Source organism: Monodelphis domestica, chromosome 2 (assembly GCF_027887165.1).
Source record: "Monodelphis domestica isolate mMonDom1 chromosome 2, mMonDom1.pri, whole genome shotgun sequence".
Classification (NCBI taxonomy): domain Eukaryota; kingdom Metazoa; phylum Chordata; class Mammalia; order Didelphimorphia; family Didelphidae; genus Monodelphis; species Monodelphis domestica.
The window spans coordinates 69,990,036-70,103,867 of NC_077228.1; the positions used below are offsets into that span (position 1 = coordinate 69,990,036).

The 113,832-nt window shown below is 38.0% G+C and overlaps 1 protein-coding gene across 1 annotated transcript; it reads left to right on the forward strand.

Annotated features, from left to right (window-relative positions):
* Positions 1–13,496: 13,496 nt before the first annotated feature.
* Positions 13,497–102,343, forward strand: TNN (tenascin N). Its single transcript, XM_003340111.4, has 20 exons — positions 13,497–13,735; positions 31,195–31,648; positions 35,418–35,792; positions 36,200–36,463; positions 43,236–43,421; positions 44,318–44,407; positions 55,974–56,237; positions 58,180–58,443; positions 60,256–60,519; positions 62,473–62,736; positions 72,108–72,371; positions 73,525–73,788; positions 76,667–76,930; positions 79,455–79,585; positions 82,167–82,299; positions 83,174–83,325; positions 94,636–94,732; positions 95,628–95,795; positions 97,457–97,620; positions 100,873–102,343. Exons 2-20 carry the CDS (start codon positions 31,237–31,239, stop codon positions 101,023–101,025), a joined length of 4,173 nt encoding a protein of 1,390 aa, XP_003340159.3. The 5' UTR covers positions 13,497–13,735; positions 31,195–31,236; the 3' UTR covers positions 101,026–102,343.
* Positions 102,344–113,832: the final 11,489 nt, after the last annotated feature.

A 113,832-nucleotide genomic window follows, 5' to 3' on the forward strand; every position in this document is an offset into this window, starting at 1 on the left:
AAGTATTAAGACACAATCTATTGCACATAAATAAGTTAGTTGGGTTGATTTGGGAATCCAGTAAAATGAATAAATGAATCAACAAGCAAGCATATAAAGAAACATCAACAACAACAAAACACCCCACAAGTCAATCAAACCACTTTTTGGCAACAGTTTTTTTGAGCATCTATTATATGTCTACTACTGTGCTAGAAATTCTAAGTAACATACTTAGGGTCATGCATATAAATATATGTGGACTAATGATGACCATGCTGCTATCTAAGATAAATCATCATTTGTGTCAGGTCTTTGTCTGTTTGTTAAGTTTAGTGGCTTATTCAGAGCTTCTGACTATGACTAAGGAACTGTCAGGCATCCCCAATGGAGACTTTTCAGTCACCAAGAAGCCTGGATGTAGGATGGTTGACAAGTGGCCCTGAAGAGATAAAGCCCAGAAGTTTATGGCAGAAGTCATTGCCCAGCAGAGACAAGGAGACCAGCAGAGTGACATATTTAGGTTGTTTGAGAAATTGGAGATAGATAGAGGTGTGAGGAGGGGAATGAGAGAGTGAGAGCATGGCATGAGGGGCAACATTGCTCTAACAACCATTTAGGGATGGTACAGGCATAATGAAAAACCCAGGTGCAATATCTATCAAGGGGCAGAGTAAAAATACTATCTGGTGATATTGCCAGAAGACATAAGTAGCCCTGTAGCATCAGAAGTATTAGTTGTTCCTCTACATGTCTGACCTGGCCAAATATGCTCTCTTATTATGTGTTCCCATGATTTAGCCTTATATTTTTCTATTTTTCCCACTGTGATCTATGTATTTATAGATGGGTTATGACTTAGCTTTGTTGGGGGAGGATATTACATTTTCCCCAACTTCATTCTGTTATCTACTACTCTCTCAGAAGACTGGCTTACCTTATTTTCCAGTCATATATTCTTAGAATGGCATCTTCTATATTCTTTCTTGGAATCACCATTGAAGTGCTTTATTCATTTCTCCATTGACTTTGGAGTGACCCACAATTTTGATTCTATAGAGATTTTGTTATTCCATAATTCACAACTACATAGCATCAATAGATGAATAGTGATGTTGGATAAATGGATTTATGTGTTAAAGAGCAGCTATAGATCAATGAACGTGCTATAAAACTTCCCAGAAAAATCTGACAGTTCCCTCTCTCCTAGTTTCCTCTGGGCTCACCCCATTGTTCTCCTGTATTGTCTATTCAATAGGAGACCATGTTAAGATCTGATAGGGCTATGATAACAGGACACAGTATGCTGTCCATCTAACTTCACTTCATATTCTGAACAGAGATTCTGCATCTATTTGATTTTTCCTGTGTGATTTGTGAAACTGATGTCTTTTGAGTGATCTTGACTCTTTTTAAAGAGGCCCTATAGTATTTTGGGTTTAATGTAATCAGAATAATATCATCTAAAAACAGAACTATTTGGAGGAGGATTCATCATCCATAGGGCAATCTCTTTTCCATCTGCATTTTGTTCTTAACATCTTTGATGACAATAGCAAATATTTTAAGTAAGCACACATTTTCTTATTTTATTCCTTACCTTGTGCTGGGAATAAAAAAAAAAGTGAAAAATTTTTTGTAGTTACGCTTATTAAGGAATCTTATGATCATGATATCAGCTTGAGATCCACATAGTTGAAAAAAATTCTTTAAAGCTGTATTCAGCTCTACTTTATCAAATACTTTAAAAAATGAATGAAATAAAGGTGAGTGAAAAAGAAATGAAGTTCTCACTAAGTGCCAAGCACAGTGCTAAATCCTGGGGATACAGATATAAAAGCAAAGACAGTCTTTGCTTTTTGCTTTTCAAGGAGTTTACAATCTTTAAAAAATTTTTTGATCTATCTATCTATCTATCTATCTGTCTGTCTGTCTGTCTGTCTGTCTGTCTGTCTGTCTGTCTGTTTGTCTATCTATCCCAATTATACATAATATCAAAATTTCCCTCAAGTTTTCCTAAATTATAGAATTGAATTTATTTCCCTCTCTTCCTTTCTTCCTCCTGGTACTGGCAGGTGATTTGAGCTAGGTTATATATATTAGCATGCAAAACATTTCTATATTGTTCATTTTTGTAAGTTATAAAACCAAACTCTCAAAACATAAACATTTAAAAAATCATTTGCCTTCATCTGCATCCCGACTCCAATGGTTCTTTCTCTATAGCATTCATTGTCAGCTCCTGAATTGTTCTGGATCTTTGTATGGCTGAGAGTAGCAAAGTCTATCACATTTGATTATTCCACAGTATTACTGTTACTGTATACAATGTTTTCCAGGTTCTGCTTATTTCACTTTACATCAGTTCATGAAAGTCTTTCCATCTTTTTCTGAAGTTATCCCGTTCATCATTCCTTACAGCACAATAGTATTCCATTACCATCATATACCATAATTGGTTCAGCCATTCCCCAATTCATGGACATCCCCTCAATTTCCAATTTTTTGCCACTATAAAAAGAGCTGCTAAAATATATAAATATTTTTGTACAAGTAGGTATTTTTTCCTTTTTAAGAATCTCTTTGGGATACAGAGCTGGTAGTAGTAATCTTGGGTCAAAGGATATGCACAATGTCTTAGGTCTTTGGACATCATTCCAAATTATTCCCCAGAATGGTTAGATCAGGTCATAGCTCCACTAGCTTTAGTGTCCCGATTAGCGTCCCATTAGTATCCCAATTTTGCCACATCCTCTCTAACACTTGTCATTTTCCTTTACTATCATATTGGTCAATCTTATAGGTATGATGTGGTACCTCAGAGTTGTTTTAATTTGCATTTCTCTAATCAAGAGGGATTTAGAACATTTTTTCATATAATTATTGATAGTTTTGAATTTTTCATCTGAAAATTGCTTATTCATATCCTTTAACCATTTGTCAATTGGGGAATGACTTGTATTCTTACATATTTGATTTAGTTCTTTATAAGGAACTTATATTCTAATGAGGGAGACAATTCATAACAGGCAGAAATAACCAAGGAAGGGCACTTTGGTTCAGAAAACTATGAGGAGAATAAGACCAGAAAGGAGAAGATTGATATATTGCATATAGAACAGTAGCATAATTGATTTGATCATAGGCTATGGTTCCACAATTTGAGGGCTGGTGTAGACTTTGGGGTGAGGGGAGAAAAGGGAAGTAAGAAGAGGAAATGGTAGGAAGAAATGGCGGAATAAGAAGAGAACAAGAATATGCATTAATCACAGTGGATCCACCCATCATCTGTGCTTCCTACCATCTCCATGACAATTTTTCCACCCACACTTGGGCCATCATCCTCATCTTCTTCTCATTGGACTCTGCCCCTGAAATGCTAGGGTCTGATTCAGTAAAAAATCCTGTCAAAGAGCCCCATGTAATAATAATTATACTATTAGTATATGTTGATTCAGACAAGGTATGATAAAAAGTGACTATGAATTCAATAATGCCTTTAAATGTGTTTTATTAATCATAGAAATGTAGTGAAAACTTGAAAAAAGTAATACACAAGGGTGAAAGATATCACTTAACTAATTTAAAAAAGGTATTTTTGCTTATTTACACCTTGGAGATTTACAAATGTATTTGTAGACCTATGCTCCACTCCACCTCATCCCCCAACCATGACCCACCGTTTATGAACTATTTTACACATTTTATACAACTATATAATTATGTGACTGTATTTATGCAAACTATTGCATAAATTTTTTGATGAAATCCTGCTTGTTTTTTTCTTCTATTTTTATCTTAGATAATCCTGATTTGTAGAGATCATTCTCATGAAGATTTTTTGGAGATGAGAAAGAAAGCACATAGGTCAGTAGTTATTCATTTTCTTGATTACTTTTTTTTTTGAGTAGTGATAGTGATAATAGTAGAGTATGATGAGAAGCAGCATGACTTAGAGAGGCAACCTCTGAATTTAAGACTTTCTATTAGAACTTGAAGAAGTCACAAGTTTTCAGTACTCTAGGAAAATCTAAAGATTACAGAGAAGGAGCTATTCCATGTTGGTAGAGGGAGTTTTCTTACCTGAGAGCTCCCTAAACTGTGAAATCACAGGTCTAGTTCCTAATCCTAATAATATAGTCCATTATTTTCCCCAATTAATTCTCTTCTTTCAAGTTTTTAAAAACTTGTCCTTTAATGATACAGTTTGTTGTCTTGACTTCAGCATGGATCTTTTTCTATATAATTATTTTGAAGAACCAATTTTGAATTGAAATACCATTTGACTCATGTACAAGACTCATATTTAAGAACCGAGAAATCAGAAATAATAAATGAAATTATATTATATATACAAAGGCTTTGTAACCCTTGAGGAACCTAATTGGTGCAGTGGATGGAGTACCGGACCTAGAGGCAGAAGGACCTGAGTTTAAATGCCACCTCAGAAACTTATTAGTTGTGTGACGCTGGGCAAATCACTAAATCTCTGTTTCTGTGACTGTAAAATGGATACATTAATAACATTGCTCTTCCAAAGTTGTTTAAAGGATCAAAGAGATAAAATATATGAAAAACTTTGCAAACCTTAAGGTGCGGTGCAGATGTTAGCTATTATTATGTAAAGTTAGCTATTGTTAATAATAATAAACATTGAATACAAGGACCAACCTCAATCAAGCATAGATGGTAAAGATTCTTTAAAAATCAATGAGAGTGGAGACAGATGATCCTGAGTCAGCCTTCCAGGGTCTAATTACTAGAGCCCAATTAACCTGCAAGTACTTTGGTTCAGTCCATGGCCCAGTAACATCCTTTTGGTCCTGCATTCCCACATAGCACTGCACTGTTCCTGTCCATCATTATGGGAAAGAGAAATCATGAGCATATATGGACTTTTGTTGAGACAGATATGAAAATATATTGATCTAAGACAAGCAAATATTCTCTGAGGCAAGACTGAGGTTGCTCTTAGCCTTGAGAGGGAATATATTTCTTCCTCTGCTTCCTCTCCACATTCTATTAAATTTTTTTGAGTCACTTATTCTTGCACAGTCAAACAGGCTAGGATTTCACCTCCCTATATTCTCTCTCTTTTTTTATTTTTATTTTTTTATATTTTATTTGATCATTTCCAAGCATTATTTATTAAAGACAAAGATCATTTTCTTTTCCTCCCCCCACCCCCCATAGCCGACGCGTAAATCCACTGGGCATTACATGTTTTCTTGATTTGAACCCATTGCTATGTTGATAATATTTGCATTAGAGTGTTCATTTAGAGTCTCTCCTCTGTCATGTCCCCTCAACCTCTGTATTCAGGCAGTTGCTTTTCCTTGGTGTTTCCACTCCCATAGTTTATCCTTTGCTTATGAATAGTGTTTTTTTCTCCTAGATCCCTGCAAATTGTTCAGGGACATTACACCGCCACTAATGGAGAAGTCCATTACGTTCGATTATACCACAGTGTATTAGTCTCTGTGTACAATGTTCTCCTGGTTCTGCTCCTCTCGCTCTGCATCACTTCCTGGAGGTTGTTCCAGTCTCCTTGGAACTCCTCCACTTTATTATTCCTTTTAGCACAATAGTATTCCATCACCAACATATACCACAATTTGCTCAGCCATTCCCCAATTGATGGGCATCCCCTCGTTTCCCAGTTTTTGGCCACCACAAAGAGCGCAGCTATGAATATTTTTGTACAAGTCTTTTTGTCCATTATCTCTTTGAGGTACAGACCCAGCAGTGCTATGGCTGGATCAAAGGGTAGATATTCTTTTGTCGCCCTTTGGGCATAGTTCCAAATTGCCCTCCAGAATGGCTGGATCAGTTCACAACTCCACCAGCAATGAATTAATGTCCCTACTTTGCCACATCCCCTCCAGCATTCATTACTTTCCTTTGCTGTTATTTTAGCCAATCTGCTAGGTGTGAGGTGATACCTCAGAGTTGTTTTTATTTGCATCTCTCTGATTATAAGAGATTTAGAACCTATATGCTCTCTTATCAATTTATTTCCTCTTGTTTTGCAAAAAATATATTGAAAGGCAAACAAAATCATAGGTTCAGAATAACTTATTTATAGCCTAAGCAAAGAGTCAAAACAGGTATCCCAATACTTATACTCAACTAAATTAGATTAATGCCAACAGAACCAGTGGGAAAAATATTCTCCAACTAGCTCCCACCAAAAAACTAGTTCAGACTAACTTCAAACCAATTAAAACTGTCTCAGTCTTCCCTAGATAGAACTCAATGTTTTATTTGGGGTTTTGGTGATTGTGTAAGAAAGAAAACTGACATAATAAAGTTGACAGTATTTTAAATATTTTGTCCCACATTTTCCTCAAAAACTAAGATAACATGCAATGCTTTGCTTTGAGCTAATTATTTCTTTCAAAAAATATTTATTTTTGTCTCAATCTGTTCCAGCTATTTGGGGACTTATGAAGTCTTTTATGAAAGAGTTAGATAGGCCAGTAATGGTTGCAGTAATAGACCTTTATTATGTGACATTTTCATATAGAATCACAAAGTTTGAGAATTGGAAAGGTACTCAGAATCACAAAGTTTGAGAATTGGAAAGGTACTCAGGATTCACCTAGTCCAACCTCTTCATAAAATGAATAACATACTTGACAAGTGGTTGTCCAGCCTCTGATTAAAGTCCTTCAAAGAGGGAGAATCTACCACTCTAGTTTGCTGACTACTTTTGGACATCTTTAATGGTCAGGAAGTTTTTCCTCACATTGAGCTTAAATTTGCCTCTGCTACTTCCATTCATTATTTCTGGTTCTTCCTTCTTGGGCTAAATGGAGCAAATTAAGTCCTTCCTTCTCATGACAACTCTTCCATTTTTGGAGGCAGTTATAGTGTTCTCTCTGAGCTTTATCTTCATCATGAACACATACCCTGTTCTTTTAACAGATCCTCATATGACATTGGCATAGAGCACACCATTCTGATTGGTTTCCTCTGGATACTCTTCAGCTTGTCAATGTTTTCCTTCAACCACAAGTTCCAGAACTGAATGAAATGTTCCATATGGGTGTCTAGTGAGGGCAGAATACATTGACACTAACACTTTCTTGTTCCTGAAAACTATGCCTTTGTTCCTCTCTCCCTGTGTCTCAATTCCACACTCATGGATTAGAAGCAATGCCTCTTAAAGTAGCCCAAGATCAGATTAGTATTTTGGCTGGCATATCATACTTCTGATGTGCTTGCAGTCTGTTTCAGAAGAATTGCTGCTGATACAGAAGTTATTATGATACTTACTACAAAGATTTTTTTTTTGTATCTAAGGTTCAGGTTTTATTTTCCCCCATTGAATTTCATTATATTAGATTCAAATCATTGCTTTAATCTGTCAAGCACTTTTTGGACCCTGACTCATCATCCATTGTGCTAGTTATCCCTTCTAATATTGCATCTATATAATATAATATAGCATCTATATAATATAATATAGCATCTATAAATTTGATGAGAATAATGAGGAACATGTAAGAGTCAAGTCAAGTCAAGATTCCAAGGGTACTCCACTGGAAAACTCCTGCCATGCTGACATTAAACTAGTAAGAACTACACTTTGAGTTGACTATCTGACTAGTTCTGAATCCATGTATTATTTAATTCAGAGGCATCAACTACATAGCCTGGCTTGTGGAACTGAAGCCTGTGAATGAACCCCAAATCAAATTAAAATGTAATTGGAAAACACTTAACAAAATAAATAAAACTATAATAGAACATAAGTAATCAATATATACCTTGCAGGAGTCTTGTATATGGTTTAGTATCCCTATTTTCTATTTGAGTTTGAACACTTATTAAATCTATCTCTCTCTATTTTCCCCCTATAAGATTGGAATGAGATACTTTATTAAAGTCAAAATTAACTATATTTACAGCATTCTTCCCATCTACTAACACTGTCAAAAAAGTATATAAGGTTAGGCTGGCATGACTTATACTTGATGAAGGCATGCTTGTACTTTTGTGATGATCATTTTACTGTTTAGATATTATGATATATAAGATTTTTAAACATAAGGGAAAGGGTTTATATTTATTTCTATTGAATTTCATCTTATTAGATCCAGTTTAATATTTTAGTCTCTCAAGTCCTTATTTGGATCCTGACTCATTCATCCAGTGTTTAGATGTCTGCCAATCAGCTTTTTAATGATATGTACTAGAATTTTCCTTGGATTCATAATTAAGTTCATGTACCTCTAATTTGCAGACTCTGTTCTTTTGTCTCTCCATCTTTTTCTCCAACTTGTTAAGGTAAATAAAGTGTTTCCTAAAGGAAACATAAAAAGTCTTCAATATAAAAAAAATGAAGTTTGAGGTAAAGGAAGGGAGACTAGACCCTTGCCAGGATGGTAGAGAATTGAAAAATAGAGAAAGGGCACCTTCATGGTTAAAGCTTAAAAACAGATCCTCCCAATAAAGAATTTATTTCTTAAATATTTAGAGAACTAAATAGAACTAAATTAGATTTTTTTTTAAAATAGAAACCCTTGTAATCAATACTAAGGATTGGTTCCAAAACAGAAGAGCAGCAAAGGCTAGGCAATTGGGGTTAAATAACTTGTCCAGGATTATACAGCTAGGAAGTATCTGAGGCCAGATTTAAACCTAGGACCTCTCTTTTAGGAGTGGCTCTCTATTCACTGTGCCACATAGCTACCCATGAATCAGTTTTATAAGAATACAAGCCATTTTCCAATTGGCAAATGGTCGAAGGAAATAGAGAAGCAGTTATCAGAAGAAGAAATTAAAGCTATCTAAAGTCATATTAAAAATACTCTAAATTACTTTTGATTAGAGAAAGGCAAATTGAAACAACTCTGAAATAGGTCCTCACACTTATCAAATATGACACAAAATGGAAATGATAAGTGTTGGAGGGGATGTGGAAAAATAGGGACACTAATGCACTGCTGGCGGAATTGTAAACTGAACTGGCCATTCTGGGGAGCAACTTCTTATTGTGTTCAAAGGTCTAACAAATTGTGCATATTAATAGGTCTTTATCTCAAAGAGATCCAAAAAAGGGAAAAGGACATATTTGTACAAAAATATTCATAACAACTCTTTTTGTGGCAGCAAAGAATTGGAAATTGAGGGTATACTCATCAATTGGGGAATGGCTGAACAACCTGTGGTGTATGATTGTAGAAATGAGCAGGATGGTTTCAGAGAAACCTGGGAAGACTTACATGAAACTCTGCAAAATGAGCAGAACTGGGAAAACATTGTATACAGCACAACAATATTGTATGATGCTAAACAGTGAATGACAGCTATGCTCAGCAATACAGTGGTCCAAGACAATTCCCAAGGACTCAAGATGAAAAAGTCTATCCACCTTCAGAGAAGGAATTAATGGAATCTGAAGGGAGAGGGAAGCATACTGTTTTCATTTTATTTTTCATGTTTTTTTTTAAATTTTTTGGTCTGTGCTTTCTTTCACAGCATGTCTAATATGGAAATATGTTTTGCATGGCTACACACACATAACCTGTATCAAATTGCTTGCCTTCTCAAGGAGGTGGAGAAGAGAGAGAGAATTTGGAACTCAAAATTTTAAAACATAAATGTTAAAATTGTTTTTATGAGTAATTGGGAAAAATTAAAATATCATTTAAAAAATAGCTCTAAGGCTCTTTCTGAAGAGGAAAAAAATCTATTTATTCTTCCAAAAATGGTTAGTGGAGTCACAGAATGTATTGGCTAAAAGGTCACCTAGATATATAATATAAGGCAGAGTAAAATAGATTGGTGAATGGATAGATAATGAATGGATGGACAGATAGAATACTTATTAAATACTATTATATAACACATATAATAATATTTCTATGCCAACTACTGTGCTATGTATTTGGGATACAATTACAAGGAAATAAGAAAGTCTCTGCTCTTAAGGAATTTATATTCTAATAAAAGAAGATTACACAAAATAGTGGGATGTGTGACTAGCTCAGTCAGAAAAGGCAAAATCTCAGCTATCAAATCTGAGTCAGAGATAAAGTCAAAATTTTTGTTGGGGTGAAGAGGAGTAGTAGCAAAGGTGATTTCTTATATAGGAGAATTAGGGGTGGACTATGACTATAGCTAGGTATACCTTATTAAAAAGAAACAGGATTCATAAGAGGAAGGGCAGATTAACATTGTATATAATGATAATAGTTTGAATTTATATAGCACTTTAAGGTTAGAAAAGCATTTTACAAATGTTATTATTATGCCCATTTTACAGTTGAGGAAATTAAGGCAAGCAGAGGTTAAGGGTTTTTCTCAGAACCACACAGCTATTTTTGTTTGAGCAGGATTTCAACTCAGATCTTCTAAACTCTAGATCTAGAGCTCTATTCACTATACCAACTATACTCATTTGAGGAAATTGATGGCCCTAATGGAGAAAGTATGGCAGGATGTATTTGGGAGGCCAGAAGAGGGAGAAACAGAATTTGTTTTGTCAGTGGAGTATATTGCAGACCACTGGGACAGAGAGAAAAAAATAGACAAGAGCTTGGGAAATAGCTACAAATATGATATAGAGGTATGTTATAGTAGGCAAGATGGGGACCTTCACTTATCCAATCATCTGCTGGAGCTCTCTGTCACTCCCAAAGAAAAAGTTGATAATTTCTTAAGTTCTCTTACCCAAAGACTAATGGCCCAGCTTATAAGCTGCTGAAGATCTCCAAATGCTATTAGTACCTTCTGAATCTCACACCCTGGGTAAAACACTGGCTACCCCATGCTAGTTTAATGCTGGACTATAGATAAGGTGAGAGTAGGGAGAGAAAGCAGGAGAGACAAAGATTTATATAGAGGGAAATAGATGAAGAGAATGGAAAATTTAGGTTCAGGCTTGGGAAATAACTTTTAGAGAGATAGGAGAAATATGGGAGGAGACAGAAAAAACATAAAGAAGTAGAAAGAAACCTGTATTATAGAAAAGAATAATAACAAATATAAGAGGGAATATAGAAAAATTGGGGCATTAATGCATTATTGGTGGAATTGTAATCTAATCCATCCATTGTGGACAGCAATTTGGAACTATGATCAAAGGTTTACAAATTTGTGTATACTTTTTGACCCAGAAATACCACTACTAGATTTATATCCCAAAGAAGTCAAAGAAAAAATAAAAATGATCTATATGTACAAAAATATTTATAGCAGCTTTTTTTTTTGTGGTGACAAAGAATTGGAAATCAAGTAGATGCCCATTTGTTGTATATGATTGTGATGAATTATTATTGAGATTTAAGAAATGACAATTAGGATGCTTTCAGAAAAACCTGGGGAGACAGAATAATGAAATGATACAAAGTGAAATGAGCAGAACCAGGAGAATATTATACCCAACAACACTAACGATGTATGTGATCAGCTCTGAAAGGTTCTAAGGCAGTTCTGAAGGATTTATGATGAAAAATACAATCCACTTCCAGAGAAAGAACTGATGGAATCTGAATTTAGATTGAAGCATATTTTGAAAACTTCATTATTCTTGGGGTTTTTTGATCTGTGGTTTTTTTTTTTTTGCAATATGGCTAATATGGAAATGTTTTACATGACTTCACTTGTATAATCAATATCAAATTGCTTGCCTTCTCAAGGAAGGTGTGGGGAGGAAGAAAAAAAGAATTTGAAACTTGAAATAAAAAAAATGAATATTAAAAAATTTTACATTTAATTTACAAATTAATTGAGAAGAAATTTATGCTTTGGATGTTATTTTTTCAAGCATCAACAAACATTTTCTTATGTTTAAGAAATGATAATAGAAAGAGAGGAATGTATATATAATGATGTTTAACTCATGTGTAATGGGTGTTAATATATATACATATTTAAATATATATAGATACATATATTAAATTTAACATGATAGTTCCTACATTTCCCTACTTACCTGTTTTAAGAGCATTAGTGGAGAGTGGTCAAAATCCTGAATACTCCAGAGAAGTCAAAGAGAACTTTGTTTGATAAGAGGCTATGAGTGAGGCAAGATGGAGCTTATTAGAGTTCCATTTTGAAAATGTAATTCCAAATTCCAAAAAGAATTAAGGGTAAGTAGGAAATGAGGCAGGTTGAAGGTAATTAACTAAGGAATATGTATTTGAAGGTGAGAGGAAAAAGCCAGGGAAATTGAACGGGACAGATATTTGGGGGGCAAAGGACCTTACTAGTGGCCCTTAAATCACATTATATAGGCAATTGCCAACTCACGAGGTTACCTCTACTTTTAGGGATAAATGACAAAGATATCATAAGCATCTAGAAATGGTGGGGACACAATAGTAAGCAGTGCTGGGGTGGTGAGAAGTGTTAAGAATAAAAGGTTTCAAATACCATTTGGTGAGGTTTGTGGAAGGAAATAAAAAGACTCAAACTTTTGGAGGTTGTTATCTGATCTTAAATCTCTAATTTAATCGCCCCCCCCCAAACCTTCTTTCTTTCTTCTGTGTACACTTAGTATCAATGTGAAAGGCCTGCTAGCAAATAACCACTCCTAATACAGCCAAATCCTGGTTAGGGTGAGTAATAAATCCCACAAAGTGGTTGCATTATTTGAAATCACACTATATAATTCCATTGGTCTTGGAACCAATGGCCATATTTCATAAAATTTGAATAGTGTGAATTAGAATATATTTACAGTTTTCTTACTCAAGATTCCACAGTGGATGGCTATCTGCCCTCCCAAGAGCTTCTGGAATAGAAAAGGGATTGCTAAGTGAGATTCTTAAAGACTATTATTTATAGCCTTACCATCTTTGTCAGGGCTAGAGCAAGAGTTGGCTACTATGACAGGTGTGGTCCTAAAGAATACATGTTTTTTTGTCCTTGGGTACCATATTCCCTTGCTGATGATGTTTTGGATGAATCCAGGAGGGAGAGGGTATGGTGGTCTTGAATCATCTTGAACCAAGCCTCTGTCTTCTAGTTCCCAAAAAAAGAAGAGCTCATAGGATGTAGACCTGGCAGAGTCATTAGTTTAGTTTGGTCCAATGTTTCTCATTTTAAAGATGAGAAAACAGAGCTAGAGAAGGAATGCAATTTGCCTAATGCCACCTAGGTAGTCATTTGCAGAGTCAAGATTCAGTTCCTCTAAATCCAAACCTAAGACCTCTTTCTACTATACCACACTGCTGTGGATGCTAAAAGTACCACACTATAATGGCAAGAGGGCAGCATAAATACCTCCTGCTCTATTTTGTTTGACCACAAAGAACTTCTCATATGCTTCAGAGTTCAGCTTAGAGACACCAGAAAGGGCTCAGAAACCCCCGAGACAGGAAAGACTGTACACATAAGCACATATAAATCCAAAGACCTGACTTCCCTGCCACAAGATATTCTACTCCTTTTAATATCCTAGCACTGTGTCTGCTTAAATGGAAACATCCTCCAGTGTTTCTAGCTGCCGTGTAATCACAGTAGAAGGAAGAAATGGGGAAAAGTGTGCATTTTTTTCCAGTTAATATAAGGAGTGGGAGAAGAAATTCCTTGTTAGATCTCAAATTGAAGCCCTGTCTGGAAGAAAGGGCAACACCCAAAGATTCCTATTGGCTATCTTGGTCTTATCCAGAAGAGATTTAAACTCAGAGAGGGAAGAAAGGATTTCTGGAACAAAAGGATATCCAGGACAGACTTCAGGTCTCAAGAGTCCTTTCTCCTAAAGTGGCAAAAGAGTGGGACCGTGTGCCCATTAGCTTCTGAGGTAAGGAAATCAATTTTTAAACTTTTATCTAGGAAAGAGAAAAGGTTGCTGAAGGGATATTAGGCTCAAGGGAACAATATGTTGGTGGTCAGTTAAGGAAAACATTGCTTCTACCCTGAGCCCTAAACCTGGGTTTATCATGTGACTGATATTCATCAAATCATTTTGCTATTCTTTATTTCAGTGTCCTTTACTTGAAAAAGTAAACTTGCCTCCTATCTACTCTGTAAAAACTTATTGAAATTGAATGAAATAATATTGATGGACAATATATGAAGAGAAGGTAACACTAAGTTTGGACTCTTAGGAACGGGTAAAAGTTGTCTTCTGGTTATTTGGCAAAACAAACAAACAAACAAACAAACAACCCAAACCCCAGAACTGTGTCAAGATATCTTTAGGAAAAGTAATTTTACTTTATGTATTTCATTAGCTCTCTCTACCCCCCCCCTTCTCTCTCTCTCTCTCTCTCTCTTTCTCTGTCTCTCTCTCTCTGTCTCTGTCTGTCTGTCTCTGTCTTTCCCCTCCCTTTTTTTTCTCTCTCTCCTCTTTCATTATTGTGCTTTCTTTGAGAATTTTCTTTATGATTTTAATGTTTGGTTTTTTTTAAAGTTATCACATCTCATTTTCTTCCAAAAAGCTAGAGTTAGAGTTTGAATTCTTTTGCCTTTGATCAGAGCACTGTACCAGTATTTACCTTTTATGAAGAAAAATATCTCTATAACTCTTTCATTGCATACCCTTGATATTATCTTCACATTTCAGAAATTCTGAGGTCACCCTTATTGAAAATCATTCATGGGCAACATACAGAGTTTCCTTTAATAAGTGCTGAATTTGAATTACAAAAAATACAGTATTCTGAAAGAAAAATATCAGAGTAATAATAATCAACCACTTATAATAACAATGAGCAAGCAATGAAGACTAAGGTTCCCTGGACATTAGGGAGAATGTGCTGCTAACACTAATAATAATAATAGCAAGTACATGACTTTAAAAATTTTTCAAAATGGTTATATATATATTCTCATTTGATTCTCATATTGAGCCTGGGTAGCAGGTACTAGCATTACCTTCATTTTACAGATTAAGGAAAAAGTCAGAGTTAAATGAATTGCCCAGGATCATGTTACCTTGATGTCTTAGGGAGGATTTGAACTTATATCTTACAGAAATATCTCAAGAGACTACAGTATCATGCCAAGAGAGAATCTCTGATTCTATGATTCTGTGAAAGCAGAAAACTCACCAGTAAAAATAAAGAGCTGATGTATTTCTTAGTCCCTTGAGTAGGGCAAGCAGGGAGTACTTTCACATAGAAATAGCTCTCCTCAAAGTCTGTCATTTCCCCTAATCTGTCTAACTTGCAAGACTGGGAAAAAGTAGGGGAAAATCTTTGGCATACTTTCTTTTCCCCAAAGGGAGGAAAAATCATTGGTGGTTGATAAAGAATTTGGTTGGTATTATTTTATAGGATGATTTTTCCTTCTCATTGATGAATCATTCAACAAAAATGTATTGATCCTTGGAAAATAAAATTTAGAGGTTGAAGAGTAAGGATTCTTTTGCCCAGTCCTCACATTTTACAGAGGAACCAACTGAGGCCCAGAGGTGTAAAGCATCTTGCCCAAGGTGACCGACGGGGACTTCTCATTCAGTACTCCTTTCCTTGTGTGTCCTGCTTTGGGTTGCTAAACAGATTCCTGTAGAGGAAGAAAGCAAATTGTAGGGCTGTAGTCTGAGTGTCTTGTGGTTGGAGCCTTTGCTTTGCTTCTAATTCTGGTTTGAATTTGTGGGGAATGGACTGTTCCTAAGAAAGTGCCTGAGGATATTGTTCCCTACTCCTGCAGAAGCTATTGGACAATTATCTGAGCTGCAGATTGTAGGTCTAATAGGGCAGTCACGAAGTCCCAAGATATCCAGTTTCTGTATTATGCTAAGGATCCAGTTGAATGTAATACACACACACACACACACACACACACACACACACACACACACACGCACATTTTTGACAGGACCTATGATTTCCTTAATTTAGGGACTCCCTATGGAGGAAACTCCCTCAACCAATACAAATAGTTAAGTGATTTACCCAAGGTCATACTGCTGATACATATCAGAAATAGGACTTGAATCCAGTCATTCAATGAGCATTTATTACAAACCAGGGATCAGATTATAATCTAGGTTAATTTTCTGAGCATGCCCAGTTTGGCTAAAATGGAGCCAACAGCTAAGAAAATGGTGGCAAAGAGAGCAACTGTCTCACTCCCTCTTTAAAACAATAGGCAACCAATAAAGGAGGCCACCCCCACCCATATGGTAGGGGACATGGGAGGCTCCATGGTAGCCAAACTGGTTATGATCAAAAGGTCAACTTGATTTACATTGAGAGCTGGAAGGGACCTTAGGGACCATTAAGTTCAACTTCCCCATTATACAAATAAAGAAATTGAGGCTGAGAAAGATTAAATGGCTTTCTAAGGATCACATAGTATCTTGGGCAGGATTTGAATTTAGGACATCCTGGCTATGAGCCCAGCTCTCTGTCACTAAAAACTAGGTTGATTCTCTGAATGCCATGTTAATGAAATTAGTCTTAATCTGGTATGAAAGAATGAAATAAGCATTTATTCATCCATCCATCCATCCATCCATCCATCCATCCATCCATCCATCCATCCATCCATTTATTCATTCATTCATTTATCTATCTATCTATCTATCTATCTATCTATCTATCTATCTATCTATCACCCTTATTTTCTGTCCTAGTAACAACTCTAAGATAGAAGGGCAAGGGCTAGGCAAAAGGGGTTAAATGACTTGCCCAGGATCACATGGCCAGGAAGTGTCTAAGGCCAAATTTGAACCCAAGTCCTTCTGACTCCAGGCTTGATGTTCTATCTATTGTACCACATAGGTGCCCTGAAATAAACTTTTATTAAATGCCTACTAAGTGTTAGACATGGTGTTAAGCAAGTTACAAATATCATTTTATTTGATCATCACAACAACCCTGGAAGGTAGGTACTATAATTATTTCTATTTTATATTTGAGGAAACTGAGGCAAACAGAGGTTAAATGACTAGCCCCTGGTCATATAGTTAATAAGTATCTAAGGTCAGATTTGAATTCAGGTCTTTTTCACTGCATGCCCAGAACTTTATGCATTATACCATCTAGCTACCTGGTGGAGGAGAATGTACGTAATTGGATATCATAGTTTGTTACTAGCTGAAATTCTGAGTACTTAAGGAAGAAGGAGCTGACCAAGAGAGCAAGAATACCAATGAAAAAGATCATTTTAGGGTGGGGAGTTCTACTGCTGTTGTGGAAAGAGGTGGATGGATGGGGTGAAGGGAGAAAGGACACAATAAGGTGTTATTAGTGCCCTCCAAATTTCGTATCCTTCCCTATGTTAGTTATCGATCTACCTACTGTCATCCATATACAAAAGGACAGAAATTTCCATTCAGCAATGCCTGATCTCTAAATGGCATAAACTCTAGATATATATCAGACAAATATGGATTGCTACTTATAGATTTTTGGAGATAATGAATGGAGAGCTTTGAGGAAGATAGATAATGTATAACTAGTATGTTCTAATAGAAAGAGAACTGGATTAAATCAGAAGACCTGGGGATGCTATTTAGCACATTGGTGACCATAGGGTGAATCACCTGATTTTTCTAGGTTTCACTTTCCCATCTATAAAATGAGGAGTCCCTTTACGAAACAAATCCCATGTTCCTTTTTGGAACCATATCTGATTCCACGTATTTTACTGTAACCTTGGGCATCATTCAATTTCCTTGAACCTCAATTTCTTCTAAGTCTGTAAAGATGGAGACAATTCTACCTATCTCATAGGCTCATGGTGTTTGGTGAATTTATAAAAAATGCTTGGTAAATTAAGAGCTATGTAAATACCAACAGCTAATTAATATTATTTAATACTAATATACTATTAACTAATAACACCAATATTGTTGTTGTAATGTCAATTTCTCATTCATCCCATGACTTGATGCTTTTTTGATATAGTTGAAACTCCTATGGAGAAGCGATCCAAGTCAAGAAAAGAACAAATGTGGTGTTCTTAGTTTGAACCTAAGAGAAAATCTAATTTGGTTCAATGATAATTTGCCTAAGGAATAATTATTATACTTTATCATTATTTAGTGGTTTTAACCTTTCAAAGAATTTTCATAAACATCATCTTATTTGATTCTCACTATAAATGGACAGGGTATGTAGGGGCAGATATCCTATTGGGATAAAGCTTTTTTGGTGGCAGCATGTAGTAGTGGAATTATGGGAGTTATGGATTTGTAGTCAGAGTCAAATCCTAACTCTTTCCCATTTATTTCCAATATGGCTGTAGGAAATCACTTACTTCTCTGGATCTGTTTCCTTCTTTGCAGAGTTGTAACTAGGAATGCTTGTACCTGGGATAGGAGGCAGGACAGTTCCTATCCTTTGGGGGCAGAGGACAAGGAAACAAAAACTTTAAAATACCATTATGAGTGGGGAGAGAAGCTCATCTATTTGGATCACCTGACAGCTTATAATCTACTCCAATCCAATCTAATATGCATTTATTAATATAGGGTAAGACTCTTTTATAAAGTCCAGCCTGAGGTCAGGTTTTTATCCAGAGGGAAACAGGGTTCCTTTGTCAGTTCTTGCTTTCTACCAGTGGATTCATGGGGCCACCTTTGCCCATAGTAATTGTAGTGGCTGGCAAATTAAACTTCAATCTGGGTATATGGCTTATACTGTAAGGAGAGAACCCACAAGGGGGTTCTGGTTCCCTTGTTGGGTAAACAAGACTAGTTCTTTGGATACTTGCTGGGAAAGATCACATTGGCAGCAAGAGGGAAATCAATTACACTTTAACAAGACAGATAGTACAAAGGCAGAAGACATGGGGTGGGAGAGGGAAACAGATGATGTTGGAAAGAGGTGGGAGATGGAGAGGGGGGGACCATATTAATTCAATTTAATAACTGTGAATTTGCGAACACCAGCAGCTTGGACTCATAGAACCTGGAGGAATGCTTTAGAAGCAGAATTTTGGGATCCTATTTTTATAGTGTTCTAATGGGGGTGATGGCCTAAACCTTTTTTTGTACCACTTTAGGGTTGACTCATTATTATATCAATGTTATCTCAAAGTTATCAGTGCTACCTTGGGGCTGCCTTATTAACATACCATTTCTCTGGTTTTACTGTGCATATCTGGTCCTTATCTGCAGGTTGCAGAGCAAGGGCCATAACTAGGGCCAGCTAACTTCTCTTAATTTAGCAGGTAGTCTTTGGATGGGGTCTTAATTAACTTAGGAGGCAATTTTGGCAAGTGACTTCTTGATTTCCTCCCTTAAACTCTTAGTACCCCTTTCCCATTTATTGGGACCTTCCTTATACTGGTGACTTCTATACTTTACTAATTAATGCAACGATTGTGGGGACCATAACAAGATGCAATTTCAATATGAAGGATCCTGGTAATCCAAAGACAAGACAAAAAGCAGTCTCTATCCTCTAGGAGCTTGCATTCTACAGGAGGCATGATAATTTGAGGAAGAAAACACTAGTAACTAAAGAGATCAAGAAAGGTAGGAGGTGGTAAATGAACTTAGCTTTGAAGGTAATGGTCAAGGAGTTCATTCTGGTAACTGGGGTCTATGGGGGCAAAGGCACAAGAGAGACAAAAGTCCAAGTTCAGGGAACTGCAAATAGATCAGTTCCCCTGGAAGGAAGAGTTCATGAAGTGAGTAATGTGAAATTAGTCTGGAAAGTTAGAATGGAGCCAGATTGTGAAGGGTTTTAAATGAGAAGCAGAGTAGTTTTATTTTATACTAGAGGCAAAATGGAACCAGAGAAGGTTTTTGAGCAGAGGAGGGACACAACTAAATTTGTGCTAGGGAGATAATTTTATTTTATTATTATTTTATTTTATTTTTTAAACAATATTTTATTTGATCATTTCCAAGCATTATTCATTAGGAACAAAGATAATTTTCTTTTCCTCCCCCCCCCCACCTCTCCCATAGCCAACGTGTGATTCTACTGGGTATCACATGTGTTCTTGTTTCGAACCCATTTCCATGTTGTTGGTATTTGCATTAGAGTGTTCATTTAGAGTCTCTCCTCAGACATGTCCCCTCATCCCCTGTACTCAAGCAGTTGCTTTTCCTCGGTGTTTTTATAGGGAGATCATTTTAGCAGCTGTGTGGAGGCTGAATCACAAAAGGGGAAGACTAAAAATCTGGAAGTCTCCTAATTAGGAGGCAGTTGTGAACAACTACATGAATACTGATAAAGTTCTAGACTAGATTGTTCCTCATAAGAGGAACCAAGAGGAAAGGAGAGATGTGAGATATGTTGTAGATGCCGAATTAGTAAGATTTGTAAACTCATTTTATATAGGGGATAAGGGAGGAAGAAGAGAAGATGATGCCAAAGTTAGGAACTTGGGTGAATGAAAGAATAATGATTCTAATAATAATAACATAATAATAATACCTACTTTGTGCCAGACACTACGCTAAACACTTTACAAGTAGTATCTCATTTAATCTTCACCATAACTCTGGGAGGGATGTGCTATTCTTATCCCTACTTGACATATGAAGAAACTGATGCAAACATAAATAAAATAGTTTGCTCAAGGTCATACAGATAATAAATATATAAGGCAGGATTTAAACTTGGGTCTTCCTGACTCTGGGTCCATTGTTCTATCCACTGAGCCAAAGGATATAGGAAAGTTTAGATTTGGGGGGGGGAAATAATGATTAATGTTTAAAATATGTTGGATTTAAGATGCCTATGGAATGTCCACATGGAGATGTCCAACAATTGGTGAAGCAGGACTGAAGCTCAGGAGGGAGATTTTTTTGTTGTCCCAGTCCCAGTTCTTCATACCACCATTAAACATACTGGAGTGATTTGCTATTTCTTTCTCTAGCTCATTTGACAGATGAGGAAATTGAGGCAGATTTAAGTGATTTGCCCAGGGTCACATAACTAGTAAGTGGTTAAGGTCAGATTTGAACTCAGGTCTTCCTGACTCCAGACCTGGTACTCTATCCAATGTATCACCTAACAAAGGAGAATTAGCAATAGTGATGCTTTTCTCCTCTGCCAAAAAGAGGGCAACAGAGACAAATTTTAAAATGCATAAGTGCACAGATAGAAGTTCAGAAGGAAGCACAGACAAAAGGACATTTTGAAAGTAATGTCAGATTTATTCTTATCAACTAGCTTCTAGATATTCTGTGCATGGTTGGTCCAGGGAACCCCATGGGAGTGGAGTTGATCTCACTTCTATTACCACTATTTCTGTCTGAAAGGGATAACGCTGAATCCTTTTGCATAGATGTAACCAGGAAGGACCAGTAGTTACTTGCTGACCTGACCTAAGACAAACAGGTTCATTTATAGTGTATTCATGTCTTCTCTCAGATCTTTTCTTCACTGGGTATATTATATTGTGACAAGGAAATCACTTTTAAAAGACTGATATATATTAATTTAAGGTCGCCAAGGAATTCAGCTATGTAATTCCTTAATGAAAACTCAAGTCAGCCATCAACCTTTTATGGAGTTTTAATTACAAACAGGAGGAAGAAAGGAATGAGAGATAGAGAGATAGAGGGAGAGAGAAAGAAGAGAGAAGGGAATAGGGCTTAAATACCCCTTCTGTTTAGGCTGGGCCAAAAGGCCCAAGCCCTTAGATAGCTGGGGCAATGAAAGGAGATCAGTCCCTATTACTCACGTGACCAAAAATGGAGAAACAGTCTCCGGGGCCCCCACCTTCAGCTTCCTTCAGCGCAAGCTTCTCAGAGCACACCGCAACCACTCCGACAAACTCCTCAACCCTCTCGAGTCTTCAGACCCCCCTATCTTTAAGGAAACCATCCAAGTTCCCTCCCCTCAGTTCTCCCATCTACCAATCACTGTTCATCAATTTCCCTGTGCCAATGGAGGCTCTAGCTTAACCCAGGACCGCCCAGAGGTCTCTGGCTTTGCACATGTCTGTTGAAGGTCATATTTTCAAATAATTAAATCTTTGATCCTTTGCTACAGCCCTTTCTAAATCCTGTTAACCTGAGTAGGGTAGAGATTGGAATAATTAAATTTTGATCTATGCTGCAGCCCTTACTCAATCCTGTTAGGACTGAGTAGGGTGGAGATTGATTCCAAGTATCTCCATTGTATCAATTCTAAAATCAATCATGACTCAAAGAAATTCCTGTTCTATGCTTAAGCATAGGTCAAAGTCCTTTCCATTGTTCAGCAAAAGGTTTCTGTCCTAAAGTAATCTTAAGAAGGGAAGAGGAGGAAACTCTCATGCCAATGGGGTTCACATTCCAATAGCCAAGACCCACTATCAATAGGGAATTTTTCAAGTATGAAATTTCCCAATGGTGAAATTTCCAACATTTATAAGTCTAAGAAATTTTGAGGTTTACAATATGTGTATGGAAGTGGGGTGAGTGGTGTAAGGGAGTGCCAGTGCCACATTGCTAGGTGGATGGATACTTGGGATAAAATCCCACTTGCCCTATCCTGGTTATAGCCTGCATTTAAATAGTGCTTTAAGCTTTGCAAAGTGCTTTATATATGTTATCTCATTTGAATCACACAACAGCCCTGTGAGTTAAGTGTTATTATCATTTCCCATTTTGCAAATGAGGAAACTGAGGTTGAGAGAATCTCTTAAAGTTCTACTCTCCTGTAAAATGATAGGGCTAGACTAAACGAACTCTAAGGTCCGCTTCGATATAAATCCTACAATCCCCACTTGAAAGATGAAGAAATGTGGAAAGAAGATAAATTCCAGAGGTTACACTCGGTCATGTTGCTCTTTTCTCTGAGCCTTTAAGTATCCTCTGAGTATCAACTTTCTCTGAGCACATAGTAATCATAACAACTGTTACAGAATTTTGAAAAGTACTTTCTGTATAAAAACCCTATGAGGTGGGTAATGGCAAGGATTATTATCCCCATAGTGGGAAATCATAGAAGATATGGGATTTGTAGATGGTCACACAAATAGATGTTGGAGCCCGAATTCAATACTGGATTTCTTGACTCTGAAGCTAGTACTTTTTCCTCCTTCATTCCTTCGTTAGTTCGTTCGTTCGTTCGTTCGTTCCTTCCTTCCTTCCTTCTTTCCTTCCTTCCTTCCTTCCTTTCTTCCCTCCCTCACTTCTTTCTTTTGTTTCTTGCCTATCAAGACAATTTTTAATAATAATTTTCTGACATTTTTCAATCCATGTTCTCTCCCTCCCTCTCCTCTTCCTTCCCCAAGATAGCAGGTAATATGATATAGGTTATACATGTGCTATAATGCAATATATATTTCCATAGTCATTTCCATGGTCATCAAGTTGTAAAAGAAGACACATATTGCTTATATAAAAAATCCTAAAGGAAATAAAGTGAAAAATGGCATGCTTCAGTCTGCATTTGGACTCCATTAATTCCTTTTAGCTAGTAGACTTTTCTCTCTACCACATTGCTCTTTTTTAACATGCTATCTCTCAAGCCCTGGTTATTTTCTGGTTCCTCACATGATCAACAAAAACATGCTACTGACATACAATTGTGGAATGTGACTGGATAGGATGTCACAATTTCAATTATCCTGAAAATTCTTTTTCTTTTTAAACCCTTACCTTATATCTTAGGATCAATATTAAGTATAGATTCTGAGGCAGAAGATCAGTAAGGACTAGGCAATTTGAGTTAACACAAGGTCACACAACTAGGAAGTGTCTGAAGTTACATTTGAACCCAGGACTTCTTGCTTCTGGGCTGGTTTTCTATCCACTGAGCCACCTAGCTATCCCTATCTTGATAATTCTAATTAGCCCCCAACAACCTTTTCTGCCTGTTAAAATGAAAGGAGAAGACTGGCCTGGATTATCCAGAAAAATGGTTTCAGTCAGTGAACCCCATTCAGGGACCCTTTCAGAGATATTCATCTCATTTTAGGTCAGCAGGATTTGATCTTCATTTGGCTTTGACCACAGGATTTCTACAATTGCCATGGTAACATTTATAAAAATAAACAGCACTAGGTGATGGATTTGACACTGAGGTAAAGTCAATACATGCTGAGTGGTTTTCCCATCTAAATGCAGGTCAACACCTCATTGCTTTGAGCCAAAGGCCATTGCAAAGTCACCTAAATTGGATCAATGGGACCAAATTGCAGAGAAACAATCAGAATGAGCCCAGAGGGAAAGGAAGTGGCCTCTTTGTGCTGAGGTCCCATCTGCTTAGTCTTTTTCCCAGAGGGAGCAGCTTGACCCAGTGTCTTGTAGTGATGTGGGAGCAGGGCCAGGCTTCCATAATAAAACATGATAGACACATTCCCATGGTGCTAGGACACTAGACACTTAGCTGGCTCTGCCTCTGGGTTAAATTTTGGGTCACTCTTTGATAGAGTTCTACCTTGGTCAGGAAGTCTGCCTCTTGACCCCTGTGGCAGTAACTCTGGGAAGTTTTCTAAATTGTCATATTTCTTTTTGCTGGGAAAGAATAACAACTTGTTTGTTAAGGTCTTTTAGATCCCTCAGATGAAGAAATTGCAAAAGGAAAGTCTGTGTGTTGGGGGAGGAGAGTGGAAAAGGATTTGTCAAAAAGAGAGCCAAGATCCTGCCACTGGTCTGCTTGTCTCCTTAAAATGTCAGGATTATGTCTTTTTGCTCTCCTACCAGTTATCATGAGCATGTCTGTCTCTGCATCCATCAGAATCTTTCTTGAAAATTAAAGCATCAAAATCAATTTTCCCAACCCTTTAGAGCAAATGCCTTTAGTTTTTGTTGAATCTAGAAACACATCTTGGGTATACTGAGCAGTATTCGAAACCTGATTTTCTACTATTGTTTAAAACCAATAATTGGGCAATTCTTCTGACATTCTTGTGGGTTGGCATAGAGGACTGAATTAGATTAACACACCTACTTCACAGATGAGGATACTGAGACCTGGATTGGGGAAGTAGCTTTTCTAGCATCAGCTCAGTAGGAGGAGAGACTGAGATGATGTATGTTGCATTGGTGTCTGTCCAAATATTTAGAACATTAGTTATATATTCCTAAGTGACTCTTTTGGAAATCCTAGATAATAGAGTACTAAAACCAGAAAGAGTACCCTCATTTATATCAATTTGTGGTTAATGGTAATGTTGGGGTGAGGAAAGAAGGGAGGAGGAAGAAAACCCTGTCATTTAACATAAATATCCATAGCAGTAGCTAGAAATTGGTTTCAGCTCTTAGTTCAGGGCAGCAGTAGTATTCATCCCCATCCCAGGGTGCCAGTTTCTTTTTAAAGAATTTGGATTGAAAGTAAATCATCCTATGATTGATTTGGAGAGGAGTGACCTATCATCCCTCTGTCCCAGTCAGAACTTTAGCTAAAGAAGGTTTTCTTAACCTTTGTTTGTTTGTTTTGGTGACACAGACCCATTTGATAGTCTTGTGAAGCATACTGACCCCTTTTAGAATAATGTTATTGAGAACATGAAATAAAATAAATAGGATTATAAAGGAAGCCAATTATAGTGAAATACAATTATCAAAATATATTTTTTAAACTTCACAGGCTATAGATAAATAACCTTGGACTAAACCACTCCTACATAGCAGTTTCTTTAGTTTGATTCATTAGTTGAACAATTTAAGACTCTCCCGTGTTCTCCAGGAAAAGGAATTCTATAACTTCTCATGTTAACAAGTCCAGTTCTTTGTCAGGAAAAAAAGTTTCAATTGAGCTGTAGTTTGTCTTTCAATGAGACTGAAATTAGCAATGTCAGGGGAAGTAACAATAGTATTTATTAATTGACTAATATAACAATAATTGACATTTATTTAGATGATCTCATTTAAGCCCCATGGAAACACTGGGTAGTGTTATTTTTATTTTATAAATGAGGATACTCAGGCAATTCTCCCTTGACCATATACCTAGTAAGTACCAAAGATAGAATTTGAACCTAGATTTTCCTGACTGGTGGTCAGGAAAGACTGGTGGTCTAGCCACTATACTATGCTGCCTTGAAAATTCTAATAGAGAACTCACAAAATGCCTTGAGTTCCTCACTTTCAAAAGAAAATCCTATTTCTTTTAAATTCAACAGGAAAGAAAACATTCACCTTATTAAAAAAAACCATTGATCAACACATATACACTAACCTAGACTAAGTCTGTCTCTGGGGAATTGACAGAGAAAAGGGTGATCTCATTTAGTTGCTGATAAGAAAAATTGAATTCCAGATCTTCTCTCTAGTAGAAAATGGAGACCAGCTTGTGTTCTAAGTCTTAATGTTCATAGCATCTCATATCCCTTCAGTGCTATGCTGTGCAGAACTAGAGAAATCATGGATGGAAAAGACTTACTGGATATCATCTTCTTTGTTGCCTGGGAACCTGGCAGTCAAGTTTTACAACACATTTCTATGGGTTTTCTATTACATTTCCTGGGAAACTATTCCTCATTTTAATAGTCTTCAACATTAGGAAAATTTTCTTCATCCGTTAGTGGTACTGCTTTATGCCATTAATTTCCATTTCCTTCTCCATCTTTCCCCTTTCTCTCACCAACCAACATCTGTCTATGCTGAGAAATTTGGTGAGGTCACTCCCTTCCCTACATTTAAAAACAACAACTCTTTCCTTCTGTGTGTAGAGTGAAAAATTCAGAAGAACCCCTTTTTTTTTCTTTTATGCACTTGACAGAAGTGCTAGGCTGAAAAGATGCCCCCATGCCCCCTGATTTCTTTGAAGCAATCAGCCTGCCCAGGAAAATTTGAGAATGATGTGTGGAATCTTTGGGACTGTAATTAGCAAGGACATCATGTTACAACTAGGAATGACAAGTAACACTGGGGGCTAATGCTAGGGTTTCTGGGGGTTCTCATCTTCCAGTCTCTAAAAACAAACATTGTAAGGGAAGGTTTTGGGCAGTCCTCCTGTGGTTTATGGCAAGAGTCTGTGGGCTATGTTGCATTGATTCAAAACTTCTTTAGAAAGTCATCTGCACTCGATTTGTGTCTCAGAGAATTAGTGAGATGAAAAGGATAGAGAGAGAGGAGGAGTTAACTTTTACTGCTTTGTTTTTTACCAGAAAGAAGAATTTTTGAAAGTGGCACTCAGTAGGTGCTTACTTGATGAAAACATGCTGGCAATAAACGATTGGGATAAATTGGAAAGACCAAGGAAGGCCAACAAAAAGGAGTGCAAATGTTGGGAACTCTTCCTCTGTCCAACAAACAAAATAAATATCCTCTCTTCTAGCAATTAAGTAAAACAAATGTGCACTTTGACCATGCCACGTCAAAAAAAAATATGATTTATTCTGCATTACTTAGTCCATCCATTACCTCTTTGTTAGGAGGTAGGACACATGATTTATCACTGGACCTCTAGAGATGTGAATGGTCCCTAAATTGATCAGAATTCTTAAGTTCTTTAAAATTATTTACCTTTACAATATTATGGTTATTTTGCATAAATCATTTTCCTAGTTATACTTAATTTACTGTGTCAGTTCATACAAATTTCCTCATTCTTCTTTGAATCCATCCCTTTCATTTTTCCTTACAGCACAATAATATTCTAGTATATTCATATATCATAATTTTCTCAGCTAATCTTCAATTGATGTCTCTTTCCTCTCCCAATAAGTTGAGTGCCTGGCTCACAGTTTCTCTATCCAGTTCAATTCCTTACTTCATATAAAAGGACTTCCACATACATATTGATATCCCTAAATTCCCAATTCCTCAATCTATTCAACTTTCATGACTATTCCTCTATTCCATCTCAGCCATATGTAGACACACCTCTGTAAAGGTCTTCTCATATCTCTTGATCATAATGTTTTATCATTTGATCCCTCCTTTTTCTTATTAATCCCAAGCCTTCATCCTCAGCATGATCTCTAAACTCTTTACTCCTCAGAACTTTTCTGAATCATCTGCCCCACTATGATTATACTCTTTCCTTCCCAATCACAACCCCTTTGATAAACTGTTTCAACTCTATTCAGTTTTCTACTCTTTAATGCCTTGTTCTCTTGTCCTTACACTGCTCATGCTTTGCCAAAACCCAGCTCTTAATTACTCCCTAGCTCCTACTCATGCACTGTGGAATGGAACCGAACAGAACCGGAGTATGATCTACTACAAGTTTATGTTATCTAACCTCAAAGGAGTCATTACTGTGGCAGGACCCTAATTGATTCTCATCCTAGTCATTGTTCCAAATCTTTTCTGTTCCCTTCAAGCTTACCACAATGCACAATCTCCTTCTTTCTTCCCCTCCCCTCCTCAAGTGAGAATCTCATTTTATCCTTCAGTAAAAACTTCAAGGTCATCTGTCATGAATTGTTCCTTTTTCATCTCATAGCACCTTGACATCATCTCCCATTATCTCCTCCGTCGTTTACGTCTCTTATGAGGAGGTGATCTTTCTCCTAATCAAAACTACCTCCTGTACATAGATCTTTGATCCCTTTCCTTCTATCTTTAACAAGAGATTACCCTCATTATTGTCCTTTACTCTTTCTCTAATCTTTAATCCCTTCCTATCCACTGTTTCTTTTTCTCTGCTGCCCATAAATATTCCCTTATTTCTCTCATTCTTTGTTTAAACACTTACATTCCATCTTAGAATCAATACTGTATTGGTTCCAAGGCAGAAGAATGGTTAGGACCAGGCAATGGGGATTAAGTGATTTACTCAGGGTTACATAGCTGGGAAGTGTCTGGGCTAGATTTGAGCCATGCCTATTAGCTATCACTATATCTATCCTCCCTTTCTCAATTAAACTCTTTGAAAAAGTCATTTATACCTACTGCTTCTATTTCATCCATTCTCTCCAAAATCCTCTGATATCTTACTTTTGACTCTGATTGTTCTCTCCAAAGTGGCTAAGATCTCTAAATCAAATGGCCTTCTCTCAGTCTTCAACCTTCTTGACCTCTCAGCAGTCTACTGACCATGTTCTCCTTTTTGATAATCATTAGTATCTAGGTTTTTGTGATTCTGTTTTCTTGGTTCTACTCCTTTCTGTCTGACTGCTTCTTCTTGCTCTCCTGACTTGCTTCTTTATCTACTGTGCCCTTTATCTGTGGGTTAGGCTGCAAGACTCTATCCTGAGCTATGTTTTCTATCTATACTCTATCACTTGGTGATCTCATTAGGTCCCATGGATTCAATTATCCCTATGCAAATAACTCCCAAATCTATATTTCTGGCCCTAGTCTCTCTCATTAGCTTTAGTTTTGTATCTTTATTTACTGGATAATTTTAACTGGATGCATAATTATGTCCAGCTCACCATTTCCAAAACAGAACTCATTATCTTCTCCCCTCCACTTCTCCAATCCCCTTTGCTTCTTATATTTCCTGTCACTGTTGAGGGCAATAACTCCTCCTAGTTATCCAGGATGGCAGACTCAAGGGTTATTCTTAAATCTTCATTCTTACTCAATCCACAGTTGTGAATAGTTGTCAAATCTTGTTATTCCTATTTCCATGACATCTCTCATATACATTTCCTTCTCTCCACCCACATAACCAACATCCTAGCTCAAGCCCTCATCACTTCTTGCCTGGACAATTGCCATAGCCCCTTAAGGTATTTTTCTGTCTCAAATCTCTTCCCACTCTAATCTCTCCACATAGCTGCTGAAGTGACTTTTCTAAATTACATATGTGACTGTGTCACTCTCCTCTCACTAAATAAACTCCAGTGGTTTCTTATGTCCTCTAGGATCAAATAGAACACCTCCCCTACCACCCCCCCCTTTTTTATTTGAAGGTCTTTACATCTTAATCCCTTTTTATCTTAATGGGTTTCTTAAACATTACTTTCCTCCATGCCCTCAACAATCCAGTCATACTGATGAACTTGCTGTTTACCATAAACAATGCTCCATTTCCTATCTTCATGCCTTTGCATTGGCTATTCCCCATGTCTGCAATACATTCTGTCCTTGCCTCTGCTTAATTCCTGGTTTTCTTCAACTCAGCTCAAGTACTATTTACTATAAGAACCCTTTCCTCCCCCTTCCCACAACCCCCAGTTGCTAGTATTTTCTCCCCTATGGTTACCTTATATCTACTTTGTATAGATCTTCTATGTATGGATATGTCTATTTATTTATATCTATACATATACATGCTGTTTCTCCCATTAGAATGGAAGCTCCTTGAAGGCAGGCAATATTTTTCCTTTTCTTTGTATCTCTAGCAATTAGTACAGTGCCTTGCACATAGTAAATGCTTGATAAATGCTTGTTTGTTGATTTATTAATTTGCATCCTCCAAAATTCTTCAGGAATTCCAGGTTAGTTGCAGAATTTTACTTTTGAGAGACTGGCATATTAATTTGTAGTTTGTAAAGAATCAGGCAGACTTTTCAGCACTATTGCTAGGTCAGTACAAGAGTAAAATTTAAAATCTAGTTGGGCATTTTTTTAAATACTTCTTAAGTTACATGTCATTTGTAGACTAGTTCTGATCCATTTCAATTTGATAGTAATCTAAAATTATAGCAAATAGGATGGGGGGGGGTAGGGAAAAAAGAAAAGAATTTCTATGTTCTAAAACACCCATAGCAGGTCTTGTTGTGGTGACAAAGAACTGGACATTGAAGGGATACCCATTAATTGGGGAATGGATAAACAAGCTATGGCACATGGTTGTGATGGAATACTACTGCATCATGAGAAATGACAAAGAGGTTAATTTTGGGACACATGGAAAGACCTACATGAAATTATGAAGAGTGAATTGAGTAGTAGCAAGAGAACATTACATGCAGCAACAGAAACATTTTTTGAAAAATGAGTTGTGTTTTTCCTCCTCCAGAGAAAGAACTGATAAATAGAAATAAGTACGTCTTACATATTCATGTATCTTTTGTCAAATGCTGCCTTTTCTAATGGGGGAAGGAGAAAGGAGATAGGAATCAACTGTGTATTTTAATGTAACATATAAGCAAAAAAATAAATAATTAAAAATGTCTAGGTCACCAGCATCCCAGGGCTATGAGTCTCATGATGGCAATGGATGCAAACAGTTGATGTCTAGGCTCAACATCCTGCTCTGGGAAGCGATCAGCAGACAGTGGCCCAATGTATCCTATGAACTTCATGGAAATTCTTGAATCCATGAATGAGAACTGGCTTGGTGAAAGGTTTTGGATTTGGGGAGGGGAGGGTTTGATCTAAGTTTGAGTTCTAGATTTGCCATTTAACTGACTGTGTAGCTGTGGGCAAATCAATTGACTTCTTTGGTCCTCAGTTTCCTCATCTGTAAAAATCTCAGTCGTGGTGGGGCATGGGACTGAACACAGTGGCCTCTGATGCTACTTCTCGATTGTCCTTTGATTCTTTTTTATTTCCTCCTCTGGATACAGGCCTCTGGGAAGAATCCACTCCCCTCAGCTTCAAGGAAGCCCATGATGGGTTTCAGCCATATATTTTATTTCCCTTTGGGGTTCCTGCTCTGGTTCATACTACAGGCAGAATCAGCTCCAGCAACCCCTGACCCTCTCATCTGCAGCAATCGTGAGCAGCAGGTTATGTTTAGTCACACCTACAAGATCGATGTACCAAAGTCCTCCTTGATCCAGGTGGAGGCTGACCCTCAACCACTCAGTGATGATGGGGGAAGGCTGCTTCTCCCTGGGGAGGCTAATGAAGAACAGAACATCATTTTCCGGCACAATATTCGCCTTCAGACCCCAAAGGGCGACTGTGAAATGTCAGGCAGCATCCAGGACCTTTTGGCTCGAGTGAAGAAGCTGGAGGAAGAGATGGCAGAGATGAAAGACAAGTGTGGTACCCAGCAGTGCTGCCAGGGAGCTCCAGGTGAGTATACAACTTGTCTTCTGATAGATGGTTCCAGTGGAGGCTGTGGTTCATGATGACTGTGACATTCCTAGTCCTTGCTTTTGGGTCCTCTTAGGTACTGTGGCTCTTCTCATAGATAGGAACTTCATGCTTTATCCAGGAGTTTAGGGAGACAGAACAGAAGCAAGGTGAGGGCCAAGTTCCAGACCTTTGGAATTGCCCTGAAGCCCCTATTAAGGATTTTATTCAAGAGTGATCCAACTATATGTTTAGTTCATGCCTTCCCCATCAGAAGGTCTCATTAGTCCTCTGGAATCAGGGAAGGTCATTGCATTAATTAGAGCTCTTTTGTCTTTTAAAGTTTCCATTTTAGGATATGGACTATGTGGGAATTGGTTTTGTTAATAATATTACAAAATTTTCTTGGAGTGAGGGGAAGATGGGAAGGAGAAAAAAAGTTTGCCAAATGAAAAACAAAGTCCAGTTTAGTAATTATAAAGAATTACCCCAACTGATTATATAGTCAGCTATGTAACATGGGGGATAGAAAGTCAGACTTGGAAATAGGAAGATCTGAATGAATACTTTAGACATGTAACCCTTGGCAAATCTTTTAACTTTTTTTTTTAGGACATTTTCTCATCTTTAAAATGGGGATAATATCCTTATCTCACAGGTTGTTATAAAATTCAAATGAGATGTAAAATGTAAGGCACTTCAAACCTTAAAGTGCTACATAAATGTTAACTATTATTATTCCTTACAAATCCTGTCTTAGCCCGAGGAAGATGTTAACAGCTTGAGGTACAAACAATGATAGAGTTCTATTTTTTAATTAAAAACAGACAAAAAGACCCCAAATATTGACTCAGATATCATATGCCATTTTGCATATCATTTTACTAAAAAAATGTAAATGCTATTTATTTCCATCAGATAAAGCATGCCTAGAAGTCTTAGTGCTAGAAGGGACCATATTCTACCTAATCCTTCTTGCTCATTTTAGAAATGAGGAAGCAGAGACCTGGAAAGGTGAAGTACCTTTCCCAGGCTACAGCAGAGCTAGGATGTAAACCCAGGTTTTCTGACTCCAGTCCAATATTCTTTCTATTGGGCATCCCTGCCTTGACTACAATGGACTTTGCTGTTTTCTCTCCAGTATCCTATGGACGTCCCCCTACAAATTTGTTTAGTAGTTGGCCTCTTTCTCTGATGCTCCCTCATCCTTGGCTTCTTTATTTACAAAGCTTTCCACTTCCCTGTGGTATCAGTTTGGTTGGACTCTTCCTGGAGCCTGAGAGAAGGCATTCTGAGCAGAAACATATTGATGGGGCAAAGTTAGGTGAGGGGAACAGTGGCCCTTCAGGGGTTTCCATGTCACAAAGAAGATAAGACAAATCCTATATACTTTCCCAACAAGTTAATGAGTAGAGGACAGTGGCCATATTTGGTGACTTACTCAGTACTCATGCTATTTTTGAGTATTCATGTTTCTAGAGGAGCTCCCCCACCCCCTCACCTAAGCCTTCACTCTATAACCTCCTCAGCATTCTAGTCTCTTGATTTTCCTCAGAGTCCTAAAGCTTAAGTACTTGGCTTAAAAACCCAGAATCACAGAACATGGATTTCTGCCCTTTAGTTCCAAGCTCTGGCTTTTAGTGATGAGAGATGCCATGTCTTGGTCATTTGGTCCCTGGGTTGCCTGGCTTCCTATCATTGTTCTCTGTGCTATTGTGGTCTATTTATTTTTCTTGTTGGGTGCTAATTAGATTCTCCTCTGATTAAAAGTTAGCAAAATCCATCTTGATTATTTAAGAGGTGGAATGAAAGGTACAATAGCATCCCTAATATAATGAATATAGTCATAATCATGGGGTACAGATATTCCAAAATGAAAGGAAGATGGGCATTGCCCACTTTGGAAGCTTATTGTAGGAAGGAGGCAATGTAGGAAACAGGAGAGGACATGAGAGTCCAAGAAGTCATGAAGGTCTTGACTACCTGCAATATGGAGGCAAGGATGAGGATACATAGTTATGGATTCATGATCTTATTTCTACTGTTAATCTGACCATTACTTATCTCTGACTATAGGCACAGTGAAAACTGAAATCTATGAAAAAAAACAACCAGGTGCCTGGATAATTCCTCCAAATGATATGTTTATTCCTTGTTAATCATGGGATTTAGGGTAGGAAAGGACCTTCAAGTTCATCTAGTTTAGCCCTCTCATTTTATGGATGACAAAACTGAGAGGAAAGAGAAGGAGCTCTTTCATGGATACAGAGGTAACAGGCATTAAAGCTAGGATATGATCTAGACCTTTTGTCTCCAACCAGGGTTCTTTTCACTATATTGTGAAACAGTCACTGGCTGTTTTGTGCCATCTCCCAATTGGTCAGAACCACCTTCCTTGAAGGTGACTCAGTGGATAGAATGCCAGTCCTGGAGTCACAGACTTGGGTTCAAACCTGGCTTTAGATACTTCCTAGTTCTGTGGCCCTGGGCAAGTTATTTACTCCATTTGCCCAGACCTTACTCTTCTATCTTAGCACTATTACTAAGAGAGAAAGTAAGGTTTAAAAAAAATCTTCATATGCATTCACTCATTTGATCCTTACAATTCTGTGAAGTAAGCAGTGTAATTATTATCTGATTTTGTTTTAATTGATGAAAGACCTGAAGACCAGAAAGGTTAAATTCTAGTTTCTTCAGGGAATAGAGATCTCCCAGATGCAGAAACTCATCCTCCTGGTGCAGCTCAGCACCAACTCTGGAATATATAGACTTAAGAGAGTTGGTTAGAGCACTGGGAGGTTAAATAACTTTCTCAGAATTACAGTCAGTCTGAGATGGCACTCCAACCCAGGTATTCATCATTCTAAGGTTGGCTCTCTATACATTGTATCATATTTCCTCTTGTGAATGTGATATATTATAATTGTTATTATAATGTATTATGGATTTACCATAAGAGGCAACCATTGTGTAATAGATAGGGAGCTGTCCTTGGAGTCACATTCTTTATTACTATGAAAATTGTAGGGTAGATGCAAGCTATATCAGTAGAGTGAATTTCCTCATTGGGATTGCTCCATACAAACAAAATCAGAGTTCTTGTCCGCCATTCCATTCTTCCCCTAAAAAATCATATATGTATCTTCTTTCACAACTCAATGAATATGGAAATATCCATTGCATGACAACACATGCATAGCCTATATCAGATTACTTGCTATCTTGGGGAAAGGGGAAGAGAGGGAGGGAAGGAGAGAATTTGGGTCTCAAAATATCAGAAAACAAATGTTAAAAATTATTTCTACATGAAATTAGGGAAAATGCAATAAAATATTACAGGGGGAAAAGAATCCCAGGGAAGGGAAGCATCAGGAGAATTCATATGCTTTTTACTTGGAATGAGAAGTAAAAGGGAAATGAGATGGTTTGTGTTATCAAATGATGGAGAACTGAAAAGTAGGGTGATAGGTTTTATAGGGAATCTGAAAGAGGTTGTTTTCAGGTCCTGCTGAAAAGATTCATTTGTCTGCCTCATTGCTCCCCATGAACCGTTATTTAGGTGAGCCTAGCTATCAATGACTCCAAAGCACACCTGAATTGATGTTGCTAGATAGAAGAGAGGATGTGAAATAGAATGTTATTTCTCAAAGATTTTCAGGGAAAAGGATTCTCTGAGCTCCTTTGGTATTTACAAGTCATTATTTGTTTTCTCCTTTCTGTTCCCCAACCTCCTTCTCTGTTCTTCCACACCTGGTACTTCTCTGCCAAGGTCTCAGCAACCTCTGCAGTGGTCATGGAATTTTCACCCAAGACACTTGTGGGTGCAGGTGTGATGAAGGATGGGAAGGCCCAGACTGCTCCCTCCCCAGCTGTCCTGCAGGGTGCAGTGGCCATGGGCGCTGTGTGGATGGCCGATGCATTTGTGACGAGCCCTACATTGGCGAGGACTGTGGCTACCTGCCTTGCCCAGAGAACTGCAGTGGAAATGGGATCTGTGTGAGGGGCGTTTGCCAGTGCTATGAGGATTTTACATCAGAGGACTGCAGTGAGAAGAGATGCCCCAATGACTGCAGTGGTCATGGCTTCTGTGACACAGGAGAATGCTACTGTGAGGAGGGCTTCACTGGCCTTGACTGCTCCCAGAGTAAGAGACATCTGCTTCCCAAGCTACTCCTATTCCAGCTTTTCTTCCCCTCTTTCCTTCTTTCCTTCCTTCCTTCCTTCCTTCCTTCCTTCCTTCCTTCCTTCCTTCCTTCCTTCCTTCCTTCCTTCCTTCCTTCCTTCCTTCCTTCCTCTCTACTTTTTCAATGTTCTTCTTAAAATATGGTGATCAGAATTGCCCATAATCCTCTAGATATGGTCTAACAATGGCAAAATACCATGGGACTCTCATGTTCCTTGTTTTCAGTCATCTTGTTACTTGTCTCCCTCAGTTTCCTTCTTGTTTTTTTTTTCCCCAAAGCCTCCAGGAAGGTCCTGAGAATTTGGGAGCTGCTTAATGAATCCATATTGATGACTTCCTCTGTCTCTTCCTACTCCTTTTGTTTCTAGTTCCTTCTCCCCAGAGTCTGAAGCTCCTCAAGAGCACTGAGGACTCTCTGCTTGTGAACTGGGATCCAGAAGTGAATGTGGACCATTACCTGCTCAGCTACTATCCCATGGGGGTGGATACTTCAATGAAACAGATTAAGGTCCCCAAAGAAGAGCTAAGTTATGAGATTCATGGCCTGCAGCCTAGCACCAAGTACATTATTACTTTACGCAATGTGAAAAAGGGGATTTCCAGTAGCCCACAGCATTTGCTGGCCTCTACAGGTAAGATCCTAGGGACAACAGGGACATGAGACGACCATAACTCAGGTCCCCACTCCCAAGCCAAATTAAAAATCATCCAAACCACATCTTTGTATCAATTGGAAGCTAACAAAGTACCAGATAGACAGACAGATTAATAGATAGATAAAGTATTTATTAAACACTCAATATATGCTAGGCACTGATCAATTACCCTTAGATCAATATAGATTTTATTGTCTTGCTCCCACATTTAGGTGTCTGAGTGTCCTGGCCTGTGCCTAAATTCCAAGGTAGTTCTACAGCAGGGGTTCTTAACCTGGAGACCACAAACTTGTTTTAAAAGCTATTTTGATAGCTGTATTTCAGAATAATTTGTTTCCTTCATATTACACTGCATCTTATTTTATACATTTAGAAACATAATTCTGAGAAGGGTCCACAGGCTTCACCAGAATGTGAAAGGGACCCCTGATAGTTTCTGAGACTAACTTGGGAGGTTTTAGATTGGGTAAGCATTGGAAGACTGCAGCCTCTTAACGGTGGGCGGGTACATTCTTTAGGTGTGATTTATTTCCTACAAATTATCACCTTCCCACCTCTAGTGAAACTGCCTGGAAGGATGCTAAGATCTCCAAGGGATCCTGGAATCCCAAACCCCTGACCCTCTGCCCTCAATTCCTTGGGTGACTGTAGCCTTCTTGGATCTGCCTCAGTTGTGACCCAACCTCCCAGGTTTGGTGCTGGAGGGCCCATGTAGTATCTGAGTTGTACCTAGGTTTGAAGTTCAGGCAGAACCACCCTAACGAATGGCATCATTAGGAAGAAAATGAATGCTGCCTAATTTGATTCACTTCATGGATATGTAAAGGCAATTAAGGCAGGCAACAAAGAACAACCTTAATTGGCCTCAGTAGGTAGTCGTCATGAGTTGTTGAGATGGAAAAAAATCATCATCTGGTGACCAGCCTTCTCCAGACTTAACTAGATTGGTCCTCACATACCCAGTGCAGTCCGTTGCTGGGCCAATGCCCCAAACCTGTCCAGTTTGACTAGGACTTGCCCAAGCATAGGCTTTGCTGGATGGCAGAGTTCTGCAGGGTCATTGTTCATGACTCAGTGAAGTATCCTGATAGGAATTCTGGTGCCACTCAATCTTACTTCAAGGGGGAAGAGAGAAAATAAACATTGAATAACTTGGCAACCTCAGTGGTAGAATTTGTGTGTTTCTGTTATTATACTTTACTAGGAAGAGAAATGGGGATTCAAGGATGGCAATTCTCCCCAGGTGGCAATCTACACACTGATAAGCATTTATGAAGCCCCTACTGTGTGATAAGCACTATGATGAATGCTGGGAATATAAAAGGGAAAGAGGAAACTGTTTCTGACTGCAAGATTATGTTGTATTGGAGATGTTGCAGTGGATACAGTACTGGACCTAGAGTCAGGGAGATGGGTCTTCCTGAATTCAAATTTGGAGGCAGGCACTCAGGAGCTATATAACCTTGGACAAGTCATTTCCACCTGTTTGCCCCAGTTTTCTCATCTGTAAAATGGGCTGGAGAAGGAAATGGCAAACCAGTACAGTATCTTTGCTTAGAAAACCCCAAATGGGGTCATGAAGAGTCAGACAAGGCTAAAAAATGACTAAACAACAGATAAATAGATATGCTTACATATATGTATCTAGACACACACATCTGTATATAAAATAATCAGGAAAGAGTACTAATAGCTGGAAAGATCAGCAATGACCTTTTGCTATATTTGAGCTGAGCCCTGAAGTAAACTAGGAATTCTAAGAAGCAGAGAAGTATTGTGTTCCTAGCATGAAAGAGAGTTTGCATAGAGGCAAGGAGATAGGAAATGGAATGTCATTTGAGAGGAACAGCAAATAGTCCAACTTAGACCATAGAACACTTGAAAGGGAGCAATTTTTAATAAATTAGTAAAATATATTTCTAATATAATAAATTAATAATAAATAAGACTAAGAGGTAGGTTAAGGGACTTTAAAATGCTGAACAATAAGCTGTTGTTCAGTGGATCAAACTGTCCATATCATTTTCTTGGCAAAGATACTGATATGGTGCGCCATTTCCTTTTCCAGTGGAGTAAAACAAACAGGGTTAAATTAACTTCCCAGGGACATACAACTAATGAGTGTCTGAAGTCAGATTGGAACTCAGGTCTTCCTGACTCTCAGTTCAATACTCTATCCACTGAGCTGCCTAGCTCAGTATGTGGTATAATGAAAGAAGAACTGTCTGTGCTGTCAGAAGCTCTTCTACATCTTCTGCTTATTTCTTGTATGACTTTAGGCAAGTCATTTATTCTCCATTCATTTCAGCTTCTTCATTTGGAAGATGAGGTGGTTAGACTAGATGACTTCCAAAGTCCCTACCAACTCTAAATATCACTTTAGTAATTACATGGAGAATGGACTAAAGAGAAGAGAGATTGAAGAAGGATTGCAATATTATTTATGAAAATAATGATGATTATAGCTTGCATTTATATAGTGCCTTAAGCTCTTTAAAAAATCCTTATATGTCTGTTTTGGGTATTGATTCTAAGACAGAAGAGTAGTAAGGGCTAGACCATTGGGATTAAGTGACTTGCCCAGGGTCACACAGCTAGGAAATGTCTAAGGCCAATTTGAACCCAGGTCCTCCCAACTCCAGGTTTGGCATTCTATCTACTGTGCTACCTAGCTGCCCCTAAAGTTATCTCGTGTGATTCTTGAAACAATCTTGGGAGATAAGTATTATTATTATATCCATTTTACAGATGAGGAAATTGAGGGTGAGAAAGGTTAGTCAACCTTGAAGTAAGTCCAAATGAAGGGGCAAGTGCATTATTATGCCTCCCTTTCAAATAGTTAGAAGATTAGAAAGTATTTTGTTTAGTATTTATTAAAAAGCATCTTAAAACTACCTGGTTGATATCCTTGGTTTCAGGCAGAGTAGGTCACTAGAGACTAATGAGTAGCAATCTTTTTCTGAAAGATCTTAAGAAGAAGAATATTTAAGTAATCTCCCTTGCTTCAAAAAATCATAAAATCCCATAACCATAAAGTTTATATTCATATCTTTCCTGATTCAAGTAAAACCTATTTTTTCTGGTTTTGTCCTCAGGGAGAACTTGGCTGGGAGTCACTTTCTCTAAAACATTTTTGAATGTGACTATTAAGTTCCTGCTATTCAGTTTGAAAAATCACCCCAGTTTCTCCAAACCTATACTTCTTTCATAACTTTTTCCATTCATCTTCCCTGGAATCTTCTCCAGTTTTGTTTTTCCTAGGTCAAATCTCTAAGGGAAAATTTTTATTAAAAATTATTTGTACCTTTTGTTTTTATATCACATTAATTTCTAAATATAACCTTCTCTCTACCCTCAACTTGGCGAACCATCCCACGTAATAAAGAACACCCATAGAAAAAGGAGGAAAAAAGTAGTTCAGCAAAAGCCACTGGTTTTGACAGCATATGCATATAATGTTCCAAACCCACAAGCACCTACAATGTAAAGAAGGGAAGAGGTTATATATTTCCCTCATCTCTTCTGAATTTTTTATCTCTTTTTTCCCTCTTCTTTACTCCCACCTCTAGTCAAATCTTGTCTATCTGGCATCCATCTCCTTCCTTCCAGTCTCTCAGCTACCATCTTGGTTCAAACCTTCATTATCTCTAGGCTGTGCTAAAGTAACAGCCTTCTAATTGCTCTTTCAGCCTCCAGTCTCTCCACTCTTCAATCCAGCCTCCACATAGCTGTCAGAATGATAATCCTAAAGCATAATCCTTACTAGATGACTATCCTATTCTATAGTTTTTCCCTGTAGGAGAAAATAAAAACTCTTCTATTTGGTTTTTTAAGTCCTTCATTAATCTACTCAGGCACTATATTATCAAGGATAGCTATAGAGACAAGACCTGGGTTCAGATCCTGTCACTGACTTATATTGACTATATAACCATAGTTAGATAAGGTACAAATCTGCATTTGTAGAGAGAATTTCCTCATTGAGAATCAGCTCCAGCATAATTTATTGAACTTTTTTGGACTTAGGATCCCTTTGTATTCTTTAAATTTTTTTTTTTATTTTCCTTAAAACTCTTACCTTCTGTTTTAGAATGAATACTATGTATTGGTTCTAAGGCAGAAGAGAAGTAAGGGCTAGGCAATGGGGGTTAAGTGACTTGCTCAGGGTCACACAGCTAGGAAGTATCTGAGGACAAATTTGAAGCATGCCTGCTAGCTATCACTCTATATCTATCCATCCAAAGCCACTTAAACCTACTGCTTTTTTATTTCATTCATTCTCTTCAAAATCCTCTGGGAAGTGTCTGAGGCCAGATTTGAACCTAGGATCTCCTGTCTCTAGTCCTGGTTCTCAATCTACTGAGCAACCTAACTGCCCGATCTTTATATATATGTGTGTGTGTGTGTATGCACATATATATTTTATTTAAACCCTTATCTTCTATCTTAGAATTTGCACTAATTATTGGTTCTGAGAACCATAGTAAGGAGCAGTAAGTGCTAGGCAATTGCAATTAAGTGACTTGCCTAGGGTCACACAGCTTGGAAGTATCTGAAGTCACATTTGAATCCAAAACCTCCTGACTGCAGGATTGGCTCTCTATCCACTGAGCCACCTAGCTGCCCTGCTCCACCCCCCCCCCCCACTCCTTATATAAGAAATCTGCACATCCTCAGGCAAGCCCTCTTAGGGGATGCTCTCATTTTAGGCTATCTGGATGTGGTCCCAAACTCCATTATATATAAATGAGAAAGTGGGGGCCCAGAAAAGTTGTTGTTTGCCTGTTGTCACACAGGCAATAAACATGAGTGATCTGGTACAATATTTACAGCAGAGTGGAGTGGTGGGAGCAGAACTCGGGTTTGAGAAATAGGGAGTGAGGAAGTAGGGTACCTACAACTTTTTTGATAAATTAAAATTAAAAAAAATAAAAAAATTAAAATTAAAGAGGGAGAAGAGATGGGGTGATAGCTTGATGGAATAGATGAGTACAGAGGCTATTTTAAGATTATAGTGAGATGAGTGTATTTGGAGAGAGATGGGAAAGAGCCAGTGGGGGAAAATGAAAGATGATTCTTGGGCTATATTTTTGGAGGAGATAATAAAGAATGAGATAGGGAAGAGAAAGAAGGAAGAGGGGACGGGTGATCATATTAAGAAATGCTTAGGACTATCGGAGGTGGGACACAGAGTGAGTTCATATGAAATTGCTTTAATCTTCTTAGTAAAGCAAGTAGAAGGCTAAATTATCTGGGTAGTAAGTGCTAGGCTGTATTCGTGAGGGAAAGAAAATAATTGGCACAGTATCTGTGGGGCATGAAATGAGTCAATAAGGGTAGAATTGAAGGATTGTTGAGCCACAGTGAGAAGCCAATTGAAGCTATATACCATAAGTTTATAGAGGGTGAAATCAGCTCAATTTTATGACTTCCTCTGGTGACACTTAGCATTCCTCGAGAAGGAAGAGGGAAATTTGATTATTCAGACTAGCAAGGGATGGGACAAGGGACTAAAGGTGAGGATGAGGGCAAAGAATGAATTTAAGGTTTATAAGGGAGCGGGAGAACAGGAAATTGTAGAAAAAGAATTCATTTTGAATATTCTGGGTCTGGAGAACCAACAGCCTTAAGACTAGAAACATCTGAGATTTAACTCTGTATCTTGCATAAAGCCTTTAGAAACCTCCACATGAAAGGGTCGAGAAGAGGACAAGGAATTAGGGATTCCTAGCAGAGGATTGTTATATGCTCAGAGTATATTTACTCCTTACCTCCTTGATTTTCTCAGCGGCTAGTGTCCCTCCGCAGTGATCTTGGATTCATGTTGTATGTATTTCACAAATACTTTCATGGGTACATTTTATTTCTCCTGATAGACTATAAGCTCCTGGAGGACAAATGTTGTTTTATTTTTATCTTTTGTGTTCTTGGAATCTAGTACAGGACCTGGCATTTGGACTTAATAAAATTTGATTGACTGATTGATTATGGTGGGTGAAATAGAGTGGAAGATGCCAATGGAACTGGACAAGCTGAGGAACTATGCGATCAGGTTTCTATATAAGAAATGTCTTAGAATTCCATAGGTTTTTTAAACCCTTACCTTCTGTCTTAGAATCAATACTGTGAATTGGTTCCAAGGCAGAAGAGTAGCAAGGGATAGGCAATGGAAGTTAAGTGACTTTCCTAGGGTCACACAGCTAGAAAATATCTGAAGTCACATTTGAATCCAGGACCGTCTTTCTCCAGGCATGACTCTTTATCCACTGAGTCACCTAGCTGCCCCACCAGGCAATTTTTAAACCTCTTTATCCAGGTTCATGAACCTCATGTCTTATAGCCAGGTCTCTAAAAGCAGAGGCAGAAACAAATATATAAATAAGTGCAAGGAAATCTGGCCACTGTGTCTAAGTACTTTGTATCAGCTTTTGTTCCTTGATCATAAGTCTTGGAAGGCTGCCTTGCATAATGGGTATGGAGAAAGTTGAGGATTCCAAGGGCAAAGGTTTATTGGTATGAAAATAGGATGGGGGTGATAAGGGAGTGGGAGTGAGAACAGGAAAGAGGGGAGGGTCTTAACCCCAAATTCTTATGTTCCATTAACATGTGCATCTTTAAGGTCTTTGTTGCAAGGTTGTCAGTTGTTCATTACTCAAAAGCAAGGAGGAAGCTTGGAGGCTAGTAGGAGATCTGCTCCCTTTAGCTTATTTCCTTTTCATTTTTCTCCTTTCCTCCACTTCCACCCTAGACATGTCTGTGATTGGCACTGCTTGGGTGACTGATGAGACAGAGAACTCCCTGGATGTGGAATGGGAGAATCCTCCCACAGAGGTTGATTATTACAAACTCAGGTACGGCAGCTTGCAAGGGCAGGAGGTGGAGGAGGTGACCGTTCCCAAGAGCAATGACCCCAAGAGCAGATATGACATCACAGGTAAGAAGAATTCTGAATTGCTTATGGAACCTAAACTCAGTATGGAGGGTGATGTCTAGTGTAGAGACTTGGGGAACTGTGAGAGAAGAGGGCATTGGTGTTTCTGAGATGAGAAAAGGGACCCTGGGAAGTCCATTTCTAAGTAACTCGGGTGCTACTCAGAGCGTTCCAGGTATATCTGAAACTTCATCCCTGAATTCCTTAGACATGACAAACTTGACCAAGAGAAAATCTCTGGCTCTCAGATCCTGCCCCAGTATTCTACTGATGACTTACCAACCTGCTTAAATTCTTTCAGGAGAGGATGAGGTCTGAGGTGATCTAATTCTGGTGGGTGCTCACTGGAAAATGGATCTGATTGCTGACAAGAAAGCCTTTCTTATGAATGTATGTGCATGCACACACATGTGTACACGTGCTAGTTCCAATAATTCCATTCTAGGAATTATTGATAGTTGAACTACCCCAGTAGCTAAATAGCCTTTCGAAGTCCTGGATTGTGCTGAGAGGCTGAGAATGAAGACCCTTTCAGAGGGGGTGTTTTTCAGTTACCAGAAAGTCACTTATGACCACAGATCAAATCAGGAAGCAAGAGTTGAGTTCTCACTCTCATTCTTCCCCACAAAGGGAGAAAATCTAATCAGCTTTATTCTGTCAACAAAGCAGCCTTACTCCTGTGACTGCCCATCCATTGAATGGCAGGCCACTAAATAAAGACATCCTTTTGGGCAAGTCTGCATTGGGGTCAGCTCTTTACCTGCTTTTTAGATGTATATTCTAAGTGGGAGCTTGGCATCTCATTTGCTGTTGGACCAAAGGAAACCTGGACAACCTGTGGAACTTCTGGCCTGAGAGTTAGGAATGCTACATTGAATGAAACCATTTTGCCTTTCTAGGTCTGCAGCCTGGGACTGAGTATAAGATCACTGTGGTACCCATGAAAGGTGGCCTAGAAGGAAAACCAATTTCCTTGAATGGCATGACTGGTAAGGACATCTTTGGACGTATTCTCAGATTTGAATTCTACCTCTCCCTACAATGTTTCTTTTGGTTATTGTCCCTTCTCTCTAGATAAAAATTCTGTGTGAGATAGGGAAGGACAAGTTTATGGGTAGACATATTCCTTTTCTGCACAGAAGTCTATTTGAGTGTGGGTGGAGGGAGTAGAGTAAGTGTTTTAGTGAAAAATCTAATGGATGGACCAATCTCCTCTTAGTGCTAGAGGTCTTGGAGAAAAAGTAAATACCACTTGAAAAAAAATTTGTTTGTTCCATACCAATAACACCTTCCTCAAGAATGGATTTGGGTATAGATGATAACCATAAATATTTTTTATAGGTGGGAGAGTAGACATATAGGTTGGTATTTGTTGATATCTTTTAGTTATTTTTTTGGTCTGAGACTTTTTTCTCTTGTGCTTTAAAGTGTCTTCCCTTTCTTCAGATATTTTCATATTATACTACCTCCGTCAGACTTTCTCTCTATACATTTGGGCTAGCCCAGTGGATTTTGCCATTTTCATTCTCTTTAGTGCCATTTTTATCTCTGTTATAAGCACATTTGGGACTGTGATGTTAAGAGTATAAGCAGGGTTACATTGTCCTTGATGATGAAAACAGTTTGTTAGTTATCTTTACAAACATTTTCCATTTTATTTTATTTTACCTTCTGTCCACTTTCTGCCTTTATTGTTCCCAGGATTCCTTTGTTTTGTTGAATGTCTTGTAGAGTTTTCTCTAAACTGATTTTACTCTCCACTGCTTCTCTATGCGTTATGATTTTATCCACCTACAACTGACTCAGATTCATTTTACTGGAAATTGACAGTAGAGAGGAAAGAGAAATTTGCTAGAAGAATGAGGACACACACTGCGAAAGCTGCCAGGATCTTGTCCTGTTTATCTATTAAGCAAAGTAACCAAAGTGTCATAGTTTTAGAGAATAGCTCTAAATGTTGAATGTCAACTGAAATTAAGTGAGAAAATATGGAAAGCAATGGGCCCAGGGCATGAAAGTTGGCATGATTACCAAATGGCACTTTTATCATTATTAGAAAGACATTTAAAGATTTTGACTTGGCATATAGTGCTATTAGATTGAGAGGAATCTGTCACAAGGCACAAAGAAGAGAATGTTCTATTCAAAAACCTTTCTCTGAGAAAGCTCTCTTTTTAGTTCTGGTCAGTTCTACCTTACATTCAATAGCTACTTTTGACTGCTAAGACTAGGATACAATATATGGTTAAAATTCGGAGTGATGCTATAGCTACTCCCTTGACTGTACTTGTGGGACACATGCCACTTAATAAAAAGTCATAGTAAAGGATGCTTTTTAAAAACTTTTCATTCATTTGTTTAAAAGCTACTGCAAATAAAACATCAAATTTGGATTGGGGTTTGGTTGGTGAGCCATTTTAATGAGTTGGCAAGCTGTTTGTACTTTTCTTATAGCCTTTCCCCATCCTGATCCATTTTCATATTTGATCTAATCAATGTGGGCATACTTCTATACCTTTTCCTCTTCCATGACTCCTGTCCATATCCAATGTGGTGGAGTTTTTCCTCAAGTTTTTGAATACCCACATAATGTTCAGATTGTCTAATTATTTTGCCTTGCATTCACTATATAACTAGTGGAAGATATAAGATATAACATCTTCCTTTTCCAGTCATACCTGCATTGGATGATATCTTTTAAGCCATGCTTGTGTAGAAGTCATCATTAGAAATACTCTGTAGCCTATTTATACTCTGCTGCCAGATTAATCTTCCCTAAAGAGTACTCTCATGTCATCATGTCATTTCCCATGCCCCATTACTTTATTCAAGGCTTTCCATAATCTGATCCCTCCATACCTTTCCAGATTTATTTCTCATTGTTTCCCAACACAGTTGAGCTGGTTTTTCACTGTCAGGCACAATTTGTTCATTTTTGCCTCTATTTTTTCTAAAGTTGTTCCTCTGGCCTGGAGAGCTTCCATATCACAATACTATCCACCTACAAAGCTTAGGTCACATTCTATTTACTCTAGGAAGCATTCCCAAGCTGTTCCTACCCATAGTGATCAGAATCCCCAGAGCATTAACTACACACTGCCTTTTGTTATTTCACTTTTCAAGTTATGTTTTTACAATAAAACTGTAAAATCCTCATAACTAGGGTTCATATTTCATTCATCTTTGTACTCCCTCTATTGCCTAGTACAGTGCTATTATATTCACAGGAAGTGCTTCATTAATATTTATTCAATTGACTTTCTGTTGAATAACAAAACTGGAAGGAGCTAGCTATCAAAAGACAAAAAAGTCAAAAGACAATTGGATTCAAAACAAACTGGGATTACATTTTTCACTTACACAATTATAAAAGATGAAAAAGGATTTGAGAAGAAAGTCACAAATTCAGTACAACCATTAATTAATACTAATTCATTTCATTTCTCTTAATATGAAAAATCAGTTTTCTGTAAACTTTTGTCATCCTTTGCCCTCAGACTAGGAAGTGGAAATACATTGGAATTCAGAAGTAGCATATGTAAGAATGAGAAAGCAAATGGCACAGTTCAGGTATTTTTCCATCCAAATGACTAGTTAAAGCAAGCATATGAAAGGGAAGGATTTGATTGACAGTTGACACTCATTAGAAGAGATTTTGGCATCTGTCTGCAGAAAATGAGACCAAGATTCAGAACCAGGCCAGTCTTGAAAGCAGCAAGAAAAAAGGCAGACCAGTTTTCTGGTTGGTGAAATTTCTCTCTCTGAACCTTAGAAATAATCAATTCTTGGGATATTATTATTTCTGTGACTTTTTTCTTGAAGATTCACATATAGACCATTTGCATTCATATGATCTCTGGCTAAAACCTCCCACAAAATTACCACCACTTACTCAAAAGAAGCTTCCATTTTGAGTTCTTCAAAGCTGAGATATGATGGGGAAAAAATCAAAGATCACTTTTTTTTCTTTTTAAACTTTTGGAATCTCTAAGCATTTTATAAGGGAGATATAATGATAGTAGTACTCCCCATTGCCAAATGGGAAGTTATAATTCTATCCACCACTTTGGTTCTCACAAGCCTGCCCTGACTTTATCAGAAACTTAGAACTGACAGCTCTGATTTTGGGTAGACTTTAGAATACTTCAATCAGACCAAATTGGCTGAGATTCATTTTCAGAAAGATAATCCCCCTAAAGTATCAAAATTCATAGTATCTAAAATATGTGCCTGAGTTTTCCAATAATTTAGTATAAGGAAAGAGTACACACTGGTGTAAATTAATGAGTCCCTTATCCCAATGACTTATTTGTATTATATCAGTATTTCAAATCTTTGTCCTTTCTTATACTTTCATGTAGGAAAAGAGGATGATAATGACTCTAACATTAAATCAGTCTTATTTAATTTCTAACATAAAAATGGAGTGTATTTCCTTATTTGGATGATTCTGTGAGTAGATGGCATTATTCTTTCTTCTTAGCCTTCCAGAAAGTCTGAGATAAAAATGTGCCAATCCTTGGTCCTTTCCTGTTAACTAAGTTGGCTACACCTTATATTAGAATTCCTTTAGTAAGGCAGACACAGATGTGGTTTACTTTTGTTTCCTATTTCTCTAGGTCAGGGGTCAGCAACCTTTCAGAAATACCTGCCAAGTTTTTATTTATTCATTGACAAAGGCAGAAGGAATGTTTGTTTGTCTCTTTTACAAACCAAAAATTTAGAGAAGTCATTCCACTTTAAGCTGTGTCAGTTAATATCTTACTATTTGATACCTTAGGAAAGTTTAGTTCTAATCTCTTAAATCAAGGAAGAATATAGAATAGGTAGGCAAGAGGTTAAATGTTGAACTGGAGGGGCACCAAGAAGGAAGTCTTTTTTAGAACCTACTTTAGTCATCTTCTAATATGTTATCTAGGTTGCCAAACCTTGGTTTAGGCTGGAGTAGAGATTTCATGTTATATTAAAGAAGGTACAGGGGTTTATCACACCTCCAAAGAAGGCAATTAATGAAGTTTTTTTAGTCGGGGATTCAAAAAATCCATTCCACAAGAATAGTATGGTAGATACATGTCTCTATATTACTACTAGCTAGTGGAAATGATGCAGGGTCAGGACTGTTAGTGGACTAGAATTTCAATATGATGACAATGATATATCAGCTAAAATCAAAATACCCCAAACTATTATCCCAGTGTACATTAAGAAAGGCATAGATAGTGTCCAAGAATAGAAAAGTGATACTTGAGCTATTCTCTGCCAAGCTTGGTCAGATCACAGATAAATCCTCATGTTCAATTCCGTGTAGAACATTTTAGGAAGGATAGTGACAAACTGACGTGTGCCCAGAAGAGACTCCAAGTTAACGAGAGAACTGAAGACTAACATACAGTTGGCACTTCCATAGAGCTTAAAATTTGCAAAGCTCTTTACAAATATTACCTGGCTTTGTCTTCACAACAGCCCTGGGAAGTAGGTATATTTTACAGATGAGGAAAACTGAGGCTGAGAAAGATTAAGTGATTTGCCTATAGTCACAAAGCTAATAAATGTATGAGAGCAAATTTGAACTCAGGTCTTTCTGAGTTAATTTCTGGGTGGAAGGAACTATTTAGTGCAAAGAAGTGAAAACTTGAGTGTGTGAAAGAAGCTAGAAGGAAGAGCAGGTGGGGGACATGATAGGAATTTTCAGTTATCTTAAGTTACATAGAAGAGGAATTCATCTTGCTTTAGTTGACCCCAGATAACAAAACTAGTGTCAATAGGTAGAAAAATTATATGGTAGTTGATTAATGGTCCTGGTAAGCTCAATACCTTGCTACCTGTCATGGGACTCTTGAAAGCACTTCAACAGGGGCAACAGTTCAAATTGACCCTCATACTGCCTCCTTAAGTCTATAGGAAGACAATGTGTTAATGTTTTAGTTATCTAGGAAGAAAGCATAATAGAGTTGTCTTACCAGGTGGTGTCACCACCACACCAGTAGACATCAGAGTTCCCATCTCTTGATCATCTAAAACAAATATCCCAAAAGAATGCAATATCTCCTTTGAAAATGGAGGGCATCCAGACTGCAAAGACTTAGGCTGTTCCCCTCACTACTTCCATGTGGTATTGTTGACTATTTAAATTTGTGAAAGTCTGGTTCAGAATTTTAGCTAGGGGGTGATATGGAATATTGCTCAAAATATTTTAAAAATATGAAATTTATGACTTAAGAGCCCCTCTTAAACGTGGACAACTCAGTGATAAGGAGGATAGAATGCTGGACCTTGAGTCAAAAAGATTTATCTTCCTGAGTTCAAATCTGACCTCAGACACTTATTAGCTGTGTTATTCTGCCTCCATTTCCTCAACTATAAAATGAACTGGAGAAGGAATGGCAAACCACTCCAGTATCTTTGCCAAGAAAACCCCAAGTGGGGTCATGAAGAGTCAGACATGACTGTACCAAATGAAAAATAACATTAAACCTGGACTCTCCTGTCTAAGGTGACAACTATGGTTTCAATCTCTTTCAGTGACTGGCCTCAGATACTCAACATATTTTGGTCACACACTATTAAACATAGGGAAAACAAAAAAAAAGTTGCATTCCTACTTGGAGTCATCTACCTTCAGCCATCTTGCAAAACTTTCTCCTTGGTGTCCTTCCAATCCTCCAGGTATAGCTGAGAAGTCTGAACCTATGGATCAGAAAAGGGAAAGATGTGGGTATAGAACTCCATTGCCTAATATTATGCCAAAGGAATGCAGGAAATGTTAAGAGAAAAAACAATTCTCCCTGCTATGCTCACTGACAATAGGTTTCTCAAAAATAGCCATGCAGAGAACATTTCATGAGGGTGTGCACCATGGGAATTGTATTATTGAATACTCTACTGTAATGGACATTATTTTCATTTATCAAGCTAAGATCTAACTAAGTTTAATTTAAAAAAAACTGAACAGTGTTAGAAATACATATTTTGCAAAGGGAAACTTATAGCCAAAATTTTCACCTGAAATGTTACAGAACAACCCATTCAGACTTATTTCCTTGGCTAAAAAAAAGATGACCCCCCCCCGTTTTTTTTTTTTCCAAATAGGCCCTCTTGTCCTAGCCCCACACTTTGACATTAAAGACTGATGTCAAACTTTAAGAACTGGTCGCCAGACACAAATCCTTGAAAATTAAAAATGTTAACTCTTTTGCTTTTATTGCCTACCAGCATGAGGTTGGTCTGACTCATACCAGCCAGAGCCCCAGGGCCATGAACCACAATAAAGCATCCAGGGGAATCAAAGGGGGGGAAAAGTATCTATTGACTCAGCTGTAGCTGACTGGTGCCTCTGGGCAAGCACAGGGTTTCCTGGTAGTGGGAACATTAAAGTTGATTTAACTTACATTTCTCTAATTATTAGAATTTAGAGCATTTTTCATAAGGTTGTTGATAGCTTATATTTCTTCCTTTCAAAACTGCCTTTTCATATTTTAACCATTTATTTATTAGAGAATATGCTTAATGGACTTTCCTTGTCATTGTGAGGATACCAATGGAGGACCTATGCTGTCCAGCAATTATCCCTCATTCTTTTGTCTTTCTCTCATATATTTCTTCAATAGTATCCTTGACTCTCTTCATAATTTCCCCTTCGTAATGTACTGTTGCCTACTCAAATTCACCATTATCTCCTAGTTATATATTAAATTCTTCAGAGACGATATTGTTCCATGTCTCGTGTCCATACAACACTGGTAGAATTTATTGGCATTATAAAGACGAGTCTTTGTTTCAAGGAGAGATTTGGGGTCATTAAAAGAACAATCTACCCTGTTCTACTCCCGGTTAATTTTGAGTCCAGCTCATTATTAATTAGCCCCCAAAGCTGCAACCAATTGTTTTTATCTGCTCAAGATTTTAATGAAAATATACCTTAATCCTATTTAATATTTTGCTTTATAAGTAAATATGTTTTGCTTGCCAGAATCAAAGAAATGCCTATGTGCTTTGGAAAACTTATTCCATGGGACATAGGTATTTATTTTGGGATGTCAAGTTCCAGGAATCGTGGTGAAGAATCAAAATCTATGGTAGATAGTAATACAGGGACATACTTTTAAAAAAGAACTGAGCACAATTTCCCCCAGCATTACCCAGGCATAGAAAATGCCTTATTCTAGCTCTGCCTGGCTATATAATGAAAAAACAATGCTCAACAAAGTAGACCTTGTACTTCTCTAGAGTTACTGCCACTTCAGATTCGCAGTCAGGTTGAAGGAGGGTTCTGTAAGTAGGCCAGCTGTACATATGATTTTTAAAAAATCTATTGGCAGCTCAGAGTGTAAAGCTGTTCCTGTATTCAGTTACCATGGTGGCCCAGCTGTCACAGGGCATATTAATAAATGATTAGCTAGACCAAGAAAATAAGACTTTCGTTCATTCTTGTCTTTCATTCTTTCATTGTTCAGTTTTTGCTTATTATTCAGTTAACAAAAGAAGAAAACTTTAAAGCTAGTCACAATTAATTTTTTCTTTCCAATGCTAATCCAGATTTACATGCTGAATAATCCAGAAGACTAAACTGTTACCTGTCCCACAATGCCATATCCTTTAGAGACTAGAAGAGGACTTGTCTCTGATTTTCCTCTTTTTAAATTTTTTTTTGAATTGAAAAATGTTATTTAATTAATTAATTTAGAATATTTTTCCATGGTTACATGATTCATGTTCTTTAACTCTTCCCCCTCCTATCCCTAGCCAACACACAATTCCACAGGGTTTTACGGGTATCGTTCTTCAAGCCTTATTTACCTAAACTGTCTGTAGAAATATTGTAGTGGTTGTTTTTATAATACATGTGCACATACTTTGGGACCCAGGCACACTGACCATTGAGATCTAACACTGAATCCCCTTGCAAATCTTTAATAATCACAGTGCTGCTCCAGTTTGCTCTAGGGAGGTGGGACCTGGTTTGTATTTCCTTTGAGTTTTATCGAGAAGTTATTCTTAGGATCCATAGACAAAGCAAAAAGACAAGCCTTGTATGCAGCCAGCTTGCAAACTTCCAAGCTATTTTCTTTACCACTTCCTATTTGCTGGGCTAGGGGAATGGATGGTGGAAAAAAACCTTGATATGACATAGGCTGTTCAGGTAATTCTTGTGTTCAAGGAGAAGTTGACTCATGCATACATTCTCTATTTTTCTTTTCTTTTTATTAAAAAATGTTTTAGGCATTCTCTATTTTTCAATGAATCATAGATAAGAATTGGTGATAGAATCATCTTAGTAATTTCCCTGGGAGTCAAAATTTAAATTTTCAGTCACTGAACATTCTGAGCTGAAGGCAGGAAACAAGGAGAAAACAGGTAACCCAGGGTGAGACAAGTAACTGAAATGGGTGAGAAAAAAAATGGTCAGTTTTGTGTTGGGGACACAGGAAATAGACTAGCATTCCCAGTAACACCCTCAGAACCTGAAATTTCAGGTCATGTCCCTCAGAGGACTAATGTTCAAGGTACTCTTTGACTCAGTACACATAAACATATAGTTCACGAGGTTCCATCTGTGGTTACTTTTTGAAATATCAGACAAAGGAAACAATTACTCAAAGCAAAGGCATTATCAAATGGACAGAGTAAGAAAAGTTACAACAAAACCTTTCTCCATAAGCCTGGGATACATTCTCCCACATGGTCAATGGGAAGAATAGACACTCATAGACATTGCCAGTGGAGAATAACAGTAATAGGAACCCATATGGTCCGGGTAGCTTACCCCTTCAGTGCAGTTTCTTTTCCACTGATATCTTTAGGTGAAATCCTCAAATTGCTTCTCATGGCATATGATGCCTCCTCTAGACCCCTGTAGCATACTCCTTGGTAGAGTGCATGACTTTAACACCTGGCCAGAGTCATTATCTCTAGCTTTGGGCTCAGCTGAAATCTTGGCATACTATACCCTTTTAGAAAGAAACAGAATTTAATTAGATGCCTCTAGTATACTTTCACATTAATTTCCTTGTGACCAGCACAAAAACCATTCCCCCCCTCAAATTCCTAATATTTTAAGATTAACTCCTACAATTTGTCATCACCTAACAGAAAAAAGGCAAAAGATAAATCATGGGATGAATATATTAATTCTAGCCTTCTTGATTTTGGGCATATGCTGCTGGGCAGTACCATTGGCAATGCGTAGTAGACTTAATACAATCTTTCACTATGAAAATTCATATACATACCTTTGTAATGTCACAAGTCCTTCCTAATATGTCTGTTATTTAAATTCAGATTTTTATAAATTGAGTTTCCTTCCAGGCAAATCAGTTAAACTCTCAGCTCTCTAGGCAATTCTTTAAGAATATAAGTTACAGAGAAAGTGATGAGCTTTTTTGATAGAGGGGCTTCCTCACCAAGGAGCTCCCTATAACAGTGAAATTGCCTGTCTGGTCCCTGTTCCTATCCCTTGAAGAAATGGGATGTCTACCTAAATTATAATGAAGGCTTGAAATCTAAAAGTTGGTCAAATATGTCTAAGCTTTGGGATCTTTTTTTCTTCTAGCTTGGTCAGAGGTAGGTCCCAGTGTCGGTTTCTGGTTTCTAATAGTAGAAGGCTATTCCTTTACTATGTGGAGGAGGTCAGACCAGAAGGCTATGAGGGAGAAGTCTTTTTAGCAGCTCATACATCTGTTACTCATCTCTAACTTGGCCAGGAATCCATAGTTAGTCAATGAGTATCCAGCCTTTGGATCTGGAATGGAAAATTTGCTTAATCATACCCACAGCTTTTTGACATAATGCTGGGTGGTTTTAGAGTTGCTGAGCTTGCCTCTTCTAGCAATGACCTGCCTTCTTGAAGATTCTATCATGGAAACATCCCAAGTGACCCACCTTTCCTCATTCATTTATTGCATGATACTTATTCTTGGGTATTGGGAAGTGGCAGTATTGCCAAGTGAACTAGCCTTCTTTTTTTTCAGTAGCTAACATTATATTGGAAAAAAGGAAGAAAGAAGAGGGTGAAGGATTATGCTTTACTTTTCATTCATTATAACTCAGATGGTACTTCTTTCTTTCCTTTCATCCTCTTCACCCTATGGTTGGATGCCCCAAACATACAGGAACCTTTCCTATTTAGTATAGTTCTTGTAGTCTCTGGGGATGTGATATAGACTTTGGAATGGGGTGTCATAGTGAGGGAAAGGTAGGTAAGTGCCTACATCATATGATGTGGGTCACTGTTCAAGACTGTGCATATAAAGAAAAAATTTGAGACAGATAAAGGAAGTCCTGATCTCTCTTCCTGTTCTCTTGAGCATTCTGGTTTCTGTCTCAAATGTTTCTTTTTTTTTTTTTAACCAAATGTTTTATGGATTCAAATACTTCATTTTAGATTTCATTCCCATCCCCAATACACCCAAAGCACTGGGTATGTGCCTGCTGTCCTGAAGGTGAGAGGCATAGAAAGAGGCTATTAAGGTAGAAGAATAATCAGGGGAACTACTTCATTTGCTAGAGTGAAGCAGTTCTCATGGAGGTGTACATGCATGCTGACCTCCTCCTATGGTCTCTGGTCCTTTTAGAAAATCTGTGCCTCCTTGAAATGATGTAGCACATCAAGGCAGGAGGTTCTTGAGAGAAATGCTTGACTCTCTCCTCCTTCCTCCGACATGTAGTCTAAGGGGGTCAGATTGCTGTAAGAGAATCTCCTAAAAAAGAGGCTATTTCTCTTCAACCACTCTTGTGATTCACTGGGTGGACAGTTTTTCCTATATCTGTCACTAGGAATCTTTGACACAATCCCTTAGTCATGGGTATCAGCCATAAGGAGTTTCTGTGTCATCTCAGTAAAGCATATTTTCAATGTCCAACAAAGCATCAGAGAACTTTTCCTTTAGAGAGGGATTGGAGCACATGAGCAATGAATGCTCTGGGAGGTGTCCCCTTGCCCCCAGCAAATCAAGGGGCTCCCCTGATCATCTCTGTTACATATTATAAAAGATGTCAGAGATATCACCTTTCTGAATGTAGTTGTGGAGGCTTCACCTAGTATAGCCATAGATTCTCTGGAGATTTCTCTTGGTATTTCATTCTTTTTTTTTTTAGGCCATTGAATCCCTATAAAAGACCCATTTTTAGACAGTGCATTTAAAGTTTGCAAAGTGCTCTCCATGTGTTTTCTCATTTGATCCTTATAATAACCAAGTCAATTAGGTGTTATTATTATTCCCATTTTTCAGATGAAGAAACCAAGGCAAAGAGAGGTCTAGTGGCTTGACCAGAATCACTGAGATGGGATTTGAACTTGGTCCTTCCTGGATCCAAATCCTATACTGGATCACCTAGACATTCTTAGAGTGTATCTGGATGTGAGACAATGCTACATATCTTATGCAAGAATTTAAGCAAAAGGGAGAAAGGGAAAGCATACATAGGCTTCTGACAAGTTTTCCTATAAGGAAAGAAATGGCAAGACAAGGAGCATTTTTGTGCCAGCCTGACTCCCTTACTCACAACCCCCAGAAATTCATCTGGTGTTAACTTTTCTCTTTCAAATATTTTTAAAAGGAATTGACAGCCCCACAAATGTAGTGACTGATCGAGTGACAGAGGATACAGCTGCTGTCTCCTGGGATCCAGTCCAGGCTCCTATAGATAGGTATGTGGTACGCTACACCTCTGCTGAAGGAGAAGTCAAGTCAACACCAGTGGAGAAAGACAAGAGCAGCACTGTTCTGACAGGCTTGAATCCAGGCATGGAGTATACCGTCCATGTCTGGGCAGAGAAGGGGAACCAAGAGAGTAAGAAAGCCAACACTAAAGCCTTAACAGGTAACAATGATAGCTGAAATATGAATCTATAGATATAAATATATTATATATAGACACAGGCTTTAAGATTTGCAAGGTGCTTGTACAGTCCTTGATCTTTGCAATAATCCTATGAGGTACAGGCATGTTTAGTTCAACTTTACAGATGAGGAAGTTGAGACTTGGAGAGGTTAATGATTTGCTCCTGGTTACATGGTTTTGGAAGCGATATTGAATTCTATGGTTCAAGATCTCATGTTTAGAGAACTTCATTATGCTGACTCTCACAAGGAGAGAAGAAAAATTAAAACTGAGAAATTCCCTCAGGGAGAAGGGTGATTTTGCATCAGGAGACTGGTGCCCAGTTTTGACAGCTGGGGTGTCAAAATATTCAGAGAAACAAACGTGATTTCTTTTCATAATTAAATTTTGCCTTTTTAGCCTCAAATAGGCTTTCGCACATACGTAGTTGTTTCCCCTTCCCACCCATATTGTAGGTCATACTTAATTGGACTGGAAGTTCATGCAGTGTTTTCCTAGAATGAGCTGACACATTCTAATTTTCATTTCTGGACATGAAAGCTTGAAACATTTGGCCAACAAAAGAGTTGAAAGCTTATCTTGGTTTGCAGTGACTGTGGTACTGTGCAAATAATCTAGGTCTTTTTCAAAGAATAAGGGGGTGGTTGGCATTCCAGTGCAACAGAAACAAATGTACTGAATATGCCTTTAAACTTTCATAAATCCTACGTGCTTACATCCTTCCTATAGACATTTAGCCAACTGTGAGGTCCATGGACACCACAGGGCTTCATTCTAGAGTAGCCATGTAATTCTTTCTCTGTTCAACCCTTTACCCTGGTTGGTGCTATCCATTAATCCAGGGCAGCCTGCTTGCTGGGTCCACTCATGTTTCTAAAGCTGAAAAGAAAAGTCTTTTTGACAGGTGGTTATTGAAACTGGGTTCATTTGTAGTTAAGGCACTTCCCTTTGCCATCAACATAATTATAAGCTCAGTATTTGGTTTTGAAGAGGAATTGGCATTTGGAATGAGAAACAATATTTTAAATGCTGCATGGCTACCCTTTAGGCAGAACATACTTTGAGAGCAATCTCTTGATATGGACTGGCCTACATTCTTCCTTTGGATTGAGCTGTTTCTTTTTTCGACTCTGGGGTTCTACTCAAGTGTTTCCTTTTATGAGAGGACTTTCCTGATCTCCCCCAATTGTTTGTGGTTCCCCTCTCTCCAAATATTTGATCAAAAAGATCATCATATTGCCTGGCAATGAATAGTGTAGCTATTATCCTAATCTAGGCAAAGTCCTTTTGTAGAGGCTCATCACTAAATGGTTGGACACCAGATGATGACTTTTTTAAGCCACAGTATTCACTGTGCACTAAGGTCTGGAGATATTGATGGCTCTCTGCATTGGTGGCAGGATTACCCATGCTATTGAAATTAGGAATCATTGAATGAAAATGACTCTGAAGTTCAAAGAACAGGAACTAGTCTATTACATAAAAATGAGGAGCACAGGAAACTGGGGATTCATAGAACTTTTTAAGCAGACAATTTGAGGACAAAGTTCTAGTAGCTAAAATGGAATGTGGATTTTATCTAAAAGATTTACTTCTGATTATAGGATATTAACTCACCCTTGGAATTTCAGACCACTGGGTTAAAGGCTTAAACCACCACAACCCTTGGCATGTAATTAAGGCAAATATATCCTGGGTTTTCCTGGGAAGGCCCTTGTTTTAAGAAAAAAAAAGTACTTCTAAAGAAGTTTTGAAAAAACATGTGTCAGGCCATGTGTCCTGATTTTAAGATGGGAAAATGCAGACAGCGTAGCTAAATGTATTTAGACATTTTTTTTTACCAGATAATCCTTATTTGTGCATATGCCAGCTTTTCAGAATCAGAAGCATTAAATTTGTCTTTCTGATATTTATCTTAAAGAAATTGACAGCCCAACCAACCTGGTAACTGAACGTGTTACTGAGGATACAGCCACCATCTCCTGGGATCCAGTTCAGGCTGTCATAGATAGGTATCTGGTGCGCTACACCTCTGCTGATGGAGAGACCAAGGAGATACCGGTGGTGAAAGACAAGACTACTACTCTACTGACTGGCTTGAGGCCAGGCATGGATTATACTGTCTATGTCTGGGCTGAGAAAGGGAACCAAGAGAGCAAGAAAGCCAACACCAAAGCCCCAACAGGTAATGGAAATAAATGTTATCATCAGTAGCTCATTCAAGGTAACACTTTTCTGTCTACAATATGCTTAAAAAAAAAAACAGCCTGTTACTAATGAGTATTATTGTTGTTGTTCAGTCGTTTTTTTCAGTCATATTTACATTTTTGTAACCCTATTTGGGGTTTTCTTGGCAAAGATATTGAAATGGTTTGCCATTTGGCTTCAGCTGATTTTACAGATGGGGAAATTGAGGCAAAGAGGTGACTTGGCAGAGTCACACAGCTAGTAAGTGTCTGTAATCGGATTTGAACTCAGGAGGATGCTTTCCGGACTCCAGAACAGGCACTCATTTTACTTTCCCATTTAGCTGCCCCAATGAGTATTATTATCTTAATTTAAAAAATAAGTAAACTGAGGCTGAGTTGAAATAATTTGTCCTGAATCATAAAATTCTTAAGTGGCAGAAATGATATTTTTATACCCTATATTCTGTAAGTATAAATCAGTGGTCTTTTCATGACTTTTTTTTTTTGTTAATGGAAGCAAACATTCCCTGCCCCAACTATTTTCTCATTCATTGGCACTCACTTAATGGTCAGTTCCAAGATCATTGATGTCCGGTATCTGTGATATCAAATTAGAATAAAACTGTTTAAATGTTAAAGATCTGAGAAAAACAGCAAGATGGCAGTATTCTCATGGTACTAGCCCTACTGTGATGTTTACAAGGTCTCCATTATATGGTTGGATGACAAACATTTTGTATGAATTATCCTCCTTTAGGAGACTTATTAAACTTTTACCAAAGTTTGCTAATTGAGACTCTCATGTACTGTTTTTAGGATCTTTACAAAGAAAGAAAGTAATGATCTCCACAAAGAAGTTCTACACAAAACCAATCAATAACTTGATTAATAAGCATTTATAAAGCACCTATTATAGGCAAAGCACTATGCTAGGGATTGGGAACACAAATACAGTGAATGAAAGGATTCTTCTTCTCCGGGAGCTTATATTCTAATGGGGAGGGCAATAAACCTTATAAATAAATGCATAATAAGGAGACAATAAATAACAATGTAGTTAAATAGAAGGTAGTTGGGGAAGGAGAATACTAGCAATTGGTGGGTGGGATCAAGAAAAGTTTCATAGGGAAGGCAGTGCTCTATTTGTCTTAGGTTTTTCATCTGTAAAATGGGAACAATAATAGCTCCCTTTTCCTAGGGTTGTTGTGAGGATCAAATGAAATAATAATTATAAAGCAGAATACTTGCCACATAGTAAGCACTATATAAACACTAGCTTTTATTATTGTTATCTTGAAGAAAGAGGGATTCAATTAGGGAGGGGTAAGAAGGGAACACATTTCCGGCATGGAGTGGAGTGTCATGTGCAAAGAACCACATATGGTGTGTGGCTGGATTGCAGAATGTGGGAGGGAGAATAATGCCCAAAGATACTGAACACATATATTGGGGGTTGGCTATAATGGTCTTTAAATAAGAAATATGTGCCCTGGATGGTATGGGAAAGATCAATTTATTTAATGGTTTTGCTGGATATTACTGAAGAGAAACTGTTCTACCCATGGTTTGGGGAATTCTAAGTCCCTGAACTATGTTCTGTCTCCTTAGCTTCCCTCCCCATTCCTAGTCCACGAAGGGAATAGCATTGTTGACTGAAGAGTTCTCTGATGATATGGTCCCTTCCAGCTCTCATGCCCTATGATTCTCAAGTCCTATATTTCTAGAAGTTTGTTATTTCTGCTCATCTGCATAAGGGTGGGTTATGGGGATGGTTAGTTTGGTGCCAATACTTATCCTTTTTCTTAAAGAAATTGATGATCCCAAAAATCTGATAACTAATCGAGTGACAGAGGACACAGCGACTATATCCTGGGATCCAGTCCAAGCTGTCATAGATAAGTACATGGTACGCTACTCTTCAGCTGATGGAGAGACCCGGGAAATACCAGTTGGGAAGGATGAGACCACAACTATCCTGACAGACCTGAGGCCAGGAGTGGATTATACGGTTTATGTCTGGGCAGTGAAGGGAGACCGAGAGAGCAAGAAAGCCAACACCAAAGCTCCAACAGGTAATCAGAAGTAACAATATCATTACAGGTAACAGTATTTACTTTATAGTTCAGAGTACTTTCTCGATAACAATCCTGCAGTGGGTATTTTGAGTTTTATTTTTGTTTTATAAAAGAGGCACTTTAGTCACAGAGAGATTAAATAATTTTCTAAAAACCAAATTCTAGTAACTGGCAAAATCATTCCTTTTAGACAGGTGGCACAATGGGGTAGAGCCTTGGATCTGGAGACAGTAAGAAACTGTCTCAGACACTTAAACTGTGTAACCCTGGACACAATCTCTTTCTCAGTATGCCTCCTAGCTACAAGTATGCATTGACAAAGACTTAAAATAAAACTGTAGCTCATAACTCCTGTTATACTTGTTTGGTTGATTGACATTTAAAATATCAAAACATGAAGCACTTTGAAGGATCCTCCTCCCATTGGTGAGTTTCTGATAGAACTTCTGTTTTGAGAAAATGACTAATTCCTTCTCTCCTTTTCTGGCTCTGCTCCTGACTTTCTGGTCTTCTTATTTACCCTGTCTTCCTTTTAGTTACTTTTTTATATGCTGTCACTCCCCATTAGAATGTATGCTCTTTGAGGGCAGGAGTTGTATTTTTTTTTGCTTGTTTTCATGTTTCGCAGGTTAGTGCTATGCCTGGCACATAGTAAGTGCTTAACAAATGTTTATTGACAAGCCTAGAGCAGCCATTTCACCCCCATTTTGGCTCTGTACTATTTGAGCTACATCCCTCAAGATTCCTATTTTTATTGAGACAGGGCTCATCCTCCTGGCTGAGGTCACCTCTTATATAGAGAGATGTTGAAACTAGAGGGAGCACCTCTTGCTACCATTCACCTGGACTTCTTAATTACTCCCAAACCCCTTAAGTTGACAAGGGAACCACAGAGGCTAGAAATGTCCACTTCAAGATTGCTGTTTGGGTACCTGTGCTCAAAGAAACAAAAACAAAACCAGAAACATTAGAGACAGCTAGAGAGTCTCTTCTGTCCTCATCAGAGGAGTCTAAGCAACAGCTCTCAGAATTCTAGGTCATACCTGGGTAAGGGAGGAAGAAGAAAGTGAGAGTTGATGTTGCCTCTCCCTTTAAATTCTATTAAGTGGGTACCTTGATGTCTAGGGAAAGATATAGGTGGCCAACCAGAAGCTTCTGGTTTGCAATCTCCTTTAGCAAGGAGACCAGTGAGCATCCTCAGAGCTCCATATGGTCCAGACTAGGAGATCAATGATACCTGATTCCCTGACACTATTACAGGTGTATTCTGGTCTGTTTATGGTGTCAAGATAATAATGTAGCCTGAACATGGAATAAATTATTCAGAAGCTGTAACGATATGATAGACACAGCAAGATGGCAGAGATGGTCTCAGTTCTGGAGAAAGAGAGAAAGGGAGAGAGACAGAGAAACAGACAGACAGACAGACAGACAGAGAGAGAGAGAGAGAGAGAGAGAGAGAGAGAGAGAGAGAGAGAGAGAGAGAGAATGTGTCATATCAACAGTGGACCTTAAAGTGTCATATCAACAGTGGACCTTTAAGGAAATTGTCCAATTTTTTCCTAGAGTCTCCATTTCCTAAAGTCTTACTAAAAGATACACTAAACTCTTCAGAAAAGAAGCCCTAAATGAAATAATAAATGAATGATCTGAAGAGGACACTGGATGTCAATCTAATTAGTAATTTTATCTGGTAGCTCTAAATGCTGCTCCAAAGAGAGATCCAATTCTTCCAATTCTGAGAAACTGCAAGTTATAGAAATAGACCATAAAGAAAGGAACCAGGTACTTGCTGCTCCCCAGGTGGCTATTGAGAATAGATAGTTTTGATACTGTGTAGAAGGGGTCCTTGGTGATGGTCTTGGAAACTCTCCATCTTCACCTATATGCATAGCAACAGATTAGAGTAATAGACAATTTCTTATCCTTCTCCACACATTCTTCTTAAAGAAATTGATGATCCCAAGAATCTGATAACTAATCGGGTGACAGAAGACACAGCGACCATATCCTGGGACCCTGTCCAGGCTGTCATAGACAAGTACATGGTACGCTACACCTCAGCTGATGGAGAGACCAGAGAGATACCAGTGGGGAAGGACAAGACTACCACCACCTTGACAGGCTTGAGGCCAGGCATGGATTACACTGTTCATGTCTGGGCTGTGATAGGAGACCGGGAGAGCAAGAAAGCCAACACTAAAGCCCCAACAGGTAACAGCTCACCTTTTTATATTAACTTTATAGTTGGCAGAAGGATTTCTTGACAACAATTCCATGAGGTAGGTAATGAAAGTATTATTACCTCTGCTTTTCAGAAGAGGCAATTGAGGAATAGAGGTGAAATAACTTCCCAAGGATCACAATTGCTGCAAATTAAGGATTTGACTTTAAGCTCTTTGACTTTAGATTTGATGTTCTTTCTATTATGCTGCCAAGGAAGAGAAGATAACTTTGTCATCATTGTTGTTGTTTATGGGTTTATTTGTTATGCATCTGGGCATTCAATATTAGATAATTGTTCTTGTTATTAGATCAATTAAAATTGCTCTGTAACTATTATATAATTAAATTTAATTCTTGATTTTTAAAGAATCAGTGTGTTATTATATCTTCAGGAGTCATCATTCCAGATATAGGATAAGAGTTCTAAACTAGAGTGGACATTAGGGGTCATCTAGTCTAGTTCCTTTGTTTTATAGATTCAGAGAAATTGCCCCTTATCAAACATTCTGGATTTGAACTCAAGTTCTTTGACTGCAAATTCAGTGTTCTTTCCATTGTGCCATATTGTTTCTCTAATTTTTACTTATTCAGAAACTGAATATAACAAAATATTTTGGATATAGAGTCAGAATTTCAATTATGAGCTCCATGAGGTCAGGGACTGTCTTTTGTCTTTGTCTGTATCCATAGCACTTAAGACACAGTGCCTGTCACATAATGTGTATTTGATACATATACATTGTCTTCCTTACTGACAGAATGTGTGGGTTCTACAGTGGGCTTGGCTACTCTGGGAAGTCTCAATGTGCTAATTTATAAAACAGGGTGACTGTATTAGAGGATCTCTGTAGCCCCTTCTTTACTCTCAAAAGTCTACCTCTGTTCCTTCTCTTATAAATAATTTAAATTTCCCTAGACAGGCTGTCTATACACCCTCCCCCAAATTAGGAATTATGATGGAACTTACAAGGAGCTACTCTTTGAGTCAAGAAATCAAGGCATTAAGCATTTATTGAGCATCTTTATTTACCAGACACTGGGCAAAGTACTGATGATACAAAAAAAGGAAAAAAAAAACCCTCAAACTTTGGCTTAGAGAAACTCATAATTTAATTGTGTGTTAATGTGTGTGTGTGCAACATGCAAGCAGCTATGTACCGACAAGATATATAGGAAAACTAAAGGAGGGAAGGCCCTTCCTTTAAGGAGGACTAGGAAAGATTTCTTGTAGAAAATAGAATTTTAATTTTAAAGAAAGTCAGAGGAAGCCTGGAGACAGAAGTGAGATGGGAGGGAATTCCAAGCATGGGGGACAGCCAGTATGTGTGAATAATAGCAAGAAAGGTCTAATTGCTTAACTTTTATTACTCTTCCCCCTTGGAACTGATATTTAGAATCAGTTCAAAGACAGAGGGTGAGGGTTTTAAAACTACTAAACAGAAGATTTTTTAAAATAATATTTTATTTTTTCTCCCAATTACATTCTTTAAATTTTTTTGACGTATGCATTCTTTCTCTTCCACCCTTCTGTCATCCATCCCTGAGGCAGAAAGCAATTTGATATAGATTTAACATGTGCAACCATGTAAAACATTTTTCATACTAGTTATTTTAAACAAAATGGCTTATATTTGATCCTGGAGATGATAAGGAGGCAGTGCAGTTTATTGCATAGAGGAGCAAAGGACACCTAGATTCAAATCTTGCCTCTGCTACATCTTCTACAAGAAGCTTTCTCCAACCCCTTGTAATTCTAGTGCCTTCTTTCTGTCAATTATTTCCTACTTATCCTGTATGTAGCCTGATAGTAGATATTTGTTTGCATGTTGTCTTCCCTCATTAGATTGTGAGTTCCTTGTAGGCAGGGATTGTCTTTTCCCTCTTTCTGTTAACTTAACACAGTGCCTGGCACATAGTCGGTGCTGAATAAATGTTGATTAGTTGATTACATATGACCCTGGAAAAGTCATTTAGCTTCTTATTGCTGCAGGCATACCTTTAGGACTATAAAGTACTGAGTAGGTGGCAACCTGCATTGGCAGATGAAATTTCCTTATCAGCAATTTCCTTTATCAATGAAATTCACAAATTTGTTTTTCTTTAAAAATTTTTTTTCTTTATTTTCCTAATATTTTTAATTTTTTCAGTTACATGTATAAATACTTAAAAAAAATCCTTACCTTCTATCTTAAAATCAATACTGTATATTGATTCCAAGGCAAAAGAGCATTAAAGGCTAGGGAATGAGGGTTAAATGACTTGCCTAGGGTCACACAGCTAAGAAGTGTCTGAGATCAGATTTGAACCCAGGAACTCTCATCTCTGGACCTGGCTCTCAATCCACTGAACCACCTAGATGTCCACTAGAAAAACTTTTTGGCAAAATTTTTTGACATTTTAAAATTCAGATTTTTTTCTTACCCCACTCCCTTCTCTCATTTCCCTGAGGTATCTGATATAAGTTGTACCCATACTTTCATGTAATACATACCTCCATATTGCTCATGTCTTGATGGAAATCACATATTATCCATACAAGAGAAATCTCATGAAAGAAATACAGTGGAAGATGACATGCTTTGATCTGCAATCAGATTCCAACATTTCCTTCTTTGACTGTGGATCACATTTTCATCATGAGTCCCTCTTGGAGACTTACTTTGTTGATAATGTTACAGATCCTTTTTGAAAAAATGACTTTATTAATAAAGTTTATTTTAATAATAATAAATGTAATTATAAATACATGGCATCATCTAATGACCAATTTTGACAGAAAGGTAGAGCAGACTCCTAAGTCAAAGAGACACTTTCTTAGGCAAATATGCTAGTTCTATAAGCTTTTCAAATGATTCCTCCTTATCAAGGTTCAGAAGAGACAATAGTCAAATGGCAGGTTTGCTTGTCAGGAGTATCAAAACCTTGATTAAAGGGGAATTGGAAATGTACACGTAATAGGGACATTGGGAAATCTGCTCCACTGGGACACTTCTCATTGAGCTAATCATATGACCTATCCTCTTTTAATAGGGTACCTTTTTTGGTCTCTTGCTAAACCTAGTTGAGGTATCTAGAAGATGCAGTGGACAGATCACTAAACTTTGAGTCATTAAAGACCCAAGTTCAAATCCAGTATTAGATAGCTTTGATCCTGGACAAGTAATTTCACCTCTATCTCTCTCAGTTTCTTCAACTGCAAAATAGATAAGGAGTAGGGCAGCTAGATAGTACAGTAGATAGAGCACCAGGATGGACTTAGGAGGACCTGGATTCAAATATGGCCCCTGATAAAACTCTTGTGTGACACTGGGCAAGTCATTTAACCTTGATTTTCTAGCTTTAGCTGCTCTTCTATCTTAGAATTGACCAAGACAGAAGTTAAGGGTATTTAAAAAACTGATAGAATAATAAAAGCACCTACCTCTCAGGCCTGTTTTTGGGGTAAAATAGGACAAAATTTGCAAGAAAAATTTTAAAACATATAATGTTTTAAAAATGAACCATGCAACCAGCAACTCCTGGTTGGTTCTCATGTGTCCTTGTGACATAAGGAAAAGTTGTAACAGTGGATAATGGCATTGACCACGTGCATTGACATTTAGTTGAGTCATAGGCTTTCTTTTGGGGATGCAAAACAATTTCTTATTGGACCTCCTAACCATGGGCTATACCAGAGAGGATTATGGAAACTGGCCAGTAAGCTGGTCATTCCTGTAGGTTCTAAGGATAGAAGAGAGGCAACTTTTAGCATCTATTCTAGTTGGTGTCTTTGTTGGTTTATAGCCAACATCAGCCAATAGGTGGACTCCTTTGATTATTTATGTTACACCTATGAACCTTTTTTTTTTATCAAAATCTGACATACCAAATTATTCCTGCTAAAGAATAATATTGTTCCACTATTCAATTATCTATATTAGTTGATTCAATTTGTAAAGATAGTTAAAGTGACCACATCAGCCATACCTCCTAGTCTAGTTCAGTGACCAAATGGAGAAACAACCTAAGTAATTCTTGGTAGTAAAAGGGGAATTAGAAAGATTCATTAATTCTTTACTATCATGTAGCAAAATGCAATGAGTACACATCAATAGATATATTTTTCTAATTGAAAAACTTAATGGGGGCAATGAACTCAATGTTGAGGGAGACTAGAGTTCATTCAGTTACATGAAGAGAGAATTATAATTTGGGGAATTATCATACCCAGTTTTCTCCTTTGTATACAGAAATGTGTTAGTAATGCACATTCCTGTGGAGGGAGAAATCTCTTATTTTTCATGCCTTAATTCATTCCTTGGGCCTTGGATGACTTTTGGAAATTATTATGATGTATGGCGCCTTGAAGCATAGCACTGCAGAGTTTCCCTGTTTGTTTCCTGACTATTTTTACTGTTGCGTGTCTAAAATCATGATTACTATTCCTGCTGTTTTGGATCCAGTAAAGTCATAATAAATTCTATTCCAACCAAACTTTTTAACTGTAGGAATCTTTATGTTTTAAATATATTTTCTTTTCTATATTTAAATATATTTTCTTGTACATAGTAAATTATTGTTTTGTTTCTATTTCATTTTGCCACCCTTCTTACTTCAAGAATAAATTCATGCTATTAAGATGCACAGTTGTGATGATTAGGTTTATTTTTTTTTCTGTCAAATGCTGTTCTCTCTCTATATATTTGATGTTCTTTCCTCTTCTTTAGCCCATTTAAAAGAATGAAATCTGTATTAAGTACATGGATTTTTATTGCTTGGAATAAGCTGATGCTAGGCATTTTTAAAAATTTAGAATATTTTTCCATGGTTATATGATTCATGATTTCCACCCCCCTTCCTCCATACCCCCTCCCAGAGCTGACAAGCAGCTCCACTGGATTATACATGTATCATTGCTTAAAACCTATTTCCCTGTTATCTATATTTGCAGTAGAGTGATCTTTTAATATCAAAACCCTAATCATATCCCCATGGAACCACGTGATCAATCATATGTTTTCCTTCTGTGTTTCTACTCCCACAGTTCTTTTGCTGGATGTGGATAGAATTCTTTCTCATAAGTCCCTCAGAATTGTCCTGCTAATAGAGAAGTCCATTACATTAGATTGTGACAGGCATTTCTTGTTACTCTCACTTCTTAGCACAGACCTCAATCATAAATGGGTCTTGTATTTTTTCTTTTCTTTTCTTTTATAATCTTCATTATTTAGCAGCAATCTCCTCCTTGATCCTACCCTCTGACTTACATACCTTTGTTCTTCCTCCTTATTCTTTTCTAATTACCTGATCATTTTATTCTTCTTGTGTCACTATAAATAATACATTAAAAAAAGCTGTCTCCCTTTTCGTGGTGCAGATAAAGTAACTGTAGCATCCCAGGTATATTATCATCTTGAAAATATTATTGACGTATTGATATTGTAACCTATGTGCTCATGTACCAGACTCATGGTCATATTACTTCTTGATTGTTGTACTTCCAAATCTTCAGTCCAAAGATCAAAAGAATTTCTGTGCAGGACATTAGCCGCCACAGGGTCCTAGCTATCTCCTTATTAGACCACATTCCATACCAATTCACATGTTTGATTAACCTCCTCCTTTATGATCATGTGGTTGTCAATTGAGCCAATGTTAAATCCTATGCCATGTCACATTTTCATTAGCTACCTCCCACTCCACATTCCTGAATTCTTCAATAAAAGTTTGGGAACACATCCAGATCTCTCCCTCTCTCTCAATACCACTAGAGGAGCAAGCATGATGGAGCCCATGTTTTTTTTTTTTACTTTTTGTCTCTGATCCTTAATTCCTTTGTTTTGCGCTCTCTCTCTCTCTCTCTCTCTCTCTCTCTCTCTCTCTCTCTCTCTCTCTCTCTCTCTCTCTCTCTCTCTCTCTCTTTCCCCTTTACCCATTTTTCCTCACTTTCGAATTTCCTTTTCAGGTGTCCACCCAAGAAGATATTAATAAGTGGTTGCAGGCAACCTCTTTTGTAACATAACTTTCAAAAATAAATCTCTGACTACCCTATTATTATTTCTGATCTTTTGTTCTTTTCTTGGCATTTCAAAGCTCCTTTCTTTTTCTTTCCAGAATGTTATATCAATTTACACCTCTACTTTCAGGACATCAGTGTGCCTGTTTTCTTTTGGCCCCTCCAATAATTTTCTTCTTTTTTTTTAATTGTTTGATGTAGAGTTGCTTTCATTTTCATTTTTTTCTAATAGTGATTGGGGGAATTCTTCATATAATGTTAATAACCTGGATTTCTTTCTTTTTAAAGCTACTTTTAACACCCTTTCATTTTTATCTCTTGAGAAATAGCTCTTATTCTTATATATTTTATCACTTCCTTGCATGTCTTGGATATAAGACTTTTATCAAAGAAATTTGCTACAGAGATTTCCCCCCTCTAATTAACTGTTCCTCTTCTCATTTTAACCACATTGATTTTTTTGGTACAAAATCTTTTAAATTTTATATAATCAAAATTGTCTACTTTATTTCTTTTGAGTCTCTTTGTCCCTCAGCTGGCTATAAACTCTTTCTCTAACCATAATTGTGAAGGGAATTTTCTTCTTCATTCCTTTAATTTGTTCATGATGCAACAAACAAATCATGCCTTCATTTGGAGCTTGTCTTTAATAACTGTGGTCTTTGGATTTATTGACTGCTATGCTTCTATATTTATTTGCTTCTGTATACTATGTATCCAATCTGATCTACTTATTAACCTATCTTTTAAAACTAGTACTGAATGGTTTTGATGATTACTGCTTTGTAATGTAGTTTAAGCTCTGGTACTACTAACACTTATCCAGCTTGCAAATGATACAAAGCAGCAACAGAGAATTTATATAATAGATGATAGTCACAAACTAGAATATTGGGCCAAAATCCAAGATTTTACAGTTGAGTTAAAAAAAAAAAAAGAAAACCTCACAGGTACAAGACTTGGAAGACATGGCCAGACAGCTTTTTATCTAGAAAAGATCTCTTTGGTTTTAGTGGACTACTAAAGTCAATTAGCCATTAGTGTGTCATGGTGGCCTTCCAAACTAATTTATTTTTATAATACCATAAAAAGCTTTAATGTCCAGAATCAGGTAGATATAGGGAGTTAGGGGGACAGGAAGCAAAAAATTATTAAACATCTACCATGAGCCAAGTACACTATAAATATTTAATTCTTTTAAATATGTTGGGAAGTATGTGCTATTCTTATCCTAATTTTTAGTGTAGTTTTATATAGTATATACCTGAGGAAACTGAGGAAAAGAGAGATTATGGACTTGCTCATGGTTACATAGCTAGTAAATGTCTGAAGCTGGATTTAAACTCAGGTCTTCTAGGCTTCTTATGGTACAGTAGATAGAGTGCCAGCTCTGGAGTCAAGAAGTTCTGAATTCAAATTTGGTTTCAGACACTTACTAGCTGTGTGGCCTGGGCAAGACATTTAACACTTTCCCTCAGTTTCCTTATCTGTAAAATGAGCTGTAGAAGGAAATTGCAAGTTGTTCCAGTATCTTTGCCTAGAAAATCCGAAATGGGGTCATAAAGAGTCAGACATGACTGAACATGACTGAAAACAACTTCCAGACTTCAAGTCCACCACTCTATGTTCTATGGTGGCACCTAGCTAACAATCCCATTTTATTTTGTTCAGACCAGACTACTTATAGAGTATTGCTTTTAAGTTGTGAGGACCATGTTGATAAACTATAGCATGTCTGAAAGAAAGCAACCAGAAGGGAAAGAGCTAGAAAGATTTAAGTAAAAAAAAAAGATGAGTCCATACGAAAGCTGTCTTTAAGAATTTGAAGGACTCATGGGGGAAAGAGACTTGTTCTGCATGGGTCCAGAAGGCAAAACAAGGAGAGAGTGGTTTAAAATGTAAAGAAACAAATTTAATCTTGATGTAAGAAAAATTTCCTAACAATTAGGGCTAGCAAAAAGTGAAACAGTCTGCCTCAGGAGATTATTGCTCTCTTCCACTGGAGTTTTCAAGCAAAGGTTGGATGCCTACCTCTTGGTTCTGTTGTAAATGAGATTCTTGTTCAGATGTGTATGAGAGCAGATGATTTCAGATTGAGATTCTGAGCTATTGGGAACTCTGGAGCTAGATCATCAAATATAAGATAAATCTTTGGTCCTATATTTTGGATTTTGTGGATCTGTACTTTACTCTTTTATTCTAGTACTTTTGAGAAATTTTCTTTTGTCTTTCTAAAATACCAGATTCAGACTTTTTGTTTCATCAGGATATTCTGGAACACAAGTGATCTCTCCAAGCCTGATCTTCTAGGTTGATTATGTAGTGACCCAAAATTTTCTTTTCTAATTTTGCAGTCTGGATTTTTTCTATAATTCCCATTTTATTATTGGGATTTCTTTAGTTCTATTATCTCTATTTTTAAAAATTAGGTTGCTTCTATTTAAAGACATAAGTTCTACTTTAAAAATGTTCATGACAAGTTCTAATTTTATACTTCCTTTTTCCCCCTTCAGTTATTTTGTCTTCCATGAACCTCTAGATTTCTTTTCTTTTTTTTTTAAACCCTTACCTTCTGTCTTGGAGTCAATACTGTGTATTGGCTCCAAGGCAGAAGAGTGGTAAGGGCTAGGCAATGGGGGTCAAGTGACTTGCCCAGGGTCACACAGCTGGGAAGTGTCTGAGGCCAGATTTGAACCTAGGACCTCCCATCTCTAGGACTGGTTCTCAATCCACTGCCCCCTCTAGATTTCTTAATAGCATTTGATTCTCCAACCTCCATAGAATTCTAGGTTTAGTTACTAGAACTTAAAAAGATTGCCCTCTTGTTTAATCTTACTCCATTTTAGGATCTTTCCTTTGTTTCCTCAATTCTAAAATATTTGTTTTTTTTTCAAGGGAATTTCCTTCTATTCAAAATTTTAATTTTTCTTTTAGTGTATTTGGCATACTTCTAGTTATTTTTTTAAGGTGAGGAAGAAGTAGGCTTATATCCAATCTCTCAACTATCTTGCTGTGAATTTATAATTTATTTATTCAGATGTTCTCAGCTGATCTCAGTAGGATCAACTACTTATAAAAGATTTGTTCCTCAGGTGATCCATTTATCTCCCTCTATGAGAAGCTAAATATCCCAAATGGCCCAACATAATGAATTTAAAATAGAGCCTGGAAAATGGGGACTAGAAGCTACCTGCTCCATGGACTCCATCAGGTGTCTATAAAAGGAACAGCCCAATTATTATTCAGAGGACACCCATAATGAGCCCCAGGGGTCTGCCATTTCCACCCATACTCATGGAAATTGATTGGTACTAATGACCAAATTGGTGCTAAAGCTTATCTTTTCCCAAACTTTTCCTTAAAGAAATTGATGATCCCAAGAATCTGATAACTGATCGGGTGACAGAAGACACAGCGACTATATCCTGGAACCCTGTCCAGGCTGTCATAGACAAGTACATGGTACGCTACACCTCAGCTGATGGAGAGACCAGAGAGATACCAGTGGGGAAGGACAAGACCACCACCACCTTGACAGGCTTGAGGCCAGGCGTGGATTACACTGTTTATGTCTGGGCTGTGAAAGGAGACCGGGAGAGCAAGAAAGTCAACACAATAGCACCAACAGGTAATGGATCATGATAACATGAAAACATAAGAAATTACAACATGAGCCCATGGGGAAAAGGAAGCAAGCATACATTTATTAAACACCTGTTATGTGCTATACACTTTCCTAAGTGATTTACATACAAAATCTCATTCAATCCTTAAAACAACTTTTGGAGGTTAATACAATTATTAACCACATTTTATAGTTGTGAAAACTGAGGATTGGAGAAGCTAAGAGACTTGCCTAAGGTCACATACCTAATATGTGTCTGAAGTCGTCTATGCTTAGATTCTATCTCCTGTCTTCTTTGGCTTCTTTCAGGACCCAGTTAAAATTCTTTCTTCTATAATAAGCTTTTTCTGATTCTCCCTTAATGCTTGTTCCTTCCCTCTATTATTTCCAATTTATCCTCTCTCTCTATAGTTTGTACATTAGTTTTTTTCATGTTGTTTGGCCAATTTGTCTACGATATTGGTGGTGTGTGTAGGGGGAATAATGTACAATCAACTTCAATACCCAAACTGGAACTAGACTATATGCAATTTTAAGTACTAAACAGATGTGTTTGAGTTTTATCCTAGGGGCAATGAGGAGCCATTGATAGTTATAATTCAGGGTAGTGACATAATAGAGGTCTGTACTTTTGGGATATCATTTTTATCAGTTGTGAGGAGATGGATTGGAGAGGGGAGAGATTTAGTTGCAATCAGAAGACTACTGTAACAGCCAGAACTAGGGAGATTGCTATGTGGGTAGAAAGAGATGAATACTAAAGGTAGAATCCATAAGACTTTGTAACTGATTGGAGAATGAATAAAAGTAAAGAGCTGAGGATGACTCATAAGTTCTAAAAATGGATGACTGAACGAACAGTGGGACTCTAGTACCCTTAATAGAAATAGTGAAGTCAGGAATTGGAATAGGTTTATGAGGGGGAGGATAATGAGTTCTGATCCCTAACTGTGCTACTATAGCATTCTGTCTTCCTGAAAAAGTAATCATCTCATTGAAGAAACATGGGAAGACCTAGGGCAAATGAGATAATTTAAAAAGACCCTTCTGAAAAACAAGAAGGGTCTGAAATTATCTCAGACCAAGATAAATGAACTTCAGTTCGTAAGCTTTGCTGCTTATTCCGAGGCTTGTATTATTTATCTCTTTCTTTCAGAGATTGATAGCCCTAGAAACCTAGTGACTGACCAGGTAACAGAGAAGACAGCCACCATCTCCTGGGATCCTGTCCAGGCTGTCATAGACAGGTACATGGTACGCTACACTTCAGCTGATGGAGAGACAAAGGAGAAGCCCGTTGGGAAGGACAAGACCACCACCACACTGACAGGCTTGAGGCCAGGCATGGAGTACACTGTTTATGTCTGGGCTGTGAAGGGGGACCAGGAGAGCAAGAAAGCCAACACAAGAGCCCTTACAGGTAATAGGAGAGAGAGAATTCAAATTACTGACTTGATACTAATGTTGATGGTATCAGAGTACTGTGGACTCAATCTAGGATACTGTTATTTTAGAATTCTTTAGAAGAATAGCAAAATGGTGGCAGTGGTCCCAGTCCTGTGTTGTCCAATGGCTCAGGTAAAACTTTTCACAAGATCTCTTGATCTAATGAAATGTGGTGATAAATTCACTTCAGAGCCTAGGCTTTGCTTATTGATACACTTAAAAACATTTCAGGATCCTTATCAAATTATAAACTCTTTAAAGAAGAACTATTAAGATAGTACCCATAATACCCCTGTGAGCTTTTAAGGAAAATTCTACTTCTACAACATTTTACAGATGATGAGACTAAACCCCACATAAAGTTAATAGATGGCTTATTTTCAGAGCAATTCCATAGTGCATGGGGAAGCTTATGTCTCCCCACAGTGCCAATCTATAATTTTGGAGGGCAGGGGGTAGGATATCTAAAGTTTTAGGATTATAATGAAAAATAACTTTTGATCATGGATGAGGGAAATTAAAGGGGAATAATGTGTTAACAGAGATTGAAGAGGTGGTGGGAATAACATGATTGTATCCACAAGGAGGAAATTATAAATTTGAATGGGAAAAATAGGAAGGGAAAGAAGATTGGGGGAGTTAAGAAAGGAGATGCATTTCTTTAGTGTTTATCATTCAACTATCTTCATATCATCTTCTGGTTTTTCCATAATAAGCTCTGCATTTAAGACCACTGCCTAGCTATAATTTAAACTGCTTCTGTGTAGTATGTGTGCACACATGTGCATATATGTGCATGTGTGCCCCTAGCATATGGAAAAAAAGACAATCAGCTGAAGGAATCCAGCAGAAGCCATTTTTTCCCCAAAACTCTTAGGTTCTCTAATACAGATCATTGCAATAGAGAGGCCCAATTTACAGAAATACAGCACTGTGTTGGAACCAGATCAAACTGGCTAGCAAGAGCCAGTTATTAACATTTCAGTGTGAGCATTTAGACTATGGAAATCTACAAACTCTACCAATCAAAACTTGATTCATTATTTTTTTATTATCCAGATTTAGGAAAATGATGGATAAAAAGTAAATAATACAGAAAAAAATTAAAAAGTGTATTGAAATTTTTTTTTCCTGGAGTGTAGGTTGTTAAAAATTTACCAGCAGGGGAAGCTAGAAGACTCTAGATAGGGAGCCAGGTTTAGAAACCAGAGGTCCTGGGGTCAAATATGGCCTTAGATAGTTCCCAGCTCTGTGACTCTGGGTAAATCGCTTAACCCAATTGCCTAGCCCTTTTTGCTCTTCTACCTTGGAACCAATACACTGTATTGATTCTAAGATAGAAGGTAAGGGTTTTGAAAAAAAATTACCAGCACGCTATTGCATGTATGAAAGGAAAACACTAGGCTAGGAACCATACAACTTTGTGCATTGTTGGACAAGCCCATGAGCCTGCTTGAATCCTCACTAAGTTTCTCTTTCTATGATCAGTTAAAAGTTCAGTAAATATATAGTATAAGCCTACTTTGTGCCAGGCACTATGCTAAGCAATGGATTTAAAAGTATGAATAAGAAAAATAGTCCTTGCCCTGAAGGAGCTTTTAATTTAATGGGAGAAATACAACATTTAAAAGGAACTGAAATGGAGAATCAAGGGGAATGGGAGAGAAGAGAACCATAACTGGTGACATGGGCATAATGGAGAAATTTGAAGAAATGCAGGTGAATGAGAAATGAAAAGAAGTCAGGCCTGAAAGGTTTTAGGAAGACTGCTTTCTTCTACCTTGTAATCAGAAGAGCAGAGAGGAAAAGGTGGGGGTACCAAGCTTTTATGATCTTACAGGATGATGAGGTTCTTGATATTAAGGTTCATGGAAGGTATGAGAGAGACTCCAAAAGAGTGTCCAGGTAGGAAAATGTATAAAATGTTTAAAAATCTATAAAATAAGGGGCATCTGGATGGCTCAGTGGATGGAGAGTCAGATCTAGAGATGGGAGGTCCTGGGTTCAAATATGACTGCAAGATACTTCCTAACTATATGACCCTGAGCAAGTCACTTGACCCCCATTGCCTTGCCCTCATCACTCTTCTGCCTTGGAATCAATACACAATATTGATTCGAAGCCAGAAGATAATTTCTTTTTAAAGAGGTCTGTATGAAATAATCTCTTTAATGTACCGTCCAACTTTAAAAAAAAAATCTCTAGGGGGGCAGCTGGGTAGCTCAGTGGATGGAGAACCAGGCCTAGAGACGGGAGGTCCTAGGTTCAAATCTGGCCTCAGCCACTTCCTAGTTGTGTGACCCTGGGCAAGTCACTTGACCCCCATTGCCTAGCCCTTACCACTCTTCTGCCTTGGAGCCAATACATATTGGCTCCAAGAAAGAAGGTAAGGGTTTATATATTAAAAAAAAAATCTCTAATTTTAAGTAAGAATCCTGGAAATTTCAGGAGAGGTTGTTTAATTAGTGATTTTGTGACTTAAAATGCTGCTCAGAAAATCCTATTCCTCTCAGTTTTTCATTGCTTTGTTAGATTCTGCATATTTATTAAAACATTTTGTTTTTCTATTTTTCCTTTTAAGTTGGAAGGTAGAAAGGAAAGAGTCAATGCTTATTAAATTAACAATAAAATAAATAATAATAAAAATAACAGATTGCTGCTATTGATAAAAAAAATAAATTTAGGATAGATCTTGGGAAATGGGAACTGCTCCCTTACGTCTCCCCAGGTGACTATGAAGGGAATAGCTCTATTATTGTGTCAAATATGACTCAGCCCTCAAAGAGATGGATTGGTAATGATGGCCAATTTGGTGCCGATATTTATCCTTTCCCAAAATTTTTTTCTTAAAGAAATTGATGACCCCAAGAATTTGATGACTAATCAGGTGACAGAGGACACAGCAATTTTATCTTGGGACCCAGTCCAGGCCATCATAGATAGGTACATGGTACGCTACACCTCCGTTGATGGAGAGACCAAGGAGATACCAGTGGAGAAGACCAAGACGGCCACCATCTTGACAGATCTGAAGCCAGGCATGGAGTACTCTGTGTACGTCTGGGCTGTGAAGGGAGACCGGGAAAGCAAGAAAGCCAACACCAAAGCATTGACTGGTAAAATGGGGACCCATGGTTAAATTACCCTCAGAAGGAAAAGAAGTCTATTTTTCTCTTTCAGTTCTGATGTTTGTTTGGGCTAGGGAGGAGGGAATAATAAAGCATCCATTTCCAATCTTTGCTCTTTCTGGTGGCTATTTGAGGCCTTCTTGCTCTGCATATCTGTTTTGTCAACTTTTTTTACCATATTCTGGGTGTGAGATATAACCTCAGATTTGCTTTGATTTGCATTTCTATAATTATTAGTGATGTAGAGAATTTTTTCTTATGGCTAATGATAACAGGTTTCTTTTTTTGAGAACTACCTTTCAAATCTTTCATCCATTTATTAATTGAGAAGCATGATCTTGTCTTCTTTCTCTCTTTATCTGTCCATAATGAAGTTATGCTGGTTCTTTGTAATCATTTATTATTTTTCTAGATATTTAAAAAGCTATCCTTTTAGCAATGCATTCTGGAATTTTATCAGCAATTGAAATCAAGCTCATAGGCCTCTACTTTGCAGATTCCTTCCTTTTCTCTTTAGTTTACCCCTTTAACTTAGAAATTAAGTTTTTATGACTTTAGATCCTGTACTCTATCCATTGAGACACCTAGCTGCCCCAGATTTTCACTTATTATCTCTTTAATTATAGATTCTAGAATCTCTCCAAGAATTGAAGGAAATTCCCTAAGACTTAGCTCCCAAGTCATAGATCTGTCATTATTTTGTAAAGGGAAATTCACTGATGAAATTATCATCACCTTTTTGCTTTTACTCTTTCATCTCTGTAGAGTTAAGAAGATGGCACATAATATTGTTCTCATTTTAGATGAGGTAAAAGAAGCAAACCAAAAACAACAACAACAACAACAACAACAACAAAACAAAAACAAAGAAGGTCTCTGCTTGGTTCAGAGGCTTAGACCCTAGCCAGTATCTCACACAAACCCAGTTTGTTCAAATACTGATTGATGTACCCAAAGTATAAAATGGTTGACTTTTTTAGATACTGGTGACCATTACAAAATCCATTTTTTTTTCTATTATAATGCCATCAATCTTTGAACATTCTAAGCTGTTCAGTCTTTCAACCATCATCTGCTGAAAGTAGATTGTTTATACTGATCTGATATTAGAGTACAGACCGGAATCCTGGAAGAGGGTTAACGAGACACTCAGGGCTTTGAAGCACAGTATAGTTCAACAGTTACCCTACTCTTTCGGGAAGACTTGGGGTTGAAGGGAATGGCAAACAACCAGACAGTTAAAGCCTTTCTTGGTAGTCACAAATTGGTGAACTGGAAAGAACAGTGGATAAGGCGTCAGATATATGGCTTGGGTTCCAATTCCATCTTTGCCCCTTATTACCTGTGTGACTGGAGAAATCCCTAAACTTCTTGGGGCTTCATTTTCCTCAACTGTATAATGAAGTGTTTGGACTAGATGATTGTTAAGATCTTTTCCAACTCTAAAAATCTATGATTATATCTCCTCCTTGTGCTTTACATCTATAAAATGGTGGACCTTTAGGATATCTTCAATCTCTAGATCACATGAATTCTGCAACTCTTTTTTTTTTTTTGCATAACTGTATGCCAGAAGAGATTTTATTTTATTTAATCAATATTCTCAGCCTGACAATCAACATGGTTCTGAGGAGGAATCCTGGCATCAAGAAGTTAAATGAAAGCAAACTAGTTTTTGATGTTGTGGTTTTTATTTTTATTTTTTAAATTTAGTTTTGATTTCCAAAGCAGGAAATTAGATTCCCCTCATATAACTAAAGGAACAGAAGGTATGCCAATCCTCTTACTTGAGGAAATCAGACCAAGTTGATGTTATAGAATCTCAAAGTACCCATAAAGCTCTAATTCAGAACAATAGTTGTTTGATTCCTATTATAATATAGTAATTTACTTCTAAGATGAGACTTTATGTGGAAAATTTGTAGCCCAGAGGCATCTTCTGGGGGACTGCTAAATTAAAATAACTTCTGACAAGGATTTTTTTAAAATGGAAATTTCAGGATACATCTTAGGGATGGTTAAAAAAAAACTGAGATGAATGCCCAAATATTATAATTGAGAATTATAGTGCTGCTGAGTTTTAGGTCTTTTTGCCTACAGAGCAACCCTCATAACCCATTATTCCATCTGGAGCTTGTGTGGGGGAACCACATAGAAGACAGAAACAACCAGAGTCCCTTTGTTTTGTTTTTGTCTCTATCTCTTTGTGTTTCTGTGCTTAAGATACAATAAACTCTTAATTAATAGATGTTTTTTTATTCATATTTTCCCTTTCCCTTTTATTTCTTTTTATCTTTCTGACTTTATTATCTCTGTATTCATATCTTCATGTCATATTGGAATTGAAAAATTTTCCAAAAGCTATCTGTATACATATATATGTATATATACATATATTCTATATATACTTTTTTCTTTTTAGCCTCCACTTCTTTTCAATCTTTCTTTTCCCATACACTTTGCTCTTTCTTCCCATTTTAGTAATACTGATTAATCAACTCTTCATAAACAGACATTGATCCTCCCAGAAACCTCCGTGCATCCGATGTGACCCAGTCTAGTGGTGTTGTGACCTGGATGCCACCTTCTGCTCAGATTGATGGCTATATTCTAACTTACCAAGCTCCAGATGGCACCAGCAAGGTATTTGACTCTCTGTCTTTTATTTTTTGTTCTTCCCTTGCCCATCTAATTTAAAGTTTTGATGACCATCAGGCAATGTGACTGGCTGGGAAATTGATCAATGAATGTATTGATTGTCCACTATGGACACAGCCACATGCCAGCCTTGTTTATTCTGTAGATGATCCCATTTTCCTGAAATGGTAGATAGTATATGCCATATGTCATAACTGTCTCAAGGTGATAATTTAAGGATTCCTGGGAATATGTCCATTTGAGATGAATGATAGCTACTGTGGAGACTATCAGTCTTGGCCTGGCTGGTGTAAAAATGTCCCAAGGGATAATAAATAATATCTGAAGCTAAATTTTTCATAATATTTTGGTTTTTGAGGGCCCTCATGAGGCCCTTTCATCAAAATAAATTCTGGACTCTAATAAAAACTTCCCCCTTAAAAAAGTTGTGGTAAATGCTACTCTTTACCCAAAAGATAATTTTTTTATACCTTAACATCTTTGATTTAATTTAATTCAGTTCTATATGCATTCCAGAATGGGCCAGGCACCGTGCTAGGCAATGGGAATAAAAGACAAAAAATTAAATGGTCATATCCTTTAAGGAACTTACATCCTGAAAAAAAAAGTGGTTCAACAACGATATATTGCAATAGAAGTTGGACATTATCATTTCAGAGCTTTAGAATTTGTTGCTCTCTAGCCTCATGTCTTTGTCTGGTTTTGTGTATCAGGACTTGCAGGAAGAATTCATCTCCCTGCTCAGTAGCTTCTAGTCTTTGGTAGACCAAGCCTCTATAACTTCCACAGGTTCCATTGAGGCATATCCTAGGGTGAGGGACAAGAAAAGGAGTATATGTGTGGTGTTACTTATTGTGGCATTGCTATCCTGCCATCTAAGAAGTAAAATTTCAATCCTTCAAAATCCTTTATGTCTTTATTTCATATAGGAATTGAACAGTATCTTGGAACTTGCTTTTATTATTGAGAGTTTATTTTGATTTGTTTTTTGTTTTTTTTCTGATGGGGGATCTAATATCTTTTGTACTATCACCACAATTCTCTAAGCCTATATTTGTTGTACTTGAACAATTGAAAAACAACATGGTGCAATCCTTTGTTGAGATCAGAGTGGCCCAATCCTAATGCTCTAAAATGTTATTTCTAAGACTAGATATGCTAAATTTCTCAGAACCCCTAGACAACTCCTGGTGGATTACTAGGCAATTGCTGATCTGTGAGGGTGGAAGGAGTTTCCACACTAGAAATGGGCTTACTGAATTAACTCATAGATACAGGCCAATCCTTTCTAACCCTCACAAAAAATAAAGTATGCCTGGGGACAGTTAAAAGTGTTGGACTTGAAGTCAGGAGGACCTGAGATTTGAATTCTAATTTTACTCTCAAGTGAGATAAAAATATAAAAATTGCTTTGTAAATGTGAAAGTGCTGCATAATATCAGTTACTTTAAAAAATGTCAGTTATTACCATTATTTTAGTAACTTCTGAAGTGGTATTTCAGTTTTTTTGTGAGTCAAAGCCATCTTGCTCAGTGCTGCTAAAATATGGCTTTTATTACATTACTTCCTTGTTTTAAATCCCTCAATGGCTCGCCATTAAAGTACAAACTCATTGTCCTGACATCTAAGGTCAAATCTAGTCAATAAGAACCATGTTAAAGTAAAATTCTAGCTACAGCTTCCTTTTCCAAGTTCATATCTCACTGCTGTTCCCTGAGCATATCCTGCACAAGCCTCTGTATTTCCACTTGGAATGCTCTCCTATTTCTTCTCCATAATTCCAAGCCACCCTTCCAAGCTTCACTCATATCTTATTTCTTTCATTAAGCTTTCCCAAACAGTATACTCTCTCTACTTTTACCTCCTAGATTGTTTTCTATCTATATCACTCTTTTGATTGCATATTATTACCATATATTCTTCTGTCCTATATTGTTTTGATTTTTTTTTTGAGGGGTATAGGCACCCCTGAATCTCTGAATTGGTCAATGGGAGTAATTTCTCACTGTTTTGAAATTTTCTCTATCTATTACAGTCAGCAGTTATAGAAACCTTCCTTAGAATCTGGGAATTGCCAGGGAATATTGAGAGATTAAATATTTTTCCCATGGTTATATAGAAACCCAGGCTTGAACCTAGGTTCTCCTGGGTCCAAGGCTAGTTCTCTGTCCACTTGATTCTTCTATATTTTTAGTTATCTGTTCTACATGTCTTGTTTCCTAAACTAGACTGTAAACTTTTTGGGAGAAAGTCCCATTTTACATTTCTTTTTGTCCACTGCAGTCCTAATAAAATTTCTTTAATGGAATAAGTGCTCAAGAAGTATTTTTTGGTTGTTGATTGTCTCTGGATTATTTTGGAGACAATTGGGGATTGTCAGTGGGTGGTAAAAATTGTCTAAAAATCAATTTAGTGCTAACTTTAACCAAAATGAGGCCAGACTACTTTACAATGCCTCTAAAGCTTGTTAAACTCTTGTTGATATAAATTCATCAAAATGAATAATATTATATTTTAGCAGAAGCAAGTTGAATAACCAATTCTCCAACATATATTTGCATGCTAGGAGGTGAAGCTGGGGCCTTGGGACCAGAGGTTTGAACTGCAAGGCCTTGACCTAGGAGTAAGGTACACCATCTCTCTGGTGGCTTTTAAGGGTGATCGTCAGAGCAGGAGTGTATCAACTAACTTATCCACAGGTAATATGGGGTCTTGAGTCTGGAAATAAAATGTCATGAGCATTGCATATAGAAGATGCCAGAGAAGGAGGGAGGAACTCTAGAGAGGAACAAGTGAGTGAAGTATTATGGCTGATGTAGAAGTGAAGAGATAAAAAATATGTTGTTATTGAGGTCTGGTCTCAAAAGTCCAAAAAAGTAATTCTGATACACATACACACACAGACACACAGAGAGAAAGACAGAGAAAAATTAAGAGAGTGAGAGACAGAGAGAAATAGAGAGTGAGAGACAAAGAAATAGAGAGAAATAGAGAGAGAGACAGATAGAGACAGAGGGAGGGAGGGAAGAATGGATAGAGAGAAAGAGAGGGAGAGAGAAAGAGTGAGGACAGAGAGAAATAGAGAGTGAGAGACAGAAATAGAGAGTCAGACAGAGAGAGAGAGACAAAGAAATAGAGAGAAATAGAGAGAGAGAGATCTATTAGGTATGTTGGAGAACAAAGTGGGAAATATAAAAGATATGTGGAAGGATTTGTTGAAAAAAGATGGGAGAAAACATAAGGGATGTGGGCAACTAGCTGGTTCAGTGAATAGAGCTTCATATTTGGAGTCAGGAAGTCCTGAGTTTAAATTCCATCCTCAGATGTTTACTAGCTGTTTGTCTCAGTTTCTGCATCTGTAAGTAAGCTGGAGAAGGAAATGGTAAACTACTCCAGTATCTTTGCCAAGAAAACTTCAAATGGGGTCATGAAGAATCACACACGATTGAAATGACTGAACAACAAAATTTGAAATAATGGCCACACACAAATGACGACCTCCCAAACTAATAAAAGCTCTCCTCATTATCTCTCTTCCCTTCCCTAATGATACTTTCTCTGCTTGGTTCCCAGTTGGGGCTCGTTTCCCCCACCCATCCGACTGCAGTCAAGTTCAGCAGAATGGAGATGTTGGCAGTGGCATGTATACCATCTATCTGCATGGCGATGTCAACCAGCCCATGCAAGTGTACTGTGACATGGACACTGATGGTGGTGGATGGATTGTGAGTAACTTGGTTCTCCCAGAGCTCTTTACCTAGACATTTGTTTCTTGACCAAAGGGTTGGCAAAAGCTTCTCCACAAGGCTTGAGAAATTAATTTCTTTATTTTCTATGAAATGGTGGAGCTGTTTGCCTGTTGCATTACCTAAAGAGATTTATATAAGTTATTTTAAAAAAAGTTGTTCCCAAGTATATAATTAGAATTTGCTTGCCATAAACTCTCTTTCCCAGCTTCCCATGTTCCTTCTCATGTTACATGCTAATGTAGGGAGGATATAAGTTTTGTGTAGCTCCATCCTCATTCTCTTTCCCCCTAATTGTGACTGGGAAAGCTGGCCTTTACTCAGACTTTTCCTTTTGTACTCTTATTTCTTCTACTTCAAGTGATTACTAATAAATATAATATAATATAATACTTAGAGTTATTAGATATTAAATTTTATACAAGTTTTGGAAAGAACAAGGCTTGAATTATCTAGTCTGACCCAAAGCCAAAAATGAATCCCTATTACAATGTAGCCAGTAAGAAGTCATTCAACCTTTGTTTGAAGACCCCCTAGTGAGGGAGAATAATTTATCTCCCAAATCAGACCATTTCACTTTTGGGCAGCTCTAATTGTTAGGAAGTTTTTGCTTACACACATCAAGGCTTAATTTGTCTCTTCATAGATACAAAAATAGAAAGACTGAGTTGTTTGGCTTATGATATGAATGACTTCCATTTACACAGTTCTTCATAATTTTGGAATCCATGTGATACACGCTATCTGGGCTCAGTGGCAAACAATTATGATTTTGGAATGTGGATGTCTCAGTTCACATATCAGCTCTGCTCCTTACTAGCTGTGTGGCCTTTGACAAGTCAATTACCTTCACTGGACCTCAGTTTCTTCAACTGCAAAATGAAGAGGGCTTCTTAGACAAGATGACTGTTAAAAAAACCTTCAGAGATTGTTTGTGACATGTTTCATAACAATCCTTACCAATGGGAAAAGTGAGGAGATGAAAAGGCAAATTTAGTCCAAGAGGCAGGTTTTTTTTTAATTGATCAATTGATTGATTGAACAAACAATGACTGAGCAATTATCATGGCAAGACCCAATATTCCCTGCTGGAGGAGATACAAAGATCACTAGGACACAGCCCCAGGCCAGAAAAGGCTGACAAGTAAAGCAAGAAAAACCCAAGTCCCTTCCACCTCTGTATAAAAGGTCCATAAAATATGAAATCCCAAATGGAAAATATCTTTCTCCCAAATCTCACCATTATTTCCTATTCAAAAGTTTCTTATTTCCTCTTGAGGGCACCTTCATCCTTCTTGTCACTCAGAGTCACAACTTGGGGACATCCTCAACTCTTCAATGTCCCTCAAAAGGATCAAATGAAATAATGTTTATTAACATTTTTAGCTCAGGTTTATGACACATAGTAGTTGTACACACACAAAAAAAGTTTACTGCCATGGCAACCTCCATCATCCCCTCATCACGAATGACAATCCAATTCATAGCCAAGTCTTGCTAATTTTACTATCACAAGAGGCAGTTCTTAATGCACCAGGCACTGGTACTGGCTTCAAAAAAAAAAAGAAAAGGCAAAAACACCCCATGTGTTTATGTATGCCCGTGATTTCAGTGGTGTGGAATGCCTGGTGAGGGAACGCCTTTTCAAATGGACATCAACAACTATTTGGCAACTTACAGTTGTGACCAGGGATCACTCTTCCCCAGGTCTATACAGTCTATCCATGTCAGAAATTGGACTTGAACTAGAGATGGTGAAGCCTATGAAAGTCAACGCATTAAATTTTTTTAAAATTCATAATTAAAGTAATTCTTAAAAATTCATAATTGAAGGAAATACTACATTTAAGTAAGAAGTTAGTGAAAATAAAGATATCAATCTCCCCAACCAGTTTTAGAAAGCCCCTGAACTTGAATCCTTTGGTGGTGGGAATCATGGACCCTAAATTATGAAATTCTCAACTGGAAGCCATCCCTCTCTTTTTTCACCATAAGACCCTGCCCTCAAGGAGACTGGATTCTTCTCATTTCCTTCTAGTTTTGTCTGTATCTAATTATTGACATGCTTTCTCCACCACTGAATGTGAATTCCTTGAGAGCAGGGGCCATCTTGTACCTTTCTCTTTATTCTCAGTGTCTGGCACAAAGTAAATGCTTAATAAATCCTTAGTTACTGTCTGACTTGGTCACTTAGTAAATGAGTTTCAGAGTTGAGATTAGATCCCATTTTCTTGTGCTTCCCACGGCAATGGCATGTTAATAGCCAGGTGGCCTCATCCCCATATGGTTTGAAAACACGTTATCTGCAGGCATTCTGGAACATGGTCACCTCTGCCTGGGTTGTTTGCCTCAGCCATCTGAACGAAGGCTTGTTGCCCAGGAAGGGCAGCCGTGGCTCTGTTTTACAGAAAGAAGAGCATTTGAGACTTGGGTCAGGATGATAAAAGCAGGAATTTTTTGGCCCTCTCTGGAGTTTCTGCTTCTTGGCTTTATCCTCTTGGAGCCTTGTCTATATAATTCATTGAGGCTCCTACCCTGATCAAATCAGACTTATCCAATTAACGGAAGAGATTGCCAGAAAGTACAATCTGATCCTCTCCAGCTTGTGCCCACATTATTAGAAGACCTTATTGCTTCCTCTCCCCCAGCCCCCTGCAGTGCTCCCGTCGTGCCATCCCCAGCTCATTTTAGGGAGGAGGAAGCCTAAACTCAGGGTGCTCAAACTTTATTCATTTACCCGTTTGCTCAGGGGGGCCTTTGAAGCCAAATGGACTGGAACAACCACAGATAAAATGATCCTGTCTGATAAGCAGTGAAGAAGAAAACTTATTAACCGCACAGCTGCCTCTGATGGCTGAAAGGCAATAATTGGGTTGGGCGGGGAATTCCGGATTGATTTGTAAAAAGGAGAATAATATGGGAAGCCTTTCACCTGAGTAGACAGACCCACAAGGCTAGACTTGCTGCTTTTCATCTGTACCACTGTAACAGCAGATATTGTCTCTTCAGGCTCAAAGCCTTCATTCTGGGCAATTCTGCCTATAGTTGGCCATGAGGCAAAACATTTCAAGCTGCCTCTCACAGATGCTGCAATCCAAAAGAGAGGAGAAGAGTTATCTCTTCGCGGTAATCTGATGAAAAGATATGTCAGCCTGTCTGGAAATGTCTGTCCTCCCCATTTGACTACAATATATCCTGTCTCTTCCCTTAGAACTAGAGAAATTGTCCCCAATAATAATAAAGTTACTTAGCAACAACCAGTGCCAACGATTAGTCTAATCGATGTGAACCTAAAATGTTTGATTTCCATCCAAGTCTCCATGATGAACTGCATAAACTGTAGGCTCTTCTAGTTCTCTCCTCAAATGAGCACACTTCAGGAAGCATTCAGAATTCCTGAGCTTCTCCCTACCACATTTTGTTGGTGGTTCCCATGTCTGTGGTGTCCAGGAGATTCATCAATTTTTTTTTAATGGACCACGGCTTTAGAAGGCAGTCCAGGCTGCTGAATGCTTTGAAGCCCTTCCAGAAGAAAGCTTCTGTAGAGTGGGCAGCAGGAAGTTAACCACTTAGCAGAGAGCAGAAGAAACATGCCCTGATGTAGTAAGGCAGTTGGTTGGGAGCTAGAATTAGGAACAGCAGGAAATGCTTAAAACCCTATTAGACTAGAGCCATATTTCCATCTTTGTTTTCCATCTTCTCCATCTTGAAAGCCTTGTGGACTATAATAACCGATTTTTTCCTTGGCTTAAAAAAAGGCAAACAAATTACATCTATGATTTTATTGGATTAGAGAATTTCCAGAAGGGACATTTCTTTTCTTAGTGCAGGTCAGCACCTGCTTTGTAATGAAGAGTGTTAAATAGTTGCATGGATCATTTGGAGGTTAAGGAGTTGCCCAAGGTCACACAGTTAATGTGTCAGAGGTGGGACTTGAATCCAGGGAAGAGTATGATAGATCTAGAGGAGAGAGTGATCTCAGAGGCCATTTAGTTAAACTCTCCTATTACATTGTGGAAAGGAAATAAGACTGACAGTTGGTGGAGGAAGGGACAACTGGGAGTGGCAGTTGGGTCTTGTGACTAGCACTTCCTTCCTGCCGGGTTTGATTTGCTTCCTGGTGTGGGAGGAGGGAGGAGCTTGTTCAGCCCAATCTGGTGTGGTATGCCTCTTCTTGGTTCAGCCCGAAGATTCAGGCCCAATCACTTTTGAAAGTCAGACCTGTTCTTGTTTGCTTTCTATCTACTGCTAAGATTCTGAATTAGTCAAAGCGAGGACTGATATAGAGTAGATGGGAGTGGGAGAAACCCTTTGACAGCCTCTGGGGCCTGGCCTCAGCTCTGAAGCTGAGAAAAAACTCTAATCCCAACTGGTTATTAAACTTTATATTATTTGAATTCGCAGTCAGATAAGTGGACTATCTTTTCTGTGCATAGACGGAGCTGATCATCAGTTCAGTCATTCAAGACAAACAGACCTTATTGGACCCCTGCTGCTTCTTCTCAGCAGGGGGCATCTCCTTTGCCTCAACAAGCAATATTCCCTCTCTCCCCTCAACCCCTCCTTACCCCATACAAACCTCCCATTATCCCCCAGTTTTTCCAAACCCCCCATTTCATCATTACAACATGTAAGGAAACTGAGTCTCAAGAAGGTTAAATGACATGTCCAAGATCATAAAGGCAATAAACATCACAGATGGGATTTGAATCTAGCTCTTTTGATTTCAGAGTAATTATTTTTTCCATTGTATCCATGTTGGGACTCTGTGGGGAGACAGACAGGCAGGTAAATAGCATTTATTTATTTAAAACAAAACCCAAACCAAAGAATGTATTCCTTCTGCTTTAATATCAATTCTAAGAAAGAAGAGCAGTAAGAGCAAAGCAGCTGGAGTTAAGTGCCAGGGTCACATGATTATGTCCAGTAAATAGCATTTGTTAATTGTCTAGTATTTGCCAGGATAAATTGGGAGTAATTTCAGGGGGAAGACACAAAGATTAAGGAAGACTGGGAAAGGCTTTAAACCCTTACCTTCTGTCTTGGAATAAATACTGTGTATTGGTTCCAAGGCAGAAGAGTAGTAAGGGCTAGGCAATGGGGGTTAAGTGACTTGCCCAGGGTCACACAGCTGGGAAGTGTCTGAGGCCAGATTTGAACCTAGGACCTTCCATTTCTAGGCCTGGCTCTCAATCCACTGGGCTACCCAGCTGCCCACAGGGAAAGGCTTTCTGCCAAAGAAGGAAGCCAGGGGAGCCAGGAGGCCAAGATGAGGAGGGAGGGAATTCCAAGAATGGGTGATGTTCAGAGGTGAAGATGAAATGTCTTTTTGGAGGAGGAGCAGAGACCGATGCCACTGGATTGCAGATCTCATAGAAGGGAGTAGGTGTATCAAGGCTGGAAATGTAGGAGGGAGTCAGGTCATGAAGGGCTTTGGAAACCAAGCAGGAGAATTTTGATTTGATTCTGGAGGCGATAGGAAACCATTGGAGTTTACTGAATAGGTAAGTAATGTGGTCTGGAGAGTTAGGAGTGGACCCCAGAGAGGAATGAAGACATGGTACCTCACCTGCAAAAAGATGGCATAGTCTTTAATGTAATGAAAAATATGAAAAGTAATTTAAAAAATCACCTGATCATGAGGCTGATGAGTTCCCTAAGGAGCCATTCCTTCCAATGTTTCATGTATTGATTCTCCCCCCTCACAAATTTAATTATTATGCCAGGAGAACAGAAAGAGCTGCACAATTAAGGGAAATATTGAGAAGTTAAATCTGAAGCTGATTTATTTAAGAAATTCCTGTGGCAAAATGTAACCTAAGATTCCAGAGGAGAATCTACAGAGAGCTGAAAGGGCACAATGCTCATTTATTCTAAATCTTTGCTTATGAGTGTGTAAAATTTCTCAATTTCAAATATGGTCTCTTCAATGGTAAATCTCTGCATGCCAATATATATCACCTATTGTTTCTTGAAAAGTCCTGTCTTATTCACTACTAAAAAAATTGACTGGCTTTGCTCTTGCTCAAAGAAAGAGGAGATCTGACATGTAAGACTCCCTTAGGTACCAAGTAGAGAATGGCTCAGGATACATCAGAAAACTTATTTGATGTTTTGTTGCTTTCAAGGTAAAATATTATTGAACAATGTCTACCTACATAGAAAGCTTTATGAGGCTCAAATGATGAAGAAGCAACAACTGGCATTCATATTAGAGTTTGAAGGGACCTGAGGAATCATCTAGACTGGCCTTATTTTATAGCTGAGGAAACCAAGCATTAGATTTCACTAGCAAAGCTAAGTCTGCTATTCTGGTCTCGCTTGTTATTTAGTTCACTCAGTATTCTTTCTATTTTACAGCTAAGTGGTACAGTAGATGGCATGCCAGGCCTGGAGCCAGGAAGAACTGGGTTCAAATCCAGCCTCACATAATTACTAGCTGTGTGTGACTGGTCAAGTCATTTAATCCTGTTTGCCTCACTTTCCTCATCTGTAAAATGAGTTAGAGAATGAAATGGCAAATCTTTCCAGTATCTTTGCTAAGAAGACCCCCAAATCGCATCAAAACAGAAATAACTGACATGCCCCTTTTGAAAAATAAGCTAGAAATTGGGCAAATGACAGAGGAAGGAATGTTAACACAAAAAGGGTTGACTGAATCTATCATCAAGTACCCATGGTTTAAAATGGGGGAGGAACTTAGAGATCATCTAGCCTACCCTCTTTTCTTTTTCTTTTTTTTTTACAAGTCAACAAGTATTTATTGTTAATAATAATGTTGCTGTTTTCCAATCGTTTCAGTCATATTCAATTCTTTGTGACCCCATTTGGGGATTTCTTGGCAAAGATACAGGAGTGGTTTGCCATTTCCTCTTCCAATTCATTTTATAGATGAGTAAACTGAGGCAAACAGTGTTAAGTGACTTGCCCAGGGTCATATAGCTAGTAAATGTTTGAAGCTAGATTTGAACTAAGGAATCTTCCTGACTTGAAGTCCAGCACTCTACTACCCTCTTTTCTTAATGAATGAGGGAACTGAGACTCAGAGATTACATGATTTATCCAAGATCCAACAGCAAAGATAATTGCAGAGTAGAAACTAGAATTTCAAGTCTCCTGCACCTTGTTGCCCTTTCTACCATGCTGTTATTTCCTTGTCTGATGTTCTTAGGCAAAAAAACAAAACAAAACAAACAAATGGAAAAAACCTACAAAATGCTATTTTCACATCTCTTCTCAGAAGTTTTTCAGAAGTTAGCTGTATAAAAATATTTTTATTTTATAATCCAATCAATCAACTAACAAGGACTTATTAAGCTCCTACAGGCATTGTGGAAGGTGCTGCATATACAATGACAAAAGCAAAAAAATCTTGCCCTCAGATAACTTATAGTCTAGCTAAGGATAATAACTTACATATAGAGATACATACAAAATTGATTCAAAATACATATTAGCATTAATGACTGTGGAGAAGGTACAGAAACTGGGAAATCCTCTTGGTACTTGGCTTAAGGGTCTTGAAAGAAGTGAGAGATTGTGAGATGGAGATGAGGAAGGATGTATTTCAGGGAGAGAGGAGAACTGATGCAAAGCAATGGAAATGGGAGATGGAAAATTTGGTATGAAGAATAGAAGTCAATTTGACCTTGCCAAAGGGTGAGAAGAAGGGGGTAATTTGAAAAAAAAACTGGAAAGGTAAATTGTGACCTGGTTGTTAAGAGCTTTAAATGCTATACAGAGAATTATATTCAGTCCTTGTAATAATTAAAATGGTTGGTTGTCATAAACTGTAAGAGTTAAAATGATTGAGGTCATAAACTGTAGTGATTAAAATAGTGGAAGACTTAAATTGTAGTAGATATAATAGTGGATGAGTAAATTGTGACCGCAGAAAATATGTTTTCACTACAGTGTCTTGTTTCAAATCAAATATAAGGTGGTCGCCAGGGAAATATTCCCAATTATGAATATACCCAAGTCAACTTGGTTTTATAGAGAATTTAATTAATAATACAATGAGGAATTAAAGAAAGAGAGAAAGTAAGAAAGGAATAAGTATGAAGGGCCTTAAGCCAACATGGCCTAGACCTGAGTCTTAAGAGAGAGATCAGTCAGTCCTTAATCACTCATCACAAGATCTGTCCAAGCAAGGATTCTAGTGACACCAGGCCAGCTCCATCTCAGCTGCCTTCACCAGCTCAATCCTCCTCTGAATGTAGCTGAGCTCCTATTTAAAGGGCATTTTCTCCTATGTCACCTCCCCTAAGTTCTTCCATCTACCAATCACAGTAGATGTTTTCCAAAGGACAGCCCATTCTGAATTCACACCTGAGTAGACTAAACTTTTGAGTAATTCACACCTGAGTAGACTAAAATCTCTGAGTAAGTTTCTCACCTCTTTGTTCCTTGTAAGTTCACAAGTTGCCTGACCTTTATAGGTACTTAGCACCCCTTTGTATTAGTTCTAAAAATAGGCATGGCTTAAGTATGGGTTTAAGTATTTTTCATTGTTCAGCAAGGAGTTTTCTCCCCTAAAGCAGGCTTAAGTATGGGTGGAGTAGAGGTCTTCACATTTTTGATCTAAGTAGAGTTCACTGCCCAAATGGGGAATGGTCTTAATCCAATCTTATAAAGTAGGGTCTGGGAATTTTTAAGGTTCACATCCTATAGGTAGTAAGGAGTCATTGGAATTTATTAAATTACTCTGTGCATCTTATAGTTCACTTGTTTAGTTATTTTTCATTTATGTCTGAATCTTTGTGAGTCCACTTTGGGGTCTTGGCAAAGATACTTAAGGCTGCCATTTCTTCCTCTAGCTCATTTTACAAATGAGGAAACTGAGGCAAACTGTTAAATGACATGCCTAGGATCAAACAGGCAGGAAGTGTCTGATTCCATATTTGAAGCCAGGACCTTCTGTCTTCACTCCTGGCTTTCTATCCACCATGCTACCTAGCTGCCTGCATCTTTTTTGTTTTGTCATGGTGCCTGTAATTATTGCATCATGTGTTATTGACAGCAAGGAAGGATCAGAAAAATCATGAGCTTTCCTACCTGAGCTTTTAGCATCCTTGGAAGGAGAATGGGTGGGATTAGAGTTGCTGCTCCTCTTGAGAAGAGTAGAAGGAACACAGAATCAAGATGCAGCGTATCTTATTAATACAAGAGATCTAGCATTCCAATTCTCTTGCCTCGAGGCAAATATTGTGAAGCAGGATGGGAAGAAGGATGGATGATAGTGTTTTCAACTCTGCCTCTGCATTCAAATGAATACAAAGGAAAATAGACAGAGGAGAGAAGGGAACTGCCAGGCTCTCCTTTTTGTTAAGAGAGAATCCCCTTTAAGCTTAGTTATGATTGCATTTTGCCTGGCCATTGAGGTCAAGCCAAGCTTTCTGCTGTCAATTCTGATGGTACACAGAAGTGGAGACATTACACATATAATGGGGTTTTCCAGTTTGCCACATTTGAAAGGATTCAATTTACCTTGGCTAAAGAAGCTTCTCTTCCCAAAGTAATACCAAGTATGAAAGAAAGAAAAAGAGAAGGAAAGTAAAGGAAGGAAGGAATGATGGGAAGTAGGGAAAGGGAGAGAAAGGAAAGGAAGGAAGAAAGAAGGAATTGTCATTGCTTTTCAGGCATGTCCAATTCTTTATGATCCCATTTGGGCTTTTTTTTTTTTCGTCAAAAATACTGGAATGGTTTGTTACTTTCTTCTCCAACTCATTTTACAAATGAAGAAACTGAAGCAAATAGAGTTAATTAAGTGAGTTACGGCACACAACTAGAAAGTGCCCGAGTTCAAATATAGACATAGGACTTCCTGACTCTGCGTCTGACTTTCTACCCACTATGCCACTTAGCTGCCCAAGGAAGGAATACTTGCTCCAAAAAGAAATAGAAAACAGCTCAATGTCTCCATTAATACAATTCAGTTCAACAAATAGTTATTGAAAAGGCTGTGTAGTGTAGTGTAGCAGAAAGAATACTGGAATTGGAATCAGAAAACTTTGAAACTTTGTTTTGAATCTTGGTGTTGCCTCTGTTCTGTGATCATGGAGCAAATCTCATAAGATCCATGGGCCTCAGTTTTGTCATCTGCAAAATACCTTTAATGATACATTTCTTGTCCCATGGGGAAAAGCATCCTATAAATGTTAGTTTTTTATTTTCTGAATATATTGGACAATAAAGAGGACATGAAAAAGAGTTAAGTCTCTGCCATCAATCTGATTCAAAAACTTTTATCCCGGGGTCCATGAATTTGTGTTTTTTTTAAAAGTAATTTTGACAATTCTTTCAATATAGTTGGTTTCTTTTATAATCCTATATATTTTATTTTATGAATTAACAGCATGATTCTAAGAAGGGATTTAGTCTGGGCTTCACTAGATTAACAAAAAGATCCATGACACACAAAAGAATCAAAACAGGTAGATAATAATCCCAAATGGCACAGGATTTAGTACCTCACTGGATTGTAAAGGTGCTAAAAAGTCCAGGAGTTTAGAGGATGAAATTAAGAATGCTTTTTATTGCCCACAGTCCAAACTCCTCATCACCCTCCTCTCTCCGACTTCCTGATAATATGAGATCCTTAAGGGGAGAGAGAGAGAGAGAGAGAGAGAGAGAGAGAGAGAGAGAGAGAGAGAGAGAGAGAGAGAGAGAGAGAGAGAGAGAGAGAGAGAGAGAGGGAGAGAGAGACAGAGAGAGACAGAGAGAGAGACAGAGAGAGAGAGAGAGAGACAGAGAGAGAGAGACAGAGAGAGAGAGAGAGAGAGTAAATCTTATTGTTTTAGGTATCTCACTACCCAGGACAATACTTGGCACAGAATGGGTACTTTAAAAAGAGGTACTATAAATAATAATGATATGAGAAATAGGAGAATACCAACAAGTTTGTAAATAACAATCTTTACTCCTTTCCCCCTCAATAGTACCTAGGGGAATATAGATATTATTTCTTTTCTGTATTCAGTGATTCACCTAACTATCTGTCTATCTATCTATCTATCTATCTATCTATCTATCTATCTATCTATCTATCTATCTATCTGTCTGTCTGTAGATCTGTCTGCCTACCCATTGATAGATATAGAAAGATATATTATATATATATATATATATGTATGTCTGTTTCTATGTATGTGTGTGTCTCTCTCTCCATATATACATACATATATATAACATATATATATACACAAACATATATCTATATCTATATCTATATCTATATATATATATGATGTTAGGGGGTAAATATTGTGTACTTTTCTCCCATGACAGGTATTTCAGAGAAGAAACACAGGGCAGCTGGATTTCTTCAAACGCTGGAGGAGCTATGTGGAAGGCTTTGGTGATCCCATGAAGGAGTTCTGGTTTGGTATGAGCTCTGAAAATTTTTAGGGGATACTGATGAAGGGTGGATGGATGGATGGATGATCCTTATCTTGAAAGGCTGGCAGCTTGTTAGAGCATTCAGAGTTCACAAAGGCAGGTTCATACAATATCGACCTGTAGAGTCAATGAATTAGAGTAGCCATATAGTGAGACTTCATGGCAGATTTTAAGATACTCTAGGCTTGGGGAATGGCTGGGGATAGATACTATGAGAGTAACTTTTATTCCTGTGATTTAGTCTTTTAGCATTTGCTTGGAGCCCAGGAAAAGTTAATTGCCAGCTCTGTAGAAAGAGATAGAAAAAATTGAGGGAACAATGGATTGAATGGGACTCAGGGCTGTCCCTCTAGTAATTTTAGTGTTCCTTGAGGCCTCATCACTAATGTCAGTAATTATATGGATTTTATCTCCTTTTCTTTTTCCTGCCCCAACTGTGGTGAAGGTGCTCTTGACTAATGAAAAGGCCAGGGAAGTGAGAATCATTTGGTTGAAGAAATGATCCTTAGTTCCTAATTAAACAAAAATGGATAATAGTTGCTACCCCTTTAGCTGCAGACATTCTCTCTATGCATTTCTTGTTAATGCTTGTGCCTGCTCTGGGAGTTAAATGGATGACAAATAGTATATACTTCATTTTAAAGATTAGACAACTGACAGGTAGCTTGCTGGAGGAGGTCTTAGATCAATGGTGAAATCCTTTTCTTCTCTTTCTTTCTATCCTTTCCCCACACCATATGGGGAAATAACATTTTACAGTCAAAAGCAAAGAAGACTAGTTTTATATTGTGAGACTTCGATTCTGCTCGGTGTCTTGTTGACAGGGTGCAATACAAATTTCTTGAGTGGTCAATTAATTGAACTTTTATTCCTTATTTCAGGACTTGAGAAGCTACACAATCTTACCACTGGAACACCAGTCCGCTATGAAGTACGGGTAGACTTACAGACAGCAAATGAGTCTGCCTATGCTGTCTATGACTTTTTCCAAGTGGCCTCTAGCAAGGACAGATACAAGCTGACAGTAGGGAAATACAGAGGCACAGCAGGTAAGGATGCTGGGTTCATTCTTTTGTCTGATGGTTTGGTTACTGCAAGCCACTGATGAGCTCAAATCACTAAACCCAGGTTACTAAAAGCAAGGGACTGGAAGAAGTGGCAGAGATGATTTCTGATGCACTGAGGCAAAATGATCTTTGAAAGATTATAGAGAATAGAAAGCTGTGGTAGACCTGGAAAAGAGCACTTGTTATCCAGATTTTCAGAAAAGGGAGGACAGATTGAATTAATGAACTCTAGGCCAGCATGGAAGAGCTGATCTCTGGTATTCCTATACTCTGGGCAATGTGTAACCTAGTTAAGTTGCTTGAGCCTAGGAGTAATATGATGAAAATAAGTTTTTGAAGTAGATCAGTTGGCCAGAGGTATCTAGAATGGATTGATATGGATGTGATGTATGTGAGAAATGCTCTAGTCTGGGAGAACATCCAATATTGTGATAATATGAATAGTAATGAGGATTGAGATAAGGGAAATTATAGTATGTATGGAGTAGAATGGAGACAAAGCTATGGGCATGAGACATTTTGAAGAATATATGAAATATTGAATATATGAGAAATAAATAAAGAATACTTTCATGGTATAGAGCCAGAGTACTATTCAATTCCAATTTAACAAACATTTATTAAATACCTACTATGTGCAAGATACCAAATGACAAACAGATGACCTCTAAGGCTCCTTCCAACTCAAAATTTATGATCTCAAACCCCTATTATAGTTGTGTGTGAGATAAAAATGATGAAGAGTACCCCACTCAACTGTGTGAGATAAAAATAAGCATGTGTCCCACTCACTTAAATAAACAAGACCTGGAGTCAGAAGGTAGGAGTGAAAAGAGGCAGTTGTTTATTCCCTCCATGAAAGAGAACATTTCAATGATGGGCTAAGAAGTGCCAACAGACTGGGCAGCAAACAGGCAATATATACAAGGTCCCAAAACAAGGCTCCTCTCCGATCCCTTATCGGGCCCCCACATCAATCCTTGATCCACAATCCAAAACACCTGTACTCCCAACCTAGTTCAGGTGAGGTAAGGGGAGAAACCAAGTTGTTCATTGCCCTTTCTGTCTTTCATATGTCTCCTTCCAAGGCTTGCAATTCTGATTATAGCACACTCAATTCTGTTTCACACAGTGACATTCACTGAAAGTGAGATTCCAGAGGAGATCCTTATTTGGGGGGGATTGGGTCAACTTTATTTTGGAACATATTGAATTTGAGGTGATGGAAAATAGACTCAAGTGGACATGTCCAGTAAAGGTCTAGAGCTAGACTCTGAATGCAAAGAAAAGGCTATAGACATACATTTAAAATAATGGTATCCATCTTTTCCCAAACTATCTGGTGACATTTGTAGCAAAGAGAGTCTGACTAAGAACTAGTTGAAAGGATACTTGTCATCTTTATAACATGGTACTTTGTGATGCCTATGTGACCTTAGCTAAGTTACTTAACCTCTTCTCTGGGTCTCAGTTTCCTCTTCTCTAAAGTAAGAGAGTTATACTAAATAGGCTCTCAGGTTCATTTCTATTCTAAATCTATGATCCTATGATACTCTCATGCTTTTCTCCTTATACACCAAACAACATCAGCCCTTTAGGTACATTTCTTAGATTTTTCTGCTTTCATCTCTTCTTCCCTGCAGGTGATGCTCTCACTTACCACAATGGATGGAAATTCACCACCTTTGACAGAGACAATGATATTGCTCTCAGCAACTGTGCCCTGACACATCATGGTGGCTGGTGGTATAAGAACTGCCATCTGGCAAACCCCAATGGCCGATATGGAGAAACCAAGCACAGTGAGGTAAACTTTGGACATTTTCTTTTAGGGAGACCTTCTCTTTAGTTCCAGAGAGTTCCAATCTTCCTTCAACCAGTATTTTCAAGCAGACTAATTACAAATAAATTTCCCTTGGCACTTTTCATTTCAGTCGAATTGACTTGCTGTTCTTTGTACAGAAAGACCCATTTCCTATTTCTATGCTTTTGTCTAACCTGTTCCTTGCACCTAGAATGCTCTTCCTACTTATCTGTGCCTTCTAGCAACCTTAGCTTCTTTAAAAGTTCATCTTAAGAGCCAATTTCTTCAAGAAGTCTTTCCTGATTCCCCAGTGGTTAGTGCTCCCTCTGCCCCTAGATTATTTGAATTTATTTTGTATTTTACTTTTCTGCATATATCCATGTATCCTTTCCCTATAGAGAATGGAAACCTCTTTTAAAACCCCTAGAAAACAGGGACTCTTTCCTTTTTGTCCTTGAATCCTGGAGTCTACCTAGCATCATCCTTGGTTTATAATAGGTTCTTATGTGATTGTAGAAAGAAATTGAGTGAGGGGTTGCCCTTAGAAAGAAGTCCTCTGGGCTGGTTTTGCTACTCCTCATCTAACTTTTTTGCTGCTACCATTATCATAGTTTCTCCAAAGACTATGCCTTTGGGACTGGGACTATTCACCTATGTGCTTCCTAGTATCTATTCCTTTCTTTACTGTGTGATCCCATCAGTCTAAACAATTGAGCCAGGCATTAAAAGTGCATTTTTTTTCTGCTAAATTCCAAGGGTGAACTCAGGGAACAAATTATGTACAAATTATGGAAGACATCTAATGTGACATTACATACTTAATTCACCTTCATAGAGATTTAAATATGAATCGAGCTTTTATAGTTGTGTCTCATTCCCCTTCCTAGTTTAGCCTTACTTGGATGCCTAGTTCAAGGCTAAAACCTTTTCCCTTAAGTCCTTGGGGCCCTCAGAAAACAAGGTTCTTTCTGTTTGAGCACATGAAATTGCTCTCTTCCAAACCACCTTAATCTGACTCAGAGGCTCCCCTGGATTTTTCCCATGGAATTTTCTCTGAGTCAGGTTCTTGTTTTCATGTGCACCAAGCCAAGCCCTTTGTACTCTTAAAAATTTCTCCACTGGTTGTTCCATTCATGTCTCGGAGGAGCACCAGTCTTCATATCTAGTATGTGCTGGGTCTAGCTCTGACAGTTTCTGATTCTCTTTTTCAAAAACATCATTACCAGTTGTAATATATTAAAGAAAAATCTTTTGTCTCAGTTCCTAACAAGGGAAATAATATCTGCCTTTCTGGGTTTATGACGATGAACTCAGTAAGTATTTATTGGGCACCTACTATGTGTAAAGCATTTTGAAAACAAGTACAAAAATGTAAGCAACTCTTGCTTTTAAGAATATAATTTTGAAGTCCTTAAATGCTATATAATTTGAGGAAAGTGAAAGTAGTAGGAAATCAAGAGAAGCTTCCTCTAAAAGTTGGCGTGTGAGTTTGAAGCTTCCAGGTAAGCAAAAGATTCTAAGGGCACATAGTGGGAAGGTGGGAGGACATGTGCCAAGTTAGAGGACCAGCAAATTGTCCAGTTTGTCTGAAATGGAGAGTGAGTAAAAGGGAGGAAAAAATAATACAATGGGAGTAAAACACTTTGTCAACTATTTAAAGGCCAGGTTTCCAATTCCATTTATCTAGGACTGGCCTGAGCAGGGTTCCTCCCAATCCACAGATGATGGGAAAAGAGGGCTGAGCCACACAATAGTAAAAGGGGCAGGACATGGAGGGATGAAGGCAGCATAGGAGGATGTGGTGAAGTCTGTGTCTCTGATCAGATATTTAAAATGAGCCACTAGCATGCCTTAAACCCTCACTAGATTCTCTAATGAAAGCCATTCATCTGGTTAATGGGCTTATTTCACTGGCTGCAAGGCATTTAACTCTTCTTTATTATTTACCTTACAAATTAAAATACATAAAGAAACGGTCACTTGGGTCATCCCTTGGCCAGGTCACAAGGTTATTAAGTGAATTGAATATTATTGAACTCACCAGTCAAATGACATAAAACAGAATTTCGTTTTTAGTGAGCTATTTATTTCTCCAGAGGAGAAAACAAGCACTCTGAAATGAAAATGATTTTACACAACTTGCCAATAAGTGTTTCAGTAATTGATAGTCCTCCCCATCTGTGAATATGTGTGTGTGTGTGTGTGTGTGTGTGTGTGTGTGTGTGTGTGTGTGTATCAGTGTCTGTGTGTATCTGTGCTCAGGTATGGGGAAGGAAGCTTAAATCCAATTCCAATCAAGCAGGATTATTTCTCTATGTCAAAGTTCACTCATTTGCCATGCAAGCAACATGGTGCATTGGGAAAAAAATACCAGAATACCAGATATGGAGATAGATGTCTGGGTACCAGTTTGAATCTGTGGGACCTTAGACAAGTCACCAACTTCTCTGAGGCTTCAATTTTCTCATCTATAAAATGGAGATGAATAAGGTGTTCCTAATTAGGAGTCTCTTTCAACTTTAAATTTGTGATCTCCTCACTGCTCAACCCCCTGACTGTTTAAATGCTAATTTCTTCTATTGGAATCCCATATTCTCTCTCCCATAAGATTTAGAACTAGTGCAGAAGAGTGTATAGATTCTTTAACCTTTTGTTTTTATTGCTGGGCTCACATTGAGATCTACTGGGGACCCTGTCAGGAATGAGAAGGCAGTTCCATCTACAAGTATCTAGCTGATTAGACCAAGACTTCTAAAAAAAAAATAGACATTTTGGGGACAAAGCCCTCATTTTCCATATCAACTGCTTAGAACATACAGTTGCTGGAAGGGACCTTAAAGGCCATTGAATCCCACCCACCTCATTTTACAAATGAGGAAACTGAGGCCCAGAGAGACTTGCCTGGCTAGTAAGTGTCTGAACTAGAGTATGAACTAAGATTTTAATTGCAAGTTCTATGAATTATCCACTGTGCCTTCTAGCTGCCCCAATGGTAGACCTTTGGAGATCTTCTGGTCAACTTTCTTCCTTTAAGCAGATAAGCTGGTGACTTTATTTTAGACAAAGTTGTGTAAACTTGCCTAAGCCAGAGCTATGATTATATTTAGTCACCACTGTACCACACTTTTCCTTTGTTTTCTTCTACTATTCAATGACAAATAGGAAATGGTTTAGCAGGCAAAGAAGGATCCCAATCCATTGCCTCCTTTGTCTCCCAAGTTACTTGGATCTTCATGGCTTTTTTTTTCTCTCTAGGGGGTGAACTGGGAGCCATGGAAAGGACATGAATTCTCCATTCCTTACGTGGAGTTGAAGATCCGCCCTCATGGTTTCAGTGGGAGGCATATCCTGGGGAGGAAGAAAAGGATGATAACAGGGAAGAGAATCATCAACAGAAGATCCAACTGACTGGAAACCAGAATGAGAAGAGATCAGTTAAAGCTGGATAGATTTTTGGATGGGGGTGGGCAGATTACTCATTGGTTAAACTTGAATTAAGATCAGAGTGGCTCTATGGGGGATGTGTGTGATCTCTACTTTCTGTTATCTTCAGAAACCCAGTCTACAGGTACATTCCACTTCTGCCAAGTCCCAAGCCATGGAAATTCCCATTTCCTCTCCATCTTCACCAATGCAACATTATCTATACTTAGGATTTAGATTTTCTTTAAAAGTGGTTGCATAGCATGTGAAAGGGAAATGAATACCATACTAGCAAGGATGCTCAGCCTTATTCCATTGGTGTTCTAGTAACATGGGATGGCATGAGAATTCTGTAAAAGACATGTTATCTAGCTCTTTACCAATTAGAAAGCTCCAGAAACTGCTATTTCTTCAATTCTCCCAGAATATATTTTGTATGTGCATGTATCTCCCCACTGATAGAATGTAAGCTCTTTGAGTGAAGAGTCTATTCTATTTTTGTCTTTCTATCCCCAGTACCTGTCTCATAAATAGTCACTTAATAAATGCTTGTTAATTGATTGATTGATATAAGTTTATACAGGAAGACTACCCAATGTAACAGAATGGTTCAACTGTGATGGGTTACCGTCTTTGCCAGACACTTGTCATCCATTGTTCCTGCTTTGGCATTGGGGTTGATCACTGCTCTTTCCCTCACTTAGACATATTGGGAGGGGGAGCAAGTAAAGGAATGGAAGGGGGAAGTCAGGAGTGGGGAGGGTGCCTGAAACAACATGCCTAGTTAATGGGTATTTTTATGAAACCATCCTCTTCCAATATGCCAGATAATAAAGCTTTTACTATGCTGTCCATTTTCCATCCCAAGACACTTCTTAGTCTAATCTGTTTAATTGCTTTTATAGAACTGTTTGCCTTGTGGATTAGTCTGTACTCACTCAGACTTAAAATAATTTGGCATGTTATAAAAATGTATTCTATTGAGTTTCTAGCTCCACCCTGCCTTACTGCCCATCGAGGTCTAATGCCACTCATTTGTCCAGACCTTCCCTAATGCTTGGTGCTGCTATGCAACCCTTTGTGCCTGAATTTTCTGAAATTACTTGATATTGGGAAGCCCCCGAACAGGAGGCTGGGAAGCCTTGATGCTTGGGATGGAAGATTCAGAAAGGTCAGATAATTTTGGCTTTTTTTTTCTTGCCATTTTGGGACATTTTTAGTAAACAATTTGGTGACCATTTCAGTGCTGTACATTTTTGCCCTTGAAAAGAAATAATAAACCACTTGATTAAAAAAAAAAGAACTCACTGGCTTTATTTTTCTCCCTCCTTTCACTCCCACCCCACATAAATACAATTGAACTCAACATTTTGCTCAAGAGTTCAATAAGTTGCAATTTATGCATAATGACGGAAGTTGGTAGAGAGAGGCCCTATTATTTGCTTGATGGCTAATAGAGATAGTGGAAAAGTTAAGAGGTGAGAGAGAGGGAGGGAAAGAGGGAAGGAAATGGCTTGTAAAATCTCAGCCTATTTCGAGAGCTCAGGCATTGCTCATTCATTACCCTTTTAGGCAGAAGTAGTGCCTTGCCGCCTCCAGGTTTTGAAACCTCCTGGGCAATATATGCAAAGAAAAGTCAGCATCCCCAAATATTTTTTAATGCTCTCATTCTTTTTCCTACCCTGTAAACAGTATGCTATATTTGAAAGAGTCCTAGGCCTAGGGTTAGGAGTTCTGGATTAAAATCCTCAATGCCATACTAGTTGAGTGACCCTGAACAAGTCATTTCTCTCTCAGCCTTAGTGTGCACATCTGTAAAATGGGGATAATAATACTTGTATTACCTACTTCACAGTTGAAAAACTATTAATAATAATAAAACATTTATAAATTGCTTTAAGGTTTACAGCACTATTTCCTCACAATAGTACTGTGAGATCCATAGTCATCACCTTCAGGTTTGATGAGTTCAATGATCATCTCTGCTGCTGATTCTCAGATCTCTAAATCCAACTCTTACATCTTTCCTGAGCTCCATTCTTATATCACTAATTAACTTGTATTTTACATATCTTGAATTGGACATCTTACAGATATTTCAAATGCAGACTCTTCCCTTTCTAAGCTTTCCTATTACTTTTGAGAACGTTGAGGAATTTCTCAGTCTGGGTTGAGAAAATCTGGTTTCAGAAAATTTTGCCCATCAACCTGAAGAGTGGTGGCTAAACAGTTTCAGAGATTAATGGGAAATAATAGCTAGGCAGCATTTATAGAGTGCTATAAGGTTTACAAAGTACATTACAGATATCTCATTTTATCCTTGGAATAAAATGAGAAAGTTTGTTTTAAATTATCTTAGGAAACCACATGGTGGAAAATGACTCCAGACAAGGTCTTTGACAAAGTCTTTCTTTAAGTAGAACTTGTCTCAATGTCCAGGTCCCTCTGCAGAGGTTGCATAGCCAGTAGACAACATTCTGTAACAATTTAGGTCAGACAGGTCATGGCCATGTTTATGTAAATATTTAACAACCGGATCTCTGAAAAATGTACACAGATTATATTTGTAAGCTTAATTAATATTATTAATATTTTCTCCACCATGTTCTTAAGTTTAGACAGTTGGCAAAATAATGAATCAAGCCCTGATTTGTATCATTTGATAGTTTTTAAGGTATCAATGAAAATTTAACAACCAGCTCTCTCAAACCAGGTTAAGCCTTTTAAAGGACTAAGGAAGGGAGGTCCAAATGGGAGTGGGGTGGGATACATTTGCCATACAGCTGGCAGCATTTGTTATTTGGGTAGTGAAACAAACACTATTGAGGGGCAGGAAAGAGTGGGTGACTAAATATTTGTACAATTAAAAAGTCCTTTTGATTTAAGACAGCAGAGGTGAGGTAATCTTTCTAGAGAAAGCTTCTGGAATCTCCTATCCAAGGACACCAAATGATTTTCCCAACAGTGGAGAAGACCATCTGTTCTACCATATCCTTGGAGAGCTTATTGTATTTTTATTTCTCGTGTAAGGGCACTACCATGTTCCCATTTACCCTGGCTCAAAACCTCGGTATCACTCTCCGTTCCTCACTCTTATCCACATATCCATTCTGTTGTCAAATCTTGTTTCTACTCTCAAAACATCTATCTTTCCCACCTGCCTCCTATTTTATATTCACACAATCACCACCCTTATTGAATCCCTTGTCACCTCTTTCCTGGACCATTATAATAAGTCATCTAATTGGTGTCCTTGCTTCAAGTCTTTCCTTTATTTAATCCATCCTGCCCTTAGCTGCCCTTAGGAAAATGAGTTCCTAAAAGTATGTGTGCCCATTATCACATCCAACTCCACTGGCTCCCTAGTACCTCCTGGACCAAATAAAAAGTCCTTTTAATAACATGATCTTTCTGCCTTTTCAGGCTTCTGAATTTTATTCTCTGCCACACATTCTACTGTTAGACTGCCTTGGACTTTCTGTGACTTCCTTGTAGTGGTAGCTTAACTCCTTCTGGAAGGAGTCCTTTCCCATAAGACAGCTTTCCTCTGAGATGACCTTCTATATTCTTTGTATTTATTTTGTACCTAATCGTGGTCTTCATCATTCGAACATAAATTCCCCGAGGACAGAGGCTGTTTTTGGGGGGCATTTATTGTATCCCCAGAGCTTAACATAGTGCTTGGCACATGCTTAAGAAGTAACTAATAAATGCTTTTTGACCAAATTTAATTTTTTAATGAGGCAGAATTTAATTTTAATGAGGTAGGAAAATCTAGATAATGAAATGGAAGTGGGAGTCAAAACTAGGGTCTCGAGTCTAAATCCAAAATTCTGCCCATGATCCTGCTCTGCCTCTCTCACTTGGGATGTGGTGGGATGTCAAGGGAGAAGTGAAGAAAGGTGTACCTGATTCAATCTTTCCACTGTGGGGAACAGCTTAGGCAGATGGAAGAATAGGGGATTTCTCAGGGAAGGAGACACGATGGATACTGAGATGTAGATATCATAGATTATAGGTCTGGAACTGGAAAGGATTTAAGAATCCGTCTACTCCAATGTGGCCATTCTACTAATGGGAAAATTGAGGTCCAAGGATGCTATGTGCCTTATCCCAGTAGCAATTCTCTTTTCATTGTGTCAAGCTATCTCCCAAGATTAGCAGTTGGTGTCCAGGTGACTTGCAGATGTAGGGACCAGACACAAAGGAGGTAGCTAGGTAGTATGGTGGGCAGAACTCTGAACTGGAAGTCAGGAAGACTTAAACTCAACTCCTTTCTTAGATATTTACTCATGTGAAAGTGTGACTCTGCTCAAGTCACTTAAAGTCTGCTTTAGTTTCCTCACCTTTAAAATGAGCATGTTAGTAATAGTGCACAATCTTCTAAAGTTGTTGGAGGACAAAATGAGATTATATTTGTAAAGCACTTTTTAATCCTTAAAGTGCTATGTGAAAACTAGTTATTATTACTATTATTCTTGGGCACCTAGGTGGCACAGTGGCTAGAGTGCTGGGCTTGAAGTCAGGAACAACTGAGTTTAAATCTATCCATAGATATTTACTAGTTGTATGACCCTGGGCAAGTCACTTAACCTTGTTTGCCTCAGTTTCCTCATCCATAACATGAGCTGGAGAAGGAAACAGCAAATTACTCTAGTGTTATGTCTAAACAAAAATGATGATGATGATGATGGTACATGGACTATTGTTAAGTGTTGGAAATATAAATAGAAAAATGAGACATTTCTTACTCTCAAGGAGTTCACATTTTAATTATGGGAGACAACATGTGTAGGAGGATTCAGCTTTAGAGCAGAAGACAGCCAGATGGATCTTAGGCTTGTAAGGCAGATCAGCAGAAAGGATAACACCAGGTAGCCTTAAGGTGTAATGACAGGGCAGATAGTCCAAACCAGTGACAATTAGGTAGAGGCTGTTGGACTCAAGGTCTGAAGAGGAGTGGATCTCCAGTTTAGCCCTGGCAGAGGTGGGGAGGAGAGGGGAAGGGTTATTAGAGCAATGAGGAGGCAAGCAGAGTCTATGGTTAGATTTAGTGGTAGGGGAGAAACTGCTGAACACTGGGAGGCACAGGGCTATGGTTCCTGTGGTATTGGTTTTGTGTCTTCTTCAGACCAGGTGCCACCATTCTGCCATTATCATTGGCATGGGTTTGTGGATTGTGCTGCTCCAGTACCCACTCTCAATGTGTATCAAAAATGATACTGCTGAAACTGATGGTGACATCCATGGTGACATCCATGGTCAGCCAAGTCTAGAGTGCTTATCTGAATTGTGCCAGATAAGCTTTCACCTAGACATTTGTCATTAGAGAATGTATTATGGTTGGCATTGGGAAATGTGATGCTGTGAGGAAAGCATCAGGTTAATCTTGAAATGCCATGTAATCATGTGTAGTGATTTTTACAAGATACTTAGATCCTGACACGACTAATCAACAATGACAGTGGCTAAGAACAGCATCAGGACCACATCTCATTATTGAAAAAACTTATCTTTGTATTCAGATGAATTTGAATCCTGAAGTCTTTTGGGTCCAATCCAATACATCATGATCTGAGTTTTTACTAATTTTTACTATACCCTAAAGGCTCTTTCCCTCAAATATTTCAAAGTTCTTCTTAGTTCATTTGTTTCAGTCCTGCTGTCATCCTTTGGTTCTATGAATCAGTCAGGCAGGTTCACTCATCACTTTCACAAATGTCCAGAATTTCCAGAAGACATTGAATGCAACCAGGACATGAATAAGAGTCAGTACTGTAATATGGATCCAACCATCAATTCTCAGCCTTTGTTGGAAGATTTCCAGTGAAGGAGAATCTACCACCTTTTTGGATAGCCCATTACACTTGAAGACAGTTTTCACCATTTGCAAGTTCTCTTCCTTCCTTCCTTCCTTCCTTCCTTCCTTCCTTCCTTCCTTCCTTCCTTCCTTCCTTCCTTCCTTCCTTCCTTTCTTTCTTTCTTTCTTTCTTTCTTTCTTTCTTTCTTTCTTTCTTTCTTTCTTTCTTTCTTTCTTTCTTTCTTTCTTTCTTTCTTTCTTTCTTTCTTTCTTTCTTTCTTTCTTTCTTTCTTTCTTTCTTTCTTCAGCCTTTTTTTAAAATAACCTCCAATAAGGGTGACCCCAAGCTTCCTTCCCAACGAGGTCCTTCAGCTTTGGGAGAGCTCCCATTGTCAGGAAGTGTTTTTCTGGCATCAAGCTGAAATCTGATTCATCACACTCTCTCTCCCTCCTCCCTACCATGGTCCTTTGATGATGGAGTTAAAGGCTGCTCATTATAAGCAACAGCTTTTCCCTGGGAACAGCATGTAACAGAGAACTGTGTTCCAAGGTGGAACGTGGGGGTATTTTGTATTTCTACCAGACTCTTAGGACTTTAAGTCCTCGCTTAGGTGCCACTACTGAGAAGCCTGCACTGAAAAGCTAAAAGTGATCTCTGCCTTTCCAAATTTCTTCTAAGTACTCCCTGTGGATTTCCCCTGCGCTCTTATATTTCTACCTTTTATCATAGTTATTTGCGTATGTTCCAAATTCTCCCGCCTGTAAAGCACCTGGAAGATGGGGACTTTGTCGCCTTAGGGCTTAGCATAGGGAAAGAAGGAATGAAGAGCCTGAAGAAGCCCAGCAGTCGGTTTTCTGATAGAAAAAGGCTGGTATTTTAGTGTTCAGCTTTATTAGGTATATGGGGGACGGACATGTTCTGAGACCTTTCCAGTTAAGAGTTCATTCTTTGATCGAGAAAGTCCTTCGCTAAAATCGTTTAGATTTGAGGGGTCGCCTCTACTTAAGAGAACTGAACGATCAATCCCAAGTTGCTTTCTCTGGGTGTGTGCCGCCCAAGAATGCCTTGCGTGCGGCAGGTCTGGTTATATCCAGCTTCTGTCAGCAGATGGCAATCTTGTCTCACCTTGAATCTTTCAAAAGGCAGCTCTACTTGCGAGCCGACTTTCCTCCCATCTAGGATCATAGGCTCCAGAGTGGGGAAAAATAAACCAAAGATCTTTCACAGCTAGGTGGGGCAGCGCATAGAGTGCTGGACTTGGAGGCAGGAAGATCTGAGTTCAAAATGCAGCCCTGGAGATTTTTAATTTGACCCTGAGCAAGTCACTTAATCTTCCTTGATCTGTTTCCTCTTCCACAATGGTGATCTACAATAATTGCACCCCTCTCACAAGGTTGTGATGAGGAGGATCTGAGAGCATATCTAAAGCTTTTTGCAAACGTTAAAGCATATAAACATTAGCTACTTTGATGATATAAATATGCTGCACATTTTTATATTGTATCATATATATGTATCACAGATACATGCCAAATACATGGGCAACAGATCCATACAACAAGGATCTCTGCAAAGTGTTTTGCAAACTTTAAAGTGCTACATCAACACTAGCTGTTATTATATTATTAGCCAACCAACCAAGGTAGATTAAACATCTACAGTGTTCCAGGTATTGGGCTAAGCACTGGGGGTACAAAAAGAGGAAAAAGATAGTCCTTGCCCTCAAGGAATTCACAACTGAATGAATGCTATTATTAATGTAATGTTAATAATCTATAAATTAAATTCTATAATATCACCTACAATTCATATAATGAGATATTTGCAGTGTACTTTGGAAACTTTAAGCCTTTATAAATGTTAGCCATTATTATTATTTTTAAATTTATTTTTTATTCAAAGATATTTTATTTTTCCCAATTCCATGTAATAACAATTTTCAACATACATTTTTTTTAAACCCTTACCTTCCATCTTGGAGTCAATGTGGTGTATTGGCTCCAAGGCAGAAGAGTGGTAAAGGCTAGGCAATGGGGGTCAAGTGACTTACCCAGGGTCACACAACTAGGAAGTGGCTGAGGCCAGATTTGAACCTAGGACCTTCTGTCTCTAGGTCTGACTCTCAATCCACTTAGCTACCCAGCTGCCCCCTCAACATACATTTTATGAAATTATAAGATCCAAATTGTCCCTCTTGCTCCTTTCTCTCCCTCCTCTTGGAGATGGTAATCAATTTGGTCTGGTTTATATATATATATATATATGTATATACATATATATATATAATTATTATGCAAAACACACTTCTTTATTGTAAGTATGCTCATATGAACCAAAACCCCCAAATAAAAGTGTAAATAAACTAATGGGGAAGACAGTCTGCTTTGATCTGTGTCTGATTCCAATGGGTCTTTCTCTGGAGGTGGAAAGCATTCTCTGTCCCAGATAATTGTATTGGTTCACTATTATTAAAAATGGATTTTATGGGAACAGTTGGTGGCTCGGTAGATTGAGAGCCAGGCCTAGATAGGGGAGGTCCTCGTTTCAAATCTGGCCTCAGACACTTCCTAGCTGTATGACCCTGGGCAAGTCACTTAACTTCCATTGTCTAGCCCTTACTGCTCTTCTGCTTTAGAACCAATATGCTTTAGAACCAATACACAGTATTGATTCTAAGACTGAAGGTGAGGGTTTTAAAAAAGGGGGAATTTTCCCACATAGCTTCCCATTTTAACTAATGCAGGCAAGTAAGTAGCAAAGTAGAGATTGAAACCTAAGTCCTCTGACTCTAAATTTCAGTATCTGTTCCCCTGCACCATAATGCCATAGTAAATATACACTGGCTCCTTCCCCTCATCTCCCTTATGATACATATGGTCTAAAGTTCGAGCTTGTGATGATTTTTTTTGGGGGGTTCAGACTTGTGATTTCATTAGTGTGGAGAACTCTGTTTACAGACTGCCTCTCCACTGCTGAGAAGTACGGGAGCATTCCAAGGTTAAAGGATATGCCCATGACCTAATAAGGGTTTGAGGTGGGACTTGAGCCTTGGCTTTCTTAATTCCAAGGCTAGCCCTCTCTGCCATGTTAAAATACTTCCTTAATCAGTTACTACCATCTTTTATCTTTTTTTGATTCACAAATGGAATGGAGAGAGTTAGAGGGAGGAGTGCCCTAAAATAATGGGTCAAGAAGCCATAGAAGGGAAGGAGAAAGAGTTCAAAAGGATATCAGTCCATTTGTGAAAGAGGTGTATTGAGGCTGAACAAACTAACCCTTGGTGGGGGTGAAGGGGAAAAATAAAGAAGAGATGAGTATAAATCTCATCATCCCTTTCTGTAGGAAGAGAAGTGATTGGGAAGAGATCAGAGGTTCCTATGGCCACCAAGTGGCAGTATCAGTTCAGGATGGCTCGATCATAGTCCTTAATGATGGACATGAATGGAGGAGACCTAGGTTGTTTACAACAAGCCCTTATAATACGAGGGCATTTTTAATAAATAGGGTCATAGATCGAGATCGATACCTATACCTATATCTATATCTTGATATTGATATTTATTCTATCTATCTATCTATCTATCTATCTATCTATCTATCTATCTATCTATCTATCTATCTGTCTGTCTCTCTGTCTCTCTGTCTATCTATCTATCTATCTATCTATCTATCTATCTATCTATCTATCTATCTATCTCTCTCTCTCTCTCTCTCTCTCTCCATCTCTCTCTCCATTTATCTTTCTCTGTCTATCTCTCTCCATCTCTCTCTCTATCCATTAATCTATCTATCTATCTATCTATCTATCTATCTATCTATCTGTCTGTCTGTCTGTCTATGTATCCATTTCTCTTTCTCTGTCTGTCTGTCTGTCTATCTATCTATCTCTATATCCATCCATCTATCCATCTATCTATCTATCTATCTATCTATCTATCTATCTATCTATCTATCTATCTATCTATCTATCTATCTATCATCTGTCTATGTATCCATTTCTCTTTCTCTGTCTGTCTGTCTGTCTATCTATCTAACTAATCTGTCTGTCTGTCTGTTTGTCTATGTCTGTCTGTCTGTCTGTCTGTCTGTCTGTCTATCTATCCATCCTCCTTCCTTCCTTCCTTCCTTTCTCTTCTTTCTTTCTTTCTTTCTTTCTTTCTTTCTTTCTTTCTTTCTTTCTTTCTTTCTTTCTTTCTTTCTTTCTTTCTTTCTTTCTTCTTTCTTTCTTTCTTTCTTTCTTTCTTTCTTTCTTTCTTTCTTTCTTCTTTCTTTCTTTCTTTCTTTCTTTCTCTCTCTCTCTTTCTTTCTCTCTCTCTTTCTCTCTTTCTTCTTTCTTTCTTTCTTTCTTTCTTTCTTTCTTTCTTTCTTTCTTTCTTCTTTCTTTCTTTCTTTCTTCTCTTTCTTTCTTCTCTTTCTTCTCTTTCTTCTTTCTTCTTTCTTTCTTTCTTTCTTTCTTTCTTTCTTTCTCTTTCTTTCTTTCTTTCTTTCTTTCTTTCTTTCTTTCTTTCTTTCTTTCTTTCTTTCTTTCTTTCTTTCTTTCTTTCTTTCTTTCTTTCTTTCTTTCTTTCTTTCTTTCTTCTTTCCTTCCTTCCTTCCTTCTGGTATATCCATCCATCCATCCTTATTACTATCTCTTTCTATCTGTTTGTCTATGTATCCATTTATCTTTCTCCATCTGTCTGTTTATCTATCTATCTATCTATCTATCTATCTATCTATCTATCTATCTATCTATCTATCTATTATCTATATCTCCCAACAATTCTCTTGCCTGGGGCTGGCATAAACCAGGGGCCAACAGCATGAAAAAATACATCCCCTCCCCAGTCAACTGTTTAAAATAAATTCAAAGTTTTGAAAGGAGGTCTTGGACCTCTAGCTCCATGCAGTGATCCTGGGATAACTAGAGACTTCTGAGGGAAACTTCACTAGAGGAGGGAACAGGATAGTGCTGCCAGGGAGAAACTTGCTTCTGAGAGGAAGCTATTCAGTTATTTTCCTCTTTTAACTAATTATGCTATAGCTAAATTCTTTTTAAGCTGTCATTTCTACCCACTTGCTAAAGGAATATAGGTTCTATCTGAGCCTCAACATTTTGGCACCCTGGTATAAAGCCCCCGTTGCCCTGCTCTAGTTTTGACTCTGAGTGAGTGTTCCTAATTCAGAGACTGCCTCTATTTTTTCACACAGAGGATGGTTACCTTAGAGAACTTATTATTCTATTGGTGCTAGAGGCAGAAAATATAAATTGGATTCTTTTCAACAAGCAAGCATTTATTAAGTCTCCCCTATGTGTATGGCCCTGTGCCAGGCCTCAGGGGTACAGAGATAGATTCAGACTATGCTTTTAAGGAACTTACAGGCTCACAGTAGGGACAGGAACTTGTATACAAATAATTTTGATACAAGAGAAAGTGAGATAAGTAAGAGCTAACATTTATATAGCTCTTACTATGTGCCAGGAACTTTACAATTGTTATCTCTGTGATCCTTACAACATTGCTTGGATGTAGGTTCTTTTATTATCTTTATTTTACAGATAAGGAAACTGAGTCAAATAGAGGGTAAGTGACTTGCTCAGAGTCATAGAGCTAGTATCTGAGGCCTTCCTGTCTCTAAACTCAGTATATACAAAGAGATTTAGATAAAGAGGTGGGAGAGATCACTCCTACCTAGGAGGGTCAAGAAAGACTTCATGGAAGAGGCACCTAATGGAAACTAGGATGTTTGGATGAGAGATAGCAAAAAATACCTTAACTTTGGTGATCAAAATCAAGTATGTTAAGCATACCCTTCTGAAGCATATTCTTTGGTACTGTTTGGGGTGGGGTGGAGGGGGCAGAAGAATGCTGGGTTGGGTGGACCTGGGTCTGAGCAAAATTCTTCTGTCTTAAGGAATCCAAATGGATGGAGGTTCCATCAGCAAGACATACAAGAGTCTCAAGGGGTCTTGGTTGAGGTGGGGTTGGTCTGGCTAACAGTTGTGCCTGGTAATTGTCTCAAATGTCAGTCTTTCACCCTGATAATTTATGAAGCAGCCTAAAAGGACCCAGGAAAGGTTTGGAACACCTTATAGAAGAAAAGTGAGCCCAGTGGGATGAGATGAGGATAATAAAAAATGAATAGTCAAATAAACATTTATTAAGTGCCTACTTTGTGCCAGTCACTGTGCTAAGCACTGGGGACACAAATGTGAAGAAAGGGAGTAACTGTCCTTAAGGAGTTCATAATTTAATGGGTGAAGACAAAACAAAAAAGGAAGCTAAAAAGAGTGGAAGGGGGAAGGAAAAGATAGAATGAATTCTTATAGGTTGATGAAGTCATCCCAATAATAACGTTCCTGGGGCATGGTGGAGAAGTAAGAGGAGTCCTAAAGTAGTGCAGCCAGGTGAGAAATGAATCATCACCATCGTCCCCATCATCAGCACCACCATTACCATCCTTATTATCATTTGCAGTTATATAGTGATTTAATGTCTTCAAAGTACTTTACAAATATTATCTCATTTCATCCTCACAACAACCCTGGAAGACAAGGACAGGCAAAATAGGAGATAGTACTATTATTATCCTTATTTTATAGATAAGGAAATTGAGGCACACTGAGGTTAACTAGTAAATATCTGAGGTTGACTGAACTCAGATCTTCCTGTCTCCAAGTCTGAAGCTCTAATCACTGAACCCAGCTCCCCTAGGTGAAGGTAGCAGCTATCTGCCCTGGGAACATTATGATCAGAGGGTAAAGTCAATGCTACATTCCCTTAATGGAATGTCTTTCTGCTTCTGTGTAAGTCAAAGCAAAAAAAAATCATTTTTAGATATCTTCATTAGGACAAAAATCAGAGACCATCATAATCACTCCACCAAATGTAAATTCCTTCCAAGATCAAATCAATAAAAAAAATCCCTTGATTGAATTTCTTCCTGCATCTCCCCTATCTCAGAGCTATTTCAGAATTCTATCTTTGGCCCCTCTCCCCATCAAGAAGGA

Excerpts from the sequence above, each read along its gene's own strand:
- TNN (XM_003340111.4), top strand. The coding sequence starts at position 31,237 with ATGATGGGTTTCAGCCATATATTTTATTTCCCTTTGGGGTTCCTGCTC. Across the intron at positions 44,408-55,973 it reads TTCCTTGAATGGCATGACTG|GAATTGACAGCCCCACAAAT; the intron begins GTAAGGACATCT and ends TATTTTTAAAAG. Across the intron at positions 83,326-94,635 it reads CTGATGGTGGTGGATGGATT|GTATTTCAGAGAAGAAACAC; the intron begins GTGAGTAACTTG and ends CTCCCATGACAG.